The sequence below is a fragment of the Vitis vinifera genome, chromosome 16 (assembly GCF_030704535.1).
Source record: "Vitis vinifera cultivar Pinot Noir 40024 chromosome 16, ASM3070453v1".
Taxonomy (NCBI): domain Eukaryota; kingdom Viridiplantae; phylum Streptophyta; class Magnoliopsida; order Vitales; family Vitaceae; genus Vitis; species Vitis vinifera.
This window is the reverse complement of record NC_081820.1, coordinates 19,548,229-19,692,407: the sequence shown is the minus strand read 5'-3', so window position 1 is coordinate 19,692,407 and position 144,179 is coordinate 19,548,229. Positions and strand designations below refer to the sequence as shown.

At 32.8% G+C, this 144,179-nt stretch overlaps 7 protein-coding genes across 8 annotated transcripts in view; 2 read left to right on the top strand and 5 right to left on the bottom strand.

Moving 5' to 3' along the window:
* Positions 1-17,510, top strand: part of LOC100247590 (phosphoglucomutase, chloroplastic) — an 18,394-nt gene extending 884 nt beyond the window's left edge. For both annotated transcript variants that reach the window (XM_002263777.4, XM_019226190.2), the window contains exons 3-22: positions 2-46; positions 145-237; positions 325-377; positions 9,555-9,606; positions 9,721-9,789; positions 10,085-10,153; positions 12,000-12,122; positions 12,205-12,257; positions 13,184-13,262; positions 13,351-13,415; positions 13,505-13,572; positions 15,036-15,154; positions 15,279-15,353; positions 15,488-15,603; positions 16,205-16,346; positions 16,495-16,576; positions 16,659-16,705; positions 16,789-16,866; positions 16,965-17,070; positions 17,146-17,510. In XM_002263777.4, the coding sequence (XP_002263813.1) occupies positions 2-46; positions 145-237; positions 325-377; positions 9,555-9,606; positions 9,721-9,789; positions 10,085-10,153; positions 12,000-12,122; positions 12,205-12,257; positions 13,184-13,262; positions 13,351-13,415; positions 13,505-13,572; positions 15,036-15,154; positions 15,279-15,353; positions 15,488-15,603; positions 16,205-16,346; positions 16,495-16,576; positions 16,659-16,705; positions 16,789-16,866; positions 16,965-17,070; positions 17,146-17,213 (1,602 nt within the window). In that variant the 3' untranslated portion in view covers positions 17,214-17,510. The remainder of the gene's footprint in view (position 1; positions 47-144; positions 238-324; positions 378-9,554; positions 9,607-9,720; positions 9,790-10,084; positions 10,154-11,999; positions 12,123-12,204; positions 12,258-13,183; positions 13,263-13,350; positions 13,416-13,504; positions 13,573-15,035; positions 15,155-15,278; positions 15,354-15,487; positions 15,604-16,204; positions 16,347-16,494; positions 16,577-16,658; positions 16,706-16,788; positions 16,867-16,964; positions 17,071-17,145) is intronic.
* A 15,010-nt stretch (positions 17,511-32,520) lies between these two features.
* On the top strand, positions 32,521-33,952 carry LOC100232996 (gibberellin 20-oxidase). Its single transcript, NM_001280982.1, is given in 3 exon segments — positions 32,521-33,074; positions 33,197-33,518; positions 33,680-33,952. Coding segments are annotated over 3 exon segments (1,149 nt in total).
* Positions 33,953-54,695: 20,743 nt separating this feature from the next.
* Positions 54,696-55,682, bottom strand: LOC100263554 (probable carboxylesterase 120). Its single transcript, XM_002271417.2, has one exon. The coding sequence runs from the start codon at positions 55,680-55,682 to the stop codon at positions 54,696-54,698; it is 987 nt and encodes a 328-aa protein (XP_002271453.2).
* A 12,628-nt stretch (positions 55,683-68,310) lies between these two features.
* On the bottom strand, positions 68,311-72,424 carry LOC100241288 (uncharacterized). The gene is made up of 4 exons (XM_010664045.3): positions 70,978-72,424; positions 70,443-70,844; positions 70,315-70,362; positions 68,311-70,110 (listed from the first exon to the last, which is right to left on the bottom strand). The coding sequence occupies exons 1-4, from the start codon at positions 72,020-72,022 to the stop codon at positions 68,681-68,683; spliced, it is 2,925 nt and encodes a 974-aa protein (XP_010662347.1). The 5' UTR covers positions 72,023-72,424; the 3' UTR covers positions 68,311-68,680.
* A 31,294-nt stretch (positions 72,425-103,718) lies between these two features.
* Positions 103,719-105,252, bottom strand: LOC100261784 (PTI1-like tyrosine-protein kinase At3g15890). The gene is made up of 4 exons (XM_002271248.3): positions 105,203-105,252; positions 104,961-105,108; positions 104,598-104,860; positions 103,719-104,385 (listed from the first exon to the last, which is right to left on the bottom strand). Exons 1-4 carry the CDS (start codon positions 105,250-105,252, stop codon positions 103,719-103,721), a joined length of 1,128 nt encoding a protein of 375 aa, XP_002271284.1.
* An 11,805-nt stretch (positions 105,253-117,057) lies between these two features.
* LOC100244647 (transcription factor bHLH118) lies at positions 117,058-118,234 on the bottom strand. Its single transcript, XM_019225965.1, has 3 exons — positions 118,064-118,234; positions 117,237-117,575; positions 117,058-117,135 (listed from the first exon to the last, which is right to left on the bottom strand). Exons 1-3 carry the CDS (start codon positions 118,232-118,234, stop codon positions 117,058-117,060), a joined length of 588 nt encoding a protein of 195 aa, XP_019081510.1.
* Positions 118,235-138,403: 20,169 nt separating this feature from the next.
* On the bottom strand, positions 138,404-139,686 carry LOC100249794 (transcription factor bHLH118). Its single transcript, XM_002271136.4, has 3 exons — positions 139,383-139,686; positions 138,722-139,060; positions 138,404-138,628 (listed from the first exon to the last, which is right to left on the bottom strand). The coding sequence occupies exons 1-3, from the start codon at positions 139,680-139,682 to the stop codon at positions 138,554-138,556; spliced, it is 714 nt and encodes a 237-aa protein (XP_002271172.2). The 5' UTR covers positions 139,683-139,686; the 3' UTR covers positions 138,404-138,553.
* Between the last annotated feature and the right edge of the window lie 4,493 nt (positions 139,687-144,179).

The window sequence follows — 144,179 nt, the reverse complement described above, 5'->3', positions numbered from 1 at the left end:
GGTTAAAGTTTTTATAGAAGAAAATTACCTTGCGAATTGGATTCAGGTTTGAATTATTGTGTTTTTGTAATTTTGAATTTGGAAATGATGTTATGGGGTTTATGCAATTTGGGCTTGATAAAGATGAGGGTTTTGGATTTATAGGCGCTGTTCAATTCATTGCCACCTGAGGATTACAAGGATGGGGTGTTGGTTTTAGGCGGTGATGGCCGATATTTCAACCGGGAAGCTGCACAGGTCTTTCTTTATCATATTTCCTAAATTACAGTTGTTGTAAGTCTGTATTATTCCTGAATGTTGCTGTTGTTTGTATTCAAAATGCAGATAATTATCAAAATTGCAGCAGGAAATGGCGTTGGAAAAATATTAGTTGGCAAGTGAGTATACAACTATGCCCCATTGTCCCCTTTAACAGAGTGCAGTTAATATAACCATTTTCTTCATTATCTTCAACTGAGATATGGTAGTTTATAGTTCATGGGTTCAAATCCCACTCTCAACAATCACATTAATTTATCAAAAAAAAAAAAAGTTACGCAATGGATAGAACCATTGGAACCTTTTTTTGAAATGAAAAAATTGTTGTATTTGACTTAAATTAATTGTTATAGGTTTTTGGAATTGTGTTGATTTATTTCTACTGACTGAACACCAAGCTACCAATTCTGTACTTGTTTGAATTAAAAGGTTTGGTTGCTTTAATGAGCTCAAACAAGTGATTCCTAAATGTCCTCTTAATAACTTAAACAATCTTATTAGGAGGACATTTAGGTATCACTCGTTTGAGCTCATTAAAGCAACCATAGTAGTCTATAGCTAATGGAACGATGCATGATGCCAACAATAACCATAGGAATTGTCTTCTTGAATCATTCCAATAAGAATTGTCTTATTGTTGGCATCATGCATCATTCCATTAGCTATAGACTACAGTGGTTGCTTTAATGATCTCAAACAAGTGATACCTAAATGTCCTCCTAATAAGATGTTTAAGTTATTAGGAGGACATTTAGGTATCACTTGTTTGAGCTCATTAAAGCAACCACAGTAGTCCATAGCTAATGGAATGATGCATGATGCCAACAATAACCATAGGAATTGTCTTCTTGAATCTTTGGAGATAAGGGGATTTTCATCTTTTAAATCCTTTTAGAGATGTATGCAGAGTATGTGTTTGAGTTTAGGCAACTAGAGTGAGGATGGAGGAGTTTTCAAGGGGCTGCCGGAGTGGAAGGCATGTTGGCGCGTGGAGGGCGGTGTTGGTTTGCTGTGGACTCTAGGTCCTTTGATATTTCTGTAGAGGCGGTAGGAGGGAAGTTGAGAGGTATCATTGAGGAAAGAGGGAGAGGCTTTTCATCTTGGATTAGCTTCGGGGATTTGAGCTTTTGATGTCTTTTGGAAGGGTGGAATTTTGCTGTAGAGATGAAGTCTTGGCAAGGTGGAATAAGTCTTGGGAGGAGGGTGGGAGACAGTTCAAGTTGGAGAGGCATTCGAATGAGGCAGGGAGGTTTTTGTTCTGTGCTGTTGTGACGGAGGAGGTGAAAAGGTTTTCGTTGATCTTCCTTGAAGGGAGGGGTCATCTTGGGGGTTGGGTTGTCCTGGATGAGAAGCTTCATTATTTAGGCATTATTCCCTTTTCAGAGGTTAAGGACTTGGGCTCCTCTGTTGAGGTGAAGAGTATCCCCAAGGAAGGGATTGCTGTTGGGTCCTTTGCAGTAGTGGTCAGTTGGAGGAGGGTGAGGTGAGTTGTAGGAAAGAAAAGTTGAGGAAGTGTTTGGTAGGTTGGTTTGAGGAGTCGTCAAACCAACTTCTTGATTTTTCTTGGTTGAAAAACTGTGTTGAGTCTCTAGTTGTTGAGAGGAGGGGTGAAGATTTCAGCTTTTGGGGGAGCATTACTTTTGTTTGACTTTGATGAAAGCTCTGAGGCAGAAAGGGTGCTCGCTAGAGGGGTTAGAAGGTTCAAGGAGAATTTTTTGCACCTTGAAAGATGGCATCCTGAGGTAGGGTGTCTTCATAAAGGGGGGTCTCTTAAGGAACTTTGGGTGAGGGTGCTGGGACTTCCGCTGCACTTGTGGGGTTGGGATGTGTTTAAAAAATTAGGGGGCTGTTGTGGGGGCTTTTTCACAATGGATGAGGACACTGCGCTCTTGTCTCATCTTTTATGGGCGTGGATTTTGGTCAAGTATGATGGAAGAGTCTTGCCCGGTTCTCTGCAAGTAGATCTGGGTTGCTTCGGTTTTTTGGTTCAGTTGTGGTGGAAAGCTCCATCTTGGGTTTCTATGGATACTTCAAGCAACAACTGTAGCGGGCCTTATGGTTAGGAGGACAGGGAAGAAGTGGAGGGTGGTCCACGCGCCTGTGAGAGAGTAGGAGAGAAAAGGTAGCTTGCACGTCCTACAGGTGGCATCGTGTTGTAGAATTTTGGCAGTGTTTCTTAGATAGGGGGAGAAACAACTTTAAGTTGGTCAAAGGCTGTAAAAGTAGGGGAGGAGTAGGAATGAAGGGAGAGGAGTACAACTGGAGTGGTGGGGCCCAGTGTTGCAGGTGGTATGGGTGGATTGGAGATTGGGCCTCTTTCTTTGGGCAACCACAGGCCTTCTCATACCCAAAACTTTGTTGGGGTTGTTGTAGAGGCCCATTTGAGGGAGTTGTTTTGTTTCTTCTGCTGTATGAGGTTTCTGGGGGGTTATTGTGTAGGGTGATAGGTTTTTAGCTTCTTCTCTCCCCTCTTGCTTGCCTTGTGGCCTGTCCTTGTATACTTCGTATGTACTCCGATGTGCCGTTTTGCAAGCGTTTTTAATATATTTTTATTTACCTATCAAAAAAAAAAAAAAAACAACTTAAATAATCTTTTTCAATACTCTGTTATGTGACCTTTTAGACTCTCATAAATATGATAACCAGTGTTTGACACTTATAAACAATTGATGAGACTCAATAAAACCAATTTTGCTTATTCTTACTTCAATAAGGTTTTATTTTTATTTTTTATTTGGTTGTTCAAACTTGCGTCACCTATCTAATGGAAAGCCTTGGCAATCCTCATGACATTCTTGTCCTCGAACCCATGATAGATCGCACTAATCTCATAGAAAAACCATCTAAACCTTCTATCTTTTCACCATTTAACTCCTTCAAAGCCGATGTTCTCTTGAAAATGCCTTCCTAGCTAATTTGTTGGAAAACCGAAACTGATATGGAAAGAAATAACTTTGTAAAACTGTAAATTATTTATTAGTTGTCAATCTTTGTATTTTTAGGAAAGTAATTGTTAGGAGTTATTCTTTCCTTTTAATCAGTGATTTAGTTTCCTAATTTGAAGGATTTGTATATGCTGTAAACTCTATAAAAGAATAATCTCAATGAAAGAAAATTATTCCCGTGAAACCCTATTCTTCAACTTGGTATTAGAGCTAGCAATTTGCTTGCCGAAATCCTCCTTCTTCCTCTCTTTCAATCCCTGTTCTCTGAAACCATGTCGGATATTTCAAACGAGTCCACTACTGTTCCTCAACCTTCTCTGAACAATCCCATCATCATTGATTCTTCAAAAATCAGTCCTACCACCTCGGAATCTCACTTTGTCCAAATTACCACGATTCGCTTGAATAGTGACAACTTTCTGAGATGGTCTCAATCAGTTCGGATGTACATCAGAGGACGTGGAAAGATGGGCTGCCTGATGGGTGAAAAGAAGGCTCTTGTAGTGGATGATCCGAACTATGCTATATGGGGTGTTGAGAATTCCATGGTGATGACATGGCTTGTGAATTCTATGGAAGAAGACATTAGCTCTAATTACATGTTCTATCCAACAATACAAGAGCTTTGGGAGAATGTAAATCAGATGTATTCTGATTTAGGGAATCAATCACAGATCTTTGAATTAACCCTCAAACTTGGTGAGATACGACAAGGGGAGGACAACGTCACAAAGTACTTCAACTACTTGAAGCGAATCTGGCAAGACCTTGACCTCTTCAACACCTATGAGTGGAAATCTGCCGAGGATGGACTTCATCATAAGAAGACCATGGAAGACAATCGGATCTTCAAGTTCTTGGCTGGCCTTAATGTCGAGTTTGATGAGGTAAGGGGGAGAATTATTGGAAGACAACCCCTGCCTTCAATTGGTGAAGTTTTTTCAGAAGTTAGAAGAGAAGAGAGTCGGAGGAATGTGATGCTGGGCAAGAAGGGACCTGGAGTTGCTATTGAAGGTTTAGCCTTGGTTACCACGGGTGGAGGCTATAATAAAGTTGTTGTGTTTCAGCGCAAATCAGATGAAAGACCACGGGTTTGGTGTGATTTTTGCAACAAACCTCGCCATACTCGTGAGAACTGTTGGAAAATCCATGGGAAACCTACAAATTGGAAAGGAAAAACAGGTGACAAACCAGGCCAAGCCATTATTCCTACTTCTAATGAGGCTGAGACCAGCCCCTTCACCACTGAGCAAATGAAGCATCTTCTTGCACTGCTGAAATCCAACTTGACATCCGGTGCTTCTAGTGTTTCTTTGGCACACACAGGTAATGAATTATATGCTCTATCTTGTCGTTTTAAATCTACTCCATGGATAATCGATTCTGGAGCATCCGACCACATGACCAATTCCTCAAACATGTTTGAATCCTATTCATCGTGTCCTGGAAATAAAAAGGTTCGGATAGCTGATGGTAATTTCTCACCTATTGCAGGAAAATGTCTAATAAAAATCTCTGAGGGAATAAATCTTAAATCTGTTCTCCATGTTCCTAAACTTACTTGTAATCTCGTCTGTTAGCAAATTATCTAGAGATTCTAATTGTTGTGTTATCTTCTATGAATTCCATTGTATTTTTCAGGACCAGAGCTCGGGGAAGACGATTGGCAGTTCTAGGATGATCAATGGTCTCTATTATTTCGAGGATAATTTACCTAGTAATAAAATTGCTCAAGGACTAAGTAGTATTAGTTCTCTTTCTGTTCGTGATCAAATAATGGTTTGGCATTGCAGACTAGGCCATCCTAGTTTCTCTTATTTAAAACATTTATTTCCAGTGTTATTTCAAAAGGTTGATCCTTTATCATTTCAATGTGAAAGTTGTTTATTGGCAAAGAGCCAACGAAAAACTTACATTCCAAAACCCTACTATGCATCAAAACCATTTTATTTTTTTCACAGTGATGTTTGGGGACCTTCAAAAGTAACCACAATTTCAGGAAAAAAATGGTTTGTGACCTTTATAGACGACCATACACGTCTTTGTTGGGTATATTTCATGAGGGAAAAATCTGAAGTCGAAAGGATTTTTAAAGAATTTTACAGAATGATTGAAAACCAATTTCAAACAAAAATCAGTATTTTGAGATCTGATAATGGGACTGAGTACTTTAATAAAGTTTTGGAAACCTTTTCAAACGAGAAAGGAATTTTACATCAATCCTCGTGTTCTGATACCCCTGAACAGAATGGAATAGCTGAACGTAAAAATAAACACTTGTTAGAAGTAACATGGGCTATGATGTTTTACATGAATATTCCAAAATACTTATGGGGGGATGCCATACTAACTGCTTCATATCTAATCAACAGGATGTCTACAAAATTTTTGTAGTATACCACTCCTTTGGAGTGCTTGAAAAAGGTATTTCCAGAATCTCGAATTAATTCCGAATTACCCTTGAAAATATTTGGTTGCACTGCATATGTACACATTCCAAAAAGGTCAAGATCTAAGTTAGACCCAAGAGCAGAAAAATGTGTTTTTGTAGGATATACTCCTAATAAAAAAGGTTGCAAATGTTTTAATCCCCTTACAAAACATTTTTACACAACTATGGATGTTTCCTTTATGGAAAATGTCCCATATTTTACCAAAAATTTACTTCAGGGGGAGAAATTAGTGGAACCAAATTTTTGGGAAATTGTTGAACCTTTGCCTAGTGTAATTCTTGATATCTCTTTTGAAAAAGAAAATAAGGAAACTAAGCCTATTGAATCCGAATTTGAAATTGGTCTGTCAAAAGAAGAAATACTACGAATGAAAAAAAATAGAAACAATCTTGAGCTTGTGGTTTATTCAAGAAAAAGTCCCTGGAAGAAGTAAAGACCAGCCGATCATCCCAGTACATGGTCAATCGAAAGCCTTGGGCAATGGCTCTCTAAATGTCTCAGGTAACCCTCCTTCTATTCCTACTCATATACATGCTTCTTCTTCTTCTGTTACTGATCTAAGTTTACCATCACAATTTGGTCCAAGTCCAGAAATATTTGCACCCGAACCCAGTTTAGGATTAGCCCCAATTTTTCCTGCACTGGACCTTGACCTTGATCTCCCTATTGCTCTTAGAAAGGGAACCCGAGCCTGCACTAAACATCCCATTGCCAAATATATCTCCTATAGTAACCTTTCTGACAACTATAGAGCATTCACTACAAATATTTCAAAACTTGTGGTACCTAGAAATATTCAAGAAGCACTAGATGAACCGAGTTGGAAATTGGCAGTGTTTGAGGAAATGAATGCCTTAAAAAAGAATGGCACTTGGGAGGTTGTAGATTTACCAAGGGAAAAAAAAGTTGTAGGGTGTAAATGGGTGTTTAGAATAAAGAGTAAAGCAGATGGAAGTGTTGAAAGATACAAAGCCAGACTTGTGGCAAAGAGTTTTACTCAAACCTATGGGATAGACTACCAAGAGACTTTTGCCCCCGTAGCTAAAATAAACTTGATTAGAGTTTTGTTGTCCCTTACAGTAAATTCCAATTGGCCTTTACACCAATTGGATGTTAAAAATGCCTTTCTTAATGGAGACCTAGAGGAGGAAGTGTTCATGAGTCCTCCACCAGGTTTTGAAGAAAGTTTTGGAGTTGGGAAAGTGGGCAAATTGAAGAAGTCGTTATACGGACTTAAGCAGTCGCCTAGAGCTTGGTTTGAGCGCTTTGGCAAAGTAATAAAGCATTATGGATATACTCAAAGTCAAGCTGATCACACAATGTTCTACAGACATTCAAATGAAGGTAAAGTAGTCATCTTAATTGTGTATGTTGACGATATTGTGTTAATTGGGGATGATTACAATGAACTAGAGAAGCTGAAGGGGAAACTTGCTGAGGAATTTGAGATTAAGGACCTGGGGGCATTAAAATACTTTTTTGGGATGGAGTTTGCTAGGCTTTGTAAATCAACGGAAGTATGTTCTTGATCTTCTTGATGAGACAGGTATGTTAGGATGTAAGCCTGCTGAAACACCTATAGAGCTGAATGTAAAACTGCAACCTACAAAAGCCAAGAATGTGAAGGACCGGGATCGTTATCAGAGACTTGTTGGGAGATTGATTTACCTATCCCATACACGCCCTGACATAGCATTCTCAGTGAGTATGGTTAGTCAGTTTATGCATGCGCCTGGATTAGAGTATTTTGAAGCTGTTTACAGGATTCTAAGGTATCTAAAGGGGACACCAGGTAGAGGTCTTTTGTTCAAGTCACGAGGACACCTACAAATTGAAACCTACACCGATGCAGACTGGGCTGGAAGCATAGTGGATCGAAGGTCTACCTCTGGGTACTGTTCATTTGTAGGTGGCAACTTGGTTACGTAGTGAAGTAAAAAACAGAACTTGGTTGCTAGAAGTAGTGCTGAGGCTGAGTTTATAGTTGTAGCTCATGGTATTTGTGAGATTATGTGGATAAGAAGATTATTGGAAGAGTTAAAGATGACATGTTCATCTCCTATGAAGTTGTATTATGACAACAAGGCAGCAATTTCAGTAACTCACAATCCGGTTCTCCATGACCGCACCAAATGTGTGGAAGTGGACAAACATTTCATTAAAGAGAAGATAGACAACAGATTGGTCTGTATGACCTATATCTTTACTGAGGAACAAGTGGCTGATTTCTTCACCAAAGGACTACACAAGAGGCAATTCGATGTTCTAGTTGGCAAGCTGGCTATGGAAGATATCTTTAAGCCAGCTTGAGGGGGAGTGTTGGAAAACCGAAACTGATATGGAAAGAAATAACTTTGTAAAGCTGTAAATTATTTATTAGTTGTCAATCTTTGTATTTTTAGGAACGTAATTGTTAGGAGTTATTCTTTCCTTTTAATCCGTGATTTAGTTTCCTAATTTGAAGGATTTGTATATGCTGTAAGCCCTATAAAAGAATAATCTCAATGAAAGAAAATTATTCCCATGAAACCCTATTCTTCAACTTAATCACCTTTTGAACCTTTCATCCTATAGAAAATAACACCATTTGAAAGACAAGGCCTTCAACCATTTTCTCTTTTCATAAAACAACATTTTATGCAATCTTGATTATCTTCCCTGGAGAGAGACATGATGATGGTCATATTCTCATTTTGGTTGTCACAAAGTTTGGGAGTTTCTTGAGTAGATTTTATTGGATTTCTATTACAAGAAATTTTTTAAAAGAACTTCTAGAGATGATAAATTTTCAAATTAAAAAAAAAGAAGAAAAAAACTATATTAAGACTAAACATTAGATTGAATCCATCATAAACCAACAGCCAAATAGGAATAGTTTTTCATCTACATCTTTTATTCCCAAGAGTAACTATTCCTAATCCATTTGGAATACCCAAACATGCCCTTAATTCTCCTTTTAGCGCCATCAATGTCTCAGTTAGAATGTAACTAAGAGACGTATTCATTCTAGCACTTTCCCACAATCCCAAATTTTTTGACAAAACCCTCATCCTTGCTTGACAATTTCTCAAAATTGGTTGGATTCCTTCTCCATTTCAAACCCCCAAAATCATATAAAATAGGAACATTGTCTGACAAGAGATGTGAGAAAATGCTTCATGCTGATATCTGACTTGTGTTCTTCCAATATGGAAATGTCAAAAACCTTGCAATCCTCCTCATGGCAAGACTCTTACGACTGTTTGTCCCAATACAAAACCACCCTTCAAAAAGAAGTCCCCACGACACCGCACCCCCCCACCCCAAAAAAAAAAGAGCAAAATCACCTTAATTTAATTAGTAAAATTCCTCTAATTCTAGAAGAAAGTACTGCACATCCCCCAAAGTTGAATCCACCATATAAAAAAACTTCTGTCCTTTTTGAACTTAAGTTTCAGTAACCCTGGGTATGTGTTCTATCTTTCAATTCAACTTGGAAAGATGAATGTATTTTTTGAGTTAAACAGATTGGTTGTTTCTGATTATTCACTCATATTTTTTACTTGATTAAATTGTTAATAATAAGAAAATAACTAAAGAAGTGAAGAGAAGGAACTCCTTAAGATTGAGATCCCACCAGAAACTATCCAGTTTACACAATCTTGGATTGCCTTGGCATTTCATTTCCTCGTGAAGAAAAGGATGCATGTCCCTATGTTATTAGTGTTGTAGTGAATCCATTTGGGGTCTTAATTTAATTGTCTTCAACTACTTGTGCTATGTTATTGGTTGTCTCTTCAACTGCTTGTGTTACATATGATACTGTGAGCAGTTTGAATTGGCAGAGCAGTATTTTCTTGAATTCTCAATCTGGTTGAGTTTCTATTATGGAAATTAAGAGGAAATTTCATCATTTCAGGGAAGGCATCATGTCAACTCCAGCTGTTTCTGCTGTAATCCGGAAGCAAAAGGCAAAGCATATTCCTCTCCTTGTTCCTAGCTTTCTGCATCTGGCACCTTATTTTAAATCCATACTCATCTGCCTTGTTCTTTTATAACACAATTAAAACCAAATAATGTTTCAGGCCAATGGAGGTTTTATAATGAGTGCAAGCCATAATCCTGGTGGGCCTGAATATGATTGGGGCATCAAGGTGAATGTTAATGCTCATATTTATATAGTGTCCTTTGCATAATTATTTTAAATTCTCAGCAGTTTTTTGGTTTACAATTACACTGCAATAGTTACTGAACCTAATGGGATATATATATATATATATATATTTATTAATATTGTTGTGGAAATTTATAAGTTCTGATTCATATTGCCCAGCATAATCCTGCTGTGTAGATATATTTTGCATCCAATGACTGGATCAAATTATTTGCAATTCTCTAGTTAAAATTTTCTGACTGAAAATGCTGTTGTTTTCATTTTTCATTTCCCAGTTTAATTACAGCAGTGGACAACCTGCACCTGAAACCATCACAGACAAGATTTATGGGAACACTCTTTCGGTATGGTTGCAATCTTTAATGTCCTTTTGTTCTCCATGTTTTCCTAATTGCTTATTGCTTTTATCTTGTGTATAGGGCATTTATTTCATTATCTCATTTTCAAGATTCTCCTTTTGCTCATGTAAAGTTTAATCTGATTTATATGAAAAATGTCATTATGAAGTTAACAGCACCAACCCCCAAGAAGGAAGAGGAGAGAGATGGGTGGGGGGTGGGGCAGTTTGGTTTGGGATTGTGGGAAAGATAAAGAGGATGGTGTTTGTAGAGTTAGAGCAGAAGGAGAAGTGGAAAAGTGCTATACGATTGTTTTGTTATTGCTGTAACAAAAATAAAAAATATTGGTAATTTTGGGGCATCAATTGGGGGCATTGGTTTACCATGTTGTGGGGCGAAGGAAATTTGTAGAATTTTGTCAAAATACCACCGAAATTTCTGAGTTGTTTCCTCAAAATATTGATATCAGAATTAATGCCAAAATGTCCCCAATATTTTAAGTTACTAATCTTCTTTTTACAATTTTCATCCTTATCCTTAAAAAAATTATAGGAAAAAATCTAGTGCATCAGTAGTTATGAGAGAAAAGATAGTAGCACTAGTTGAGAACCAAATTAAGAGAAGTTGTTTAAGATGGTTTAGCATGTATAATGAAAGCTATTGACTATCAATTAGAAGGAACCATAGGCAATCAATTGGGAGGAGCTATGTGATTCAAGTGAAAGGAGATTTAAGGACATGAGGTGAGAGTTCATGTTTGCTAAAATGATGACCCTATGATGTAGGATTTGAGAAAATTCAGAACCTGTCAATTGGGAATTTTGGCTCTAGTGGGGGTTTCTTCAAATCTGAAGGAAATGAATTTGGGGGTAACTTTAGGGTTGATTACGGTTGAAAAGCAAAGGATTGTGGAAATTTTGGCTAACTGACTGAGACAAAGGAATTAGGGTGGGGATTTCTCTAGGTCTCATTTCAGTCAAAATCTCCCTGTTAGGGTTCAACTTTATGATTGGGTATGGTCTAGGGTTCATGGATTGAAATGTGAGGATTTTTGAGAGTGAATGAGTTTTTGAAGCTGAAGTACAGTCAGGTGAGATTTTTATTCCTTTTGAAATCAATCATGGCAATAGCTATGAGACATTCCTCTGTGATTTTATTGATGGCCATTTTGTGCAGGGCTTCCTCTGTTTGTGTTTCTGTTGCAGACAATCTTTTGCCTATTTTCTCCTCCCTTTTTTTCTTCTTTTTGTGTTATGCTGGTGAGTGGATTATCCTTAAGGAGCAGCAACAACCATGGCAAGAAGTTGGCTATATGACTGCCATTGAGCTCTATCTTGGGGCATGTCTTTTAAAAATTTAGATTACCGTGTCTTTTCTCATTATCTTGACTCAAGTTCTTTTTGGTCTTCCTCTCACCATGCAATGAATGCTCAGCCACTGGCAATGCAAACACCCACCTTTAAGCATTCCTGAATCCTGACCATCATTTTCAAGTATTCCTTCATTTCTTCACTTAATCACACCAAAACTCTTTTCAATATACACATTTCTTTTGTACTTATCCTAAACCTTGAGATGCCAATTCATTTCTCTGGAGCTCTGGAATATTAACTCTAACTCTAATCTTACGACTTATCCACTTAAACAATGAATTGCATCTGATAAATGAATCACATATGATATTTGGTGTAACAGAATTCAAAATGCAGCTGGAGTTATTGGCCACAAAGTTTCTTTGAGCATTATAGCCCTAGTGATTTTTCTTCTTTGGTTTAGCATTTGCCTGATTATTTGCAACCAATAATTTATTGTTTACTGTATTTCAAGTTCCATTGGTGGAATTGTTGTGCAGATCTCTGAAATTAAGATGGTAGACATCCCAGACATTGATCTTTCTTGTCTTGGAGTCACAACATATGGGAATTTCAGTGTTGAAGTTGTAGATCCAGTTTCTGATTATTTGGAGCTACTGGAGGTGAGAACACATAATATCCGTATTTTCAATTTTTATTTGACAACTCATGTGCATTGGATATGATTGTTTTATGGGTTTGCAGAATGTATTTGACTTCCAGCTCATTAAAGGTCTTCTTTCGCGGTCAGATTTCAGGTATCAAGTAGTGTTGCAAACAATGAGTATTTTGGTTTTATTAGGTGCTCTGGTCACTTTTTTTCTTCAGGGAGATTCATTCCTAGGTAGAAAATAGTGGGAATTTGTTCTGTCAAAGCTGATACTGAATTGCCTAGTTGGAAGTCTTGCTAAAGAAATCAATTTTTTTTTTTTCAGTCTTGACTCCTGTCAATTCTGGCATCTATGATACCCTACCATTCTTGAAAGTCTTTATCTTTTGCCATTGAAATATAAGTTTGTTTGAATCTACTTATAAGATGCAGCTTCTGCATTCTTGTGCCATGAATGCTTTTGGATCTACTCATAACTGAAGACTCTTTGAGAATAGTCTAGAATTTTTTATTTTATTTCATTTTTTAAAAAAATTTATGAGCAAAAAAGCGGAAATATATCTTGAGTAAGATCAGTATCTCTTCATTACAGGCCAGCACTCTTGAGTTGCTTTACAATAATGTTATCTAATTCTGAGAATGAGCTTAAATTTCATGTCAAAAAATCTACTTTACACTTTAAATTTGTTAACAAAATTTGTCAACTTTTCTTTTAAGATGTGGGTTTGTGTGTGGGGTGGGGAGGAGGATGTCAGGGAATAAATTAGCACTTGCAACTCTGTGCTACTATCGTTGGAAAGACTCAAAATCCAACTGTGGGCACCATCAGATGAACTTAAGTTTCCTTGATCTTCCCCTACAATTTCCCTGTTTGAAATTTTCTATTAAAAAGATCTCATACATTTAATTTGGTAGTTTAACCAGAGTTCCATGTTCTGTATAGTGTTATTGAAAATCTTGGTTTGTACTTTAGATTTTCTTCCTATAGGAATGATTAAATCTTGAAGTATTGGACATGGTTGAAAGTTATATTCCATGATTCAGGGTTATTTCATGTTTCATTTTACTTTTCAGGTTTACGTTTGATGCCATGCATGCAGTTACAGGCGCCTATGCAAAACCCATCTTTGTGGACAAGCTAGGAGCCAGTCCAGTATGTTCTATATTAAAAATTGTTTAGAGAATGTTTATAACCTAATTACTATTGAAGTTCCTGATAATAGATATTGTATAACTTATAGGATTCAATTTCAAATGGAGTACCTCTGGAAGATTTTGGGCATGGTCATCCAGATCCTAATCTTACGTAAGAGAGTAATACTTGTTACATAGTGTGATTGCAGGTTATTTTTCATTATTACAAGCATCATTACTTTTACTTGTATGGTGAAACAGGTATGCTAAGGATTTGGTGAATATTATGTATGGTGTTAATGGACCTGATTTTGGAGCCGCAAGTGATGGTATGTGAAGAGTTGGCATTTTGTTCAATGGTTTGAATGTTTCAGTCCTAAGTTGTATCAGTAAAATGTTTGTATATGCATCAGTGAAACCACCTTCGGATGTTTGAATATTATGTATGGTGTTAAGTCATTCATAGGTCTCATGTTTTTTTTTTTCCTTTCGAGTACTTTAATTCACATTTCTTTAGTTCTTATCCTCGTGTTTGTATAGCCATAACTTGAACTACAACCAACTTCTCTCTCTCTCTCTCTCTCACACACACACATACACGCACACACACACACACAAACAGCACCAACTAGCTAGAAATCATCATCATCATCTTCTTAGTTGATCCTTTGTCAAAATATTTTCTGAGTCCGCCTCCCTAGCAAAACACACACAGAGACACACCCACACTTCCATTGGGGCTTTTTAACCTCATGCTTGTGTTTGGGAAAGGACCTCAAAAAGCATACTCCATTGAACAAAAGAAAGATTTAAGATAAAGCTTCCCATCGTCAGCTCTCTTCTAGACTAATCTCTATCCTTCTAATCCTTCATTACTACATTCTCTTATATCTATTTAAGAAAAGGTTCCACTCTCCAATTTCCAAACATGAAAGCTTGTTAAGAAACAACAATTCCAATACATAGCTACCTACCTCCTCTGATATATTGACAACTGATGCATCCGTAGACTTTGAAATAGAGAACAATGAGGCATAAGAGTCTCTCAAGTAGTATCACGACAGCACAAATCTTTCTAAGACCTCACTCTCCTATCATTACCCATTACAACTTGACATGGGACTCAGTCCACCCTCTTCTAATTGCTTTCTACAACCCTATGAGAAACTCTTTCCCTTCCCTTCCTAGAACATCACCTCTCTATCTCCTTTCCAAATTAACCCAGTATACTCCACCTCCAAAGCCTCTTCATCTCCATTGTGGATCACCAAGTTTTACTCATTACAACCTTGTTCAGAAAAAAAAAAGTTTCCATCACCTTATCCACCCTTTTGTCCAAGCACACAGTAGACCAATTCCCTAAATTAGTATGCTTCTCTAAAAACCCACCTTCTCTTAAATGCATTCTTTTAGACTGAGTTTGTCACTTTCTGTACACCATGCAATTGATGATTTACTAATAAATACTAAGATCACAGGAGTATGTTTTACTAAGCTCCTTAGTGATTTTATCTTCTTGTTTGAAATCTTGTGTGCTTCAAGGAAATTCGTGTGCTTAAACTAATGAATAGTGTGTGACACTATTAATTTTAACCACTTTTGTTCTTCTCATAGCGGTAATAAAATTAGTAATCTCTGACTGTGTTCTTTTTTATTGTCTGCAAAACATTGTAACATTAGATGTTGTCTTGGTTTTGTAGTAGTATTGTGGTCGAGTTTGGATTATTATGTAGGCATAATGCTAACATAATTCTAACATTTTCACTCTTCTTTTTCCTTAATCATTTTTCAGGAGATGGTGATAGAAACATGATTCTAGGAAGGAGTTTTTTTGTTACACCTTCAGACTCCGTTGCTATTATTGCTGCAAATGCTCAAGAAGCCATTCCATATTTTCAGAGTGGCCCCAAGGTAGGAAAGTTGTGCTGTTTTTTCTTGGAAGGTCTCCCTCCACTGTGTATGAAATTAAGAAAAAAATGTAAAATTAAAAAAGAAACTTCCTCTTTTAAGCACATTTTTTTTTCTATTTTTGTAGGGTTTAGCTCGATCTATGCCAACGAGTGGTGCTCTTGATCGTGTTGCTGAAAAATTGACTCTTCCATTCTTTGAGGTGAAGCCCTTCTGTACTAATTTGTCGTGATTAACATGGAAAACTGTCTTGCTTAAAATGGAAAGGTTTATATCCATTGACATACTTCTCTCCTAACAAACTATGTCCTTAACAATGACTATTCTTGGTTTCAGGTCCCCACTGGATGGAAATTTTTTGGGAACCTTATGGATGCTGGAAAGTTGTCTATTTGTGGGGAAGAAAGTTTTGGAACAGGTTCTGATCACATTCGTGAGAAGGATGGCATATGGTAAGTCTCTAAATTTACTAGTAATAGTGCCTTTTTTTGCCTCAAGATTGTCTGTAACTTAAAGCAATTCAACCCAACGATGCTTTAAGCCCCAACTCTTTGGGGTTGGCTTCAAGAATTAGATTGTTTTCCTCTTCCTTTTAGCTCTATTTAGGATTATCTCCAGGATTGATTAGATGTAATCATGTCTTTCATTACTGTCTCAGCCCTTACTTTTTTTTTAAACTTGGATCAGATTACTTCTTGGTGGTTGATGCATTTTTGGCTTTTCCTTGCTCATGATTAAGATGACTTGCCTCATCTTTTTCTCATCTGGTTCTGCTTCTAGCTTGCAGCATAGCTGGCCCAGACCATGACCTGGTTTCAAAAGTAGTGATGGTATATTGAGAACATACCTTGTATCCTCCTTTAGTTCTGCTCCCACAAACTTGTTTTTACCATATTACTCTAGTTTCATTTACTAATATTAAGTTGGTCAGAAATCTGACTCCTTCAGTTTGATTCTAGGTTGACTTTTGTTTGTTTCATCCCTTCGAGCTATTTCTGTAGATTTTTAAGTCCGGATCCCGTGTGGAATGTCATTAATTCTTCCAATTGACAGGGCTGTTCTAGCTTGGCTTTCAATCATTGCATATAGAAACAAGGACAAGAAACCTGGAGAGAAATTGGCATCTGTTGCTGATGTCGTAAAGGAGCACTGGGCAACATATGGAAGGAACTTCTTTTCTAGATATGACTATGAAGTGAGCATGTACATCTAATTTGTATTGAATTATACTGGCTCAACTTTTGCTGTCAATTTTGTGTTTTCTGGAACATACACACTAGAATTAGATGTATAGTCTTAGAGTAGCAATTTTTTTTTTTTGACTAATTCAAATCCTTATTCAGGAATGTGAATCTGAAGGTGCCAATAAAATGATAGAATATCTTAGAGATTTGGTCTCTAAGAGCAAGGCAGGTGAAAAGTATGGTAAGTTCACAAAAATATTTTGTAAATCCATCAAAACCTTTCATGATAACATTCAGATGCTAATTGCTTTTTGGTTTAATAGGAAATTATGCACTTCAATTTGCGGATGACTTCTCATACACTGATCCTGTAAGTCTCAATCTAATTACTTTAAGGAACCTTAAAACTTGGTATCTGGATAGGTTTGACTTGGATTTTATTTAATTGCTCAGGTGGATGGAAGTGTGGCATCAAAGCAAGGTGTTCGATTTGTTTTTACGGATGGATCAAGGATCATATATCGTTTATCAGTAGGCATCATTAATCAACCTATTTATATCTCTTCTATTCCTCTTGGGGATCCATTTACAACTGTGGTGGAAGTAACTATTGGGTCTCATATTTACAGGGAACCGGTTCTGCAGGTGCAACTGTTAGAATTTATATTGAACAGTTTGAGCCAGATGTCTCTAAACATGAAATGGATGCCCAAGCAGCATTGAAGCCATTGATAGGTTAGTTCAATGTCGTTTCCACAAGATAAACTAACTCGTATCAAGGTATTGATTACTTATTTGCTCATGTTTTAGATTTGGCGTTATCTTTGTCGAAGCTCAAGGACTTCACAGGAAGGGAGAAACCTACAGTGATCACATAAGGCACATTCCCAGTCAATTTCATTGTCCAATGTCATCCTAAGTTACATGGAAGGCAGGTTGGGCTTTCCATCTTTTCCCACTCTTCCACTCTCGATCTCATGTAGCCCAACAACATTATAAGTTACATGAAAGGCAGGTCGGGCTTTCCATCTTTGTATGGCGTAGGTTATTATAAATATTCTTTTTATTCAGTTTTGGTCGTGCAGTAGATAATTTCCCTGTAAGGAATAAGTTCTACCATGTAAAATGTATGAAATAAATTCCCATTAAAAATAAAATGTTCATTTTCTTAATAATATCAAATCTCAATGATAGGATGCTGTTCTTATCTTGATTCAGCTTAATGCCAAGCCACATCCAGTCGTCATTATTTCTTGCAAGGGCCTCCACATGCGGTGTCTTGCATTATTTGTTCTCCTTTTTCCCAGTATCTTATGAAGTTCACACAACCCACATACAATGAACATGCGTGAGTGTTTTCCTCTATGCTGTTTCATTTTCTACTGCACTGGCATTTGTCCATGGGACTCATGACATGTTAAAACACCATGCGTGTGGCTCAGCACTTACAGTTTCTTTCATTTTCTTTCATTTTCATCCTTGTTTGTTGGATCATGTAGTGGAGAAATCTTTGAAAGAGGTAGCAGCCATAGGAGATGTACTATTTATCCAATATAAAATTAGGTTGACTTCTGAAAAACTTTACACTGTAATGAATCACTAGATATTGTGTTGAGAACCTGAAGTGCGATCTTGTCTCACTGTCTTCCTAGGAAAGTATAACTAGTGTCTTGAGCATTCATTCGCTCAAGGGGCCAATGCATGTAGTATAGAGTGAGCCTTCATCCTGGATACAACTTACTAGTACGCAACCAGCTGGTACCCAGTCAGGACTCATCACATGTTAAAAGTTTATTAGCCCCTCAGGTCCTTACCCTGTTATTTCATTTTCAATCAGTTTCATCCATCTCCATGGCAATGTTAGTAGAGAAATCATTCACTGGAGCACTAGTCCAAGGAGAGGTGGGATACAACCCGAGATAAGAGTGTTGACAGTGGGGAATACAACCCGGTGAAAGTGGTTTTAAAAAGCACTTTTAGTATAAGCACGTCGTTGAAGAAAAATTAAGTGTTTGATAAAATTTTAAAAGTATTTTTAAAGAATTGAAAAATCATTTATTGTGCTTTTTGAAGAAACCCTTGATGGGTGATTCTCCTTTGATATGCGATTCTCCTTAAAACATTTTTAGTGAGGCACACTTGTATTAAAAATACTTCAAGTAGAAATGTTGTCAAAGAGTTTATTTGACAATAATTTTATAAAGTGTTTATAACTTTATTAGTATTTAAAACTAAATTTTTTTGATAAAAATTTTAAGTGTTAAAAAGATTAGAAGTATGTTTTAGAATCACCACCAAAACTTGTATAAATGTTTCACTTTGAAAATCTTTACAAGTCAATTGGTTGCCACTTAATAGTATTGCATTGGAAACCCGGAATATTTGTGATCAATTTCCTGCATTCTTAGAAGTTATAACATGAGTTGCTACCACAGCCTCTGGCGAATGGGATAATGAAACGTACATTATGGCTACCACCTAGGAGATGTCACCTTGGTGTATTGGACCCAGATACTTTATCATGGTTGCCTCTCCTGAAGACATAAATTAGGTGGTATTTCTTTGAACTTGACACCCCACTGGCCTGCTTTTGGTTTGATGAGATCTCCATGTTGATAATCATTCAATGGCAGGTCCCGACCACCCGATGTGGGAGCCAAGTGTACGACTAAGACAAGAAGAGACACCATCTTCACTTGGAACAGAAGAAATGGGGAAAAAGTAGTCCTATAAATACCTCTTTTGGAGTCCTCCCAAGTGCAAGCCAACAATTAATCATCCACCCCAACAACCACAAATGACATCAATGCACAGGGTGGTGCAAAGGCGCACTCAACGTCCAAGATAAACACGTTGGGACACTATTTTTGTCCAACAAAAACTTCCAGTTACGATCTGTCACCGTTCAATACTTGGTCTCCACTTTCTTTTTTGGGATGTGACAATGTCCAATGCCTTCTCCCGCTGCATTTTCTTTAGCACTACTGCAACAGTGTCCAACTGCTTGTTGGAGTACATTTCCTTCCACAACACCTAGGGGTCGGCCCCCTGAGAGAGTGTCCTTTTCTGTGTAAGCGACAAGCTGTTGCATGCACACGCCCTGACACATTCTTTTTAGGAGGAAACTCTCTGATTGATTCTTAATACAATGTCTATAGATGAGTTTAAGTGTCTTGGAGTTGAAGCAAGCACCCAATGGAGAAGATTTTTGAAGGGTTTTTCTTTCTCTTTTATTTTACAATAGGTAGAGCAGATTTCTGTGCCCGGTTAACAATAGCATTCCCCGTCTAAGAGAAACACACTTTTGAAACCATTGTCGTCGGATGAACCTTTTTTTCTTCAAGAATCCAAACCCAAAATCAATTCTGATCGTCCCTGCTCCCCATTTCTCATAAGATCTGAATCTCCCACTAGACCCACCAACAAATAATGGTACAGACAGGGAAAAAGTAAGCAGCAATCTTTGAGTGGATAATGAGAGGGTGGGGACAGACTCGGTCTTTTAACTATAGTTGTATTGAGCCTTCCTTGTTGGGTCTCTCGTTTTCATGGGATTTGCCCTTGGAAGGAACTAATTTGCCCCACCTTTTTCTGCATGACATTGTGACAACTCCACCATCATGTTAGTTGCCTCTATAGATGGACCTTGATGTCGCCCCCCCTCTTCCCCACCCATTGTTCTGTCCTTTACCATTGAATTCAGGACTTGGAGAAATATTTTCAATTCATAGAGTACTCAAAATATCATAAGCAAATAGAAACTCCTGAGTAATTTGCACTAATTTTGTCTTGGTATGATTGGTCACAGCTAGCCTTCTATAGTCAACTTCCTTAGGTGCATACACTTTCAAATGTGGAAAATAAAACAAGCATTTCATGCCACCATCCTCATGGAAAATCTAACAAAACTTCCTTGTAGTCCATGTTTGAAACACTACAAATTAGAAGATACAATCTTCTAGATGAAGATTACAATGGTTTTTTGTGTGTGATATTGATGATGGTTTCCTATAAGGAAAGTCAACTCTTGTTCTTCAATTATCATGAGCCAAAGTTAATTGATGACCATTACCAAAGAAGCTTGATTGGTCAATTGGTGGGTGGTGTTGACAGTATTGGACTTCAGATAAGGACCCAGTTTGATATCCCTTTTTCTTTTTGATCATTGTACAATTTCATTTCGTAAAAGGAGAGGATAATTTTCTTTTTCTTTTATCTTCATGGGTCCACTGAAATTCCAATTTTTTTATAGGAACTGTAAACTCCAAGGCGTCCAAAATCCTTAATGAATTCTTTATGTACATAAATCCCAAAAAATTCCACCAAGCAATGGGTTGCTCCTCTAATGACACACTTCTATCAGCACTAAGATGCAGTGAGAAACAGAGGTTAGAAATGGCAGGAGATCTGAGTCTATTTTGGAAAATTCAGTTCAAGCGAGTAAGTTTTGATTATTCAAACTACATTAGTTTGGTAAATGGGATTGAGCTTGTAGATTCAGCGACTAAGAGGAGAGTTGATATTAGCATGCCTTTGGGAAAAACTCAGAGGATGGGTAAAAAACAAAGGAGTTTGGGAATGTTGACTACCAAAGAAGATAAGCTTCTTGCTAAGGTGGTGGCTAATAGGTTGAAGGGGGTGGTGGGAAATGTGGTTTTTGAGTTTCAGATGTATTGGAGAAGGAAGGCAAATACTTGATGCAGAGCTTAATAGCTATTGATTCTATGAAGAAGAGTGACAACCACAACAACTAAGGTTTTTTTTATAGTTATTATTGGAAATATGGGGTTTGTATAGAAATGGACTAAATGGATTACACAGTGCATCACAATAGCAAAGTTTTTTGTAGACAATACTCCTTTAGGTTTTTTCAAAGCTTTTAGAGGCTTGAGACAAGGGGACCCTCTCTCTCCCCCATCTTTTTGTTTCGGTGATGGAGACGCTTAGTACTCTTTTGGAGAAGGCTAAGGAGGGTAGCTTTTATTAGGTTTTAGGATGAGTTTGAGGGGGGCGAAAAAGTGGAGGTGACCCATGTGTTGTTTTCTGATGACTCCCTAGTTTTTTGCAAGGTCATGCAAAGTCGTTTGAAAGATTTAGGTTGGGTACTATCTTGGGGCTAAAAATTAATCTAGGAAAAAGTGAATTTGCCCTAATAGGGAAGGTGGTTAATGTGGAGAATTTGGAGTTAGAGTCGGAATGCAGTGTTTAGGAGGTTTCAACTATTGGTTTTTTTTTTTTTTTTTTTTGGAGCTTCATTTAGAGCAAAGTTAGTTTGGGATAGTGTGGAAGAAAGATTTTGTAGATGATTATCATTGTGGAAAAGACTATTTCGAAAGAAGTATTTGTACCTTGTCTAATTTACTTGTTATTTTATGTTCTTGTTCGGCATGCTCAGAAAGGTTAGATTAAGGCTTGAAAAAAATTCAAGGAGACTTCCTTGGAGGAGAAAGAGTTTTAGAAAAAATAATGCATTTAGTAAAATGATCAAACATTTGTCAAGAGAAGAGAAAGATGGTATTAGGAATTAAAATCATTTTCTTGTTTAATAGGTTCTCATGGGAAAATGGTGTTAAAGATATGCTTTAGAAGGAGGAATGGAAAAAGTTCATTTAAGGAAAGAATGAAGAGCATGTGGGGACTGGTGTTCTTGCAAAGTGAGGGAAAGGTATAGGGTTAGAGTTTGGAAAAACATAAAAAAGGGTTGAAACCTAGTTGGCAATCGAGATGCCTTTTATGAAATGGGAGGGGGCCACCGGAATCCTTGTTTCACTAGACATTTAAATGATTGAGAGCTAGATAATGTAAAAGTGCTTTTCTCAAGGCTTCAAGGAAGGTTCATGAGGAGGTATAAAGTGCTATGGATGGATTTTATGAATAATGTCTTCTCTAATAATTTTTTATATTTCATTTTGAAGTCGATGTAGGCAATTGCTTTCCCTATGCCCATTATTTGGAATTCATGGATCTCATTAAAGGTGAATGTCTTTTTTTTTTTTTTTTGCTTAGGAAGTTAGCCACGACAAAGTATTGACCTTGGATCAACTTAAGAAGAAAGGGTCGTTGATGGCAAACAACTATGTTCTTTATCAAAGCAAAGTCAAAACAATAGACTATATTCTCCTTCAATACACCAAATTAAAATGGCACTATTTGTTCTCTTTGTTCGCCATTGCATGGGTCTTTTTCTACCATCTAAGAGACTCTAAGTTGATAGGACTCTTTTGTGGAAAGACAATGTAAGAAGGTTTCAAGAGTCTCTTCCCCATGTAGTTTTTGGATAATTTGGAAAGAAATAAATAAAAAAATATATTCAAAAGCAAGCAACCATCTGTTCAAATGCTAAAATGCTCTTTCCTAATTAGTAATCTTGCATCTTAGGTTAGCTTGTACATAGATAAACCAATACAAAGAATGACCGGAGGAGAGAAGGAGTGCACCGGGTTTAAATTGTCAAATAAGAAAAGATAGTTGATGATGTCATCTAGGTCTCAGAGGACAAAGGAGTGAAAGGCCTAAGAGGCTATTTTATGGAATTTCATGATCTTATGACACTCGGCACATACTCTTTGGAGTAGGTCAAAATGGCTCATTTATTAAAAAAAAATATAACATTTAACTACTTTTTGAAACTTATGTTCAAATTGGTCTCTTTGATATCATGTAGGTATCATATCATTAAAAAATATTTTTATCATCATTTTAGTTAAAGCCTCAGTTGGCAACTGAGGGTTCATTTTTGAACTAAAGCCGCAGTTGCCAACTGAGGCTTTAGTTAAATTTTTTTAATTTAAAATTTAATTAAAAATTATTAAATTATACAAATAAATTAATATCTTAAAAAACAACAAATTATATATCTTAAATTAATAAATTATATAATTTTATATATTATTTATATGTTATATAAATTTATTATTTAAGATTATTAATTTATTAATAAATAAAATATTCATTTATAATATCTTCTATTTAACAATTTATGTTTGTTGCAGTAATACTAGATTTTTAAGTTTAAATATAAATAATTTATTATTAAAGTATATATTTTTAATTTCAATAATAAATTGTAATTTAATAGTTTTTAATTAAATTTGAAAGTAAAAAAAAATTATAATTGAAATCTCAGTTAGCAACTACGATTTAAAAGTATACTATTATTTCGATAAAAATAAATTTGTGATAATACAAATAAATTAATATCTTAAATTAATAAATTATAAAATTTTATATGTTATATAAATTTATTATTTTAAGATTATTAATTTATTAATAAATAAAATATTCATTTACAATATTTACTATTTATCAATTTATGTTTGTTGAATTAATACTAGATTCTTAAGTTTAAATATAAATAATTTATTATTTAAGTATATTTTTAAAATTAGAATCATAAATTGTAATTTAATAATTTTTAATTAAATTTTCAATTTAAAAAAAAATTTAACTAAAGTCTCAATTAGCAACTACGGATTTAGTTCAAAAAATGAAGCGTCAGTTGCCAACTGAGACTTTAGTTCAAAAATAAAGTCTCAGACTCTCAATTGCCAATTGAGACTTTAGTTAAAAAATGAAGTCTTAGTTGCCAACTGCGGTTTTAGTTTAAAAATGAAGTCTCAGTTACCAATTGAGATTTTAACTAAAATAATGAAAAAAATATTTTTTTAATGATATGATGCCTACGTGGCACCAAAGATGTCAATTTGAATATAAATTTTAAAAAAATGGTTAGATATTATATTTTTTTTTTAATAAATGACTCATTTTGACCCAATACTTTACTCTTTGAAGGCAAGTAGAATCTTTAATACGTGACAATATCCATGAAATAGGTTCAACATATTATGCAGGTTAATTGTACTGTCTACACACATTAAGAGATGGCACAGAAAAAGAAAAGAGACTAGATATTGCAGAAGAGATGACTCCTGCTTTAGATATACCATCTTCCCAATATTCTAACCGTAGAAAAGGACAACCAACTAACATCATCATGCTAATAGTACTTGGAGGTGACAATTCGTATGGAAAAGCTTAGTCAATTAACTAAATAGATCAACACAAAGAATAACTGAATTAAAGACATAAACTCAAATACGACAGTGTTATGTAACTCATTTAATAATTAAGTTCTATTTAATAATTTAGTTAAATTAAATCTTGTTTAAATTTATATGATTGACTTCTCAACCCGAAATGTTTATGATTCATTTATTCAAAATTAAGGTTTAAATAAATCTAATTTTAAATTTAAATAAATCAATTCGAATCAAATTTATATTATAGAAGTTGATTTAAAAAGAACTTATTTATCAAATGAGCTATATAGATGAATAAGAATTTGATCCAAATATAATTATAATCAATTCAAATACAACTATATTCAATCCATATTCATTTCCCTGTATGCTATCATTACGTGTATACATATAGATGGACAAATAGCTTAGACTTTTAGGACATGTAATAACTTAAGTAAAGGAAAACTGGCAGAAAGAAGTTTGAAGGTAGGACATGATAAGCAGGCTTGTTGGTACAAAAAAAGTCATGTTACAATACTTGGCAAAGGAATTTAAAACAGTGACATGTTTTAGAGAGGATTAATATATAAATGGAGGAAATTAAAGAAGTGGCCTGGAGGTTAAAGCTTATACAGGATAGGCAGAAAACCTGATCATGTTAACCGCAACAGGATTGAACATTAGTTAGAATGATGATCACTTAAAGGTTTCCACTTCAAAGCTAGTAATTACTAGGAAAGCATATATATATATATATATATATAGATAATGTTAAAAACTTATTGCCTTATTTGATGTCGGGATATCATGTGATGATTTGTGTTTTCCTTTGTACAAAGGAAAAAGCCTATCATAAATGGGTTTGCCTAGAAGTTATTCACCTGTTCACATCAGTTGCACCCTTATTTTCAGACAAAAAAAAGAAAAAAAAAAAGGAGAAATTGTTTCCACCATAAATTCCATAAATTCTAGTGTTTGTCCACATCCCCATATGCAACCTCTTTTCCGATATTGGATTTTTGCAGTTTCTACATTTAGTAGAATGTTTGTCGAGATCTCTGGCCCCTTTTACCGTTCTAGATTGTAGTGTAGATTTTTTTTTTCTCTATCTCTCTCTCACATGCGTGCACAAAGACACACAAAAGGCTTGGCAAGACTATGCCTTGCCTGCTTTTACTTTCTCACCCCATTCTTTCACTATTTGTTCTTCTTCTGTTGCCTGTGTTTGGTCATGTGGCTTTGCTTGTATGTAGCCTATCACCATTCCTCGAGGTGGTGGCCCTTTTTCTTCTCTTTTTTGTATGCTAAAAGATTAAACCCAAAAAAAGTAGTAAAAAAATTCACTTTAAAAGACATGAATGAAAAAGCTGTTCATCTTGGCCACATTGTCCTCATCAGATTACTTTATTGACCTCCACTGCAGTATTCTGGCCCTGAAATGAAACTTTTGGATCCCTTTACACAAATGTTTTTCACATTCTTGTTTCACCATCTCAGATACCAGCTTAGTGATTGGGATCATGCTACATACTTTTGCTGGAGTAAGTAATATTAGAGACTCCAAGACAAGGCATAATGTTTCATTATCATATGATAATTCATTTGCCAATATGTTTCTCTTACAACCTTAATCCATGTCCTTTACGACCTGTCTTTGTCTTTGGAAATCGGTCATCGTTAAACATTTCCAAATTTAGGAACTAGAGTTGCTTTCTCGCATGAGTTATAAGGTTGGAATGATAGGTTTTTTATTAATCTTGAGTAGCTTGAAAGTCTATGATTGTTCAATCCTCTATATCAAATTCAGTCTTGTTTGATTTTAGAGTGTTCAGTAAATGGAATCCTGGCCTGTCGATGTCCACAGGAGCTGAGAATGCCCAGTCTGTCCCATTCAAAGGAAGCTAGTTAACCATTCATATATGGGTTGAGTCATGCTTTGTGTTTTCTAGTTCTACACGAGATTCAAATTTTTTTGCCTTACATATGTTTTTGTCCCTTCTTTTGTATGATCCACAGGAGCTTTTCTAGGTACATCCCCCAGTACAGCGTGCCTGCTGTGCCATGTATTATTCTTACTAAAACCCTAACGAGGGTTTTGGGGTTAGTCGACACAATAGAAATGGAAAACACACTCACAATTATAGAAAAAATAAACGCAAAGACATAATGTTTGAGGGGCATTTGTTTTGCAAATTGACCTCTCTTTGAGGCCACTTCCATCTAACCCAACCTTCTTTTGTCTAAAATCCAAGCCAAACCAAACCCCATTTTCTCATAAAAATCCAGATTTTCCACCAGACCCACCAGCTAATAATGGAAGAAGTAAGAGAAACTGGTAGTGGATAATGAGAGAAAGTGAACTTTATTTGTCCCAACATGGCACTCACTTTCTAAGTATAGCTGTAGGGTTACAACCCACCAAAATTGGGGTCTCTTCTCTTGTTTTAAGGGATCTGCTTCGGAGAGAACTAATGAGATCCCTCTAATCTGCATGACACTGTGACCAACCCCACCTCACTCCATTACTACACCTTGATTGCCTCCTCCCCTGTACTATTCCCTACCTCACTTGTGATTGCTGCTCCCCATTTTCTTTCATCCGGCGGCCCATCCGCCTGACCCACCTTGTTTTTTGTCCTTAGAAATGATGGTGAATTGGGTTTTGGCCTCATAATTATAACCAAACTTTTTTTCTAAGCTTAATTTATCACATTTGAGACCACCTATACCCCTACATAATATGCCTGTTTTGGCCACTTCTAAAGTTCTCTACCATAATTATGAGAACATTACAATGTCTTTTGATTATGTTAAATCACTAATTTAATTCTTGATTTGGACTTTAGAAATGATGGTGAATTGGGTTTTGGGCTCGTTATTATGACCAAACCTTTTTTATTAGCTTAATTTGTCACATTTGGGACCATCTTGATCCCTACTTAATATGCCTGTTTTGGCCACTTTTAAAGTTCTCTACCATAATTATGAGAACATTACAATGTCTTTGATTATGTTAAATCACCTTAGAAATGATGGCGAATCTGGTTTTAGGGTCATAACTATAACCAAACCTTTTTTATTAGCTTAATTTGTCACATCTGGGATCACCTTTATCCCTCATTAATATGCCTGTTTTGGCCACTTTTAAAGTTCTCTACCATAATTATGAGAACATCACAACGTCTTTGATTATATTAAATTACTAATTTAATTCTCGATTTGGACTAAAGCCCCAACACCGGGTTTCATGGGTGACTTTCTTTTCGGTTAATTTGTATGTGAACGTACAATATGGTGAGGTTCACAATCAAGACTTTGATATATGTCATGTTTTAAGTTACTGATTTAACTAAAAGTTTTTAAGTCATTAGCTAATAACTAACAATAAAGTGTATATATTAAGTTGACTTTAAATAAAATCCTAACAAGTAACCACTAAAAACCATTTATTTCCACAAATGTCTTATCTTTTGGTCCTTAATATTGAAAGAATGGAGAAGGAAATGAGAGGAGAGATTATAATTTGGGATTTGAAAATGGAAGGCCTTTTTGTCTTGTAGCTAATACATAAAGATAGGGGGCATTACGTGAAGTTGACTAGCTTATTGCATTCACAGTTAGGATCCCACCATTACGTAGATGCCCCAAGAAGAGTTTTGCAACTTGTTTTATGACTTCACATTGTAATTAGTATAGTTGACTCCACCTCAAATTGAATTATGATCACTAGTTAAGAAGAGTAGAAGATTATTGAAGAAATTGGACTTTTTGAAATGCTTCCACACAATCATTCAAGTATTTTAGTTTCTTCTATCTCTCCCTTTAAAATCATATCAATCCCTTGCTCTCAAACTAGTCTTCCATAAAGCTCTTCCACCACTCATTGTGGTCGAGACTTATTGCTTATATCAAATTGCAAGTAGTCAAAACATATTAGTATAAAATAATGGTTTATCTTGAGTCTTGATTAGTTTTCCACCTTCCACTTGAAATCTCCAAGCGTTCTACAGATTTTGAATATGTATTTATACGTATCTCCATGAGCAACCATGGGTGGATATCACAATCACTACTTATAATTTATAAAGAGCACATGATTTTATTAGGAGTTTTGAAGTTTTAAATATCACTTTTATATTTGTTATTCAGACCAAATGATGAATCTCTCAATGGGATTTGCTATATTTTGATTGAGAAAAACATTTCTTTCAAAAACATTTCTTTAAAAAGAGGATTAAGTGCCAAATGACTTTCTACTTTAATTGGAAAAATGAATCATATATTGAAAACTATATATAGATTATCACAATGATAAAATTCCATTACTAGTATGAATCCATAGTGGGATAACATGAGTGGTTTACATCAAATTGTATTTTATACTTCTAATAAATAGGAAATATAACATTTGTGTCCCACATTGATTATATGTAGTAATTTTTCTTAAACTCATTTTAAGTTATGAGGGTTTATTAGGCCTAAAATAAATAATATCTATATAGGAGAAAGTAGCTCATTACAAAATGTTATCAAAACCCTATTCATAGTGTGAGACTTTGAATGGCCCCATCAATCCCGTGTAGGGATGGCAATGAGGCGAGTTCGGATTGCCCCCATTTCAACCTCATTTCTTTTATTCAAAATAATTATTATCCTCATCCCATTAAAAAAATTAAACAGGGTTGGATGAATTTGTAAATTTCCCATACCCCATTCTACCTTATCTCGTTTAACTTTAAAAAAAAAATTAGTTTAATTTTTTTAATTACATTAAAATAAATATATTTTATAAATAATTAAAATAATATAATTTTTATAACTTATTTTATTGAAAAGTATTCTATTATTATTATTATTACATTAAAAATAGAAAAATAAAAATTAAATTAAATAAATTCAATATATAATCAGGGTGAGGAGTGATGGGACAAGACAATACTTGAACCCGCCCTAAACCCATCCCACGTTTAAAAAAAAAAATTCCAAACCCAATCCTAACCCGTTTATTTAAATTTTAAACCTGTCTCATTAGGAGCACAGTGGGATGGGTACCCAAAAAAACCCGTCTCATTGTCATCCCTAATCTCATGGAATAGAATGATGACAATATATTTGCATAAGGCTAACTATGATATCTCATATCAATTCAAGGAAGACGTTTCTGACATTATTTATGTAATGAGTTTCTCTTAACTTTTTGAACATGTTTTAAAGCCAAAATGACTCATGGGTTCAAAGTGAATAATATCTATATATGAAGGAATAGATTGTTGTAAAATGATAAATCACATGGGACACAATAAAGATGTTGTATCTATATAAAGAGGTGATTGTGATATCTTCTCGTATTAGATAGAGGGTCATGAGGGCCTATTGAGCCTAGAATGGACGATATTTGCATGAAAGAGAGTGGATCCTTATAATGGTATGGTCAATCCTTGACTTGAGAATGAGATTTTGAGTGAGTGTTCTAAGTAGTCTTGCAATCCTATGAGACACAGTGAAGATGTTGTGTTTGTACAAGGGATGATTGTAATATCATATCCCAAAATAGAGAGAAAACTTTTTAGCACTATATATAGTGATTTATATATATATATATATATATATTGCTTGTTTTAAAACTATGAGAACTCATTGGAACCAAAATGAACAGTATCCATACAAGATCAAGTGAGTCTTTACAAATAGTATTAAAGTCAATTCTTATTTCTAATGTGGGGCTCTGTTTATTTAACCTCATAAGGGTGTTTATTTGTCTAATCCCACAATCTCAAGGTACATGATGATAATATTGTCTATCTGGGAGGAGGAACAGAGGTTGATTGGATGTCTCACATCGCTTAAGAAAAGAAATTACTGACACTATATATGTAGTAAACTCATTTTAATCAAGTAGACATATTTGAAAACCATGAGGGCTCATTGAGTCAAGCTGAAAAAAATCTGCAGGATAGAAAACATGTTACTACAAGTGGCATAACCAATCATCAACCTTAGTGTAGGACTTTGAATGAGTGTTTTGAGTGTTCGTATTCTCACAATCTCGTGGGATACAAGAATGACATTTTATATGTATAAGTGGTAATTGTGATATCCCACTTCAATAAGGGAAGATATTTCTTTCATCATATATGTAAAGAACTTTTTTAAACTGGGCATATACATTTTAAATTTGTAAGAACTTATTAAACTCAAAGTGGGCAATATCTATTTGAGAGGAAATGAATCATTACAATTTTTATTTCTACTTTTTTATTTGCTCAATTAACATGTTCCATAACATGGTTTTCAATGTTTGATTTTTAGAACATTTTATAATGTAGCATTATGAAAAGATCCTAATAAATGTTTTGCAAGTAAATGTATGTTTCTTTTATTTACTAAATTTTTTAATTTAATTGATTATATAAATTTTTATAATAATGTTCTTTTAAAATTTGAGCATTGACATTTTAAGTTTAGTATCTAACTCATTAGCACTATAACATCTTGTATGGGCAAACTTTTTTTGGGAAAAAAAACTTACACATGGAGTTAACAAACAGAGGAAAATAAATATCCCAATTTCTAACATAGAAAAAAACATTCAAAACAAGAAGCAATTTTTTTTATTGTTTTCATTTTTGTTTTGTGGTATATTTGCAGCTAGTGTAGCTTGCTTAGATGATAGCTATAGGATTCACATGATATGGCATTCCACTAGTTGATACTGATTTGAGTGCTTCGTTCATAAGTCTTGGTGAAGGCAGAAGACAATGCTGTGTCTTCACTATATCCTTTAGTTAATTTTAACTTCAAGATTAAGGTAAAACTTAAAAGAAGTGCTCTTAATCCCGTGTGCGCCCCAATATACAAGTATATTACAGGCCTCCTACTCCTCCTCCACCAACCTTATATATAGTGGAAGATCAGTAGCCCCAAGAAATTAGTCACTGCACTCAATTTCCAAAACCCATATCAAAGGGGTGATTATTGATTAGGATTTTTAAAGTCCTAGTAAAGGCCAATATCACCAAGTACTCATAAGAGAAGCTGATCATTGTTGGGGGTAACTCAAACTCAAGTCCTAAGGTCATTATACACTTAGCTTCTTTTTTTTTCTTTTTTTTTTTAATTTTCATGACCACCCCATTATCTCTCTCTCTCTCTCTCTCTCTCTTAAGTTTCAGTAATTTTGTTTCTCTTGAAGATCCTAGTGATTGCAACAGAAACTTCTGTCTCTTCCTTGTACTGCTTAAGTTGGGTTGGCAATCATTCTGGTGCGCCATTGCTACTACAAAAACAACTGCTTCACAAGTACTTGGGCTCACAATTTTTAAGTACTTTTTTGTGCTATTTTACTGTTCCAAATGTAATATGTATATTTTCTTCTGTCTTACTTTTGTTATAGTGCTTTTATGCTTTGAGGGCAAAATAAAAGTTGAAAATGTCTACGGTGGTGGTTGAGGTACTGTTTGAAGTAGATACGTGTCATGTAAAACAGATGGGAAAGGGGAAAGGGTAAAGGGGAAAGGGGAAAGGGAAAAGGAGAAAGAAAAGGGAAAGTTGGTCATTTGGGTTTCTCATAGAAATGTTTTGGGAAAGGGAGTATATATTTTTAGTAAAAGAGTACAGAAAATGGAGGTTAACACTTGTGTCTAAGTAGCCTAATAATTTCCATGTTTGAACACTGATCAACACTGACTAAGGAAGATGAGATTGGACTGATGATGGGGAAAGAGGGTTAGGCTGAGTGAGTGAGTGAAAGGCGGTGAGTATAGGAGATGGGTGAAGCAGGAAAAGCCAAAATGCCATTGGGAAACGCTTTTCTGGCAAAGCATAGAAAAGACAAGAGAGCAAGGGACCAGACCTTAATTTGGGCATGGAGAAGCACCCACCATGTGAATATGGGTTTTAAGGAGCCCCCTGCTTGCAAACTAGAGATGTTGAGAGTGCGAGGGAGAGCTATAAGATTCCACTTTTTGTTCGTTCATCTCCCCAATGAACGGCCTTGGCTTTTCTTTCATCACAACTCTCTAACTTATTTCACACTCCCTTCTTCCTCTCCATTAACTAACAACACTGGTCTCCCTCTCTCTGTCTCTCTATCTCTCCCTCACACTGCCTCCATTGCCAATCACTCTCAATTTCACCCCTTTAGCCTTTGAAACTACTTAATGCAATGTCTATAGTTTGTGTCGAAGGTAACCCACCATCCATGTTTAATCCGCCTACAGACGACCACAAAAACCAGGAACCACTAGTGTTTGATGCCTCGGTTCTTCGGCACCAATCCAACATTCCCAAGCAGTTCATATGGCCGGATGCAGAAAAGCCAGGGGACAAGGCCACAGAGCTGTCTGTTCCACTCATAGACTTGGGAGGCTTCCTCTCTGGAGACCCTGCTGCAGCCATGGAAGCAACTAGGCTTGTGAGGGAGGCATGCCAGAAGCATGGCTTCTTCCTTGTTGTTAACCATGGGGTTGATGATAAACTCATATACAAAGCTCACCAGTACATGGACAGCTTCTTTGGGTTGCCTTTGGCCAAGAAGCAAAGGGCTCAGAGGAAGCTGGGTGAGCACTGTGGATATGCCAGCAGCTTCATTGGCAGGTTCTCTTCCAAGCTGCCATGGAAAGAGACCCTTTCTTTCAGCTATTCAGCTGAGAAGAAGTCATCCAATGCTGTGCAGGAGTATTTCCTCAACAAAATGGGTGAAGATTTCAGTGAATTCGGGTACTAAGAACTAAGAACATGACCATTGTGATCCTTTTCCTTTCTATTCTGTTTTTTTGCTTTGCTGTTACCGACTTAAATAAACATGTACTTTTTTTCTTATTTTTTTGTCTTGTGGGCAGGCAAGTGTACCAGGACTACTGTGAGGCCATGAGCACGCTTTCCCTTGTGATCATGGAGCTGCTGGGGATGAGCCTGGGTATAGGCGGAGCCCATTTCAGGGAATTTTTCGAGGAAAACGATTCGATAATGAGACTCAACTACTACCCCCCATGCCTAAAACCCGACCTCACTTTAGGAACAGGGCCTCATTGTGATCCAACATCTTTAACCATCCTTCATCAGGACCAAGTGGGTGGCCTTCAAGTGTTTGTAGATGACAAATGGTGGTCCATTAGCCCAAATTTCGATGCCTTTGTTGTTAACATCGGCGACACCTTCATGGTAACCTGAATCACGTTTTCACAGACCCACTTTTAGTTACTGTTTTGCTTCAAAAAAAGGTTTTTCAAAAAAGGTTTTCATTTTTTTTCATTTTTTCTTTTTCTTTTTTGGTTTTTAGTGGTTGATCATAAGTGCTTTGTGGGGTTTTTGCCATCTTTCAGGCTCTTTCAAATGGAAGGTACAAGAGCTGCTTACATAGGGCAGTGGTAAACAGCCAAACTCCAAGAAAATCTCTTGCTTTCTTTTTGTGTCCAGAGAAAGATAAGGTGGTGAGGCCACCAACTGAACTGGTGGACACCAACAGCCCTAGAATATATCCGGATTTCACTTGGTCCAATCTCCTCGAATTCACCCAGAAGCATTACAGGGCTGACATGAAAACACTTGAGGTTTTCTCTAGCTGGCTTCAACAGAAAACAGCTGAAGCGGTGTAACCAGCTCGGGGCTTCTTCTTGTCCTTCTTATCCTACCAAACGACATCTTTCAGAGGAGATCAATCGTGGTGGGGGAGCTTTTAGCTACAATTTGGAGGAAGACATGTGGCAAAGTAAAAAAAGAAAAAAAAAAGGCAAGAGCAGATACAAGTGATGAATAAAGAGTCTTAAAACTAATGAGCTAAATTTTTGGTTTTTTCTATGATGATATAGAATCAATAGTATTACCCTCTCTCCATGTAAAATCCATAATAGAGAATAGGCCAGTATCTCTACTGTTTCAAGCAACTCCATCTAATAGCAAACTTCCCTTTTCTTCTCTTCTCACCCCTGTTTTTTATTGTAATCTCTGTCTGCATGCATAAGTATATACTATATGTTTGAGCATGTGGCAAAACATTTCCCTCATCCCACACAATACATAAATATTTTTAATCGAGTTTTATTAAAGAAAAGTAAATAAATAAAAAGTGTAGGATTTTTCTTAAGGATGGGCCAAGCAATATATGCAGACCATCGATCAGCAGCAGCATCTCCAAAAGGCTAGATAGATTGATAAATGATAATGACGTTGTGGGAGAGAAGTAATGGATATGGGAAAGCCCACATTGGCCTCTATAAATATTATATGAAATGGAAACAAAATGGGTATGGCCTGTGGCCACCATGATGGCGAATCACAACCATTGAAACAGAGTCATCCCATGCTGCTTGCTTTGAAAATGAAAATGAGTGCGAAGTGATTTGGAAGTATGTGGGTAGGATTTGGAGGCGCAAATGAAGGGAGAGGAAGAGGGTGGACGGTAAGAGGCTCGAGGGTGGGCCAGAAGAATTGCATGATTCAGAAGCAGAGGGAGGTAGAATCCATAGAAGATTGAGAGAGGAGAGGAGAGGGGAAGTCTGAATGGTTTTATTTTTGTTGTTATATTAAATGTGGAGATTTGGAGGGTTGTGGAGTAAAGAATACTGAGGAGATTGTCGTGGGGCTTGTCCTTAATGCTGCAACATTCTTCTTCTGATGAGTTTATAATAACAAGACACGATATATTGAAAACTGAAATGTGGTGTGAGTTCCCACATAATATATGAGCACCTCTTACATCACTCTCTCTTTTCCCCACCCTCCCTCTCTCACCCTGTCATCGGTAACTTAAGGCGGTCAATTCTCTCTCTCTCTCTCTCTCTCTCTTTTATCTCAACCACACCTCTCCTGCTTCGATATTTGGATCCTAGTAACAGGTGTTCTATTTCACTGTTAGATCGAAAATTTTCGTCGTATTAGAAAAGATAGAAACTTTTTTTAAATCATCCACAAACACACTCTTAATTTCATCGTATAACTCTTGAAACTTCTTTTTAATAGAAGGAACATGGCTTACAATAAGATGTAATCCCACAAAATTTCACTTTGGGCGGAGTGGCCCTTCTACACTCTGCCCAATACCGAAACAAGTAACTCTTGAACTCCCATTTCAACAATGGCCTTCTAATCAAAATATATTCTTATGTCCATTCCAATCTTTAAAAGAAACCAATGAAAAAAATGAAAACATAAAAAAAAAACTAAGGGCATATTTGTTCCTGTTTTTAATTCTTGAAAACAAAAAACACAAAAAGTTATTTGAAGAAAGGGATGTGTTTTTGTTTTTTATGTTCTCAAAATTTGTTTTTTTATAACAATAAAAAGATATTTTCATTGTTTTGTCACTGTTCAAAGAGTAGATTGTTTTTCATGTTTTTTTTTTTTTTGTATTTTCTTAGATATTTTTTTGTGTTTCCACAAAGGTGAGCTCCACCCAACCACCACACCCTCACCTACAAACCCTTTCTTTTTTCTTAAATTATTGAAATTAATATACTTACACATGGTGACAAAGGCATTATTTATTTAAGAAAGTTATAACTGGTGTAAAAATTTCAAAATGAAATAACTTTTTAAATAAATTGTGTATATGAAAATTATTTATATATTTATAATATCAAGTTAATTGAAGAAAACACTTTATTAATTAAAAATATAACTTTCAAACATATTTTTTGTTTTACTTATTCTAAAAAACCTTTTTATTAGCTCAACCAAATATGTTTTTTTTTAGAACAAAAACTGTTTTCCATAATTCAGTTTTCAAACACAATTTTTTTTTTAAAACACAAAAAAAAAACTGTTCTTAAAAACTGTTCTCAAAAACTATTTTCTGTTCTTGAAAAAAAAAACTTGTTTGGGGAAGAGGGTGTGTTCTTGTTCTTTGTGTTTTCTGTGTTTTCAAAAACCATTTTTTTGAGAACAATAAAAAGATATTTTCATTGTTTTTTCACTATTCAAATAATAGATTGTTTTTCGTGTGTTCTTTTTTTGGTGTTTTCTTAGCTGTTTTTTATGTTTTCACAAAGGTGAGTTTCACCCAACGACCACACCCTCACCTGCATACCCTTTCTTTTTCCTTAAATTATTGAAATTAATATACTTACACATGGTGACAAAATCATCCTTTATTTAAGAAAATTATAACTCTGGTGTAAAAATTTCAAAATGAAATATTTTTTTTTAATTTAAATGAATTGTGCATATGAAAATTATTTATATATATTTATAATATCAAGTTAATGGAAGAAAACACTTTATCAATTAAAAAAAATAACTTTCGAACATATTTTTTGTTTTACTTATTCTAAAAAACTTTTTTATTAACTTAACCAAACATGTTTTTCTTTTTTTAGAACAAAAACTATTTTCCAGAATTCAGTTCCCAAACACATTTTTTTTTCCTAAAAAAACAAAAAATTATTCTTAAAAACTGTTTTCACAACAGTTTTTAAAAACAACAACCAAAGAGGCCCTAAGGGTCATTTTATTTGAAAATTCAAATATAAAAACAAATTTCTTATCTTTTTTTTCATAGGTATCATACACTTATATAAAAGTTCTTAATGCATTTTTCTTATTTTCAATTATTTTATATAAAAAAAAATTACTTGAAAACACTACAAATTTGTTGTAAAAATTAATAAAAATTTATCAATATTTCAAAAAGCAATTTCTTAACAAGTGGATTCTTATACTCACTATATTTAAAATTTTTAATTATCATAAAATAAATATAATTTAAAATTAAATAAATTACGTCCAATTGGTTTGTCGGGCATAGGAATGGTCCATTTTATTTAACTGATAAGTTCAACAAATAATAAAAAATTTAAAAAATCCTAAATAATGAACATTGTGTTTTTATTTGAATCGGCCAGTGATCTTCAACCAATTATGTTCTTTAATATAATTAAAATGAGTAAGTGTTATACTGTTCGTTTCTAATACTCATCCGATATACTTTTAGATTTTATTTAAAAAATAATAATAGTAATGGTAGGAATTCTTAAAAACTTGCAGTAAAAAAAACAAAGTAATATTTTTAAAATTTAAATTTAAATTTTAAAATATTTAAAATGATTTATAAAGATGTAAGATAAATTTATTTATTTTTAGAAGTTTTTTATTTTAAAAACAAAAATTAGAAAATGTATCCAAACTAAGACTTAAGTTTTTCATTTTTTTTTATTTTATATATTTTAACTTTTTGAAAAAAGTGAAACAAAATATATTTTTAAAAGAAGTTAAATCAAACATAGATCAAGTACTCGAAAAATCTAAAGATTCCCATTTAATTTTATTTTATGTTCTAATACAAATAACTTGGTATCTAATGGGATCCATGGCAAACCTTCCAAGTTGGCCTACTTGGTTTAAAATCCTTAAAGCAAGAATTGATAGCAACTTGTTGATGCAGGGAAATTGGTGTTGCCTCACCTCTCCTACTAGACATCTAAAAGGCTCATCACATAACCATCATCAACAAAAACAAGAGTGGGAAAAAACAGAAACCATCTTTGGAAGAGAATCATTTAGACTATAAATTATATCACAAAATACTTTAAATTCATATATTTCTTTGAACAAGGGTTGTTCCACGACATTGAAGTATACTTTTTACGATAAGTATTGAAATGATACCATCAATCAATTAATGTAATATATGTAACTTGATTTTATCTGTTTGTATTTTGATCTCTTTCTTTTATATCTTAGTTTCATCCTTCTTATCTTTACGTTAGTTATTTATATCTTAATATCATTTTTTAATACACTTGCTTAGTTTTTGTTTTTTATTGTTTTTAAAGGGAAATCCAATTAAAAAAAAATAGCAAGACAAGAATATGCTTATTGTTTTTTATTTTGACAATAATCTCTTTTTATGATTAAATGTCATTTTTTTTTTACCTTAAAACTATATTTGGTTCCCATAAAATATTAAGAAAAAAAAAATGATTTTCTCTTTGATTTGGCTATAATTTTTTTTTAAAGAAAATTAAATATAATTAAAATTAGTTAGAAAATTATATATTTTAAAATTATTTAATTTTTATATAATATAGGAAACTAACTAAAATGAGTTTGAATAAAATTTTAAACTTTTTTTATTTTTTTATTTTTTTCCATTTTTCATCGCATTTTCTGGGAACAAACAAAGCCTAAGAATCTTTATTACCTAATTATTCAATATTTAGATTTAGTCATGCATATTACTAATGTGACACGTGACACTAAATGATTAGTAATGTCTAAATATATTTTTATAATATTTATCATTGTTAAAATTATAAAAAAATATTCAGTGATAATTTTAATTTAAAAATATTAATAAATATTTAAAATTAGGCATCAACAACATAAATGTCTTTGAAGTGGCCTAATATGTTTAATTTTTTTTAAACAAAATAAAAATTAGCAAACAAAAATAAACGGCTCAAATAAGCTGAAAAGGGGGTGAGGGGACTTCCACACAGCCGCCAGCAGTAAGGACAATGACAGTCCCTTTCCCGTACTGCCTTCCAAGCATTTGGACTCTTTCTCTTTTGCTTCTCTTCACTCATCTATATTATATAAATATATTCACACTCCAATTTACAACTTAGGATTTATATCAACTCATTTCCCATCTATCCAACCTCCTTCACATAAAATTTCCAATTGGAAGCAATCTTTATAGTATTCTTTAGGTTTTTCCTCTCGATTCCTATAATAGACGTGTCTGCCTCATATGTAGAGATATCACGCATGAATTTTAGAATGATCAAAAGATATTTGAAAGTTTTTTTGGTTAAATGTTAAATGAAAAATGTTATCTTATTAGCATGATCTTATCGATGGTCAGGTAATGACATATAGGGATACAAAACATAAAAAGACACATCTTGATAAGTGGTACTGAAAGGGTTCCATTCTTTTAATCATAACATCAAATTAAGTTGCATAAATTCAAGGGTACTTAGGTGACACGTACCTAATTTCAGTATCACCATCTATATAAAATTTACTCATATATATATATATATATATATATTTCTTTTGATCGTGGCATCGAGTTGAGTTGCATCCTTATAGGGATACCTAGAAGACACGTACCTAATTTCGATATCATCACTCATATAAAATTTACCCATAAATATATATATTGAATTGTATCCTTCCAAGGATACTTAGGTGATATATATCTAATTTCGGTATCATCACTTATATAAAATTTATCCATAAATATATATATATATATATATAGATATTGGTTTTGTTGTTTTGTTTGGATATATATATATATATAAATGGGACCATTCTATATTTACTATACATCCCTATCCTAATTTTGATGCATCAGCCCATTTTAAATATATCCGACCGACCATGCATGTGTCATACATCCATCAATACACACTAGCGCCTGGTTATGTGGATTTTTGCGAGGGGTATGAGAGCAAAAGCAGAGCCCCTAGTTGGAGAGAGGCTTTTAACGTTTTCCCAAGTGAAGATAATGATATACGACGTTACGAAAAGGTAAGATGAGCAGCTTTTATGTTTTTATTTACGTCGTGATGAGGTAGGCTACATCCATTAATAGGTCCATTTTATGAATCCATGATTAGGAAAAAAAATAAATTAAACATATATTATGTACTAGAATCTTTGGAGAGGACCCTACCATGGTGTTTATAGAAAAGACTTTGGGGGTCAATTTGATAGTGTTTTTAACCTTTTTATTCTCTCTCTCTCCCCCTTTTTTTTTTTTTTTTTATTTTATTTATTTTTTAACACTTAAAAATCTTTATCCTTCAAATATTTAAAAAAATCAGAAACGCTTTATAAAATCACTATCAAACATATTTTTAGTATAAAAAATATTTATAAATAAAAATAAAATATTTAATAAAAATTTTAGAATATTTTTAAAAAAATTAAAAAATCACTTCATGAATAAATATCTATACATTTAAAAATCTTTATCCAGAAAGACTAAAAACACTTCATAAAATTACTGTCAAATATGTTTTTAGTATAAAAAATATTTGTGAATAAAAATAAAATATTTGACAATTTGTTTTTAAAATTTAAAATTTACTTATAATACTTCATGAATAAAGACCTCATATGCGATTTCTTCGATAATACTTTTAGGAATAACATTTTTATTAAAAACACTTTGAGTAGGAATATCGTCGAACATACTCTTAGAGTTCGTTAGACAATACTTTTAAAAAACACTTTTAATCTAAAATGTATTTTTAAAGGAAAATTAGACATTTGACAAAATTTGTAAAAAGCTTTTAAATAGTTGAAAAAACACTTATAATGCTCCATGAAGAAATATTGGATGGATATTTTTTTCAAAACTACTTTGAAACAAAATATTTCCACTAAAAATTCTTTAAAGAAAAAATGTTGTTGAACTCACTCAAAAGAATTTTAATTTGGAAATTAATTTGGTTTTAGAATTATCATATTTGAAACTATAATAAGCACTTATATTAAATTTATGTCCGGGTGCTTGTTGTTTTAGCTTTTCGCTAAAAATAGTTTACTTTCAAACTTGAAGTTATTTATTTTTCTATTTTTTATGATTTATTATAAATTTTTGACTAAATAAAATAAAACTAAAATATTTGATTTTTTTCTAAGTTGAAAAATTAACATATTGGTTTTTCTTTACTTTTTAATATTTAATAGAAATAAAATATTACAAAAATAAACAACTTAATACTTAATACTATGAAGTATTATTTAGTGTTAAGTTTTATTTATAATTAAGTAAAAAACATCACTTAGTTGATTAAGATTTAATTATTATCACTTTGGAAGAATTTAATATCTAAAAAAAAAAAAAAACGAATTTTCAGATTTTTAAAAATGTTTTCTAAAATTTTTCAAACATCTATTTTGTTTTTTCAAAAACACTTTTTAGGTTAAAAACGTTTACGAGAATCACGGTCAAATTGACTTTAAATCACCGTAATAAAATCTTATTTCATTAATTTGAAAATAAAAAACAAAATTAATTAATTAATTAATATGAGATAATTGTACATCACATGCTACATGAAGGGGTGATAAAATAATAATAATTAAAATTTGAGATTGGACAAGCATTAAATTCTATGATAAGTCACCATTAAAATAAGAAAGCCAAGTGCCCATCCTTGTTTCGTATCCAATGCTTAGCATGCCTCTTGAATACAACAAAACCCTTTCTATTCATCTCTATACAAACGACAACCATTACTCGTCTCTGTTGGTAATTGTGCTATTATTAATTAAAAATAAAATAAAATAAATATTAATTTCAAAACAAAAACAAAAAAGTTAAAACTCAAAGGATCTCCCCACATTGATGTAATGAATCAGAGGCAACCCCACCACTCCAATCACTTCTCAAGATTTCGTCATCTTGTATTTTTTCTTTTTTTTTTTTGGTGGTTTCTGCAGATATTAGTTAAAATAATTTGAGGGTGAAATCAAACATGGATTAATGAAATGGGAGCCACATCGATCATGGGGAGGACGATATTTTAATTGGCACGATTAGCTCATATGTAGGTAGAATCAGGTTGGCAAATGAGCTTCATTAGAGCACATGAAGACAAACATGGATTCTCTCGAATAATATTTAACCTAAGATCTAATCTCATAATTACGTGCCAGGATGTCCAACACGCATAACGGTTAATCAATTCCACGCAATCTTATTTCTTCTATTTTCTTGTCGTTTCCTTCGGCAACTTACTCGGATTGTGAACCCAGGAAGATGACAAAAGGTTTATAAAATATTGGAATTATTGTAGCATTTCTCATTAATTTAATTCAAATAGAGGGCCTTTTATTTTTTATTTTTTGGTAGAAGTAGTGCATTTTTTAAGTAATTCTAAAATTACATTTTTTTTAAAAAGTTTGAGTGGGATTTGTCCTTTTCAAATGACGAGTTCAATGTAAAAAAAATGAATTCGGTATTTTAAAAAGATGAGTTCAATATAAAAAGTTTGAGGATAAAAGAGAAACTCGTCTTTTCAAAAGATGAATTTAATATAAAAAATGAATTCATCTTTTAAATTAGTTCAGTATAAAATATGAATTCACTCTTTAAAAAGATGAGTTTTTTTGTAAAAATAAAATAAGTAATGAAAAGTGTCATATTTTTGTATTTATTTTTTAAAAAAATTAATTTTAATAATAGTTATTTAAAAGAATATTTCTTTTTAAGAGGACATTTAAATATATATACATTCTAGAGGTAGATGTAGAAGTTCTAATGCCATGTATGATTTAGATTAATTCATCTTATATGTTTCACAAATTTAATAGTTATATCTAATCCTATCATTTTAACTCTTTATGGTATAATGAAAATATTCTTTATCATTTGAAAACAAAAGCATGATTGATCAAATTGCGTTAAAATCACAAATACCTTTATGTGATTGTTTTTTCTTTGTGTTTTTTTAATTAACTTTGTTTGCATTAAAGTTTTAGTTGGTACAACATATACGACTCTTGCATGCCAAAAAAAAATTGGAAACTTTGGATTTATTTTAGTAGTTTGCATATTTATAGCATGGTTTTTTATTTTTTATTTTTTCCATGAATTGATGTTTTGACACCATGTGTAAAGTTCATGGTACCAAAAGAAAGAGGGTGATTAATCTCTTGCTATAATGAAGTTAGAGGTCCTACCACCTTTTTACCCTAATCAAATGTTCTTTATTCAATTGAAATAAATAAATTATGTGTGATTAAAAAAAATATTAAGGAAAATGTGAGAGAGAGAAAAAGGAAAAAAAAAAGTAAATTTTATTTATTTATTTTAATATTTTTTTAAAGATTACATAATTTAAAAATATATAAATTTTTAATTAATCTTAATTATATCTCATTTTTTCTTTCCTATTTTTATATTAAAATCAAACATGAAAAAAAATATTTCTTGATACTTTTTCTTTTTTCTTTTCTCAACATTTTTTTTGCCACAACATACCCATGGAGTTTGTTTTTAAGTACTTAATATGTGCAAATTAAATTCATTGATTTAATTTAAATAGGATTTATTCTCAATTTCTTTTCTTTTAATCCTAGGACAATAAAAATAATAATTTAACCATAACCATGCCAAACATTTTATATTTACTGTTGTTTAAAGAAAATTTTAAGATATTGAAAATGTATTTGTCAATCTCCCCAATCCCGACAATTGAACACACGTAGAAAAATCTAGACTCTTGTATAAAAGTGTAAATAATAATCAAAATACAATAAAATGAGATCACATATAAATAATAAAATTAAAGTAAAAACAAAAATTAATAAGATTAAGATACAAAATAATAAGATAAGACTTGGTAAAAGACGTGAAAGACTTGAATTCATCACTTTTTTAACACCTACAAACATCTTACCATGCTTGGGACCACGTCTTATTATTAAACCCCAAAACTTGTGGCATGAGTGTGCCCATCACATCATTTAATTTTATTTTTTTAAGTCACCATGAATTAGGCCTAACAACTTACACCTTTGGATTTATTTTACGTATCATGAATTGATTTTTTGAGGCTATGTATAAAAGTCACGTAAATAGTCAAATTGAAAGAATAATTTTATTTATTTATCTTATTTTATTTAATGAGTTGTTTGAAAGTTAATCTCTTTAGATTTTTTTTTTTAATAAAAATTTAAAATTGGCGGTACCTCGTGAAGATCCCTGACTCATGGTGGTCGCTTGTTCTAGTTGGGCCTCAAAACTATTGGGCTAGAGAAAAGCCCAACTAACACATTCCAATAAACTTGAGAGTAGAGTCCTAAATAATAATTGGAAACCATCCATTGTTTGTAGCCCAAAATGACAAATCAAATTAAGATTTTCAAGCCTAATATTTATAACTTAGCGTGGATAAGTTGCATTTTAGATAAATTGGGAAGACAAATTAAGAGATGATTTTATTTTTTCCCTAAGTTTGACAAAAAAGTTAAACTTTCAACCATCCTTTGCTTAGTGGTTATTGCATAGCAATTGGTTGTTTAAATTTCTAGAGATGATTAAAATTGTAAGCATAGTTATTCCTTATAAAATGATTATGAAATGTTGAATAGATTAAGGGCTACTTTGGACGTAATGACATAAAAAATGCTTTTAGGTTGTAGTATTTTTGTTAATTAACACTAGAGATAAAAATATTGGTTTTCATGAAAATTTTGGTAGTTGGATTTTATAAAAATATCAAAATTGACAAAAATTGATTAAAACTCATAGAAATATGAATAGAACGTTTAAAAAATGATAAAAGAAGTAATAATGCTCATATTAAAGTTATTTTGTTGAATAAATCAATGTGTATGATACAATTTATGACATTTGACAATAATATTGTATATATGGATAAGAAATATGAATTTTTAAAGTCTAGATTCAATAAGAATTATAGTAAATATTTAATTTTATTTCATTTAATATCAATAATTCACATATATTACATCATAATAATTTTCTTTAATACCAAAATGAAGACCAATGTAGTTTCATGCCACCATTGGATGAAAAAAAAAAATCTCATTTATTGGAGACAATATTGGTACCATGATGTGGAGTTTTGTTGATGTTAGTTGTAGTCATGAACATGTCATGAATAGGTATCTTGACACCTAAATATTGTTTCTCCGTTGATGAAAAACTCGTAGTTCTCTCATGTGCTTGTTTGAAATTGTACTTATATTTGATTTGAAACGCCATATGATATGTGCATAGGAAGATGGTTATACATATCATATTCTTCATCATTTGAACTTGAATATATCCCATGATATTAAGGAGGTTGGGTATAACCCATGGAATAAGGATGATAGATGTTAGTCTTATTTGATGAGTTACACAAGATGAAAAGATCCTTATCACATGATGTCATTCTTTATTGCCTTCTCCCTTTATATAATTTTTTTGATGACTCCAATGCTTGGACATGCTCTTTTAGAACCATGGTCTTCATCTTGCACATAATATAAAAAATTATTTATAAGCTTCATTTAGTTAATAGGCTCAATGGATGTTGACTTTGGTCTTGTTGTCTAACATTCTCTCTATTATTTCTATTATTGTCTCTATCATTATCTTCTTTTTCTCTTGAGACATTATAATCAGAACCAAAAGCACCAACACCATTATTTTGTCTGGCATAGACTCAATCTCAATGATGGTGGTTGCACTACCTATTCAAGTGACCATGTTATGTTCTTATTGAAATTCTCACTATAAACATATTTGGATAACACTCTTTCAACATCAGTACTTGAATCATAGACATGTGAGGCAATACATGGATAAGGATTTTCATCATTATCATCTAAGTGTAGGGGTCTGATCTATTGGAACAATTAATTATCTTTTCTTCTCTTACCTAGACTAAAATGTCTAGCAAATCAAGATAATGTCTTTGCATCCATATCTTATAACTTTAGTTTCATGTATGTTGTAATAATAAAAAACTAATTGTTGGAGCATGGGGTAGTAAAGTTATAAGAATGAACGTGCTCCAATTTTTTGCATAGGTTAAAGATGTGCTATTTGTGATAGAATCTTGATGACCAACTTTCTTAACATAAGAGTATGGTTCTCATGCATGAACCTACGAACAAATAAATGACATGAATACATATATTAATAATAGTATATTGATGATAATCAAACCATTTTGATTTGATGCTAGCATTATAATTTTTCTATTCATAAAAAATGCTTATTGGGAATCATTGATATCCCCGGCCACAATAAATATTGCTCGATCATCAAATCCCTTCATTGCATGTTGAAAGAATAGGAGTTATATATATTCAATATGATAATATCGAATTTTTACTAAATGAAAATAACATTAAAATGACAAAGGTAATACAACACCATTAATTTACCATACTTCCAAATTGACCAAGGGTTTCAACATTAGGGTTTAATTTGGCAAATACTTGATGTATGCTTAAAGTAATCCAGGATCATTACTAACTCTAGGTTTGTACTGAAACTGTGGATAAGGAAGTATGCTACAAAACTTAAATATAATTAGAATTTTTAGGAAAAAAAATATTAGTCAAAAATAATAAAAGATTAAGATGGATAGTAGTTAATAAATTAACAATATCTAGAATTAATTGTTATATGAAGTGGATGGTGAAGTGTTTTATCCCAATGGTCATTCATGGTTTTTAACAATCAATATATAGCCTTTAAATGGTTGAGGTTTTTTTTTTTTTTTTTGTTTTCATTATGCAAATTAACTCGTAGATGAAGGACATTACATGAACAACTTTTGAATATATGAATCAAAGAATTATGTATATTAGTTCATAAATTGACACTATATCTTCCACTTTGTCTTAGTAAGCATGGTTGAACACTATTTTTTCTTTTAAATTTGCCCTTTTTTTTGGATGAATGTCAAGAGTAATATTGTTGGTGGCAAATCTTGTTGCTCTAAGTTGAACTATGTCTCTACTATAGATCCTTCTCATTTGTGTAAATAACTAACCATAATTGTATATGAAGTTGGTTATTGTTCTTATCTTGCCTATCACTTCTACAATATTTTTTTTCTTTTTATAATATCTTCAAACATTAAATTGATGTAACATGCCACATATAAAGTTTAATATGAATTGTACTTATTCATAGTAGACTTCACAAGTGTGACCCATTGTTTGTGACAAAATGTTCCACATTTGCTAAGTTGACATTTTTTATAACAACATTTAGCATATAAATTATGTATTTATGATTCTTCATTTGGTTTAATGCATCCACAAATTTGAGGAAGGTTGGGATGCCTTTTGAATACACCATGAAATCAATTACACTTAATTTTGTTAGCCTTGTCCATCTATTGTACATGATTATGCATCCATAAGTTTTCTATTTTTCTGCTTGTGCATCAACTTAAGACCCCATCTCCTTGTACTTTATATCCGAGTATTTATTATTTATCTTATATGAAGATAACATAAGTATATTTATACTTGTCATTGACACGTAATAAAAAATTAAGAATATTATAAATATAGTTAATAAATATCCGTGGCGTTAACATTTAAAAGTAATTGCATAAATATAAAGTTATATTAATTACCACTTTTTGTGCACTGATTATTGTATTTTTAAACTGATGAATGTTACTTAATATGGAGCAAGGCTCTCATAGATGAAGAGTTTGTTGATTAATTGTACCATGGTCTTTTTTATGGAACTATCTTTGAACAGATCTTGCACACTTTTTTATCTTGTATCAAAAGATTTGTACAACGATGTTGGAATTGGCAATGTTTGATCCAATAATGAACACTTTGTGATTTTCGAATATGCCTTTACCACTTCGTGAAGGCTTGCCTATTTTATTCTTCACACAAGTGTATGTTATTACATTTTCCATTTACTAACTTTCAATGTTTGAATCCCTGTTCAATAAGCATCTCAATAATTTGGTCCATATCAATGAGGTACATATACAAAACATTATCATCATCATCATCATCAATGGTATGTTATTGACTTCCATTGCATCACAATTTGAATTTTTTTCGATATTTATAGCTTTATTTGTTTACATACATGCTTTTACCCTTCCATTTGCTTCATAAGGCACATTGGGACACTCTTTTTTGTTTGAATTTGGATCCATACGTGATAAATGATATTTGAATAAGGAGGATGTCACCATTTTAAATGGTTAAACTACAAAAAGTGTATATTATGCCATTTGTGTGTGTATACTATGTATGATTAATAAATTAAATATAAAAGTAATCTTTAAAATAAAGGAACTAAATATGTACTTTAATTTTTTTTTTAAAAAGGAGGTTGTAAAATTATAAGTTTAAATGATAAATCATATCTAAATAAATTAAGTGGGAAAAATACTTTCAAGTAGATAAATTGAACTCAATTGAACACGTAGAAATATACATACAATTTTAAAATTACATATACATACTATTGAAATTGAACTATATATAATCAATATAAAATGATCTAATTCTAATTAAATGTTTTATTGAAATTGAATTATGCATACAAATGGAACTAAATATACAATTGAAATACAATGACTATAGTTTAACTTCAATATGAGACTACTATTAAAATCAAATTTGCTGTGCCAACGGAAGCTTTAATACATATAATGTTAGATTAAGAACATAAAAATAAAACAATTACACACATAGTACATGATGTTTTAATGTGGTATGATCAACCATGTTTACATCCATAGATGAGAGAGAATTTTTCCACTATACAATAGAGAATATTATAAAGAAGAGAACTAGATACAACTATTGGGTTTCGAAATATCATATGTTTCCTCACTCCTTATATCCATAATATACCACAAGCCCCTTGGCTCCACCAGGTATCTCCCGTTCTTCCTCACATCTCTATCCACTTTGTATAGCATCTATAACCCCATCTCCATCTCATGACTTTTTTCTTTCATGATGTAAAATATTTACAGACACATTCCAACAAAATTAATAATTAAAATTATTTAAAATTATTCAAATTGTTCTAATTAAAGAATTTATGTTGAACTATAATTATAATTTATAATATTAATAATTTAATAGCATACCTTAAGTAATTTTTGAGCCTTAATTTATAGTTAATCCATAACTTCAACCAAAATCCCAAGCTTATAAAATATTTAGAGGAATAAAAAATAGCATTGGAGTAATAGAATATCAAAGAGACTTTCAATTAATTATGGACAAAATGGAATGAGTATGAGGATTTATAGAAAACATTTGGGCCAAAATAGTCATTGGATGACTATATAATTGTTAAAAATTAATTTTTGCCACTAGATTGGATTCATATTGAAATTTGATGAAATTTGACCATTAGATCATGCATATAACTATTAGGAACCTTTTCCAACCGTTGGATAACATTTAGATTTAAATCTAACCCTTGGATCCTTAATATTACCATTGCAAAGGCTTTAAAAGATATAGTGGAAACCATGACTAGTGGATCTCAACTTCAAATCATGATCAATGGATCAAAATTATCATTGTTGGAAAGGAGGAAAATTGCCAAAGAAAATTATCAATTAATTGATGGTATATCACGATAATAGATTAGAACCAATCAATGTTATCAATTTTTTTGTCTCCGTGTTATATCATCGATTTATTGATGATATTTTTTTCCCCAATAATCGTCTCCTTGACACATCTCCCTCATGTTCCATTTTAGAACCTGCCATTGTACGATATTTCGACAAATTCATTGAAAAATTGTGATATTTTTTTTTTGTTCTTCATTAACATTGTTATCATGTGAAGAATCCATAAGTGTGATAAGTGTCAAGTCCAAATGTTAGGTTCACAGTGAAAATGTTGAGTGTTAAGCCCACTTGAAAGTTGATTGAAGGCTTTGAAGATGACTCATAAGGCTTAAAACTCATAATGTTTGTGGGATAACCCAAAAATTTCTAAGTCTTGGGCCACCCAACTTATCATTGGGCCTCCTCTTATGGGCTAGATCTGATGCACTAGGTTTCATCATAAAATTTTGCATTCCAAAGTCCAAACACAATTCTTCGATGTTTTATTTTTTTCCTTTTCCTATAATGAGAACTAACATTTTCAAAAGGAATAATACAAAGTTAAGATCATATCACCTCAATATCCTTCACAACTCATCTTCTCATCTTTTTAAATTAAAGTTGAATTGAATCTATATTACCTATTGTAAAAAAATAAAAAAATAATTTAAAAGTTAAAAAATACCATTAAGAAATTTATAAAATTTAATAATGTATTCCTTATTTTCTTATTTTCAATTTTTCATTAAATTATTATTTTATTCTTATTTTTGTAAATCATTTTTAAGATTTAAAACATTCTTTTCTATTATTTGGTTTTCTTAATATACTTTCTATGTCATTGAGTTATTAAAAAAAAAGAATAATAATAATATATAACAATTGTTTTAGTTGCTAATATGATATTATATAAAAAAATTTAATGATACTTTTATTTATTTATTATTTTATCTAATAGTTAATAGTGGGCAATAAAGTCTTTGTTTGATTAACCAAAAAAGATAGATGTTTTAATAATAGATAGTAAATTTTATGGTGTTAGGTGTCAACCTATTATTTAACACTTTGAGACCAAAGAATCAAGAGGGAAATTTTCCTTTTAGATGATTCAATCCCCTAGGAAATGACAAACCTGATGACAAGATTGACCCATTTTAATATGATTTATTTACTAAATGGATCTTATGAGTCAAATATTTTTAAAAGTTTAAGGTTATCTCTAATTCTTAAAAAGTATGAAAACCAAAAGAAAAAATTTTGAAAATGTTTTTTTTTTTTTAATGTTTGAAAAGGTTGAAAAATAAAGTACGAGGAAAATGAAAAATAAAGAAAATAAAGAAAATGATTTTTTTTCATGTTTGGAAACTTTGAAAAAATAGTAAGAAAAATAAAATGAAAAAAACTAAGTCTTTTTTTCCTATCTTCTATGAAAAGTGAGCAAAGCTTGGACAATATATATATATATATATATTCCCCAATAATAACTTTTCCATGAACAACCAAATCGGAGAAAATTTTTGTAAATTTTCTTTATCTTCATTTTTAGTTATTTTTCTTCTTTATTTTTTTTTCTCGTTTTTTTTTTGAAAACTAAACATAGTCTAAAGGAAAATTTTGTCCTATGATAATTTTTATCATGATTTTTACAATCTTTATAATTGATGGAAATGATTGAATGTTAATAAATCTTTATATCTAATAAATGAAAATACTTTTATGATATTCACTCACCACCTATCATATAAGCAAGTGATAAAAGTGATAATATACTTAATAACATGTAATTTTAAAATACATTTACATTATTTAACTAGTTCTTGAAGTCTTATAGTTTAAATTATAACATGTCCATGTATTAATAAGTTTTTTACTTGAAATGACTCATGCATGGTCACTTTTAAACAAATACTTGCACCAATAGTATACTCCTCTTCCAATGTATTCAATTCCGCTCCTACTAGTTGACTAACATTTTAAATGAGATGTGAAATGTTCCCATAACCAACTAAAGAGCGTTTCACTATAAATGACTTAGTATTTTGAGAGTCCTTACCATCAGTTAATATTTTGTTTATTAGGTTAATTTGTTTATCCTTCTATGACTTAAACTTCAAGTTTGCTTGTACAAAAATGCTCTTACGAACTTTTAACTATAATGGAGCTAGCATTTCAAATGCATATGTAATTCACTGTTATAACAACCCAAAATGCTTGTAGGGAACAAATCACTATTAAGGAGGCAGTTTTAGTAAATGCTTATCATCTAATATGAATAATTCCACTTACACTTAATAAGAATTGTTTACAAAAGACAACCTAATGTAGTTGAGATGAAGCTAAATGAGATATGTCTACCTTGAATTGGTAGAATGGAATATGTTGTAAATAAAATATTAGCACTTTTTTCTTAAATGAATAATGAATTCCAAAATTTTTATATCAGTCATGCTCTTAAAGGTTCTATCCTAATAATTGGAAAATAGTCAAACACATATTACAATATCTTGAAGATCAATCAAGCAATAATGGCGGTAACCTTTTCAAATCATTCAAAAATACTCTTAATTCATGAAGTAAGTCATTAATGTGTATAGCTAAGATCAATGACAATATATTTGAGAATCATGTGAACTACCCTCCATCAAATATAATATTACCAAGTTGGTTTCAAAAAGATAACGATGATTGTATTACACAAACTAAAAGAGGATTCATAAAAGGTGATAGAACTAAGCGTATATTCCTCAAATTTTTCTATATTTATGAGCTATGAGAGAAATGTGAAATTAATGTTCAACATATTTACTCATGTGATAATATGATAGATTTATTCATAAAGGCATTACCTTTAATTATATTGAAAAAGTTAAGATACAACATAGGAATGAGAAGATTGAGAGATCTAGGGATTTAAGTCTTGAACAAAGCATAATCATGTCTATATGAGGGGAAGAATACTAATATGGATATATTACATTCATTTTTTCTTTATTCAAGTTTTGTCCCCTTGAGTTTTATTGGTAAGATTATTAACAAGGTAATCATAATGATCAAATTATTTAAATGATATTGTACTCTTTTCCTTTACTAGGATTTTTTCCACTAGGTTTTTCCTACTAAGATTTTAACAAGATATATTCTTATGATCATTAAAGGGGAATGTTATACAATATGGGAATTTGTCTCCTTATGATCATAATGTAAATCTTTTCCTAACTCTTTATAAAATGAGGGGATCTATTAATAAAATGTTATTCTATTTTCTATGAGCATTCCTATTATTCTCTCTCTCTCTCTCTCTCTCTCTCTCTTTAAATTTTTATTACATGATAAAATAAATGGTCAAATAAAATATTATCTTTAGAAATTTCAATTATTGTGAGCAAAATATCAATTTCCTATAATATTAATAAATTTTATTTTTCATATGGTGTACATCATCGTCTACATGATATTAATATATATATATATACATTTTTTAAGATAACATGAAATACTTATGGTTCATAATTTTTTTTCTCTAACACAATATTTGATTTCACTGTTTTATTTAATTTCTATCGAAATAATTAATTATTATGATAAGTAAATCAATTTTATTTTAAATAAATCTCATATTTATCTAAATAATTAGTGGTTATCATAAACTATTTAAACAAATCTTATATGAATCTATTTTATCGTTGGAGTAATATTATTTTTCAAAATTTATTTTCTTTAAATTTGTTACTAAATAAATCTCATATGAATATATATATATATATATATATGCACACTTCTATATTAGTGATAATGTTAATAAATCGAAAATAATATACATTTTCAAATTTGTTGTTTTCCACTATTTTTTATTTCACTATTTATAATATTTTTTCTAAATAACTTTTATAACAATATATTTTTAATTAAATATATTTAAGATGGAAAATAATAAAGATGAAAAAGAAAAAAGAAATATGGAAACAAAAGGGTTTTTACTAGTTAGAGGAATAGGTACCACTACTACGTTGTCTTAGCATTTTCGCCTTTCTTAAAAGCCATTTCCTCAATATAAAAAAATTGCCTATTAATTAATCAACCGGCTACCAAAGAGGGCAAGTATGGCCATATGTATAAATAGTAATACAATGATACTGATACTTAATTACAAAGGTGGTGTGGTGGTGTACAACTCTAGTCCATGCATGGGATTAGGTCACTCTTTCTTCCTTCACGACAATGGAACTAATTTTATGGCACTTACCAAGGTTTGGTAATTGAGATTTTCACATTAATGGAAGTATTACAGTGACTTCTAGCCAAGATATTTCTATATAATTAATAATGTATCAACCTTGAATGTTTCAATGCATCTCTCTTGTATAAGAAAGGCATCAATGCCATTGAAAATGTTGGATTGTTTATTTTTGCAAGTAATTTGGAATATTGTTTGTTTTTTCTCCTTTCACATTTTTAAAATGATATATAACTAATAGTTAGGGGTAAAGATGAAAATATCGATAATTACAGATATATTAATAATTTTAAAGATATATTGATAAATGTTTTGCCACAAAATATCATTAACGTAAAGATTAATATATTTTTTTTTAAAATATAAAGAAAAACTCTAAAAAAAATTATATAACAAATAAATATAAACATTTTAAAGTTATTTTTTTTAAAACAATGATATATATAATTTATCATATGTGATAATAATATCCACTACGTTCATAAATAAAAATATAAATTTTATAAATATATATTTATTATTAAATTGCATCATATATATTATTTTATAATAATATTACGACAACATGTTTAATTTTAAAATATATTTAACATTAAAATTATGATCTATTTTAATTTAAATGTATTTAATTATATTAAATAAATAATAATATATGTACAATTTTTCAATATTTATATTTTTTATATTTAGTAAATATATAGATTATATAAAAAAAAAGGCTTTAAGAAAATTATGTTTTTATATAATAAATTAAATCAAATGTAAAAATAAAATAATTAAAATAAGATAATTAGAATTAATTTATTTAATAATAAAAATTTGAAAAAATCGAGGTGAAATATCATTGATCGACAAATTGGTGAAATATGGTAAAATATCCAGGTTGATTATCGAAATCCACATAAATCGAATATATCAAAGACATATTGGCCATATATCAGATATTTTAAACTTTGATAAACCCTTGGATAAGAAGGATGACATTCAATCTAAGAAAAAAAAAAAAGCAACAGAAGTTGATGACAACATCATCCCCTTGGAGTAACAAGATGGTTAAATCTAAGAAAGCATGAATTTGTTGATTAACCGAAACATGGCCTTAGCTTTGGATGCGTCTACCAGCTCTATCACATGAAAACCTCCCTCAACGAAAGATGAGTCCACTGCTACTCCCTTCTTCTTTGCCATTTCAACCCATTCCTTCTGCCTGTCAAGCAACAGATCCCCCTCACAACCTGTCACCAGCACCTTCCACCCCAACCTTCCGATCTTCTCACACTGCTCTGCTCCTTTCTCCACCATCGGATTGCTATACTCATGGTCACGGTCAGCGCCCTCCGGCAATGCCAATTCCCACATCAGATCAGTGGCAGACAGAGATAGTATGGTGTCATTTTCCGACCTCACCTCTGACCCACTCCTCTTCATCCCTCCGAAAAATGGATGGTGCATTATCAACCCTTTAATCCTCAAGGGCTTGAATTCCTCAACCGCCCCAGCCACGCGTACACCGGCAAAGTACGCCATGTTCCCTCCTGCACTACTGCCCATGAGAAAACAACATGATGTGTCAGCGTACTTCATCACCCAGGGCTCGTCTGTGCTCTTGATCCAGTGCAACGCCTCCTCCGCATCGTCATAGGCTGCTGGCAGCCGATACTCTGGCGCAAGGCGGTACTCTAGGGAGACGACAACCGCACTGAGATCCGTTGCCATGCCGGCGCAGAGATCATGAAAAACGCTGGTGTTGGCGCTGCAAGTAATGAAACCACCGCCATGGAAGTAAACGATGAGGGGCAGCTTGGAGGTTGTGGCGTTGTTTTCGAGGGCTTGGCGTGGGAGGAAGACTCTGACCCAGATGTTCTTCTGTGTGTTGATGGTGATGTCCTTGGAGAGGAACGGACTCGTGTGGGTGGTGTATTGATCAGGGTTAGGTGATGCAGAGGTGATGGGGAAGAGGGTGAGCCTGGTGACGCTGCCATCGGGGTTGTGGACCATCTTCAGAGAGTCATTATAACTCACGCTGGGCTTTGGAGTTTCTGACATTTTTACTACGCTGCAAATATCTCTTCAACTTTTGCTTGTGCTTTTTTCTTAAAATTGCCTCTATATTTATACACACCGAGTCATACCACTCATACCATGTCAAATGGTTGAAAGTCAAATACTTAGTCAGTTCCGAGATTTTGTCTTTTTCTTTTCCCCAGGTGTTGAAAAAATATATATTTTACTTCAAATTTTTAGTAATATTTGTTTTTTCCCTCTATATATATTCACTCCCTGAGATACGGATTTGAACAAGAATGAAGAGCTCATTTCGCAACGATCATAGAAACTGTTTTTAGCCTAAAAAATATATATATATATTTTTAAATGAGATGTTTGATGCATTTTTAGAAACACTTATAAAAATATGAAAAATTACATTAAAAAATTATTTGTATTATTTTCAAACCTAAAAATTATTTCGAGAGAAAATTGTTTCACTAATAACATTTCAAAGTAGAAATACTATCAATATATTTTAAATGAAAGAGAGAAAATCATTCAATTGAGAACACTTCGAATATAAATACTAGCAATATATTCTAAATTAAAAAAATTGAAAATTTCAACTTAATTGTTTGGAATAGAAATAAGCTTTAAAGAAACATGATCCAGAAAAAAATATTTCTTTCAATTTTTACTAACATTGTTTTTCTCCATATACGCCAGCTCCCTAACAAGTAATATTATCACATATAAATGGTTACAGAATCTATTTATTACATCCATTTTCATTCACTATGGAAGAGGATTTGGAGGAAGGAGGATGAAGAGTGGGGAATTGTGACCATATGAAAGGGAAGCTTTGAAATGTGAAAGCATAGTTTTTCTTCTATAAGTAAGGTTTTTAAAATGCCATTTTATTTTTCCAAATGTGAAATTGATGTTTTTAAGTTGCTAAATTGAATATTTCAATTTAATTTTTAGAATAGGAATGATTGGTAAAGGAAAATGATCTTATACAGAAAAAAAGAAAATTTACTTCTAATTTTTACTAATATTGTTTTTCTGCATATATATTGTCTCCCTAAAAGTAAATAATCATCAAGTTAATCTTATCACATATAAATGGTAAAGAAATCTATCTCTTACATCAATTTTCATTCACTATGGAAGAGGATTTGGAGGATGAAGAGTGGGGAAATTATGATGATATAAAAGGATAAGTTTTTTGGAATGTGAAATTATAGAATCTTTTTGGTCATGTGATTTAAATAAAATTTTTTAATTCTATTTAATCGTTGTTTTCTTAAACAATTTTTTAAAAACAAAATAAAATAGAGAACAATTTTTAAAAACAAGTATAAGCTATTTTTACCCGTGTTTTTCTTTTTTTTTTTTTTTTTTTTAAACATGGTGAAACAGAAGCATAGTTTTTTTTTTCCTTATAAGTAAGTTTTCTATAATGTCATTTTTTTTTCCAAATGTGAAATGAATATTTTTAAGTTGCTAAGAGATGGATTTGAACAAGAATTAAATGAAATAAATTGAAATTTTCAACTCAATTGTTTGGAATAGAAATAATTGCTATGGAAGTTTTTAATTGAAATTGAATGAAATTTGAAACTTTTTAAAGACTAAAAAACAATTTTCTAGTAATTGAATTTCTCTTTATATATATATATATATATATATATGAGAAACAAAAATGTTAAATTTCTGTTAGATTGAAATAACTTACCATGAAGTTAAAAAGAAAATGATTTAAAATTCAGAAAGCCTGTTTGAAAAGTGTGAAATTATTCTTCAAATATTATAAAAAATAATCAAGTTTTAACTTAGATGATGTTGGATAAAACTTCATACTTATTATTTTATGATTTAAGTTACTTTTAAATTAAATTATTCTTAAATTGTTCATTTAAAATTTATTATTTATTATTTATTTTAAGTATTAAGGTTATTTGGTAAAATTAACTTAAAATTAATTGTAAATGATTAAATTGATATATTTACCACATTAGTTTTAACTAATATTTATCATCATTTTATTTTTATTAATCTTAAATAATAATTTTGTTTATAAAACATCTTGTTTAAAGCATTATAGATATATAATATAATCATAAAATATTTATTATAAAAAATGAGTCATGGATGTAGATGCATGATTGTAAAATGTATTTTCATTAGATGTGAGCAAATGAGGCAAATAAATAAAATAAAAAATAAAATTAAGAATAAGCTAAGTATTTTGACTTAATATCTAAGCTATTTTTAAATTTAAGCTGTAGTATTAAATTATTTTATGAAAGATGCTTAACCATTTTATGACTTATATTAAGTTATTAAGTCAATAAATTAATTTATCAATCACCTTCTTATATAAGTAGGTTACTAAGAAGGTGTTTGGTAAAATTTAATATTTATTGCTTAGTGACTTAAATTAAATTTTAAATTGAATTATTTTGAAGTTATTTACTTAAGGGGTGTTTGGAAAAACTTAATACTAATTACTTAATGACTTAAGTTGACTTTAAGTTAAATTATATTTAAGACTTATTACTTTAAGTATTAAAGTTGTTTGATAAAATTAATTTAAAACTTATTATAAATCATTAAATTGATATATGTATCCTCATAAATTACAATTAAGGCAAAGGAGGTCAAGTAACAGTAAAAATCGTAGAATAACAAAAAAGATTATAAAAGTAATTAGGATAAATGATGGTAAAAAAATAAAATGAAAATATGAACTTAAGAATAAATTAATCATTTTTATTTGTTATACTTAAAGTTGTTTTGGACTTTAAGTTATACCTTTAAGTTATTTTATCAAATATACTTAATTTACTTAATGACTTAAATTAAGTTATTAAATTACATTAAATTATTAAGTTGGTTTACTAAACACCCATTTAAACTTATTACCTGATATTTTAAGTAGTAAAGTTAATTGGTAAATTTAAAACATACTCTAAATCATTATATTAAGTATTAAACCTCTTTAATTTTAACAAATATTTATATTTTCACTAATCTTAAATAATAAATTTGTTTGTTAAACAATGTATAAATGGATATGATAATTATAAAAATATTTACTATAAAAGATGAAATGTAAAGTCATGGTAGTAAAATAAATTCTCTCTAAATTTGAGAAAATAAGGTAAAAATAAAAATAAAAATTGAGATTAAGAATAAGTGAATCATTTTAACTTAATACTTGAAGTTATTTTTTACTTTAAATTGTGATATTAAGTTATTTTATCAAATATGCTAAATATATTTAATGACTTAAATTTAGTTATCAAGTTATATTAAGTTATTAAATTGGTCTTTTAAAAACCCTCTAAATGAAATACTTCCTTGCTTAACAGCTATTTTTCATATATAAAAAATTTGTGATTAATTAATCAACCATTAGCTTATAACTAAAATTATTGGTTGGGCTTGAGAACTTCCTTAGTACTTGGGCTTGGGGACTATCAATTGTTAATGCTAACTAATTGGACTAGACAAAGCCCAGCTAGTTAGTGGGAACAAAATGATTAGAAATCATTTAGGGCTTGAAACCCAAAATGACAAAATCCACTTGTGGTTTTCAAACCCAGTATGTACAACTTTACATACATACATTTTATAAGACTTCTATTCCTTATATAAAATAATAATAATACTAATAATTTTAGGTTATTAAAAGACAAAAAAGTTTCTATTAATTTTGAATTTTTGCTTCCAAAAATAATTTTAAAACTACTTTTATGTTTATTATGTATTTTTAATTATTTTAAAAACCAAGTATTTCTCTTTTTATATTCCATTTTAAATAAGTGGACTCTTTAAAAAAAATATTTGATTAAAAATGATGAAATAATATCCAAATTGTAAATATAACAATTCTCATATTTTTTCTTAAAAAAAACCCAATTTTAACATAAATACTCTTTATAATTTCAAGTATTTATATATAGGTTTTCAAATAAAATGTTATTTTTATAAGAAAATAATGAGATTATTTTTGTCAAAATAAGATAAAAAAAAGACAAAGGGTTAAATTTTAAAAATTGGATTTTCATTGATCATTTTAATCAAATAACCCCTTTAAAAACCAATTGCTTAGAAAACATTATACTTTAGAATAAAAGATAAATAATTTATATATTTTTTAATATTTCGTTTTCCTTTTATTCAAATTATTTCTTTTTCGTGTTTCATGTTCTTCTTTAGTTAAAAACACTCATCCTATTGTTTTTGTTGCAATTTTTTTTTATTAATCTTTAAAGATCTCTTTCTATATTTTTTTAATCTCAATTCCATGTTTTTCTTTGAAGCATCTTTATTTGTAATACTTTTTTACTCACAGCTTTCATTTGTATTAATTATTATAATTTTCTTCACATTTATGATAATTCATTTGATGAATAAAGAATGAATTATAGGTAAAAAAAAAAAAAAGGAAAAAAAAGCAATATTTCTTAGCAATTTATGGGTTAAGTTTTTTCTTTCTTTCTTTTTCCTTTGTTTAAAAAATTAACAACTTATGTTTATATTTCATTGTTCTTTTTATTAGGTACACTCTTTAATTTGATTAAAAAAAACAAATAATTTTGGATTTTTTATTTTTATTTATTTATTTATTTTTATGATTGAAAAACCCTTTTTTATTCTTCATCTTTGATTAATTAAGTTAGGCCTTTAAAAGTAAATTGATTTAAAAAAATTAAACTCAACAAATAGTATATTTGTTTATTTTAATATTTCATGTTTTTTTTTATTCATATCAACCTTTCAAGTTTCATGTTATTTGTATATATTGTGAAGTTTACTTTACCTATCCTCATTATACCCTTAAGGGGGATGAATTGGATGTTACTGACTTTTTAGACAATGCACAAATTGATATAAATTGAAAGTTTGGAGTGTAATTTGAATAAACTGATGAACAAGTAAAAGTGAGAGAGTTTTGAATAAACGACCAAAGCATTTTGAAAATTTGGATTATTTAACAAACTCGGAAAAAAAGAAGAAAGAGTTTTTCAAGAAGGAAAAAATTATTTGACATATTCACAATGTCTAAAATATATTTCAAGTCGTAAAAATAATTTAAACATACAAAATGGTACAGATTTATACAAACATTTCGAGACTAAAAAATAGGACAACAAAAAGTCAATAATTGACAATCAAGATATGTGGGTTTAAATATATGCCTAAATTAATTTCCATGATCAATTCAACATTTTAGACCTTTAATAAACATGAAAAAAAGGCTCATGAGGGTTAAGAATAATCCCATTAATCTTATTTTTACAAGGATAGTTCATGTCTCCAAAATCCAGAAAAACTAAAAATCAATTGTATAAGAAAATGAGTGATGTTGGCTAAGGATATGGATCATAGTTTAATTACAAGGCTACCATTCCTTTTTTAGTCCTCAAATAAACATATAATTAAGTTTAGAAGAGGCATGAAATGCTTAACTACTCTCAAGTTTGGAAAAAGGGAATGCTCTTATGGGAATCCAAGCCTTGTGTGCCAAGAAAATTGGCAGCCATTAATAGCCCAAAATTAGCCAAGATTTTATGCCCTCAATGATCATAAAAAGACACTCACAAGGGCTAAAAAATGACTCATAAAAAATTAATTTTAAAAATACTTTAAAAATTATAAAAGAATGAGAGTAACTATCATGTTTTCAAGGAAAATGATAAGGATAAAGTCCATGACCATGAGATTAACCATCAAGGTGAGCCTGAAATTTAATTGACAAAAATTGAAAATAAAATGTTACAATCAGTTTTGAAGAGGAAGCCAAAGGAGGCAAAAAAAAAAAAAAAAAGCTCCAAAAAGCATTTTTTTAGAGAAATTTATTTTAGCAAAATACCAAATATATGTGGCTTTCAAATTTTCATTTCAAAATCATTGAAAAACACATCCAAGAATCATCAAAATAAACAGAAAACCGTGATCCAATGGATAGCATAAAAGATCATAAGCTAAAATGAGCCCAATATTATATTTTAACTCAATGGGCTTCCAAAAGACCCAAAAAAAAAAAAAAAAAAAGATAAAAAAAGAAGAAGAAAGAAGCAAAACTTAAAAAAAAAAAAAAAAAAAAAAATTGAAAAATGATTTAGGCAAATGAACAAACATATGACAAACACCCAAAATTACAAGAATGAAGTATAAAGAAAAAAAAAACCAAAAATCAACCATATGACTTTGCAATATCCACAACTCACATAATCATCATATCAAGAATTAATAAATAAATGAAAAAACTGAAAATAATCCTAAAAAGCCAAAATCAAGAAGAACTTACTAAAAGATCTTCTTTCAAGTGAAACACTTGACTTTTAGTAAGCACAAAACTTGTCCTCCAAGCCAAATCTTCGTCAAATCTTCCAAAATTTCTCTTATTTTTCTTCTTTTCTCTCAAAACATGAAAATTTCTCTTTTTGTTCTTCCCTCTCATAATTTGGACAAAGTTTCCCTTTAGAAAACCAAAAAGAGAGCCATGGAAAATGAGCCTTAAGATCAATATTTATAAGCTTAAGGAGGGTGGAGGTTTTGTCACATGTCATCATCTCCACCAAGGCTTCAATTCTTCTTCAAAACTCTCTCAAATTAAAACCCAACCAATGAGACCGAAAGGCCCTAGGTTAGGCCCACAAAAACTCCCCTAAAATCAACCTAAAAAAGGTTGAGCAAGAAAAACATGAAAAAAAAGCTAAAGAACCCATTTCACGCAGATGAAACCCTATCCAAGCACCAAACACACTAGAACTTTAGGAACTTCTAGGGTGTCACTAAAGTTACATTAAGATACAAAAAATCTCTTCAAAAAGTCTCCAAAAGTGGTTCAAAAAAAATCAATGCCAAGGCCAAGTAATAAATGGACCACCAAGGAATACAAGAACAACTAAGTAAAAGAGGGATATTCCTACGTATGTACTACACAAAGCCACAAAGTGTCAAGTACCAAGTATGATTAAAAGCATGTGTTACAAGAACAAAATAGAGGGTTTACACATACCTTATCATGTATGGGCACATACATTATCCACAAAGCTTCTACAGTTCTGTATGACTAATCTTTCCTTCTGATGTTAACTAGAATTGTCTTTACCTCCCTATTGGCAAGCTCAACTTGGCCACCAGCTTGTGGGTGATAGTGTAGTACCCTGTGTCTCACACCATATTTCTTTAGTAAAGATTCCATAGCCTTGTTGTAGAAATGCTTACCCACGTCACTAATAAAAAAATCTTGGCATACCAAAGTGAGCAAAAATATTCTGCCTCAGGAATTGGATCACTTCTTTGTGGTCGTTTGTTCTGTAGGGTATAGCTTCAACCCATTTAGACACGGTCCACACCCACCAAAATGTAATGAAAACTAAAGGAATTAGGTGGGAATGGTCCCATAAAATCCACATCCAAGGAATCAGACACCTTTACCACCAGAATGTTATGTAGTGGCTTTGACCACCTTTCGTTAATTGTTCCTAGGTGTTGCATGTCTCACATCTCTTACAATATTCCCAAGCATCTTCCATCAGAGTGTTCGAGTAGAGTCCTAAATACAATACCTTGGCAGCCGTTTTCTTGAAGGCAAAGTGTCCTTATAGTTTGATTACCACAATATTTGAAGAGGAAAGGTTCTTCCACTGTAGTTTCTCACTTTAGATAGGAAGAATCTCTTATTCTGAGCAGTCAAATCAATAAGAAGTTGCCAAGTCACCAAGTAATTAACCATGTCAACATGCCATGACAGCTTCCTATTGATGGCTAAGAATTTATCAGGCAATTCTGTCACTATTCTAGATAAGTTGTGAGCTACCACATTCTCTACTCCTTTTTCATCTCTTATCTCTATTGGGAACTCTTAAAGGAGTTGCATCCAACAGATAAGCCTGACCTTTGCTTCCTTGTTTCCCAAAAGATACTTTAGAGTGAAGTGGCCTGTGAACACCACAATATTTTTTCCTGACTAGGTAAGCTCTGAACTTGTCTAGTGCATACACTACTGCTTAAATCTCCTTCTCTGTGGTGTATAGTTTTCTGCGCATCATTCAACAACTTGCGGGCATAGTGGATGACTTGTGGTTTGTTCAAAATGGGCCATCGACTGATAAAGGTGAAGCGTTGGGCACCAAACATCCAATAGTTTTGAAGTCTTGGTTACATAATTATTCCATAATTATGCTAATGATGATAACAATAATGTATCATATTCGTAAATTTATTTTATTCTAAATGGCTATATATAAATTTTTTTGATTTTAATATATTAAATATCAACAAAAAATTTAAAAGTAATTTATCAAAATTCAAATAAAAACTTAATATTGCTAAGAGCTCTTATTTTCAAAATAAATATTTAAATATTTTATTTCAACTGGAATTACACGCAATTGTAATTATAATATGATATTTTTCAATTCATATATGTAATTTTAAGGATAAATTGATAAAATAAACCATTTAGGAACTTTTATTTTATAATATAATTAAATTCAATTCAGTTCACTTTTAGTATTTACAATTTTATATGTTAAATTTTTTAATACAATCTTATCAAATAATAACTTGATATGGCTATGTGCAAGACTTTTTTCATGATATTTTTCCTATTAGTGCTTGTTGGACTAATACTTTTAGAATTGGCCTGATAATTGCATTAAAAAAAATTATCGATTCATAGTTCAATAGTCGGATTGATGGTTAAATTGTAGTCGAACGGTTAACATTATAAATATATAATTTATATATTATTAAAATTAAAAATAATTATAAAAATTTAAAAATGTATAAATAATTAAAAACTTTAAACACGTTTCATTATTTTTATCATCATTAATATTAATAGTTTAAATTATGATAAGGATATCACAAAATTTATTAAATTATTGGTAATTTTAATTTTATTAAATATTTAACTTTTGATTATTAAGATAAAAGAAAATTTTATTATTTAAATTTGTTTGGATTTCAATATGTATATATTTTACTATTTTCAAAATTATTAGTTTTTATTTATTTATATTATTTTGATATTTATGATAGATAAATCATAAAAATTTATATTCATTTTAATTTTTTTTTTATAATTTAAATTTTAAAAGCCTTTTTTCATTAAAATGTACATTTAGCTTGGTGGCCTGCTGTCCATTTTCACACCCAAGACTCAGGTTAAAATCCCCTTATTGACTTATATGCTACCTTTAAAAAGCCAAAAGTCTCTTCCCACATCGGCAATGTAGGAAGGCAAATGACCTATAAATAACTCATTTAGTAGAGACGTAAGCATGGGCTTCGGTAATTTAACTCAGTTTGGGCCTGGGTTGCGCTTTCTTTAAGAAAAATTGGAAAAAATAGAGGAGCCCATGAATCACCGAGCTGACTCCTCGATTTAGCGAATCCCCCCAATATATGTTATATTAGATCGACTTTCCTTACTAAAATATTTTTTCATCGAATTAAAACTTGTTTTACTTAAATTTGGTAAATTAACTTAATGAAATGACTTAAAGTAAAAAACAACTTTAAATGATAAATAAATAAAAAAATTTATTTTTAAGTTCATATATTCATTTTATTCTTTTACCCCCTATTTATCCTAATTACCCCTACAATATCTTTTACCATTCTACAACTTTCATTATTACCCAACCTCTTTTACTCTAATTATAATTTGTGAAGATAAATATGTTAATTTGATGATTTAGAATAAATTTTAAGTTAATTTTATTAAATAATCTTAATACTTAAAGTACTCTAATTATAATTTATGAGGATAAATATGTTAATTTGATGATTTAAAATAAATTTTAAGTTAATTTTATTAAATAACTTTAATACTTAAAGTAAGAATTAATTAATAAGTTTTAAGTCAATAACTTAAATATAATTTAACTTAAAGTTAATTTAAGTTATTAAGTAATAAGTATTAAGTTATATCAATGCTTCTTAAGAATTGTACTATTTTAGGCATTTTGATTGTTTTCAATGACGTGTACAACTTGGCAATTTTGATTTTAAATTGTAGCATTTATTCTACACACCGTATGTATACAAATTTAGAACTTTTTTCTAGCATTAATAACCATATTTAAATGTGTTTTATTGATTGATTAGTAACAAGATTATGACAAAACCCATTGAATTTTTGTGTCATGATTAGTTTAAAATTTTTGTTTGGCCTCTTCTGAATTAAGGTCCTCACCCGCTATCATCACCCAGCTGATACATATTAGGAGTTCTCATGCACAAATATTAGCCAGATCAACAATTGGGAGGACGGGGCACATTCTGTGACTGAAAATTACTGACAACAATTGGAAAGAAAGTGGGAACTGGAAGCAGAAATCCCAATTATGATTGCCCATGTTGAAGGGCGAGGCAAATGGTTTCAGCTGTGAAGCTGTAATGGAAACACAGTGGCCCTCATGCTAAGCAAAGGACAGTTTTTCTTTTATCAGAAAATATACTAGAAATTTCTCCCCACTACCGAAACAAAGCTATTTGCCCTCAAACTAGATTGCAACAAGGCCTCAACATGGCAATTACAGTCGACAGTTTCGCAGACTAGAGCTAGTAGAAATGGCCCGTAGTGAGGTCTATCTGTGATGTTCTTAGAATGGCTTCTGTGAAGTATTTCCACTTGGGTGGCAAGAGCTGTCCGTTTGTCTGTATCAGTTTGAAGCATTAGAAAGTGTATTGTGAAATTATATTACATGATTAGCATCAAATGAGTGGATTTTAACTAATTATTGCATTTTGAATCTTACAAAGAAGTCTTGTGGATGAAAAAGTTCCTACAAGAGTTGGGTCGGAAACATAAGAAGTTTATCTTTTACTGTAATAGCCAAAGTGAAATCCATCTTAGCAAGAATTCTACTATTCACTCACTATCAAAGCATATTGATGTGAGGTATCACTAGACTTGAGATGTGCTAGAGATGAAGTTGTTGCAGATTGAAAAAGTTCATACTAATGATAACAGTTCAGATATGTTGACCAAGACATTACCAAAAGAGATACTTGAAGCTTGTAAAGAGATAGTTGGTATGAGGGAGCCTTTCTCCACGTGAGAGTGAGGGGAGGGATTTGTTGACTAGCATCCCTCCGATGTGGAGGTGGAGAGCCCACTTTAATAAATTAAAAAAAAAAGAAAAATTGTGTGAAACCTAATATATATATATATACACACATACATGCATACATATTAGATGAAAAGAGGGTCTATGGGTGCACTTGTATAGACACCATAGAAATTAAGAGAAAAAGAAAGAGAAAGGAAAGAAGAAGAGCGTGGGTTATTTGGCCTTGTGTGCACATAATCCAATTGTGGTTCTTCCTCCTACTAGTGATTGTAAACCTCTAGTATTTTTCTGGAGAAGAACTAATGTACCCATTATTTTTGTAGTGGAAGATTTTGACCGGACTAGGTTATGTGGTTTTTTTTCCTTCACAGTAGAGGGTTTTTTCCACACAAAAATTTGGTGTCTTGATTTTTTTAGTTTGCTTTTATTTGATTTACCTATTAAATTCTTTTTGAATTGTCACATGCCTATTTAATTACACAAAAAGAGAAAAAAAGGTTTGTTATAATCCGTTACAATCATTATGTGTTTAAGACATTATTATTTGTGTAATTTTTCCCAACAAGAGGTATGCTTTGTATTTTTCTCTCTGAGTTCTTTTGTTTTACTTTTAATTGTAGAAGAAAAAAGTTTGTCCTTTCTTGATTACGGGTAGTTACTGATGTAAAGGGCATTTGAAACGGCTATTCTTTCTTCTTGAATGGTTAGGGGGGTTTGGTTTGTTGATCTATATATGGCTTGCTAAAGATATGAAGAGTATAAGGATTGTTTCTTTCTTCTTAGGCCCATCTTCTAAGGTCTAATAAATTGTTCATATATCTACTTAATCCTTCATCTAAGGTCTCCCATTTTTACTGTGTATGACTTTCAATGCCTATTGATGTTTTTCATCTTAGATATATAATTTGATACTACTTCGTGTGATGATACTTCGAACAACGACAATGTCAACAATGGAACAAAATAAATTTGCAAAATATTTCTATATTTTTCATGATAAAATGTTCCAAAGACGTGCAATCTGTGGGCTCAAATCTAAGTTTTTTCTCAATGTTGTGAAGAGAAATAAAGTCTGTAGCTAAACATCTAAATACCCACCAACAAGCATTTTGATATGTAACCTCTTTGGCACTCAAACAGTAAAGTCAGGGATCTTCCATGTATTAAGAAGAAAGACAAATAGTAAAATAAAACAGAATATGCTCTCGTCAAAACAGTAATAAACACATCCATGATGTACTACGGCAAAGCATAACACGTAGATACAATAGTACCAGTGATGATACATGCGCAAAAAACATAGCAGAGAAGTGCAACCCCACCATTCCACCTATATATTTGCAGAGAATCTTGTCCTCCGAGTTCAAACCCCTTCAAAGAGGGGCACCATTGTAGGAATGCACTCAGCAAGGGGAGCACAATCATCAACCCTATAAAGGGATGACCAATTTCATCCACCCTCTCCTCCACCCACATAAATACAAAAACCAACGAATTATAAATCCACGAGCCATGAAGCAAGCGAAATATGGATCATCATCAAACAATTAATACCAAATTTCACATACAGTATCCCAAGATATTCCAATCTGAACTGAAAAAGAAAAAAATAATAATAATAAACTGTTGAACACAAATGTTGAATATATTGATTTGATGGGGGAAAGCTCTGCGTGTGTGGCATTTGGGCGGCTGCCGCCAGTATGTCCAACCTCCAAAACCTCAGAAACCCCATAAGTCTCAACGGCCCACATGGAAAGCTCAGAGTACCCATGAATCCCTCATTGCTCAGAGGGCCAAACTCTCCACAAAACAATAATGGTTTTTTCTTTTTTCTTTTTTTCTTTTTTGGGTAGTGAAAAAAGAGAAGGCTAGCTGTGTTGTGTGGGCTATCAAAATAAGTAGCACCACACCGATGGTACTATTAATGGAACCATTATGTCAATCACTTCAATACCCACCGGTGGCTGACAGAGATGACTGTAACTGCAACAGGTGGTGGTAGCAGTCGGCGGCCGTCGGCCTCTGCTCCGGGTTCTGGTCCAAGCACCTATTCTGCAGTTCTCTCAAGAGCTTGGGGACTGCCACCAATCCACATGTCTTCACCAGATGACCCACACCCCACACGTCGACCTTTATTCCATGCAGACCCCTCCCCATCTCCGGCGCGTGCCTCCCACTAGTTGCCGGCGTGGCGGCTCCGTGTGGGTATATCTGCGGTGCTCCCACCGCCTCATCAAACCCACATACAAACCACTCGCTATCTCTGTCGCTTCTCCTCATCACCTTGTCCCAGCTCAGGTCTCTGTGCATGAATGAAAGGTCATGTAGTGCAACCAAGGCCTTCGTTACGTTCTTGAGAGCTTCTACTAGCTGATCACAGTTCGTGGGCTTTGATTTGCAGCCTCTGGGCTTGAAGATCAGCACCAGATCTTTCTCCGATGATCGGAGGATGAACTCAGCGTGTGGGATTCGGTGGTCAAGAAAATCATAGATTTCTTTCACTGCACCCCACTTTCTCCTACTTGAGAAGTATTTTGCTACAGTGTTTGGTGTCACTTCGATGATGTTTCCATTGCAGGAATCAATCCTCTCAAAGTCACTATAAGGAAACGACTTGTAATTGCTGCCATTGTTAATGTTGTTGAAGCATCTGTCAGCTAGCAAAGGCAACAAGCCTGCAATTCTCCAACATGGGATTAGGCCTTTTATTCTCTCGGATGGTGTAGATAAGTCTAGTGAATATAAATCAGTTCGAATGACTCGGTCCTGTGATCGGCTCAAGGCACAAAATGTTACCATGTAGCCAACAGCGTAGTAGCCAAGTAGGTAAGGAAGATCCATGTATGTCCATAAAAGCTTCTCAACTATTGAAGAAGAGGGATCAATGTGACCATCCCTTAATTGATCAGTCTCCTCTCCCCTCCACAAACAAAAATTTCTCACAAACCCCGTTACGTTGGGCCATTGATCTTGCAATGCTTCAGCTGATGAAGAAGAGGGTTTCCGAATGACAATCATCTCAATAGAACAGAATTTAGATACAACCCTATTAATGCAATCATCCCAAAGACCAACGAAAGAGTCTCTACTGGTAGCAGTGGCTGCACTGATGCTAGGGTTTGATCGAATAATTGAGCTTAAGATATCAAATGTGAAAGCTCTACAATCTAATAGTTCAGTAGAAGTAGTAAAGAATACTTCTTTCCCTTGCGGCAAGTCGCGGTAGACGTCTCTCCGAAGAGGAAACCTTAGATCCTCGGGCGGTGGCTCTTGCAAGTGCCATGAGAGCTCGAACAAGCTGGGCAGTGTCGTGGGTGGGGCTCGGAGACACCCCACGTAGTACTCCGTTGGGTCCTGGAACTCCCATGGAGGAATAGCTGCACCAGAACAGATATGAAACACCAATATCATATGTGTGTATATAAATGCACCAAAGCAATGTACAAAGAAATGGCCCACATCAATGACTCAATCACAACCGTCGGAGACTGAAGAGAGCAAGGACCAACGGTTGGTATTAATGAACATATAGGGACCATTGGAGAAGCGTCTTCCTCTTTATTTATGTGTAGAAGACTTACATCTGATGGAAGGCTCTGCCAATGGAAGCTGAACTCTTTCTGTGAAACCTGAGAGGATTAGAGATACCGTTATATGGGGATTCCTAGATTGTTTCTCAGAATAGGAATATCAACAAACAGATTGATACCAGATGAAGCAGAAGCTGAGGAAGACTTTCTTCTGCCAAAGACTTTGACTTGTTGTCCAGAAATGAATCTATCCACTGAGAAACCTTTGAGGGGTCCATCTTCAAAGGTCTCAATGGTGCAAGCAACCGTAGAGTCGTCTAAGAAAGTGAGCTCATCTGCGTTCAAGAAGCTCGACCCTTGAAGCCTCACTCTCCCTCTGTGGTGCTCGCCTTCTTCTGCCCACAAACTCACTGACTCCTCCCATGTCATTCGGATCTTCCCAATTCGACGAAGCTCCTTCGAAGACGAAGACGATGAGGGACCCCCAATGTCCAGTGAAGACTCGAACCCTAATTGGCTTCCTCTGGTACCATGGTAAAATGCTTCGCCTCCACTCCCCATAACCAGTTGCTTCGTCCTTGCTGCAAACGAAAACGTAGGACAAACATGTTTTGATGAGAAGGATATTATGGATTATGTTTTAATCTTCTTTTCTGATAAACAAATTATTGCCTCCAAATTAAGAGAGAAAAGCATTAATTGTTTGGTGCATACCGGAGAGAGAGATGTCGTCTTCTTTGAATGGGGGAGGTGGAGGCAGAGCTTTGCGACTGTCATCGACGGAAACAATTGCCGAAGCACCTCTGCTCTGAGGTGTTCTCATACGAGATCCCATGAACTGAGAGAGCTCTTCGAAAACCTCTTCATCAAACGAAGCTGGCAATCTATGGAGCTTCCTCTCATATGGCGACAGCCGGAAATAACTCTTCCCGCCTTGTTCTCTCTCACCTCTTCTCTCCCACTCATACACCTTCCTGAACTCACCCAACATGTTATCCCACTTGGTCCCAGCTGTTTTAGCATCTCTACTAACCCCATGTCTGTTCAAAAACTCTGCAACTTCTCTATCCTTATCAGCCCTAGTTTTGCCCCTCACTGATAGCACGGCCACGTCCACTCCTGTGCCCTGGGCACCCTCCGGCGGTTCACTTCGGGAAGATGAGCCAGACCCATCAGACCCTCCTTGGTACTGAATCCTCCAAGCCCTAGCTAACCATAGCATCTCATTTGGTTTCCAAACTGGGCTCACGTACTTGCCTTTACGAAATTGCTGATGAAAGTGTTCTCCCTCTGGCTTGTTGGTTTCTTGTCCGGAGGCTGCAGAGAGAGAAGGGATAGGAGAGTGAGAAGGTGAAGATGCGGTGTCTGACGAAGAAGCTGCTGTCGTATGAAGTTGGGTATGTGGGTTGGTTGTGGGAGATGGGCTAGATTCGGTGTTGAGTATAGCCATCTGGGTCTGTTTCTGTTGCTGCTGATGGTGAGACGGAGAAGGTAGGAGCTTCCATTGCCCACTCCCGTATCTGGGTCTCTTAGGGTTCAAAACATCAAACTGCTGCTGTTGTTGTTCGAAAGTCGCAGAGCTTGCACCACTGGGAACATAGAGAGGAGGGATGAACTGAGCACCGGTGACCACCACCACCGGGGACTGTTGATGATGGTGCTGCTGCCTAGTTTCAGTGGATTCCTCAAGCGGGTCTTGAGGAGAAGTCGAATGCTGCTGCTGCTGTTGCTTCTTGGTTGCTTCACCCTTGTCGCCCATCTCAAATGGGCAAAGGTATAGAGAGAGAAGAAAACCTTAAACAAGAAGAAGAAGCAACGGAACCATTGCTGGAAGGTAATCTCGTTTTCAATCCAAAATTCACAAGCGTATGGGGGCGTGCTTTTGGACTCAGATTTCTACCGTATCTTGAAAAGGGAAAGTAAGAAAAGAAAGCGTAGTTGTTGTTAAGACAGGTAAAAGCAAAATCAAGGCGATGGAAGAAGAAGCAGCAGAGAAAAAGTCGTGGTCGTGGAACTGCTGTGAATGAGACGCTTCAGCTTAGCACTTAATTCAACCCCACACCCACGCAGTGCAAATTGAGATAATAAGGAGAGTTTGGAGAGAGAAAGAGAGCGAGAATCATGATTAGGAAAATGAAATGATTGTACTGAGACTGAGAAATGCGGCTTCAAAAAACAAAGAAATAACAAAAAAGAAAAGAAATTAATCGAGAATCCTTTTTCGAGAGCAATTAATGTTGGTTATATAAGAGAGACAGAGCTTCCGACTTCTCGCGAGAGAGCATGAGTGGTTGTGTGGTGACTCACTTCAGAGAGTTTTTTTGTTTCGCTTTCCATTTTATGTATTTAAAAAAAAAATGTTTTGTTTTGGGTTTCAGAGGACGATGTGGACGGGTCGAATCGATGGCTCTGCTCCATGACTCATGAGAGACTCCCTTTGAGGACTCTTCTCCTCCGCCTTTTCCTAAATGGGGTTCGTTTTGTACTTTTCTTTCATTCATCCTCTCTCTCCCCCACTCTTACTCTCTCTTCTCTTCTATGTCCTCAACACAATTCGACCATTAGTGCATCTCTCTCTCTCACTCATATATATATATCCTCCGTGCTTCCTTTAAAAGTAAATTTCATTCCTTTAATTCGAAATGAAGGAAAATAATTAATTTCACAAAGAGCTTGCATAAATCAACCATTAAAATTAAATTATGGAAGGATTTGGATGGATGAAAGGTGCAAGGACGGGGAGAGGCATGCAGTGGAGCCGCAGAGGAGGCAACCGACCTCTCTCGCCCGCCAGCCAAGCTTTTCGCTCCTACCTTCCTATATCATTCACGCCGTACCTGGCTCCAAATTCAATGTCTTCATCTATACTCTTTTCCATTGCCTTCCTCTATTTTCTTTATTCACTCTAAAAAGACACTTTTCCCTTTCGTTATCTGCTGTGTTTCAACCATTTTAACTTGAGGGTGAAATGAAAAGGCCTCACTCTCTTGTCCCTTTCTTTACTTCTTTTAATAGACAACATTAATGATCTTAATAAATGTCATGAAATTCAACTTTCAATCCTTTTCTTTATTTACCATATCCCTCCACCACTTGTGTTAAAAAGTACTGTTTCCTTATAAATGGGAATGCTATAAATTACTAACTGTCATCACCACATATAATTCTGATGGCTTGGTGTGCATAGAACCCAATAAAAATGGAGTCATGGGGTGATGCTAGTTGTACCTAAACGTCATTGATAGGGAGTTCATTTTGAGGCATGGCATGTTGCTCATAAGTGTGGTTTTCTGGGTGAAGATTGAGGCTAAGACCTCCAAATAAATCATTAATACTTTGTATCTTACTTAGTAGACTTTTGTTTTAAGCTCTGGGTTGTTCTTTGAGATTCATTTTGGTACACTTTTATTTTAGGGGTGAAATTGTGTAGTGTAATAATCTCTATCTCTTGTGAATATGGCAATTTTCGTTGTTCTTTTTAGTAAATATTTCACCAATGACTTCAACTATGATCTCAGGGTTTTAACAAATTATAAAACTTGAATGGGAAATGAGTATTTGATATTGGGCGTTTCCAATTAGAATTTAGCCGTATAGAATATTAAGTTGCGATCAAGAGTTTGAGCTTACAGTAGAATGAGCTAGAGACAACAGAGAATGATAATAGAAACAAGAAGAGAATTCTAGGAAAGATGAGATTTTCTTTCTTCCTTTATTTAGCAAGAAATTAATTCTTTTTATAATCCTTTAAATTAATCTCTTACATTAATTATATAATAATGATGTCAAAAAACTTTTGAGGATAATTAATGTTTTCAGAACCGGACCGATCATTGAATGAGAAAAGTTACCGGTTCACGGTTAATTAGTCGGACCAATGGTTGAACCACAATTGAATCCGTGACATCATAAATATATGTTTTATATATTATTAAAATTTTAAAAATAATAAAAAATAAAATAATAAATTTGATGCAAATGTTGACGGTATCTACTTTGTTTGTTGAGTTTTTTCAGTTTTTATTCTATTTTTTTTATTTCTCTATCAAATTGTAAACAAAAATCACAATTTTAATTATAAAATTAAATAATCAAGTCATCAACAATTTAATTTTTTTTTAAAAATAATCAAATTATCAACAATTTATAAAAACCCCACATTAATTTAGAGAATCAAGTCATCAATAATTTAAAAAAATCAAAGAATTAAAAATTTTGAAATTTGTTACAATTTTTTTTTTTCAAAATGAGAAATTTACTTTCAAATCAAATATTTATTTTAAATTTAAAAATTAGAATTTCATTTGAAAATCAACAAAAATTTAAATAAATTAAATTTTCAATAAATTAAAATTTCAATGTGCAATAAATAAACAAAAAATGAAAAAAAATTATAAAAGTTAAATATTAAACATAACATTAAAATTATAATCAACAAAAAATTAAGACATTAAATATAAACATAAAAATTATTATTATTATTATTATTATTATTATTATTATTATTTTTAAATGGGAGTTTAAGATTTTAATTTCACCTGCTTGTCGGCAGCAGAAAGGCGTGTCGCCGACGGGTGGAACTGGCATGGGGGGCGGGGGCAAAGAGTAGTTTTCTATGTGAGTGGGGAGAAGGGGCCTCATCGGTAGCAAGCGGGTTGCCGACCTGCTACTAGAGATGGGGCGTTGCGGTACAGATTGTTGGTGTTGGGAGTTTGGAACCTGTGTATCCGAAGATTCTCTAGCAAAATGGACCAGTCTCCTTGTAGCACAGGGTTTATCTCCTTGAGAAAGACATCCGTCATTATCATCTAGAAGCTCCAGTAGGCTAAAGTTGAATCGACATCTCATTATAGAGAACCAACTACACTCTAATACCCTATATAAAAAACAATGAGACACTAAGTGCTCGGGTCTATGACATGCAATCCATTGCATTTAGCTTCCTCATGAACTAGTATCCATAGTTTAACAAGGTAAAAACTATCAACCTTTCAAGACTACCTTTATTATCCTTAAGTTACAAATTTTCCTATTGTGTGTTCAACTGACATATCTTAGCTTTCCAAAAGCATATGTCAAGTTCCACTTAAGGATGATGGAGAACTAAGATATGTTTCCTTTAAAAGTTTATTGGGATAATTGGTATTAACCATCAGAATGAGTTTCCTATGGTGAATGCACTAGTGTGTATGATTATACCTTAAATAGGACTTATAGTGAGTCATGACATAAGACTATCAAGTTGTCATTACTTCATCAAGATGTTTCATTATGTTGTCTTTCAACCTTTAAAGAATATTGAGTTTGTGCTATAAATAGTAGTGGCTTTGACCTATAGGTGAGATTGTAAGTTGATCATATATTTCCTATAAATTGTGTCATTGTTGATGGAAGTTAGTAACGATAGCTATTCTTAATAGAGGCTCCATGATATCTCATGAGATTAATTGAAATAGAGTGTCCTCTTAAGTAATCCTAAGGAGTTGTGCTGACATATCTATGGGTAAATTAAGAATAAAATTTGATATTCTATCCTAATTAATCATACAAATCTAATTAAAATTCTGTGGGATAAAATTTATTAAATTAATTATGATTAATCATAATAAATGTCATTTTTCTTTATGTGATCCTAAACACTTAATATATAATTTTGCAGAATTAAGGATGTTTGGCTAAGCTCTAATTAATTAAAATCATATGGATCACTAGATATTTAATTTTAATTCAAAAAATTATTCATATAAATTGCATGCAACTACAAGCAATATTTACATATATGAAAATTGTCTAAATTTATGTACTAAAAATTCAAATTGCATGTATAATGAAAATAATAAATTATGTATACAAAAAGGACATAATGATAAGCACATAAATGTCCAGATCTCAATTCCACAAAATGGTATTCATAAAATGTCAAATTTATGAATTTTTCATAAAAACACCAAAAATATGATTTTTTTTCACAAAAATACAAAATTTATGAAATTTTTGCAAAATATTGGTGTTTTTAAATTTTTAGAAAAATTTAAATATTTTTTAATTGTTGTAAACTTGACCTCTTAACACTCATTCGACTAGAAAAAGAGTGTCATGGACACAAAATGAACCAAAAGGAGATAAAAAAATAAAATAAAATAATCAAGACACATAATCAATTTTTCCAGATTGCACATAATCAAGGTAGAGACAATAAAATGGCTCTGATACCAACTATTAGAGCTAAAACCAATCTAAACATGTCCAAAAAGCATATATCACCAATCTAATCATGCTCAAAACCTTAATAGCATATATCAAATGTGAATTCCCAAAATATACTTCCTGACATTGATGGTTTGGGAATTCGGAAATCAATTTGATATTCAGATGAGTTGAGGTGCTTCTAAACCTTTAAATCAATCTCAATATGATGGTGTATATATTGTCTAAATAGAGATAAGAGGGTTAGAGACCTAACCACAAGGGCTCTATTTATATTCACTTTACCTATCATACAATTTATGCCATAATTTATAGTTGTTAATGGCAATCAAAAAGGAAAACTAGATCAACGAAAATATGAGAATATTATTGATAGATTGATTTTTTGTCATCTATTGCTACAAAATAAAATAAAATAAAATAAAAAATTACAACCTAATTCAACTATACTAAAGTAACTAATCAAAAAAGGTTTTTAGCAAAAGTTACAGTAGTATGGCGGTCTTAGGTATCAACCATTGGGATGAATTTTTTCCAATAATTAAGGCTTGAATGGAGGAAAAAAAGAAATGATTGTGATAAAATGAAATTGGATTGACAATTCATGATGAAAAATCAAAATAACAATGATTTTAAATTGAGAGGAACAATAAAATGTAAAATAAGAGAAAATTACTAAGGAAAATAAATTCTTAGAGTTAGAATTTTCTATAAAATAATCTCTATGGTGAATAGATGTTGAGATCTATTTTTTTTTATCAAGTTAGATTGAATATTTAAATTCTCATCTAAATCGATTTTTTATTTAGCTTTAAGTCTAGATATGATTTTTCTTCAAATTAGGTCATTTAATCCAAGAAATTGATTCAAAATATATATTCAATTCATCTTAAATCATCTTCCAATGATTCATACAATGCAACTATTCAATCTCATCAAATCAAACTTTAAGAATTTAATGAATTTACCTAGTTTACAATGTAATAGTCATTCAAGACAATTTGAAGAGAAAAATCCTCAAAATTTAATTAATCAATCAATTGGATCAAATTACTTTTGCAATTAAAGCTCATTCTCTATTCCACCATAGATCTTGCTTCTTGATCATCCTTCATATGAGAAAAATGAGAATCAACCACTCATGCTTGGAGATTTGATCTCACAAGGCATGTTTGGCTAGTGAGAAAATGAAGGAAAATGAAAAAAAAAATATAGAGAATTCTATTAATAAAGAGAATTTCTAGAAAATTTTACAATCAAAAGTATTAAAAAGCTTTTTACATAAGAAATTCAAGTTTCTATTCATAGGGCAAGGTCAAATGGACACTTGGCAACCTCTCATTGGTTTTCTAGAACTTACCAGATTCACAAATATGGAGTTTAGCATCAAAATCACCATTTTGTACAAGGACTATCATTTTCCCACGGTTGTGCAAAATTTAGTTGAGTAATAGCAACAATAGGGCCTTTTTGGATCGTTTCGCAACTTCATGCAAAATTTCACACAGTGGTGAGAAATCCATTTTTTCACAACAAATTCTTCTTTTTGGTTTGATTCACATAGTCATGCGAAAATTTTGCATGATCATGCAAAATTGCAATATAAGGTTTTTTAGCTTATCTTTGTTAATTCTTCAATTTTATTCTTTTGACTCCAAGTTAGCTACCTCTAATAAGCCCAAATCCTGGTCCAAACCAATTGTTTTACTTATTCCATTATGCATTTGGATCATCATCGATATTATTTTCCTTCTTCAAATCGATTCATTTCTTTCATCACCAATTTATCAAAATCATACCTTGAAATGACTCCAAAACTTTATAAGCCTAGTTAATGACTCTTGCAAGGGCAACAATATATTAATTGGGTATTTTAGGCATAATTACTACTCAAAAGATATGAAATGCAAGATAATTGTAAACTATAATATGCTCTTTTTGAGTAGTAATCAACTATGAACAAGATTTCTAGACCCATTTTGGAAAGTCTAGCATTATTCCTAGAATTGATGGAAGATTATGGGCCAAATTTCATTTAGGAAAATCTAACATTCTTTCACTTGGTCCATATATTCCATCATTCACCATAGTAAGAAACAAAATACACGAATCATGGCGATAGTATGTTCTTCACCATGATATTCCATCATTCATCATAAATGGGTGGTACCCTATTTTCCAAATGTCATTTTTTTCACCACTTGGAGCTATAGTATGTTCCAAGGGTTGGGTTGTTTTCCTATTAGAGTAGTACATGAGTTGAGTTCAAAACGTTGTGAGATAATTCTACAAAAAAATAAATTATTGAGCATTAGTTATATTCCTCAAAATCATCATAAACAAGTGTGTGCGCCAGCTAACATTGAATGTACTTACCTTGCTAACTCATTAGCTAGTATTGTTGTGCAGTATTACAAAGTGATTCATTCATTAGTTCTAGGTACACTTGAGTTTGTATATGCTAAATACCTTGTTAAAGAATAGAAAAAATTGCTTATTGAGGAATAGATAACAATTAGACAAAAAGGTTTTGTATGCAAATCATAATGCCAATATTTAAACCATGTTTCACTATCACAAGTAGTGATTTATCATTCAATGAATTACTGAAAAGTGATCCATTGTTGACATTAATCAAATTTGAATGTTTGTTAGCAATAGATGGCTTTAATAAGGGATTTCGCCTTTTTAAACATTATAGTAATTTTAATCATTTTATTTATTTACATTATAATCAAAGACAATAATCATTGCCTTATTGTTCCTCAATTTAGAAAAAAAAGGTCCATAATAAAGTCAACTACAATTAAATTGATTTTATTACAATAAAGTTAATTTCCATTATAACTCAGTCGGTAGAGTGCATGGCTTTTAACCACATGGTCGTGGGCTCGATTCCCATAAATGACGCATTATGTTTTAAAAATGAAATCTTTTTTATTTTTATGATTTGACTTCAAAGACATGATATTTTTTTTTTTAACTTCTATTTTTTTTTCTAAGGCATGACAATCACTTTATTTATTTCTATTTTTTCTCTTTTAAAATTCTAATTTTTGTCGTTTTCTTCCATTCTAAAGTCAACAATCATCTCAACTCAATCGGTAGAGTGTGTGGCTTAAAATATTTTCTTTTACTTTTTATTTTATTTTTAACTCGTTAAATTCAATAGTAGGTTCATTCACATGGTATCTCAAATTAGTACATAAAGAGTAGCTACCAACTATTATACCATGCATTGACATTGTGGATTTTCTATTTTAGTTGGCATTAGGAGATGAAGAGTAAAAGGAATGAATCTAGGTGGGATAATATCCTCCCACTGTGATGATGTACTTGTGTAATGGAAGTATCGAAAATGGTATGTCTTTATATCCTTGGATCCATAGTATCTTGTGCAAATGTGAGACTATCTTCTAGCATTCTTCAGTCTACATCACTTTTTGCCTTATTACTCATCATATTGTCTTCATAAAAAATATGGTGTTTCTACCAACAAATATCTTTTGATAATCCTAATTGTATTTATACTGGTGTTAATTGGGGTCTTTATGATTCAACTAGGATAATAGTTCTTGAATTTCTATGCGAAGTAAGATTGAGAAAAAGAAGTTTTACAATTGTTGACTCAAACCCATTGGCAAATCTTACTCAATGGAATATGGATGTACTTGTAGCAGAAATGGTCAATTTGGTATTTCATAATAAAGTGATAGATAAAATTGCTATGAAACGACTTATTAGCATATTATTACATCATTTCAGAATGGTAAAATCTTGATTCATTTAATCATCACAGACTCCTAAGCATGCAAATTATCTAAAAATAAAAATAGATATATCTAATTGATAGAGGAAGCACTATAAAGATCAATTGGCAAGGTTTTGGGCTGATATAGTAATAGTTATTACTTATGTCATGATATGGGATAAAAGTTGCGAATCCACTTATGTAATAGAGTTGGTAAACTAAAGTATTGCATAATGGTGTAGCATTAGATCTAAATAGAACCAAAAAATAGCCATGAAGATGAAAATAATGAAAATTAGATAATTCTCATGTAAAATGAACTAAAAAAATTTCAAAAAAATAAAGTATGAAAATTAATTAGTTCCTAGACCCTCAAATCAATTGGTAGTTAGAACAAAGAGGTAGTGTAGAAATAAAATGGATGAAGAAGGAGTCATCATAAAGAACAAAGCTAAGTTAGTAGCCTAAATTTTCAATCAAGAACAAGACATAAATTATAAAGAAACTTTTGCTCTGGTTGGTAGATTAGAGGCCATTAGAATGTTGTTAGTTTATGCTTGTTTTAAAGATTTTGTTTTATATCAAATGGGTATTAAAAGTGCATTTTTAAATCATTACATTATAGAGGAAGTTTATGTTGAATAACTTTCCAATTTTACAAACTATAATTTTCCAACCCATGTCTTCAAACTCAAAAAGGCATTCTATTGTTTGAAACAAGCACCTGAAGTTTGGTTTGATTGTTTAAGTAAATTTCTTTTAAGCAATGGCTTTAAAATGGGAAATAGTGATAAAATTATTTTTATTAAAACCAAATATAATGATATGTTCCTATGCAACTACATGTTGATGATATTATATTTGGTGCTACTGACATCTCCTTGTGTGAAGAATTTACCAAGTCTATGGATAGTGAATTCAACATAAGAATGTCAACTACTTCCTTAGTCTTCAAAATGAGTACATCTTCATCAACCAAGGAAAGTATATTCAAGATTTACTCAAGAGGTTTAGGATGGAGAATGTAAAGATCATGGGAGCCTCAATGATCTCATCATAGTTTTAATTTTCAAAATTTCTTATTTTATTGATCTTAAATCAATTCTGAAGATTAAAAAAAAAAAGTTATCACTTGGTGTTATTAACCTAGCCAGTAAAAATATCATTTTAGGAAATAATTATTTGACTTATGAAAAAGTGCATATATTTAAATTTTTTTTTTTTTATGGATGAAGATAAAATTTAGTTATAAAATTTGGGGTTCTTTTTCCTATATTTTTGCAAATTAGTGAGTCAAAACTCACTTTTCTCCTTTCCATTTACCTTGTAATCATCCTTTGGTGGACTATTATCACTCATATAACTTACTCTTTCTAAACCACCTTTGGGAATCCTTTGTTGAGGGATTTATCTAGACCCTCAGTATGACCTCGACAACCCCTTGAGTTTAGTTTAAGCTTCTTCACTTAGGCAACGAGTATACTTTAAGACAGTTTCTTCACTTAGAAGTTCATTGAATCCAAAATTGCACTTTTAGCTCATCCAAGTGCATTTTAGCTCACTTAGGCATCTCTTAGATAGGTTCACTTAGTTTTACTTCAACTCACTTAGGCACCTTTTAAGTAAGTCCAATTAATTTTACTGCATCACACTTAGTCGCATTTTGGGTAAGTTCACTTAGCCCATTTGATTCCACTTAGATGTTTTTTTTTTTTTTTTTTTTTTTTTTTTTTTTAAGGTTTAAGTCACTTTGATGCACCTTAGCTTCAACTCATTGAGTTGCACCTTAGCTTAACTCACTTTAGTTTAGGTTCACTTTGAGCTAGTGACCTCTAGGTTTAGTTTAGGAGTTTGTTTGTTTTAGTGAGACCTTCCTTTGTTAGCTTTTTTTATTTTTAATACATATAGGTTTAATCTTGAAATTGTCTAATTTTAGGATCAGGTGAGTATTAACTTGGTTTTTTTTATTTTTTTGCATGAGATGAATTTCAATCCTTGGTTATGTGAGTTTGAAGTTTCAATTTTTTATTACATTAGTTTAATATTTTGATTCTTGATTGGATGTGTTTGATATTTTTTATTTTCTTAAAAAGAGATTGCAGTGATTGAAATTTTAATTTTTAATTGCATAATATATTTTTTATTTTTTTATTTTAGTCTTTATTTTATTTTGCATAAGATTTGGGTGTTGCATATTAGAGAGATACATGGCATGGAAATTCTTTGAAGTTTGGTGGGATTCTCTAGGGATGCACGGATACCATATTGGAGAAAGAGGGGAACTGACATTGGTATGCATGACTTAAGGAGGTTTTTATATTAAGGAGTTTCATCGTCATACACCACATTCGCTTTGGGAGATAAGAAGGATTGCATTTATTTATTATTTATTTTTTGAGATTTGGAAGACAAGGGATTTTATGGCCATTGAGATGTATACAGAGAATAGGGGAGGAAGGAGTTTCATTGTCATACACCACATTCGCTTTGGGAGATAAGGAAGGATTGCAATTTATTTATTTTCATTTTATTTATTTGTTTATTTATTTATTTATATATATATTTTTTGAGATTTGGAAGACAAGGGATTCATGGTCATTGAGATACATACACAGCATAGGGGAGAGAAATAATGAAAGCATAGAAAATTTGGAAGATTTGCTAGGGGACACGACGTTGGAGATTAGAGGTCATTGAGATTGCATGGAATTTGATTTTTTAGAAAGTTAGGATTCTTTGGATTGAGGACATTGAAAGCTGCTACGACGTTGAGAGAGATAGGATCCTTGGAGATTCAAACCACATCATTTTGGAAAGGAGACTTGGTTAGAAAGTATTCTCTAGGTTGATTGGATTTGTTTTTGGAAGATTGACCAGGACTCTTTTAAAGTGTGAACGGCTGCATGTGGGATCTTTTTGGAGATACACGAGCTGCAGCATATAGGATTCCTTTTTCGGGAGTTACATGGCATCTTGAGAAGGATTTTCATTAAGGTGGTCGATTGCATAATGGAGAGAGGGATGAAGAAGCAATATTGGAGAAGATCCCTTTGCATACAGGCTGCCATTTTTTTAGGGAAGATTCTTGAAGATTTGGGATATTAATTTTAGGAAGGAGGAGCACGGAATAATGGGGGGATGGACAAGGTGGAACTGGGGGGCAACTGACCAAAAAAAAAAACGTGGAGACTTTTTGATAGAGGAGACGCACCAGAATTTTAAGAGAGAGGCATCCGCCACGCATGGGAATAATGGAGGCTACCACTTTGAGAGAATGAGGGGCTCCACCACGGACCATTGAGATTCTTTAGGAACAGGCTACAAATTTGAAAAAGGAAACAACACGCTCCAAGAGGAATTCCTCTCCAACATAGACGGTTCAGTGAGATTGGAGGAGCAGCACGCACTCCCATTGATAACGGGAACATGCACCAGATTGAGAAGCACCAGGACAGTCGCATAAGGAGAGCACAGCACGCACAGATTTTTTTTAAGGAAAAAGGCACCACGCATCACCAGATTTTAGGGGAACTACAGCTGCACCTTGAAACAGACAACACCCATACATCACCAGATTCTTGACCACCCACCAGTAGATCGAAGGCAAGCTTCGGGGTTTTGGGTTTTCTATTAATCATCTTGATTTTCTTCTTATTGTTTATAATTTTTTATGGTCTATGCTAGTTTAAAGTTTTATTTAAGTCTTTAGTTTTTTTATTCTTGATGATCCATGATATGATACAATTTTCTTGAAATCTTTTATCATTAATTCTTGATTATCTATGCTAGTTTAAAGTTTTCTTGAAGTCTTTAGTTTTGATTATTAATAATCCGTGATCTTATATAATTTTCTAGAAATCATTAGTTTGTAATTTTTTATTATCTATACTAGTTTAAAGTTTTCTTGAAGTCTTTAATTTTTTATTCTTGATGATCATTTAAAAGTTAGAATTTTTTTTAGATACTTGTTTCTCTTAGTTCTTGGTGACAAATTGAGAGTTAGATTTTTTAAAATATTAGTTTGTAATTCTTGATGATAGATTAAAAGTTAGAATTTTTCTAATGTTAGATTGTGATTCTTAATGATAGTTTAAAAGATAGAAACTTTTTTAGATACTTGTTTTCCATAGTTCTTAGTAATAGATTGAAAGTTAGATTTTTTAAAATGTTAGCTTGTAATTCTTGATGATAGATTGAAAGTTGAATTTTTTATTTATTTATTTATTTAATGTTAGTTTGTGATTCTTGATGACAGTTTAAATAATAGAAACTTTTTTTGGTACTTGTTTTTCATAGTTTTTGGTGATAGATTGAAAGTTAGAATTTTTTTTAAATGTTAGCTTGTAATTCTCGATGATAAGTTGAAAGTTAGATTTGTTAAAATGTTAGTTTACTTGATCTAAAAATCTCTGGTTGGTTGCTATTATGATTTTATCTTTAATATAATTTTCAGAAGCCATTAGAAAATAATGAGGCATCGCTATTTTAGTTTGGTTGGTTACTAGAAATTTCACTTTTTAAGTTATGTTTTCTTTTGGTTTGTTTGGTGATTGATATTTGTAAATACAATTTCTCTTTTTTAAACAAGAAATCCTTTTCTCAAAATATCCAAATTCATTTCAAATATTCTTCTTAGGTCCTTAGGGTAAAAAAAAAAGGATAACTATTTTTAAAAGGTATGCAACTAATTTCAATTGTTATGCATCCTCCTTTAAGCTTTCAATTAAATTCTGATTTTAAAGGGTACATGAATCCAAGCTTATGGTCCCAAACAAATGGGATGATTCTTGGCCTTGATGAGCTTATCAATGCTTATGCGAGGTTGGGAATACATAGGCTAGACTCATGTATATCAAATGGGGACTTGGTAAGACCCTTATATAAGCTCGGCTTTTAAATCTTTTGCCGTCAATTTGCTCGGTTCACTAGGCTTTCATAATAAAAATAAATAAATTATTCGACTTACTTAGAATGCTTCTAAATTTTTTTTCTTGTGATTGTATGATATTGTAGACTCCTTGAATATGTTTTTAGAATTTTATTTGAGTAAAAAAAATATTCAAATTGGAGATACGAATTAATCTTTTTGTAGGTTCAATTTTCGCCCAATTCTAAACATTTGAATTTTTTCTATAAATTTAAATTACTTGGTGTCCTTATTAAATTATTTTAATATTTACCCCTTGAAGTTAATTTTATGTTTTTGTTTCATTAAAAACCGACTCCCTAATTAAGAGAAACATTTTTCCTTTTCTACACCTGTTAAGCTAGTTTGATTTTGAACAAAGGGGTTGTTTGGTTGAATTTAAAAATGACCTATGTGCATACTTACCTTATACCATTATTTTTCATGTAATTAGACACTTTGAAAATGTTGTATGATTTTTGGTAGTATTTTATTACACTTTTGGATTGGTTAATTAATTTAGTATGAACATGCCTTAGGATTTTGTCCAATTTTGGACCATTTGGAGATTTTTGAAAACTAGGATTAAGTGGTGCCTTAATAAATTATTTGGCTACTTGGGTTGCAATCTAGACATATAGAAAAAGGCTCCTCTATTTTTTATTTTTTATTTTTACAATAAAATTCCCCTTCTAATTTTTTTTAAGATTTGTTTTGTGTGGCCTTATGTTCTAATTGTTTGCTAATGATCCTGTGTAGTGTTTAATTTGTTACTTAATTTGGTATTAATTGGCATCTCATCACATGATTTTGGAATTTTTTTTATTGTAACATAGACACAATGAGGATGTTACATAATTTTTATTATGATGAAATAATGCTTCTAAGTATTTATTGAGGACTTTTCTAACGAATCTAATTGTTCTAATTATTTACTAAGTGCTTTGACTAAGTCACTAACTTTGTCACCTCTAGCTCCCTTGTAAATTATTTTAATCATAATAACAAGTTGAAGATGTGTCATATGTGATAGTAAATGTTTCTTTATACCCCAAAGTAATTTTTGATCATTTATGAGGACTTCTATTGTGATTGCATGTATGCCGAAAACCTACATATTTGAGATTAGATATTTTTGTTGTCCAAACTCGTTGAGTTCTTACCACTTCGTTTAAGTTGTACACATGCCATGTATATATAGGATTAGTATCATAGTTATTTTTTATCATAATTGGTCTGCCCATTGTCATTGGTGGCAAACTAACCCTCTCTAGTTTTATGAAAGTGCATTGAAAGCTATGAATGTCATCAAGGACATTCCTGCACCTTTTATTTCCTTAACTATATAAACATGAAAATTTTGTATGTAAAGATTCTCATGCTTGACCATGCGTAGTTATTACTTGATTTTTTGAATGGAATGAACTACATGTTGTATGTCATATTATCTTAAGTAACCTTAATTGTCATGAAATATGGGATGAAAAATAATAAGTTTTGTATATTAGATTGACTAAACACATAGTTTATATAGGAGATTACAAGAAAATAAATAGGAAACAAGATACATAATAGGAAACTAACTTATTCCTAAATCATAAAATTATCTAATTGAAGCCCTCAATTTAAGGGATTTTAAAATAAATCTCCTATTCTATTTACAACTCAATTACAACCTATTTACAGCTTGACACTCCCCCCTCAAGCGAAGAAATAGATGTCTTCCATTCCCAACTTGAATACAAGATCGTGAAACATTGAACTGTTCAGCCCTTTTGTTAGGATATCAGCTAATTGATGTTCTGATGGAACATAAGGCATACACACTACTCCTTCCTCCAATTTTTCTTTGATGAAATGCCTATCAATCTCAATATATTTTGTCCTATCGTGTTGTATAGGGTTATGAGCAATATTGATAGTTGATTTGTTGTCACAATAGAGCTTTATAGGACCATCCCATTTGATTCTCAAATCATCTAGAATAATCTTCAACTAAAGTAGTTCACACAACCCTTGAGCAATGACCCTAAACTCTGATTCTGCAAACAACTTTGCTACCACATTCTGTTTTTTTGCTTCTCCATATTACCAGATTACCTCCAAGAAAAGTACAACACCCTGTAGTTGATCTTCGATCCACTAGGGAACTTGCATAGTCAACGTCGGTGTATGCTTTTAGAGCAAAAGTATTGTTCTTCTTGAACAAAATTCCTTTCCCGGGATTGCCTTTCAAGCAATGCAGCACCCTGTAAGCAGCTTGAAGATGAGGTTCTCTTGGATCATGCATGAATTGACTGATCACGCTTCCCGAGTAGGCGATGTTTGGCCGAGTGTGAGCAAGGTATATGAGCCTACCAACTAGCCTCTGGTACATTCTTTTATCTACCACTGGTTCTTCTTTACCTTCTCCCCAACTTGTGGTTTAAATCTATTAGGGTAGAGACTGATTTACACCCAATCTTTTTTGCCAATAAATTAGTCACATACTTTTGTTAAGAGATGAAGATCCTTTGTGTGGAATATGCCACCTCAATATCGAGGAAGTACTTTAGTTTCCCTAGTTCCTTTATCTTAAACTCTGTTGTTAATCTCTACTTCACTTCATGCTTTTCTCTCTCATCATTTCCAGTCACTATGATGTCGTCAACATAAACTAGAAAAACAGTTACTCCCTCTGCAATCGAGTGCTTAATGAAGAGAGTGTTGTCACCTTGGCTTTGTTTGTACCTAGACTCTTTTATGACTTTTGCAAATGTCCCAAACCAAGCCCTAGGAGATTGTTTTAGCCCATAAAGGGCCTTTTTCATCTTGCACACCTTGTTACTTGTGTTTCCCTCAAATCCCGGTGGGATGTTCATGTAAATCTCTTCATCTAAATCATCATGAAGAAATGCATTCTTAACATCATACTGTAGGAGTTTCCAATTGTAGTGAGCAACTAGTGACAACAGAATTCTTATAGTATTCATTTTTGCAATTGGAGCAAAAGTCTCCTGATAATCAACTCCATAAGTTTGAGTGTACCGTTTGGCTACCAATCTCGCTTTATGTCTCTCAAAAGATCCATTAGCCTTATATTTCAGTGTGAAAATCCACTTGCAATCAAAAATGATTTTCACTTTCGGTCTTTCAACAATCTCCCATGTTTTATTCTTTTCTAATGCACTCATCTCCTCTCTCATAGTATCCTTCCATTCCCTTTTTGTCAATGCCTCAGATATAGTGTTAGGGATGATAGTGGTGTTTACACTCACAATGAAATTCTTGTGGGCTGGTGATAGGTGCTTAAGAGACACATAGTGTGATAGTGGATAGAGTGGTTGGTTAGTGCATTCTCTGGTTCTTTTTTTGACAGCAATGAGAAGGTCTAAGTCTAGGTTGTCTGTTGAGTCAGTGGAAGTTTCACCAGGTTGTGTATGTAAAGATGAGTCTGATCTTACCGTGATTTCATTCCCAGGGTCTGAGTTGGATTCTTGGAATTTTATTTTTTATGTTTTTTTTTTTTTTAATGGAATGACTTTTTCCCTTGAATACACCTTAGGAAACTCTGGAAAATTGCAATGAGTGACACTGGCTGGAACAGGGGATGACACAAGTTCAGTGGTAAAATTGGGTGACTCAGGTGTGATTGGCTAAAATGACTCAAGTTCGATTGGCTCGGATGACTCAGGTTCTTCATCACCATGGGTTGAGACATGAGGAAGGTCAAGGGGTTCAAATGACTCACAAGGACTATCTTCCATCATTGAAATCTCCCCCTAAAGAGAGAACTTGGGGAAAAAAGGTTTATTTTCTATGAAGGTGACATCTGCAGAGATGTAAAAATTTTTGGCCAAGGGATTGTAACATTTGTATCCTTTTTTAGTGGATGAGTAACCAAGGAAGACACATTTTATGGCTCGGGGGTCTAGCTTGTCTCTATGTTGGTTGTGGACATGAACAAATACAGTGCACCTAAATACCTTAAGAGTGAGCCCATTTGAGGTTTTGAAGTGTAGATAGAAACTCTTAAGTATCTCTACGGGGCTTTTGTTGTCTAACACTCAAAGAGAATTCTATTTATCATGTATGTGGCAGTAAGAACAATTTCCCCCCAATAAGACTTAGGAACATTCCCTTGAAATAGTAAGACTCGGGTTGTGTTGAGTAAATGCCCATTTTCATCTCGGTTACCCCATTTTGTTGGGGTGTGTTAATACATGATGAGTCATAGAGAATGTCCTGTGATTGAAAATAGGGTGACAAAATCTGGTTGAAGTAATCTCTAGCATTATCTGTCCTAAAGCTTTTTATTTTAACCCTAAATTAGTTTTGAACCATTGAGTGGAAATTAGGTATAACAATGCTAACATCAGATTTTTGTTTAAGAAGAAAGATCCATGTAACCTAAATGCAGTCATCAATTATGGATACAAACCAACGAGCACCAGAAACATTAGGTATAGTCGAAGGACCTCATATGTCACTATGAATCAAATGAAGAGGATGAGAACTTCTTTTATTACTAATAGGAAAATATACACGAGTATGTTTTGCCAATTCACAAGTTTTGCAATGAAACTCGGAAATATCTAATCCTTGGAACAAATGAGGAAACATGACCTATAAAACCTTAAAAGATGGATGACCTATACATAGGTGATACAACCAAATGGTATCTTTATTTGAGGAACTGAGAAAAGACAACGACAAATTATTACTAGTTTTCTAAGATGATTCAAGGTGGTAAAGACTGTTCATTTCCTTAGCAAGTCCAATCTTCCTCCCCAAGTCTTGTTCCTGAAAAACACAATAAGAAGGGATAAAAATATCATAACATTTAAGATCATGGGTAAGCTTTTGAATGGAAACAAGGTTGGCCGACAATTTTGGTACATTGAGGACATTTTTAAGAATAAGGGTAGGTGTGATGTATATGTCTCCAAAACCTGCAACGGTAGCTAAAGAGTTATTGGCCATTGCAATTTTCTTGTTACTTGGGCTTGGGGTATAGGTATGGAAAAGTTGAGATTTGGAGGTTATATGGTCTGTGGCACCGAAGTCTATTATCCAAGAGTCATCATAAACCCTGTGTGAGACATTTATGCAAAAAGAGAATGAAGGTGTACCTGAAAGAGCCAAAGAACAAGTTCTAGTAGGTTTGTCAAGGGATCCCAACAAGCTTCTCAACTTCTCCATTTTTTCACTATTGAACCCGCCTATTGCTGAATTTTCCTCAGTTTTGGGCTGCTCTACCATGTGTGCTTGATATAAGGATTGCACAGACAATTTGCGTAGGAGGTGTGTGAGGAGAGCCATCCGAAGCAGTAAGGCAAACAGGAGGCACCAGAGAAGGGGATGAAAAAATCGCAGAGGAAGTAGCAAGAACTGGCACTTGGACGTGAGGTGGTGCATTTTTTAACAGGAACAAATGTTCATTAAATGTGACATGACATGAGAGATACAATTTACCCGTGTGGAAGTCCAAACATTTGAAGGCATGTTGAGTGAGGGAGTACCCAAGGTTTAGACTTTGGTTGGAGATTGTTTGTTCGGTAAGGAACAAGCCAAGGGTAACATTGACAACCAAAGGTCCGCAATTTGTGATAGTTAGGGGTACGACCAAAGAGAGTTTCAAAAAGACTTGTGTACGAGAGCAAAGGAGTGGGGAGACGATTGATGAGATAGACCGCAGTGGCTAGAGCATAAGTCCAGTAAGTGGAAGGGACTGAGGCATGATGGAGCAGGGTCATTCCTGTTTCAACAACATGACGATGGCGACGCTCAACCGTGCCATTTTATTGAGTAGTAGTGTAATGGCTAATACCGTGAGTAGTAAGAAAGGATCGTAGTTTGATGAATTCGCCACCGTTATCTGAGTACAAGTTTTTAAGCTTGCATGAAATTGATTTTCGACCATGGTGGTGAATTGCATAAATGTGGAGTGAACATCGGATTTATGCCGTAAAGGATAAAACCAACAGTACTTAGTGAAATGATCAACAAGCAGTAGATAATAGTGATAGCCATCAATAGAAGAAACCAGTGAGGGTCCCCACACATCAGCATACAAAAATCCAAAAGGGACGGTACTCTTGAGAGAAGTTGAACTAAAAGGAAGTTTGTGTGACTTATTGTATTGACAGGAAATACAAGACAACGTAGACTTAGAAGAGGCAACAGGTAAATCATGACTTCGAAGTAATGATGACAAAATCTTTGGAGTTGGATGCCCCAACTGATGATGCCAGCAATCAAAGGTGACCCAAGTTCCAGCTAAGCGAATTTGATTTGCTTGATACAAGGAAGATCGCAATGCCATAGGATACACACCTTCCGCGCATGAGCACTGCCCCCGTCATCCGATCCTTCACAAGGTAAAAGAAATGGTGAAACTCAATGGTAACATTGTTGTCATGAGTGAATTTATGAACAAATATTAAGTTTTTGTGAATAAGAGGCACATGTAATGTTTCTTTTAACATAAGAGAGCGAGACGAAGAAGAAAGGATTGTGGTTCCAATGTGGGCAATTTTCAAACCTGTACCATCTCCAAGAACCACCTCAGTCTGTCCCTCATATTCGGAATGAATAGAGAGATTGGCCAAGTCGGAGGTGATGTTGTAGGAGGCCGCGGAGTCAATAAGTCATTTTCCATTTGTCGAAGTGGCACAGTTCGCAACAGGGTGTAACTACAATTTGGCACATGTTTTGGCAGTGTGTCCAGACTGATCACATATTTGGCAAACAACATGGGACTTTTGTGATCCAAACTTGTTGTTATTGGAGTTTTGTTTGGATCGGGATTTGTTGTTTTTAAACTGACTATTGAATGACTTTCTTTGAGATGAATTTGCTGTGACGATTAGAGCAGGAGCATTGTTATCCATATGTTTGATGCAATGCTCATGACCAATGAGCAAATCATGTAACTCAGCAAAAGAGAGAGTAGTTTCTTTGGTGCGAATGGGTGCAACCATATCTCTAAATTCTGAACCAAGACCATTAAGCACGTAGAGTGTCAAATCATCATCTGAAATTGGTGCATCAATAAGGGAGAGTTCATCGACAATCATCTTGACCGCATGAAGAAACTTAGACACGGTGCAAGAACCCTATTGGATAAGGGTTAAATCCTCCTTCAATTACATAATCCTAGCCTGAGATTTGCTTGCAAACAAATGGGTTAGATGCTGCCAAGCATCATGACTCGTAGTGGTCATTGCGATGAGAGGCATCACGGTTTCAGAAACCGAGGAGAATATCGCGTTGAGCAGCAACTGGTCCTGTCGATACCAATGTGCATAGCGAGGCAAAGCAGAGGGAGAGGACTTCTCAATGGGTATGGGAGGACACGGGAGGGTGCCATCCAAGTATCCCATTAGATCATAACCAAACAAGATGGTTGTGAATGTTGCACGCCAGGAAGGGTAATTTGATGCGGTAAGTTTGTAAGGAATTTGGCTAGAGATGTTGATGGTGACCAGGGGTAAGTCAGAGGAAGGGTTGGAGTAGCCCGAAATAGAGTGGGGAGTGGAGTGGACATTGGACGACATAGTGCAGAGGAGGATTGTTATTCTCGTGAGAGAAAAAGACCTTTTGATACCATATAAGGATTGCACAGACAATTTGGCAAGAAAAACTTATTTATTCTTATTATAACTTGACTATATACAATACACTGTTGTGACTGATTAAGGAACGTACATATATAAATAGAAGGTAGAAAGAGTGATTACAAATCAATTTACAGAGATAATTCTAGAATGAACGTAAATCATGGAATTGCCTTTGTTATGTAGATTCCCTTATACTTGAGGCATTTGCTGTCCTCCACGGTTTTCCCATTCACGACTTGGTGGCTTACCATTCAACTTCCAACACTTCTCTTTTGTGTGCCTTGGTTTCTTGCAATAGGCACCAAAGATTGTCTTTGTTCTCCTTCCATTGATTGTCTCTACCTAAGTGTTTAAGCAGGTCATTCTTTCCTTGCTCTGAATATTTTGTTTTTGCAACTAGGGCTGATCCATCCAAGGTTTGTGGTTCAAGCATAACACTCCTTTGGCTTTTCTCGCCTCGAAACAGTGCCACCACTTCACTAAAGCACAGAACCTCCTGCTTGCCAAGAATCTGGATTCTCACTTTATCAAATTCTGGGTTAAGCCCAACAAGAAAATCATAGACTCTATCTTATTTAATGAAATCCTTTAGAACAACGACATCCTCAGGACATTTGGTTTTTTTCACCCTATAATGATCAAGTTCTTGCCACAAAGCTTTCAATTGATTGGCATATTTAGTAATTGTTTTACTTTCCTATTTTATAGCAATCGTTTTCACCTTGACCTCATATACTTGAGCCACATCTCTAGCTTTTGAATACGTCTGTTGGATTGCGTCCCAAATATCATTAGCCATAGCCAAGAACATACATGTGTTTCTAATTTAAGAGTCATAGAATTCCACAGCCACACCATAATCATAGAATCTTCTTCATCCCATGCTTCAAAACAGGGATCTCCTAGTTTTGGCCCTGTACCCATAAGATGGTTGATCTTTCATTTCCCTTTCAACACAGTGCAAACAAGTTGAGACCATTTAAGGTAATTTTTTCCATCCAACCTATACGTAACTTGAATGTTTTGCAATTCCCCGGGTTGTTGAGATCGAACAATCTCCTCCGATTGTGCTGTAGTAATCGTCTCTGCAACCTCCGACATCTTCCACAAAAAAATTGATCTCTTGGGAATTAAGGCAAATTACGAAACAAAAAACCAACAACAACGAAGGTTGGTAAAAAAACACGTGAAATACTCTATTTTGCCTTTAGAAAACAAAGCAAAGAAAGAAAACATGAATAAAAAAATAATCCAGCTATGAAGGCCATAAAAAATGGCAATGAAGGCCAAAATGATGCTCAGGTTTTAAAAAACCTACTGCTTTGATACCATGTCACGAAATATGGGATGAAAAATAATAAGTTTTGTATATTAGATTGACTATACACACAGTTTATATAGGAGATTATAAGAGAAGAAGTAGGAAACAAGAGACATAATAGGAAACTAACTTATTCCTAAATTAGAAAACTATTTAACTGAATCTTTCAATTTAAGGGATTTTAAAATAATTCTCTTATTCTATTTATAGCTCAATTACAACCTATTTATAGCTTGACATTAATATATTTATGAAAGCACTTTGATTTGTAGCTAAAGTACACTTATATTCTCTTCTTATGTGGTTGAATCCTTTGGTATTTTTATTTCGTGTGAATAACATTTCTCTAGGCTTTAGATAACATCACCTTTGCTATCTTATAGTTTCCCTGATCTATCAATTAATTCTCATACTTACCTTAACCTAGTTAGAAGAAACCTATTTTAAGGCTTAGAGGGTTGCTACCTTATGATACATTTTTTATAAGTATTCTAACCCCCAAACTAACTCAAATTCTCGAAGACACATTTTTCAAAAAATAAGGAGTCACTCTTAGGGTTTTTGTTTCTTATTTTATTTTCCCTTTATAAAATAAATAAAAATAAGTGGCAAATCCAATTTTATAAAATCAGTTTTGCACTAAGAAAACAAGTTTTGTCATTGAGTAAGGTTGATCGCATGTGAAAAATGCGGGTCCACACTAAGATACTTAGGATGGAGGTTGGAGGCCTTCCTAACATTAGGGATGAGGAGGCCTTCTTACTTCCTAACACTAGGGATTAGTAGACCTTCCCACTTTCTATCTAGCCTCATGAAGAGACATTTCTAACTAGCATTAGAGATGAGGAGACCTTCCCTACTTCCTAGCCTCATCATGAGATATTTATGACTACTCAAACCTACTCATAAGTGCCATAATATTGAGTACCTAGAGTTTTCTAGCATTGATATCTAAGTGAAAATTTTTTTATATGAATCTCCAAAATCATGGCTATGAGTCGAAACCAATCCTCTAACATGGAAAAAGATTTATCGACCACTTGGGCTAATGTGCCCTTAATGATATAAATGCTAAACTTATATATACACTAAACTTTTCAATTCTTATTTTAATAAAAAAAAATGATAATTTTAGAGATGAATATATATTTAAAACACATTCATACCAAATACAAAATATTAAAATAAAACTTTAATAAATAAATTAATTTTAGTTATTTTATATTCAAATTCCATTTCATTGATTATTAAAATATAAAACCATTATCATAATTTTTTTAGTGAGTCTTTCTTTATATCTACTACAATTAAATATAAAACAAATATATATTTAAAAATATAATTATAAACATTTTGAAAAAAATCATAAATATATCATCATTTATGTTATATCTTTAAATATATCCAACTTAGATAATCTCTATAAAATGTGTTTTTCAAGTTCTATATATTATTATTGAATGTCAGAAAATTATATTATACATATATTATTTTTTTTCCAAAACATAAAAGAACTTGAACATGTTTATTATTTATTATTTTATCATTTCTTGGAGTTTATTTTCCAACATTTTTTTTAGTTTTGATGAATTTCCATCCCACGATTTTTTATTTTTTATTTTTCAAAATTTTTATTGATATTTCTTGATATTTTTGTAAAATACAACCAATGATATTTATGTGAAAACCAATATTTTTATCCTTAGGCTTGAGATAGCCAACATTGGGATGACCTATACACACAAATTAGATCCTTAGTGACTTGATTCGAGGAGTTATCTATGGAAAATGACTATTGCTTCTCATCTCTAGAGACTTGCATTGATCACTTTTAGGATGGCTTATCTATTTAGCTCTAGAGATAGTTTGACAAGTTCTAATGCCTATTTGATCACTTCCATGGCTAGTTTAATCAATTTTAGGGTTTTCTTAAGGATGTCTTCACACACATGTAGACATAGCACCAAGAGATGATGACCTATCTACATATCGTTTTCCACCACCTCATCCCTAAAGCTATAGCCTTTCCCTCCTAATGATATCCCAAAGGGTGAGATCTACATAGGAGGCATATCTAGAACATCTAGGACAAGACATCTTTTGGATCCTTTATTTTTTGACATATTATTGTTCTTTTATATCATGTTTGGGTGGTCTTTTAGACATGATACATTTGATTGGTTGGAATCTATCTTTGGGGATATTCTGGATTTCTCGGTCATTGAACCTTTTTATATCTTACATATGAATATTTTGTTTTGGCTTCACATTAACTATCATCTATTGATTCATATTTCTCATCTATAATTGAGCTTTGCTTAACCTTGACTATTGACATTTACATATTAAGTAAGAGCTCTTTCCTATATAGCCTAATTTTGTCATCATAAAAAAAAAAAAGAAAGGTTGTTAGCCTGAGGTTTCCCTTAATTAAGTTTGAATGATAACAAAAGGAGCTTAATGGTAGTAATGGTTCAATAAAGTTTAATACTTCAAGTTTTCAAGAAGTCAAGACAAAATCAAGTATTTAATAAAGACTTGATCACATTAAAGACCTAGGAATCATTATTATATTATTTTTTGGTGCACTTGACTCACTCTAAATATTTTTTGCACTTAAATTTTTTCAAAAGCATCCTTAATTTACATGTTTTGCACTATGTTTATTTTCTCAAAATTGGATTATTTCATGTTTTTCTCTAGACCTGGACTTAAATCATTTCAAAAATATGTTTTAAAGGTTTTACAAGAGGTGTTGGAAGCCTTTTCAAGGTTTCTTGGCCTTGATCCATTTCAAAAATCCAAATTCAATACAAAGTTGAAGTTTATGGAACCAATTGAGTCGATTAAGGTTGAATCGATTAAGAAAGCACTTACATGCACTTGACTTCCAAAAGACTTATTTAACAAATTAAGGAAGAAGCCTTGACTAGTTAAACCAATTGCTTGATTAGTCGAGCTTGTAGACCGAATGGTCACCTATGACTAATCAATTAGTCAAATTGGTTGCTCAACCATTTAAAGCCAAGTTGAGAGTTATGGAGTTCACAAGTTTCCATGATATATATTTGGGTTTTAGAGAGTATTTACACACATGAAACCTTGAGTATTCATTTTTAAACCTACAAAAATTCCCATTAAAAACTCTTAAGTGCATTCATTCCTACACTTGCTTATTTTCTTATACACCTTTGAACCAATCCTAGTTTCCTGGTATCTTGTGAGCTATTTTTGTTCTCTAAGATTAAGTTATTCTTTCATTACCTTGCTAAAAGATTTGAGATCAATGCTCAAGTGAGGTTTATCTCTTACGAAGAGTTTGTAAAGGGTTGATTGGAAATATAGTTTGATTGTATAAGTTGAAGGCTTGGTTTAAGCCTTGAAGCTAGTAGAACTCTCACTCTATTAGAGCTTAAGGAAAGTAGATATAGGCCAAGGTTTGGGCCAAACCATTGTAAAATTGAGTTTGCAATTCTCTTTCACTTTCTCTACTTGTCTTGATTTTCTCATTATCCAATGTTCTTGTTACTTGTATTAATTTAGTTCAAAGACTTGCAAAATTTTCCATCACCCAATTTACCCATGCCCCTTCCCCAAGTAATTACTTAGGTTGAATTAGTTATTTTTCACAAATTTGTAAATTTGTTTTCTTATTTTGGCAGGAATTTGTTTCTATGTTAGCAATGATTGCATTAAAGCTAGTTATCTTTCTCATTAGCTCCCATACTCCAAATTTTGTTGATCAAATAAAGCAATTGTATGATTAGAAAATGATAATGTTTTGTATGAGGAGATTGAAAATCATCCTCCAATCTAGATTAAAAAATATCACTCTCTTTATGATAATTCTTTCATAACTAGGCCTATGGGTTTTTCTATGTGATGCAAAACTATCATGCATAATCATAGCCATAATTGGTTCCATTTTAACAAATCTTCCTCTACATGGCATGTCTAGAATTTGATGAGATTTATTAGTTAAAATAGAAACAAGTAATTCTAATCCAAGGTTCCAATATCTTTGGGACTAGGACAATCAGAAGCAAAATGTCCCAACCACCACAATTAAAGCATTCTATTTTCTTACCTGTGAAGGAACCTTTATTTTTTTCTTTAAAAGATTATTCAAATCTTTTTCCTTTTCCAAATTCTTGATTTTTGTAAAACTTCCTAATATCCTTTTAACCATATGATTCAATTCATCCCTAGTTATATTATATGACATTTCAATCTATTTTTTCTCATTCTTAAAAGCCTTAAAGGCTAAATCTTTAGGCTTTTGGGAATTAGGAAATGTCATCTTATATGTTTGTATGTTTGTACGGAGCCAACAAGTTCATCAATTCTCATTGAATCAATATCCTTGCTCTCCTTTATGGTAGTAACTTTAGGTCTATGAAGGTAGTTCACTACAACCTCAGATGGATTGTAAGGAACTCGTGACTTATATCTTCTACGCAACTCATAATGCATCAAAGTCATGTAAAACATAAAGGATGTCAATCTAGATTCTCAAATAAATATTAATACAAATAAGGATAGAATAGTGAAAACTAAAATCTCATTTCTTACATTATGTCATGCTTTTAAGGACTCTATCACAACAAACTCAACCATGAGAGGTTAAAATCTTTAGTTCTAAAAATGTAGCATGAAGGTGGAAGATTCAAACAACGAAAAACACAAGTGCAATAATATAAGATTTGTTGATTAGGTTTTCATGTTTAATTTGTTAGAATGAGATCCTCTATGTAATTTAAATTAAACAAGATACAATGGCTACTTACTAAGGTATCAATGATACTTGTCAACCACGTGATCACTAGCAAACTTAGTGTGATCTATTGTGTTTGAATCTAAAATTGAATCTATAAGATGGATGAGTAATATGAATGCATAGACATAAAAGTGAATTACCAATCAATCACATTGAATTTAGTGACCTATGTATAAAGCATATTAATGTAAGTTCTAGATGAAAATTAGTTTTAAGATTCAATTTGATCTTAGATTGATTTTGGACCTAAACCCTAGATCTAGGAATTCCTTTCTCTCTTGTTCTAAATTTGAAGCAGAATTGTGAAAGCTCTATGGTCGTTAGTTGTAGATTTTCCTCAACCAATTTAATCATTTAATTTAAAATTCAATCTTTTCATTAAAAAGTTTTTTGTTAGATTCATAATTTGGTCATAAGAATACTCTATTCAAGACATAAATAGTCAACTATATCAGTCCTCAAGGTTGACATCTGGATGCTACAACTGTAATTATCCTCTCTCTAGTTTTCTTTTACCATGATTTCTACAGACAATCGATCATGAGCTTGTTGAGGCATAGGTAGATAAGTGTACAATCAAAGTAACTTGCACTAGCAGAAAATTCAGTCAAGGCAAAAATGTGGGAGAATTTTATATTTGATATCAGAAAGGTATATGACTCCCTAACATGAGAGAATGAAATATTTAAGGGAAAAAAGATATCTGATATGAACAGATCTGAGGGAGGATGATATTTAGTTGGTAGAAATTTAACGGAAGATGAGATTTAGAAGCAAAGAATGAAAACATTTCCTAGAAAAAGATAATTAAGGTCAAGAGGGATTTGAGAGGTTTGAAAAATATTTAAGGGATGAAAGACGATACATATAGTGGTGTTTTTTAGTCATTTGTAGAGACGAGGGTACGTAGATATATTTAATATGTTTAGGTAGCCCTAGATGGGGTCGAGTAGGTTGAATACTATCTATTCCTAACCTAAACCCGATTCAGTTTCTTCCTTATTTCCAAACTCACCCCTAATCCATTAGAGAACAACCAAAACAGATTAGGGGTGGGCTAAGGTAAGTATCTCGAAAAATCCATATCATCAATTGCCCTTGATCTTATTTGGTTGATTGGTCATGCTTCTTAATGCATTTGAAACCCATTGGGCCAGTGTAACAAAACAATTATTGTTATTATTTTTCTCTGAAAATGGAAGTGAATATCATATATTTTCCCTGACAAGTAGCTTCTTTTTTGACTTTTGTTCTGAGTGGCATGGTGGAGGAGCTTTATGGTATTCACTGGATTAACATGAATTTTTGGGTGTTGATCCCCATTGCCACTCGTGATTGATACCCAGTTGTTGGAAGTACTCATGCCAAACTCTCTCTCTTCTCTCTCTCCCATATATGCACCTGCTGCTCTATAAGGCTGCAAATCAAGCTGGTCCATCATCTCTCTCTCTCTCTCTGTATGACTGTATCTTTCTCTCTTCACTTTATCACCTCACTGGTCCCTTAAATTTCACAAACCGTTAGCATGGAAACACGGAATAACAAGTAAATGGCATCTGGAAACTCTCTGCCCCCTACCTTCAATTGCCTATCTCTTGTAGGCCGGCTACTTCCTTGTCACTAGCCCCCTCTCTCCCCCGCCCCACTTGTCCAGCTGTATTAAATGTTATATAAAAAGAAACGAAGGATTAGGGATGGAGAGATCTGTGTATATCATCAATTTTGTTGTGTCTCAGTGTGTGTGTCTGGTACATGTGTGCCAATGCTTTCACAAGCTTTATCAAGCTTTTAACAGAAACACCAACTGCTTTTTGTGTTTTGAACCTGTGAATGGAGTGATGGGAGGAGATGGGTCCTGTGTTTCCAGTTTCATATGGCTCCTATCTCAGGCTAATGGGCTCATAGGATTACTAGGTTTGGTCTTTTCCTTTATTTGAATGTACCTTGGGATTTGGTAAATATGGAAGGCTTAAAGGCTGTTATCACAGCTATTTTGATTCCATTCAAATTATTTTCTCTGACCCTTTTTGATGCATATGACTGACAATTACTATTCATTTATTTTATCTTAATGTCTTGATGCTAACTTCCAAAGCTGAAGCAATTGTTTTCATATTTAAACAATTAAGTAGAAGAATGTATCTGTTCTGTCACATTCTCACAATGCTATATAACAAGAATCTTTTCCATTTCATGAAGTTAACAGAAGAGGAGGGTATTCTCTAAACCAATTTAAATCATTAAACATATTAAATATGTTTACTATAATGACTTAAAATGAAAAATAAATTAAATATTAAGTCAAAATAATTAATTTATTTTAAATTTTAAATTATCTTATACTCTATTTACCCATATATATAAGTTGTGTTTGATAAAACTTAATACTTATTACTTAATGATTTAAATTGATTTTAAATTAAATTATACTTAATTTGTTGACTTAAAACTAATTACTTAATTTTTATTTTAAGTATTAAGATTGTTTCATAAAATTAACTTAAAAATTATTTTAAATTATCAAATTGACATATTCATCCTCATAAATCATAACTATAACAAAAAAAAAGTCTAATAACAATCAAAGTTGTGGAATTACAAAGGAGATCGTAAATGTAATTAGGACAAATGAAAGTAAAAAGGTAAACTGAAGATGTGGACTTAAAAATAAGTTAATTGTTTTTACTTATTATTTAAAATTGTTTTTACTTTAAATCATACCATTAAGTTATTTTACCAAACATACAAAACTTACTTAGTAACTTAAATTAAATTATTAAGTTATTTTAAGTCATTAAGTTGGTTTACTAAACACCCATATAGTAAAAGGCTTTATATATCCATGATTTTATATTTATGGCTCATTTCTTAAAGGAAATATTTTACAATTATTCTATGTTTTTACAAGACTTTTAATATAGATGTTCAAAAAAAAATTTATTACTTAAGATTAATGAAAATAAATATTAATTTAAAAAAAAACGAGAGCCAATATGTAAATTTGATGACTTAGAAAATATTTTAAGTTAATTTTATAGAATAACCTTAGAATTTAAATTATAAATCAATTAATAAATTTTAAGATAATAAATCATTAAAAAAAATACAAAAAAACTAAATTCTCCTAAAAATCTCTAAAAAAATAATTTTTTTTTGGGAGATCAATTGTAAAAGAAGTTATAGGGATACAATTTAAAGTAATATTTCCTTCCATCAACTCAAAATCATTTCACCAAATTGACAACTAAGGCATTAGGAAACACTTGAAACTTTGTGATTAGATTTTAGACTTCATACATGCTTTATACTTGGTCATGATCAAGAGATCTAAATAAGTTAAAAATATTTTATCCAGTAGTCATGATTGGCGGGGTGCTGTGTTCAAATTTGAACTGTTCCTTGAACTGGAAGAGGGCCCCATCCATTCTCACTGACTGAGTCCATTGTTTGACTCGGCCATAAGTTCACACTGCAAAGAGAATGAAAGGAATTCACACACACACACCCCTTAAAAACCCTAATATGCATTCTCTTGACCGCCCAAAAGCTATGAACAGTTGCAAGTCCAAAATTTCACATCCTGGTCTAGAATTCAACATGGAAACATTTATAGTAACTGTCTAAGTTATATTTAGATAAATATTGGATGCAGTGGCTACTGCCAAGACCCGAAGACAAAGACGAATATTCAGGCCTATTAATAAATGTTTTCAAAAGTAGTTCTAAAAAATAATTTTTAAGAACAGTTTCCAACAAATATGGAAAATATTTTTTACATATTTTTTTACGTTTTAAATATCTTCTAAATATACTTCATATTTGTATAATTATTTTTTAAAACAATAATTAAAAAATAACTAAAAATATTCTGTCAAATATATTTTCTTTTTTCTTTTTGTTATGGAGAATGGAAACTGTTTTTGAAACAATTACCAAACATGTTATAATCATTGGATCTCCAATGGTGATCAAAGTCATAGGGATGGGTGGGGGGCAATGTATGTACCTAGCAATGAACTTCTTCAGAGCACTCGTATCACTCACAGTTTGCAATAGCTGCATTGTCAAAATCATGGGACCAGCCATGCAGTAGGGCTTCAAAGTTTCGGGATTCGTTATTCTGTTCATCCTTCATTCCTTTCTATTTGTCTTTAATCTTTATCACCATGTGGTCACAACTCACAAAAAGAGTCATCACAAACTCTCTCACATTAGATATCTTATTCTGCTTTAGCAGGCTTACTTTCAAAATTTTCTTTCTGCACTGATAGAAGGATTTCTAGGGTATATTTGCCTATGATTTTTAAAAATTAATAAAAAAAATTCATTTGTACCAATTAATAAATTTTAAAGAAAAATAAGTCTGAGTTCAACTATTTTGAAATTAGAAAAAGTATTCTTTTTTGCAGAATAATTTTCCAGGGCCCAAATGAATTTCAAGTAGAGACTGAGCCCAAGAAGTTTCAGGCATGCTAATCAATTACAACACTACATTTCAAAGCCCACTACTGAAAAAGGTCCACAGCTCCAAACCCAACCCATGAGAGATGATAGGAAAGCCCAAATGTCCCATATACCTAGGCCAGATCCTTGACTATACATGTTGATATATATTAATGTGCAATGCTCTCTATATTTAATCTCAATATAATATGGGCCGGTGGCGTGATGCTTAAACAATTGTGGAATATTTTTGTTCCTCTGAAAGCTATTGACAATGGTGCTAGCTATTGATGATCTCAATGTCTAGTTGTAAACAATTCACACATTTAATTATAAGCAACAAGATATTAAAAAAATGGAAGATATCAATATTGGAGTGCTTGATCTCCATGGTACATCCAAAAGGATAAGAACAATACGACATGATTTCAATTTCACAAATACGACATTCATCTCATTCTTGATCGTGGCCGTATTACTCTAATATCGGATTTAGTCGTTCCAAACCCTAATTCATAGTCAGTATCATTATCCTTATCATTATCATCATCATCATCATCATAATCACTATTTTCATGTTTCGCAACCCCGTCCTTAGCATAAATTACCTCATTTTTCCTCCTCCCTACATCGCCCTTAAGCCACCCCACCACTTCCATCATGCTGGGGCGGTTGTCCGGGTTGTTATCAGTACATTTCATTGCAACTGTGATAGCTAATTTTAGTTGAGATCGATCAAACTTACCCTTCAACCTAGGGTCGGCGATATGATGATATGCCCCTTTTTGAACATATGGGGTAGCCCATTGAACGATGTCGCGCTTCACGCCTCCTGGAAGTTTTTCTATGGGCTTTTTGGCACTGATTATCTCTAGAAGTAGTATTCCAAAGCTGTAAACATCGCAGCTCTCAGACACCTTCCCCCACATTGCATATTCAGGAGCCAAATAGCCTAGTGTCCCCTTTACTCTTGTGGTCAAATGAGTGACCCCTTCTGGCAAGAGCTTGGCAAATCCGAAATCAGCAACTTTGGCTTGGAATTCGGAATCTAGGAGGACATTACTAGCCTTTATGTCTCTATGTATTATGTGAGGATTTGCCTCATGGTGCAAATACCTAAACAAAAAGTGAAGAAAAAAAATACAGAATTAATGGACAAAACTCAAGATTGGAAACATATGATTTAAAAAGCCAGGAGGCCTGCAGTATTGACAAATTCTTGAAGCAAAATTGGACTAGTTCAAAATTCATTAGGTTTTCCAAACGAAATAAGAATGGTGGATGTTGTTGATGGGGTTTTTGTTTGAAGGAAAGATTGGCAAACTCACGCTACTCCCTCAGCTGATCCGAGTGCGATGTTCATCCTTCTTGGCCAATCTAATAAACATTCTGCAGAAAGTTGGCCATGCAGATGGGTAATCAAGCTTTGATTAGCCATGAAATCATAGACAATAAGCCTTTCATCACCTCCAGCATAGAATCCCCTCAACCCCAACAAGTTCTTATGCCTCACTCTTCCAAGTATCTCCACTTCCACAGCGAATTCCATTTCAGCCTTTGCGCTCATGGCCTTTAGCCTTTTCACTGCAATCTGCAACATAAAAAATTACCTACCTTTTTCAATCCACACATCCAATTTTTTTCCAAGAACAGTACAAAATTGAAAAGAAAAGAAAGATGGACATGATTGCCTCGACGCCTTTACTTGTTCGGCCACAATAAACACTTCCAAACCCTCCCTCGCCGATCTTCTTGGTCTCATGGAAGTTATCTGTTGCTTGAAGAAGCTCCTTGAGAGAGTATATCTCCCATGGATAGTCTTTACTATTATTCTTCACACTGGAAAACCAAAAAAAGAAAAATAAAAAAATAAAAAACAAAGAAACCGAGTTGAAGCTAAGAGATGAGCAAAAAAAGAGTTGATATAGCATACCTGGCTTCTGAATGCTCTTGGGAGATGCAGCAAAAACATGTCCACGTCATTTTTTCCAGAGAAGAAAAGGTATGGGAGAATGGGAGATGATGTATATGAGGTGGGGGAGACGGAGGACTCAAATGAACAAAGGTGGAAGGGGCTAAGAAGAAAACGAAAGTTTCGGAAATTTCAAAGCTGAAAGGAAGGATTCTTGTGGTGAAGACAAAAGGGAGCCTTGGATGAGTCAAGAGGAGCCTTGAAGCTGGTGTAATTTACTGATTGTAAGGCTTTATTAAGCTCTTCTGCCATTGGAGATGTCAACTTTTTCTAATTTCTTAATCAGAATTGTTGGGGCCTATGATTATGATCAATTTTTCTTTTTCCTTTTAATATTCAACAGAGATGGAGTCCATTTATTTGGTAGTAAAATTGGCTCTATTCTATCGTGCCCTAATCCTTCTTATGCAAATGAATTTAAGAGCTTCAAAACTTTTTCCAAACAAAAAATTATCAATCATAATAATTTTTTTTCTCCTCTACTAGAATTTGAGAAAAGGATTTTCTTTTTAAAACAAATTATATATTTATCCACTAATTACTCTTCATATCCGCTTGGATTACCATTGTTTTGGACAAAAATATCCAAAAGACCAAAATATATACCCACTAACTTCTTTGTTTGCTCCATTTCTTTTCTTTTAGTCTCTCCACAAATTAACCTAATAAAAGTTTGTTGAGAGGTGTCTGAAATTCTTAATTGAAATATGTCTTTTTGTAAACTAAATACTATATAGAATATTTTTTAAGTTTATATGTAATTGTAATTAGATTTCTCGTAGAATAAAGAAAATTAATTAGACTATCTCTATAAATATTCTAAATCATGAAGGGAAAAGTTAGAAGAGAGAGAAGCTTGTGAGGAATGTTGATGGTTGATAGAGGTGTGAGAAAGAGAATGAGACACCTTTTGGAGCAAAAGGGTCTTCAGAGTGTAGATGTGAGGAAAAGTGAGAGACAATCGAATGAGCAAAAGGCCTCATGATTCAGGATAGAGATATAAAAAATGGGGGAAAGTGGGATGTTTTAGGACCCAATATTTGTATTTATTTTTGCCATTTGTAATATTCTTTATTGTATAGTGGAACGTTCTCTCTCATCTGTGGAGGTAGGCATAATTGATCAAACTACATTAAAATCTCATATACCTTTATGTGTGGATTGCTTTATTTTTATGTTCTTCTATATGTTTGCATTAACACTTTTGTTAGCACAATAAGAGATATTAGAGTCTTGGTTGAAGATGTTTGGAAGAGACTTAGTTAAAGATGTGAAGAGAGCCTTGGTTAAAGATGTCTGGAAGAGAGCCTTGGTTGAAGATAGGGATGGCAACGGGGCGGGTTTTTTCGGGTACCCGCCCTGCCCCGCCCCTAATGGGACGGGGTTAAAATTTATTAAACGGGTATGGGATTTTTTTTTAAAACCCGGGGCAGGTTCGGGTATTGCCTCATCCCGCCCCGCCCCGCCTCGTTTACATATAAAATTAATTTTAAATTTTAATTTAATTTAATTTTAAAATTAATTTAATTTAAAATTTAATTTTACTATTTTTAATATATAGATAATAATAAAAAATTTTAATAAAATAAGTTATAAAAAATATAATAATTTTATTATTTATAAAATATATTTATTTTAATGTAATTAAAATTTTTTAAAGTAATTTAAAAAAAAAAGCTAAACGGGACGGGGCGGGGCGGGGCGGGGCGGGTATGGGAGAAATTCCCATACCCGCCCCGCCCCGCCCCGCCCCGTTTAATTTTTTTAAACGGGACGGGGATGGGAATTGGTTTTGCTAAACGGGACGGGGTTGGGATGGGGGCGACCCGTCCCGAACCCGCCCCGTTGCCATTCCTAGTTGAAGATGCCTAGAAAAGCCTTGGTGCTAGAAGAGCCTTGGTTGGAGATATTTGGGAGAACCTTATTTGAAGATTTCAAAGAAGAGCCAAGAGAATAGAGTACAAAAGAGGATTATAGAAAAGAATTGTACTTAATTATGGAGTCAATTTTTCTCTCATTAATGATACAAGAAACAAAAGGATCATAACATACAACAAGACCATGATACATGAAAGTAACAATGGCACACGAGAAGAGTGATGTACACAAAAAAAAAGAAACCGTAGATCATGAAGAGATCAAAGATTGACTTGATGAAATTTAATTCAAAGTGGAGATTGTTGTGAGAAGTCTCAAATTTTTCTTTAATTTTCTTTCATTTTTTCAAGTGCACTTCTATATCACTTCTAAATTATTCTTAAATATTTTAAACTATTTTAACAATAAATATTTATAAAAAAAATTACATAAATAACAAACCTAACTATATCAATGTGAAACTAGCATAATATTAGTATATGGATTCATAAAAAGAATTTGCATAAAAGATGTTAATTAAATTGGTTTTTAACCTAACTTGAATTCTTTTTTGTTGAGAAACAAGCATGACAAATGAAGATTTTGCTTTATGGTTTATCAAGAAGAATAAAAATGAGAGAAGAAAAAAGGTGTGGTATGAACGAGAAGAATGTAAGGGTATTTTACATATATTGGTAATATCTAGGTGGATGTGTCGATATATGTTTTAAAATGAATGTGCAAATAAGGTGGATGTCTAGAGCTATTAGGTGAATGCATGTATAATCTCACTTTTTTTAAAAAAAAAAAACATTTATATACAATGGGAAGAGAAGAAAATATTAAGGAAATTTAAAAAGAAGAAAGAACTGAAAAGAAAAAATTCAAATTAATAAATTATTTTTATAGATTAATTCAAATTCATTTTACTCATTTTTATTTTTATAAATAAAAATTAAATAATTTAAAAATACATAAGTTTATATCTAATTTAAATTATATTTTATTTTCTCCATCTTTTATATCATAAAACAAACATCAACAAATTATCTTTATTTTCTAAATAAAAAAGTTGAATTCATCTTCGACTTCATTCTAAAATATTTTAAATTTTAAACATTTATTAAATATGAAAACCAAATTCACACCATCCAGGCCTCATCCAATCCTAATCAATAATCAATATCGTATTGGCACTCTAATTAATTATCTTTTGTTTTCCTCTTATTTTAAGGCAATGGAGTAGTTGGGGTTTATAGAATAGACCCTTAGTATTTGAATTATAGCAACATTAGGTACATGTTGTATGAATTTAAATAATAATACTAATAATAATAATAATAAATAAGTTTAGGTACACAGGTAGAAAGACTTGTAACTAATAATAATAGTTACAAGTCTACAAGTGGAGTAATGAAGGTGAGTAAAGGTGCTATGATAGTGATGAAAAGACAAAAACTAGTAGGAAATATTTATAAATTGTTAGGTACCACAATTGTAGGTGGAGTTGCAACCTCAGAGTCTGAGTCAGACAATACAGTCTTGTGGCATATGCAATTAGGGCATATGGGTGAGCGTGAGATGATGGAGCTTCATAAGAGAAATCTTTTGAAGGGTATCAAAACATGTAAACGTGATTTTTGCAAGTATCGTGTTTTTGGGAAACAGAATAAAGTGCAGTTCAAGACAGCCACACACAAGACAGAGGAGTTTCTTGACTATGTTCATACAGATGTTTGGGGACCAGTAAGGGAAGCATCATTGGGAGGAAATATGTATTTTGTGAGTTTTATTGATGATTACTCATGAAAGGTTTGGGTGTACTTCATGCAACACAAGTTAGAAACGTTTGCCAAGTTTAAGTTGTGGAAAGTTGAAGTAGAAAACTAGATAAGGAGAAAGATAAAATGCCTCGGGTCAAATAATGGTACTGAGTATACAGATTCAAAATTCACGAAATTGTGTGAGCAACATGGGATTAAGAGACACTTCACAATACGCAAGACACCACAACAAAATGATGTAGTAGAAATGATGAACAAAACAATAGTTGAAAGAGCTCGATGTCTCAGATTGAATGTAGACCTTGAAAAGAAATTTTAGGTAGAAGTAGTGAACATGGCATGTTACTTGATCAACAAGTCACCTAGACCAACATTAGATGGGAAATTAATAGAGAAAGTATGGACAGACAGTCTGGTAGATTACTCTGGTTTGAGAGTATTTAGGTGTCCAACCTATGTGCACATTCCTAATGAGGAAAGATCAAAGTTTAATGTGAAGTCTAGACTGTGTATTTTTCTAAGGTATCAAAAAGGGGTGAAAGGCTTCAAGCTCTGGGATCCAAAGGCAAACAAGGTGGTGATCAATAAAGATGTGGTTTTTAATGAGAAAGCCATGTTACAGTGTACTCATAAATAAGAGAAACAGGAACCAGAAAATTGCAACAGTAATGAGAAACTGATACAAGTGGAATTAGAGACCCATGATATAAAGGATCGTGCTCGGAATGCAGGGAAGTCAAGTTTAGAAGATCAATAACATCACAGTATAGCCATAGACAGACACAGACGCACTATTAGGCCACTTACCAGGTATGGTTTTGAAGATTTGGTTTCTTATGCATTGATTACTAGTAGCAGGGATCCTACTACCTTTCAAGAGGCAATACACAACGAAGAGAAAGGTAGATGGATGGGTTCTATAATGGAGGAGATTCAATCTTTGCATAAGAACCAGACATGGGATTTGGTGGAGCTTCTAGAGGGGAAGAGAGCAATAAGATGTAAATGGGTGTACAAGAAGAAAGCAACAGTTTCAAAAAAAGAGGGTGAAAAATTCAAAGCTCGTTTAGAAGCTAAAGGTTACTCACAGAGGAAAGGGGTTGACTATGATGAGATTTTCCCCCCCATGCTCAGACACACTTCCATCAGGACAGTGCTAGGTTTGGTAGCACATTTTGACATGCAATTAGAGCAAATGGATGTAAAGGTAACTTTTCTTCATGGTGATTTGGAGGAGTTGGTCTCTATGGTACAACCAGAAAGGTTTATTCAACCTAGACAAGAACACTTGGTCTGTAAATTAAAGAAATCACTTTGTGGGTTGAAGCAGTCCCCAAGGCAATGGTACAAGCGATTTGACTCCTACATGATCAGGATTGGCTATAAGAGATGTGAGTATGATTGTTGTGTTTATGTAAAGAGCCTAGATGATGATTCATCTATTTTTCTATTATTCTGTGTGGATGACATGTTAATTGCTGCAAAGAGTATGATTGAGGTCAATAAGTTAAAGTCTCTGTTGAGCAAGGAATTTAACATGAAGGATTTAGGTGCAGCTAAGAAAATCCTTGGGATGGAGATTCATAGGGATAGAGCTTCAAGGAGATTATGGTTATCTCAACATAGCTATGTCAAGAGAGTGCTGGAGAAGTTCAACATGGATAATGCAAAACCAGTAAGTACACCTTTGGCAAATCATTTTAGATTGTCTACTAATTAATGCCCAAAGACATATGATGAAGTGAAAGACATGTCAAAGGTTCCACATGCAAGTGCAGCGGGATGCTTGATGTATGCTATGGTTTGTACAAGACCAAATTTGGCACATGTTGTTAGTGTGGTGAGCAAGTTTCTATCAAATCTAGGAAGAATGCATTGGGATGCAGTCAAATGGATTTTTAGATACTTAAAGGGTACTACAGACTATGACATTATGTTCAGCAAACAACAGAGTGATCATTCGATTAGGGGATATGTTGATGCAGACTATGTAGGAGACTTGAATGACAGGAGGTCTACCACAGGTTATGTATTCACCCTTGGTGGGGAACCTATTTGTTGGAAGTCTATGATACAGTCTTTAGTTGCACTATCTACTACTGAGTCAGAATATATGGCAATGGTTGAGGTTGCAAAGGAATCATTATGGCTTACAGGTTTGGTCAAGGAGTTGGGTATTCAGCAAGGTGGAGTTCAATTATATTGTGACAGTCAAAGTGCCATTTATTTGGCAAAGAACCAGGTGTATCATGCAAGGACCAAACACAAATGTGAGGTTTCACAAGATCAGAGAATTGGTTTCTTCTGGTGAATTGTTACTCGAGAAGGTTCACACCTCTGAGAATGCAGCAGACACCTCTGAGAATGCAGCAAACATGTTGACAAAACTTGTTACCATATAAAAGTTTAAGCATTGTTTGAACTTGGTTAATGTCTCCAGATGCTAGATAGGAGATGCCACAACCTATTGTCCCAGGTGGAGTTACAAGCTATGTTTCTTGTCTCCTAAGGGGGGGAGTGAATATTCGCCAAGGTGGAGATTGTTGTAGTATGTGGCTCATATTAAGTGAAAGACATATGGAGAAAAAAAAAAAAGGGCAAATGCCAGAGCGAAAGCATTTGCCATTCAAGTTTGTATCTTTATTGTTGTGGGCGAATGATAGGTGGAGGGAGGTGCGAAGGGCAACGCCTCCCTCGATACGATTCAGGGGTATTTTCGGAATTTCATTACCTGAGGGTTAGCATGAATACCTTTTTATGTAACCCTAATTCGATACATAGTGAAAGTCTTCTTCCTTGTTCCCGTGGATGTAGGCAGTCTGTCGAACCACATTAAATCTGTGTGTTTTTTCTTCTTTTCGATTTTTTTAATCTTCGCCATAAATCATTGCACGTAAATCAACAAATTCTAAATTATTCTTAAATATTTTAAACTATTTTAACAATAAATATTTAGAAAAAAAATTACATAAATAACAAACCTAACTATATCAATGTGAAACTAACATAATATTAGTATATGGATTCATAAAAAGAATTTGCATAAAAGATGTTAATTAAATTGGTTTTGAACCTAACTTGAATTCTTTTTTGTTGAGAAACAAGCATGACAAATGAAGATTTTGCTTTATGGTTTACCGAGAAGAACAAAATGAGAGAAGAAAAAAGGTCTGGTATGAACAAGAAGAATGTAAGGGTATTTTACGTATATTGGTAATATCTAAGTGGATGTGTAGATATATGTTTTAAAATGAATATGCAAATAAGGTGGATGTGTAGAGCTATTAGGTGAATGCATGTATAATCTCACTTTTTAAAAAAAATAAATAAATAACATTTATATACAATGGGAAGAGAAGAAAATATTAAGGAAATTTAAAAAGAAGAAAGAAGTGAAACAAAAAAATCAAATTAATAAATTATTTTTATAGATTAATTCTAATTCATTTTACTCTCTTTTTTTTCTTATAAATAAAAATTAAATAATTTAAAAATACATAAGTTTCTATCTAATTTAAATTATATTTTATTTTCTCCATCTTTTATATCATAAAGCCATTATAAAATTATCTTTATTTTCTAAATAAGAAAATTGAATTCATCTTCGACTTCATTCTAAAATATTTTAAATTTAAACATTTATTAAATATGAAAACCAAATTCACACCATCCAAGCCTCATTCAATCCTAATCAATAATCAATATAATATTGGCACTCTAATTAATTATCCTTTTTGTTTTCCTCTTATTTTAAGGCAATGGAGTAGTTGGGGTATATAGAATAGACCCTTAGTATTTGAATTATAGCAACATTAGGTACATGTTGTATGAATTTAAATAATAATACTAATAATAATAATAAATAAGTTTAGGTATACAGGTAGAGAGAGGTAAAATAAAAAAATCTAACCCTAAAAAATCATGGTCAAAGTCAGCTATAGTGATGAATCCCTAGTATTTAATTATTCTAATACATCATTTAAGTATGATTAATTGAATGTGACCATTTTTAGGTTGTTTGACAAATTGCAGCCTAATTCCGATCCAGGCTAATCAAGCTTAATTAATTATGGTTTAGATATATTTAATTTTTTTAAGTAATGAAACAAATGACTTGTAATGCTTTGGATGTCTATTGTTTAAGGGTGCCAATTGCCAAGGATGACTAAAGATTGAGTAATGGAGTTGCAAATAGGCATCAGAGAGGATGTCATTCTTATGCACTTCACTTTGATATTCACATTGACAATGATGTAGTGCGTATGCTTATCATGGGATGCTTGTCATATCCCATAGTTTTATTCATCTAATTTCCTAGCTTTGAAAAACCTTCTTCAGACACTACCAGCCTAATCTGGAAATTCAAATTTAGAAAGGGGAGAAATGCACTAGTTCATGTCCTATTGCTGATGGGTGCTTTTCTATCATGCTTAATATCAGTCACTGGATCACGACTATGTTTGGTTCCGAAAAATATTAAGAAAAGGAAAAAAAATATTAGAAAAGGAGAGATTTTCTCATATTTGATTTTATGATAAGAAATATGAAACAAAATCAAATATAATTAAAATTAATTAAAAACTTATGTATTTATAGATTATTTAATCTTCATATATAAGAATTACAATAAGCGAAATATATTTGAAATAGTATAAAAAAATAATTTATTAATTTTTTTAAAATTATTTTATTTTCTTTCTCTCATATTTTCTCGATGATAACATTGAAATCTTCCATATTCCACAAATTTTGGTTCTAACATTGTTCATTTAAATTATGGTTGAAACTTGCATAAACTGATGGTTGAATTGGGAGAAACTCTCTTCAAAAGAAATGAAAAAATGCATATGAAAAATGGATTTTACAGAGGTCACAGCATTGACAGATAGTAGAGGAGCCTTTTGGACCTTATGGTGGCTCTTACTCTGGACTAGTTTGCCCAAAGGCTGCCAGCTCCTTCTGTGTGACTTGACCTCAAACCTGGAATGCAGTGGATGTCCATAGGACTAGTGAAATTAACATTTCAAGCTTAGTTCTTCAAAATGGCTCAAGGGGTTATCATAAAATGGTGTAAATAATGGTGGCATTACTTAGTTTACATAGAGAGTGGAAAACACTTAGTCCTCCAATATGGGGAATTCTCCAGAGGAGCAAGAAAGAAAGGGACTGTCAGGAGATGTGGAATTTGGTCTCATAAAGGTCATCTGGGATTAACATTGTTGCTGCTGCTGCATTCATATAAGCTTTGTGTCAGGATTTCGATGGTTTTAGGAGTTCAAAGCCCAGTAAAATAGCAGATGAGGATTGAAAATCCATGTCCACACAAGTTTGAAGTCCCATGTGGAGACATAAGCTTGATCACTTTGTGAAGCATAAGCACAACTTGAAATTTCCAAAACAGAGTACATGCTGATTTTAGAAGCTTAAGAAAACACAATATACTTCCACATTCATATGCCATTGGCTATCCATAGAGGACTACATAATATCCAAATTCAGCTCTCCATCCCATGTCAAAATGCCCATTAAAATATAAGCACAATGTGCATTAATTTTGATTTGCATTTTGATGGTAAGCTGTGAGAACTGATACGTTCCAAGCAAGAACATTATGATTTTTCAGTTGCTCAACTTTGTAGATTAAGAATAGAGCACTATTCAAACCATTTTAAGAGGCCTCTGAATAGAATTATCTACAAATCTCAGACTTCCCTCAAAGGGAGAATGAAGCTTAGATGGATTTATGCAAACATAGGTTGCAGAAAAATCCTTAACTAACCACTGATGAAATGGTCGGATGGAATGGTACGATCACTTGCTGGTATGTGTGAAAAGCAAAAGTAACAGAAAACATATTCCTAACTTAAATTTCAAATTCCGAAAAAAGTCGACACAAAATCCTGCAGTTAATGATGTTAACTTGATTACCTAGATAGGTGAGGAACATATTACATCATAATAAGCTAAAAAGGCAGAAAAACTTGTGTTTGATGGATGCTATGAATTAATGCCTTGTGGAGACAATATTCTCATATTGTATTGTTGGTTTCACCTCCACAGAATTAGAAGTAAATGTATTCATTAATCACTATATGAAACAATCATTCACAATGTTCCACTATATGCCAATTATCAAGTATTTTCCCTTGTTGTATTTGTCCAATATCAGTAAGGGACCCCAAAATCAATGTTATCTGATACGGTATTTGAAGCTTTTCTGCAGTCAGCAACCATGGCAGGACACAGTTAGCTTTTTCACATAAGTTAATGGTTTGTGTCATGAAATCATTGAAGTCACGCGCAAGTTAACTTTACGGCAAGAAGTAGACACCCGAAACTTTCTCCTCATATGTGATTTTGGGATTTTTTTTTTTTTTCTTTGAGAATCCCTTAGAATTTGAGTCACAGCAGACGCAAAATTGATGGATCACAGGAGCTGTCACAAGTTTAGAGCTTGTTTCCTATGTATCCAAGATCAACATCTGCACAGGTAGGGAAAAACATTTTTTCTGTATGCACTTTGCCACTTAAAAGAAGGGAAGAGAAGAGAAAGCTGGCTTCACCATTTTCTTCAGTTTTCTTTTTATCCAAACAAAGAGGAGAAAAAGCAAAGAACGGAGGAGAGCCCTCCAACCTATTCTTCTCCAAATCCAGATTTGTAAGACTCAAATTCACTTGTAATACTACTGTTTGAGTCGCAATACTTATGAGAGAAGGGCTTTGGAACTCTGAGGAACTTTTGTAAAAGTTAGCTTCCTCTAACCACCCTGAACACTGGAGGCAAGAATGTTTTTGAACTTTTCTCTTACTGAATGAAACATAACATGGAAAGAACAAAGAGAAAACCTTGCAATGAAAAATGAAGTCCTGTTGATTGAAGCCAATAACTAGAGGCAAGATTGAAAACGTAGATCAAGAGCTTCTCACAAGAAAACCGATAATCATATATGACTAAAAATCTGAAGAGGAAGCCAAGCAATTCTTAAAATTAGGGAAGAACCTCAGGTATATAACCTCTGTTATTCTATTACTTTGCATATAACATCATGTTTCACTCATTCTGATATTCATGGATTTGTTTTGCAGCAATGTGAAGAAATACTATTTGGAAATACAACTACATATCTCTAACTAGAACTCAGAAGATCTGATGAACTTCAATCAGAGTCATGCTAGTTCATTATATATGAGAAGATGAAATGCAAGTACATTGAATATATTAACTTAACCCTCAAGTAGATCTCCAAAGCAAGTTGTAATATATATCTGAGTTTCCAACATGAGCAAGCTTTTGTTCTATAAAGAAACTCACTTCGACTACAGGAGGATGAAACAACATAGAAATCACAAAATTTAAGGAAATGATCCTCATACACAAAAGATTACAGACACATAGAAAGATAAAAAGGAGTAGTAGTCATACAGTTTGGACGGGTAACTTCAAGTCCTCCAACCCAAGCCCAACCAATAATAAAAAACAAAGCTTGAATGAGAAACTCCAATGTAGTTGGATGGTATTCAGGTTGATCATATATAGAGATAGATCAAATTTAAATTTCTTATATATTATTAGAAGTCTTCTGCTTACACTAGTAAATTGTTGATATAACTCAGAAGATTTAATATAAAATGTCTACACCGTCACCACTTCACACCAACTTACATTATAAGACCATAACATTACATACAAAAAGAAGATGTATACTTATACTGCTAATTTTTATGTTGTTCTCTTGTGCCTTATTTCTAACTAGCTATCATCTATGACTTATTCCTTTTGTCAACCATAATTTTAAACTATGGTGGATTAATGAACACTCCAATGGTGGTGTTAATAAATATGTTAAGATGTTAATCAATTAATTATTTAACCTTAACAATATGGTGAACTTGATACCAAACATTGAGTTTAAAACTTATGTAAATGAGGCTGGATTGGACTAGCGTACATCTTTAACTTGACACACAACTCATCTGAATTGCAGCCTAAATAGAAAAACCTCTCTCTCTCTCTCTCTCTCTCTCTCTCTCTCTCTCTATATATATATATATATATATATATATATATAGATTTCCCTTTTTTTTCTTTTTTCTTTTTTAATCTTTTTGGTGAATATCATAAAGATCAAGTTCAATTTCATATTAGCCCTAGGAAATACACTATTACTTGCAAATTCATCTGGAAGATGGAGTTACAGCATTCCACAATTTCTGCCGCAGCCCACATAGGTCAAAACCTGTGGGATCGCTGACCTGCTGAGGTGAAATTCAACAAAGGAAGTAAAAACTTTGCATGAAACTCTATACCTAGGGAGAAATGAATGAACAGATAACTCTATGTTGATTCTCAGTACCTTGCAATTCATAGTGTGAAGCAATCCTTCATTTACTTTGGTGGAAACACATCTGTGAACACCTAGTCCTTCTTCAAGCAGTACTTCCATCACTTTTGATAGCAGCAACCCTTCCTTGAAGCCCCCACTTATCAAAATCTCTACACCGTCCATACATGGGGAGACTATAACACAGTGTCGTGACCGTTTATAGGAGCTTCCACTCTCTGAATCACAAGCACTCATGTTAGACTGATTTCTCAACTCATCTCTCTTGGTACCCAGATCTTGAATCTTCATTTGCAGGTGGTTGATGTAATTCACTGCTTCATGCATGTGATCAGATATTGAGCGTTTTCCCTGTATATCCATCAACATGTACTGTAGACTTAACACAATTATAAAAGCCAAATGATAAAAAAACCAAGTGAAAAAAAAATGAAGAAAAATAAAGAGGGAGAATACAATAGAAGCTATGCATAAGCCATTTCTTGACATAAGAAATAATAAAAATCATAGAAGAATAAAACAAGAGGAAGAAAATCACCATAACTATGTACCAAGGACAGCCAAATCTAGACATAATTAATTATAAAGACCAAGTGAAGAGACCAAATGGAGAAGACGAAGGATAAAATTGGGAGGGAGTGATCATTGCAGCTATATATTCATAAAGGGTAGCCATTTCTTGACATAATTCTATAGATGAAGTGATAAAAACCAATTGAAGAGGGCTTGCACCTACACTTATAAGGCATCCGTTTCTTAACCTAATTATGAACCGAATCCATGACATTAAATATAGAGGAAGGAAAAAAAAAGAAAAAAATGAAATTAAGTTTCTTGACCTTGACATATTCAAGTGGAAGCAATGATCGAAGAGAAGCATTCAGATTAGCCATTTCTTGGCGCCTTTGTCGTTCCATATCTCTTCGCAGGATCTTCTTGTTGCTACTACTAGTATTCTCTGTATTTTTGCCCGGAGTGAGCACTACTTTTTGTCTAGGGCTCTTTTCCATATTTTTGGGAAGATTATTACTTACTTCCAGTGAAGCATGACCCAGGATCAGATCTTATTGAACTATATGCATAAACGCTGGGAAGGGAGAAGATTTCAGACAACTCATAGCCTTGTTGTAAAGGGAAGATTGTACAGTTCATATATATTATTCAATTCAAAGCTACCTATGTGTATGAAGTGGAGCCACAATAAGGAGATATGCTTGTTAGCGCATGAGATCTTCAATGGGCCTAAGATTCTCCGTGATCTCTTCATAGACAAGGCAAGATAATAAGTGGCATTGTTACACTTAATTTTACAGCTTGTTTCTGGGCACTTTACTTTTGTGCAGGGAAAAACTCCTCATTTCTTTCATCTGCATTCCCATCGGTGGACCTGCATTTGTCTGGAGATTGGGTTGGAATTTGAACATCACCATCTTGTAGGTCCTACTTAGAAGACCCAAATAGTAACAATTTCTTTCTCAGTTGTGTAAATCTCGGTGGCTTAAATTCCTTCCATAATGCAGGGAAGGTGAAGAAGACACTCTCCTTTGTTCGAGCTTTTATGGTCTCTTTATAAGGAAGACTACTTTGGTACAACAAGAGGTATATAATTGAATACACCTTATACTTCTTATTCCAATCCAATAATTTGATCAACTAGGATCTTAATTAGAATTTAGTTGATTTTCCTTCAATATTTCTGGGCACCATAAAGAAGGTTTTTATTCCAAAGGAAAAAAATAAATAAATTCTCAAAGCACTTTTTGAACGCGATTGCTTTACTTACAACAAAACACGCTTTTGAGAATAAAAATTTTAAATATTAAAAAAATTTGCGACAAATGGAACCTTATAAAATGAAAAAAAAAGAGTTGGAATTGACTTTACACTAACACCCCAATTCAGTTCAAATAATTTGACCCTAACCCAAAGGCAATTGAGTGGGTTGAAGCATTAAGGTTTCTTTTATTTTGATTGGATTGGATTGCAGAATATTCTCTAGTCATGTTTAACAATGGGCCCAAATACACCCATGAAATTGCTATGCTGCCTTTGTTTTTTGTAGTGATACACCAGTTTTCTTGCTAGTTATATTTTTAATAATACAATATGATATAGTATCACGATATAACATAACATTTTCCTTTTGTTTACAAGCTAGAGATTGCATACTGCACTTCTCTTTCTCTTAGTTAATGTATTTACTTGATATGAAGGTTGGTTTCTTTATTATAAGGACAGGTATGCATATAATTTGATAATGGCTCGCATAGTTACTACACTTTGTTGCACTATGATCAATTATTGTTGTATAATATTGGTTTATGTGCTATAGTAAAGTGAACGTAATTTGTAAGAAATTTCTGTCCAAGCTTGTAAAGTTGAGTGATGCCCTCATATGATCAACCGAGACTTAGTCTCCACAGACCTAAAGCATTATCAATTTTGTAAGTTGTGTGAGATGAATTCAAGATTTATTTTAGTGCATTAAAATTGGTTACAAAGTGTTATTTTTTTGTTAAGAAGTACTCTTCAAGATGTTTTGTTTCATAAAATTGTTAGTTTCTTTAATTGTTGAAAATTTAAGGTGGAGTCAACTAATATTTAATCTGTCAACGACCGTCTTCTTATCCTCATGTTCTTTCAAACTGGTGTAAGAAGTCACCTCCTTTCCCTGTCTTTATTGTTGGTTGGTTCGTTGATCCATCTTATAGGCTAACCAAGTTCCCTTTTGCTCTATATTCCATTTGATTACTTGAATTTTTCTTCTATTGCTTGTGCTTGACCGAAATTCATAATTTCGAGAAGAGAGGTAACTAGTGCTAATGCTTTCATCTCATCCAAATTTACCAAGGTTGTTTCCTTAATTACCACATCCCATCAAGCGATCCAGGGTGAAATTGAGTAGATCCCTAGCTAGTTTCTTGTGGTAAAGCTTGTTGGGAAGTTAAACTTGATTTTAGGAAGATTCTAGCTAGAAATTGGAATCTGATTTAGTTTCTAGAAGTTAGTTAGAATATTTTATTTTGAGCAGTTAATTTAGTTTCTATATTTAAGTAGTTGAGCTTTTGAAGATTTCCACATTTATTAATAGTTTCTATTTTATCAAGTATGAGTATCTATAAATAAAATATTATATAATATCTTAATAGTAGTAATTTTTTTTAATTCTTCTCAATTATTCATCTTCTTTAATGTAATTGTTCATATGTTACTTTTAATCCTATTACTCCAACAAAGATTTTGTTATAACGTCAACTATTCACAAATTTGAAGGGAGAAATTGTATAACTAAGGTGGCAATTGCTACTTGCTCTCTTTTATAGTAGTTACTTAAATACGAACTTTTTAGTAAGAAATCTAGGGATACTCTTAACTACCTTATATTTAAAAATCTTTTCCCATATACTAAAAGAGTTTACAATATCACTCAACTCAACATAGAAGTTAGAAAAAGATTCGTCTTTATACATTTTAATATTCTTAAACTTAGTAGTTAGGATTTGTATTTTAGACAACTTCATAGCATAAGCTCCCGCATGAGTAATAGATAGAATATCCTAGGCCTCTTTAGCACTTTTACATGTTTTTATCCCCTATGAAACTCATTTGGATTCACACCATTAAATATCATTTCATACAGTGTCAAGAAGCAACCTATAGTTTCGTAGTCCAACTCTAAGATTGAATACAAACCTCTGCCTCTATTGTTATTGAACTACATAGCTTTAATAATCACTTCATGAAACTAACATTTCCTTCTCTTTCACCCTATTACTTTACTACGACAATCAAAGTGTTGCATTCATGTGAGCTAATCATGTATTTCATGCGTATTCAAGCCCATGATACTTTACCATCATTTTGTACTAGAAAATGGTATTGTTAGTCATTTATGTGTTTTACATGTTTCTTCCACTAGCCTCTCTTAAAGTAAATGACTCAAACTCAACATTTCTCGTACAACAACATTTTCCTTAGGAGAAGGGGGTTATTAAAACATCAGACAAGACATAACAATGATTTCCAAAAAGCTAGTAGATAGTTTGTGATGTGGTAGTTATCTTAAAAGACACTGAGAAAATAAAGGCTAATCTTTGTAGAGAAAAACACCTAAGAGGGAGGTGAATTGGGGTTTAAAAATTCTTTTTCCAAATACAATAAATATAAGCATAAGAATCACAAATATACAAAGATAAGGTTAAAGAAAGCAAACTCAAGTTTTATAGTGGTTTGACACTTCCTTACCTACATCCACTCTTCTTAAGCTCCTAACCAAGTGAGGGTTCCAATATACTTGAAGCTTCAACCAAGCTTTTAATCACCTTTACACTTAAATTCCAGCTCCAATGGGCTCTTACTCAATTCTCTTCAAATTTCTACTCACTTGAAGGTTTTGACACTCAAATAATAAGTTTGAAACTCTCAACCTAACTTAAATACAATTTAAATGCTAGGAAGAATCACAATGGTGCACTAAAGAATATGCAAATGGAGATTTAATGCACCAAAAAAAAGAATGAGAGCTTTTAAGACAAGAACAAGTAGGTAAACAAATAAATACAGGTATTCTCTTTTTCACAAACGAAGTGGAGTTCTCAATTTATAGGTTTCTAGCCTTGGAAGACAAAATACCAAAAAAACAACCTCGACTGATCGAGCTTAAGGTCAACCGATTCACTAGCTGTTGGGCATTAAATGCATGGCAGGTGACCATTAGGCCTCGATTGATCCTCGATCAGACCTCGACCGGGAAGGGTCAATCAGTCGACCGGTGCCTTAACCAGTTGAATTGGTTCACCAGTGCCTCAACTGGTCCACCATTTTTGGCCCAAAAACCTACCTTTTTATGGTTCTTTTGCTTCTAACACTTAGGCAAGGTCTTTAGGTAACTTAATATACCAATTTTGAAATGATTTACCCAAGGTTCATTTGATAAAACTCGAGTTTAGATGGAAATGTTACTTTAATGCATAAACCGAGTTTTTAAAGATGCATGAAAAGATATGAAAATTCAAAGTGCACCTATGCATTCATCTTACATATGTTTCCTATTATTAAAGGTCTTCCAATTGTCTTGATCGTGCATCCATTGGGTCCTTTGATGAATCTCCAAATTAACACATGAAATTCTTTATAGTTCAAACCAATTAGCAACTTAACAATGATTTGTTATCATCAAAACACGATTAGGAGAACTCTTGGGCTAATAGACGTTTATTCTAAATTCTTTAGAGAAGTTCCTATTGGTATCTTTGGATTAATTCTAAGTCCTGCATCATAGGATGCATGCAAAACTATCCTAGGGATATTAGATTTAAGCAACAAAAGCATTCAAAACATTAAATCATAAATCTAGGTACTCAAAAAACCATACCTATGATCTGGATGTTTTTAAATCAATTTCAATCAATGAAGAGGATTGTGCAAATCCCAAAAATCTGTTAATCTTTAGCCTAATGACTCTCTCCTAAATGTGGCCACATGAGAATGGTAGAATCCTTTCTATGAGAATGGAGGTTAGGGCTCCTCTCTCTAGAAAACTGAATAACAAGACTGCCAAAACTTAAGTCTTACCCCTTAAGAGGGTTTATATATGTCTCTCTATAGGCTAAAATGACTTAAGTCCATTTTGAGTTTAGGCCACTTAATCTAACATATTGGGTTTCAATTAATTAGTTAGCTCTATTAAGCTATAATTAATTAATTAGTCCAGTCCAAATAGACCATTTACAAACTCTTGTGCAACCTTGTATATTTACCAAAATGTCTTTATGTGCACATGTAAATCAAGAACTAAACTATTTCTCAAATAACATGTCATCAAGGAATATGAACTTGAATGAGAACTACTAGGTTCTAAAAGAAAGTATTGACGCTCTTAGAATCCAATTTTGAAGTTGATTTAATATCTCACTATAGAAAGTTAATTGCATTGCATTATCTCATGATATTAAATCAATAGAGAAACCTGATCAAGTTTGTGACTTACAAACAATTGCATGCAAGCTTCTCATAAATTGGTGTTTGTGATCTAACTAAATGAATGTTATCAATCTCTTAAGATTACCTCTATAATCCTTAAGTTTTAGATCCTCCTATTATATAATCAACTGAAATACTCTAGCTCTCCAAGAGTATATGTTAAATTCCACTATAGTAATAGATTTTACGATCACATGTCCTTGGATCACTCAAATGGACATATTATCTCAAATCCATGAAATATCATAGTACCTATCTTCAAAATACCTGTTGTCACCTACCTTAATCAATAGTGACTCAATGCATAGGGAAAACTAGGGTCTTACTTATATGTCAAAGTCATTGAAGAATGTAACACTAACTCAATATTCTTTCAAAGTTGAAAGCTCATACATTATAATAGCTTTATGAAATCATGACTACCCAATAGCTAATGTGACTACTCATTGTTGATCTTGTTCAATGTATAATCATATACACTATAAACAATTACACTCCAATATCTTATGATATTAGATTAAGATAAAATAAAAAAAGTTAATGTCTATGACTTACTAACCATTACATGCAAACTCCTTATAAACTGGTATTTGTAATCTAACAAGGTGAATGCTATCAACCTCTTAAGATAACCTCTACCATATTAAAGTTTCAAATCCTCCTATTATGTGATCAATTGACATACTTTAACTCTCTAAAAGCATATACTAAATTCCACTTAAGGAATTATTGTAGTCGCAAATTTTATGATCACATGTCCTTAAGATCACCTAAGGGGATACAGTATCTCAAATCCATAAAATATTATGGTGTTTATCTTGAGAATACTTGTTGCCACTCACCTTAATCAATAGCGACTCAATCTATGGGAAAAATATTACCACCTTAATTAAAGTCTCACCCATAGGTTTAAGCCATTGAAGACCTCAACACTAGCTTAATATTCTCTCAAAATTGAGAGCTCATGCAATGTGATAGTTTGATGAAGTCATAACTACTTGATGGCTAATGTGATGACTCATCGTTGATCCTATGCAATGTGTAATCATGCACACTAGTGGACTCGTCATAGAAATCACATCTTAATGATCAAGATAAGTCATCCATTTAATTAGGAGGTAGTGCATTATAACCTTAAATGGATTGTCTAAGTTTATGAATTAGTTGTGAACTACTAATCAACATGAAACCCATGACTTGGATCTTCTGTGCAACTCCTAATACACCAAGTCATGTACAATATAAGTGATGTGAGTCTAAATGCTCAACATATAGAATGCATAAATATAGAATAGTGAAAGGAGAATTGGAATCATAATATAAATATTAATAAATTTCATTTATTGTTACATTATGTCATACTTTTAAAGGTTTTATCCCAATAATCTCCCACTAACCTTAAAATTATACTAGACAACGTAGAATGAATATGCTCCTCAATCATATCCCTTGTGTAAACAATCTCACAAAACAAGTTGTACTTCCACTCTATGTTTTTTCTCTTTCGATGGTTTCTTAATTGTTTAAACCATGTCATCATCTCACTGTTATGATGTACAATATGATCATGAGGGATACAACCAAGAGAACTACATCAAGGCCCATAAAGAACCTCTTAAGTCAAATGTCTTCCTTTATTGCTTCAAAAATAGCAGTAAACACCACCTAGAGTGTACACATACATAGAGGTTCACTTGTGAGAGTCCTTACCAAACTAAAAGTCCAAATATGTGTACCTAATGGATACCAACTCATCACTATGGAACACAATATACTCGACATTCGTCTAATACTCTAGTATTGAATTAGACTATTCTTGATTTATGACAATAACTTTACATCATTCCCAATGACTAGATTGTCATCTCCATTCAAGATCTACAACACTACAAATGTCTCTACACCTTCTTGTACACTTAATGCTTATCCTTATTTTGACAAAAATCAAGACTCGATTTACTGATCAAAATACTTGTCTCATAAGCAAGATGCTTACATTAATCTATATATGAATTTATGCAATTGACATACTAGATGCTCTTGGTCATTTTCTATGAAAACATTTGGATGTATCAAATAGATTATATCATCAAGATAACTGTTGAAGAACTCTATCTTGACATCCATTTTTCATACCTTATTATTAAGATGCACCATAATAAATAGGAATACTCTAATGAATTTGAGCATTGCTACCAGCAAAAAGGTTTCCTTATAGTTAAAACCAAGTTTTGATCTATAATCCTCTCACTACGATGAGGCATTCATGTACTAGAAGTGATGGGAATAATATGTTTCTCTACCCATGGATCCATATTATCCTATGCAAATATGAGGGGATTTCTTAATGGTCTCCAATCCATATCACCCTCATCAAAAATCTGAAATTTGTATCAACAAATACCTTCTAATAATCCTAATTATAAAAACAATAATCCCCGAGATCATCTTGGATATCTTTCAAGCTGAAATACCTCTTACCTAGATTGCTTCCAACTTGTCTAGCTTTGGTTATAGCACAGGTGTTGGAAACCCCATATGTGAATATGTTACAAACTAAGCTTAGAATCTATCCACATCCCTTGGGAGTTAAAGGTACCGATTAGTTAATGGAGTAAGATTCAATCTCCAAGGCATATCCCTAAAAGAATGTGGGAAGTGATGAAAAATTCATCATAAATCTCACAATGTCCATTAAAGTTCAATTTATTCTTTCATTTACTTCATATTATGGTGGAGTCTTGGGTGCATTCATATAGGATATAATTTCATTCTCCCTAAGGAAAGAATCAAACCTACTTGACATCAAGTGATCACCACCTTAATTAAATTGAAATGTCTTGATATGCTTATCCAATTAACTTTCCGATTCCACCTTAAATTCAATGAATTTATCCAAGGCTTCAGATTTCTATGCATTAGGTAAATATATATCCAAACCTAGAGTAATCATCAATAAAGATGATGAATTAATCATACCCTCCCAATATATGAACACTAAAATGTCGACAAATGTTAATATGCACTAACTTCAAACACTCATTGGCTCTACATCCTTCAGTAATAAAGGGTTTTTTTTTACCATTTTACCATCTATATAAGATTTGTAGACTAAAGGATGCTTTGAGATTAAAGCATCTAGACTTAATTAATCTTTAAATCATGTTTAGATTAATATGACATACATTTTACAAGTCAGATGTCTTATTAGTTCCTTCCTTTTTAATGAGATTTGATTATTCTCAATACTTGGAAAAGTGATAATGTAGTGAACTATAAAAGAGGAAAAACCTCTCACAAGCCTACACAACTAAGTTTGTACAGATGATAGGTCAAGAATGTATCCACCACTACATATTCAATAATAAGAATATGATCATGTAGTGTATTTTCCTTTTTCCTTAGGTAATCTGAGTCTTCCTTTTCCAATATCCTCAAAAGACCACAAAGGATTCCACATAGTACACATGGTATAACATGAAAAACCACCTAACAACCTACTACATGTAAAAAAACTACGGGTGCTCTCTCAACTACTAAATAATCCACTAATTATGAGAAAATGTTATAAAGTTTTACCTAATCAGATGCACATACTTCTTATATCTTCAACACATAGACTTTTTTTTCATGTCCTTGATGCAAAACTCCCTTGTGTTCTTTAATGGATCTCTCGAAGCACTTATCGAAATTTCACAATGAGATTTCTAAGCTCTATTGAAGTCAAAAATTATTGTCAAGAAAATATCTTAAAAGTTTGAGAGTGGGAGGATCAAGCTTTTAATGAATGGTTTTAGTCTCTTAGGGTTCCTGAAAGTCCATACCTTTTCAATGTAACATCTCAATTTACATTTGTAGAACCCTTTTTAGAATTATGGAGAGTTTTCTAATTCTAAAACATTTCAAAATCCCTTTTAAAATCAAACACCAATTTAGAGATGAACACAATTTTAAAACTTACCAAAAAAATATTTTAAAAAATCTTTTTGGAATCATACACCAATGTAAAGATAAATACAATTTTAAAACTTATCAAAAACAATTTTTGTAATTAAAAGCATAGTAGAAATCGAACTAGGAAATATAAATAATTCATTCCTAATTTCTTATATTAGTCATTTTAAAAGTTTCACCAATTATAAATACATACCTTAAATTTTATAATCCCATACCACCCGAATTCAAATATGATAAGTCTAAAATTGTCTTGAATCATATAAGATCTAAGGGAGTAAATCACATCAAATTAGTAAGAAAAAAATAAAATTATCCATTAAATAAAATACAATGACAGATGTTAATGAATTAAAAAAAAATTCAGGAGATTTATCATTTCTTCGCTATATGTGAAAGCACTACTTGGTTCTAAAACGGAATGATGAAGGGCACTATCACCTTATTGGGCAGTCAGCATTTATTTGCACAGATTATATGTAACACATTGGAGGGTGCCACATGGAAAGCATGCCTCACTGCGGGGACAAACAAAAGCACAGAAAAAACAGCGGCACCGACACCATTAAAACCAACATCTTGATGAGGTAGCGACGACTTGAATATTATATACGCATATTCTATGAAATATGGTCATACATATATATAATAAAGACTTGAGCATGCCTTAGCTTTTTTATATGCTTTTCTTTGTACAACACAATGTTTTATTTTATTGCAATGGTTATGATTTGTGAAGGGGCCACTTCTTTTGTTTATGGGTTATCTGGGATCATCAAACAACTAATTGTTTGGTAACTGCGAGGAGCACAGCTCTGATGAAAAATCATAATGAAAGTAGGATTTGATGCTCATGTGCATCCACCACTCAACTATCTATTGATCCTGTTGGAGTGAGGAATATTGGATTGATCTTTAAATGTTAAGGCTTAAAAAATGGACGTAAGAGTTGATATTTTTGTCCAGGTTCATGGACTCAGTACATGGGAAAGTGTTCAAGCCTGGACACATTAGGAGCTCAAGAATCTCGAAAACGTGGAAAGTTCTCTTTCCTCGTTACACTATGAAAAATTATAACTTCTGTCTTTGCCTTCATTGTGTATTTTATTAGACCCAATTACATTATACATACACACACGTATATAATTAGCTGATGGCATCATGAATTATATATAGACATTATTTGGTAGATAATTTGACTCCTCCTTAGTCCTAATCCCACTCTAAAATGATTTAATTAATTGGAAGTTAAATTTTAAAATGGCTAAGTTTACCCAATGGATTTATCCGTGACTAAATCAGGGTTTAATTGATGACGGTGAATGAAGAGTTGCGAGTTTAGTATAACCAACCATAGAAAAAGATGGTGCATGACGAATTGTTTCAGATACAAGGTATAGGTTATTTTTCCTCAATACTATGTATTAAGGCTATGTTTGGTTTCCGGAAAGTTTGAAGGAAAATGTAAGGGAAAGAAAATAAAGAGGAGAAGTAAAGGGAAAGAAAAAATTAAAGAAAATAAAAAATAAATTTAAAATCAATAAAGTATTTTTATATATTACTTCAAACTCATTTTACCGATTAGCTTTTTGATATAAAGATTAAATAATTTAAAAATATATAATTTTCTTACTAATTTTAATTACATTTGACTTTCTTTCATATTTTCCCTGGTATAATCAAATATGATAAAAACAATTTCTTTAACATTTTTATTCCTTAAACATTTTTTTCTTTCCTTAATATTTTCCGAAAACCAAACATCGCCTTAAAAAAAAAATAAACATTCTTGGCAAGAGAAACAAAATGAAAAACACAATATTAAGTAATAGACTAATGACTTGCAAGACTAGTTTCATTAATTAGGTAACTTGTCATGTTGGCTAGTCACATTTTTATGAAGGTAACAATCAACAATATTTTTTTGATTAATCAATCATCTTATATCTGAAATATCTTTATAAAGTTAAAAGCACTTATATTATTATTATTGTTGTTGGTGGTGGTGGTGGTGGTGGTGGTGGTGGTGGTGGTGGTGTAATTATTATTATTATTATTATGGTCATGTAATTATACCATCAAAGTGTTCCTAGTTTTTTTGTGTTGAGCTTTAAATGCCATTCATAATTTAGCTATAAAAAATTAACTGGTTCCCTGCAATTTAATTCAAATGCCTTGGAGACCTTTGTGTATCAAAGCTTCAAGAGTGAGCAATATCTGAAGGTAGGATATTATTTTTTTCATTGATTGATTCTTGGAGCTTTGGCTTAGGTGATCATTTTATTTATACAAACACTAGGGATGACAAACAAAAGAAAGAAGATATCAAACTGTATATATATAGTACATAAAAATCAGATGTCATTGTCTCTTTGTCTATTGTTGTCATGCTCCAAATAAAGCTGTAGTATTAACAGATCCCCAGAAACAGCAATACTTATGTGCAATAACTTATGAGCTTTAGAAAAATGCCCATAACTCAAAAGGTTAATAGGGCTCAGAGAGCCTTGAGTGACCAGTGGATATTTACTTTGCAAGATCACAACCAAAGTATTGCCTTCAGGAAAGCAACAGTACCCTAAAAGCATGGGATTTGTCCCAAGCAAATTAGGGCAACTGATATGACATAATCTTTGGAGAATGGTCATAAAGGTTCAATAATCGAACTAATATAAGATGAAGCTGCTGAGGATTAAATATAACAATGAATATGCATCCAAGAGATACTAAGTCAAGAAATAACTAGGAAATTTTATAGCAATAGTGGAACTAACTCTAACCCTAACAGAAAGACATTATCCATTGTGAGCCCATAAAATCGAGATAAAGTATGCATTATAACCTATAGTTATTAGTCATTGGAAATATGTAGACATATATTAGACACCATTGCTTCAACTCTAACATTAACAAGGGTTTGTTGGCTCCATCAAGAGAGTTTTAATAACATTTCTAATCGTTTGCTTCCTTTTATATTGTTCACTCTCGGCTCAAAGCTCACAAGACTTTAATATATGTCTACACAATTCAGAAAAATTCATTATATATATATAATGTCAAAAAATTTTCTTCCTAACTGATGTTGGCCAATGTCGCATGACTAATATCCATAATATTTATTGAAAACATTACAAAATTTCTTCTCAACTAGAATGAGTAGCATGTTATTGAAGCACTACACGCAACTAATATTAATAAGAAATATTTATTCACTAAATTTAATTGCTTGTCCTTAAGAACTCTTTCGTGGACCTAAATATAGCTCAAATTATGAAGCTTTTTATTGAATTAACCCCTCTAGTTACAACCAAAATGTTTAATAATTAACCACTTGTTCAATGAAGAATGTTATAGGCTCACTAAATATCAATAAACCAAACAAGTCCTTAATTCTACCAGACTAATCAACCTTTTCAAACACAAAATATATTGATAAGTTCAACTCTCTATGGTTAAAAAGATTGTACTCGTTACTCTATTTTGTGGCTAATGTGACTTGTGAGGCATCAAAAATTTATGATTCTCATCTCAGTAGCGTTTTCCTTCATGACTTAACTTGTCATCATGACCAAACTAGGTTAAAGCTATTGAACGATCTCCTTAGTTTCTACACATTTTTAGTGCATGGTAGCGCCCACCGCATCAAAAAATAATCAGTTTTAAGCCTATGATAAGTGAGTGAATATAATCTTCTATTAAAGAAGTTTAATCTACTCTAATTTTCCTTTTTTAAAACTCATGAGAAATAGTAACAGAATAAATGTCTGGTAAACAACGTTTGCAATGCATCACAGTCAAAGGCATTGGTACAGTATACAATATATACAGCCAGCATGGTATCGCCAAGTGGCGTGGGTGATCAATCTCCTGCCATAGACTAGAACCCATACCTACCTAAGGGCCACTGATGTTTATGAATGTATGTTTAGAGAGAGGAAAAGCAAAAATGACAAACCTAGTACAAAAAGGATGCGTGGTATATGCCCTACAAGTAGGAAATTATGACCTTTAAACGTAATGTGCTAGTAATATTTCTACTGAAACTTGAAGATAAGCTGGCAAATTTTTCAGGTTAGGTTTGGATTATGTAATCTGCACAAGATATCAATTTTTACAGCATCCATGGTTCTGCTTCACTATGCAGTTTTGTTGTTAGAGGAGAAACTAAAAACTCCCTGCTTCTATCAGTAATTCATCAAACTACAACGACAATGAGTTTAATAAACAGGAAGAGAATGATCATAATTTAATCACAGGTATGAAAGGTTTTGTAATAATATTTTCTAGCTATCTCATGCTTATAAGATTATAAAGAAATAAGAAGTTGAAAAAATTCAAGGCAAGTTCCATTGACAAGCTTTGACATCAAAGAAGCTTTTCTGGTTGGTATTTATATGTTAAAGATTCAGATAAGTTTAATCCAGAAGGCAGATATCCAATCTAATAAAATATATGAACTGAATAGAATTCTAATCAAATGTACCAACCATATCATGGCTAAGGATCGATATATTTCTTATTTATGATTGTTATGAGATACACAAATTTAAGACAAGCTGGCATGTGTCCCCAAAAGTAATACATTTAATGGAGTACTCCTATCAAAAGATACATAACCAAGAATGGAAAATAAAAGCATTTCAACATGCATATTGAAAGCACCAATCACGGCCCAAAAGTTTCGGGCAGTGAATGGTAAACAAGTATCAATAACTCACAGCTTTTTCTGATAGTCTGGTTCCCATCATGATGTATCAACTCATTCATGAAGGGGGCTAGTCATCTAATTCAGCATAACATATATCTGAGTTTTGCCAATGCTTTCTGTTTGATTTAATAAGCAATTCATCTTGAACTTCATGTGGAAGAGGATGACAAATAGAGGCAAGACCACAATAAGAGGAATTTCTTTTACAAATGCGATATCAGGCACAAACGAGAGGCTCGAAAGAGAAATTCTTTTGTAAATAAGATCGGAAATATTTTATGAGGATTAAGGTCTTAATTAAAGATTCTTCTCCTCACAATGTGATAACAGGTACAATGTGAAAAAAGAAAGGATCCAACAAAAAATATTCTAAACATGCATGAGGTTTCATCAATAATATTTCTGCCTCTCTTTTTCTCTCAGAGACCAAATGGATCCCATAGCATCCCTTTTTCTTTTTTTTTTTCTTTTTTTTTTCAATCATATAGCATCAAATGAAGCATAATTGGAAGAACAACATTAAAAGGCAAGCTTGCCCTGCAAAATGAAGTCCTGTTGAATTTCTAGACTTAATTGAATTACTAGAGGCAAGATTGGAATCATAGAGCAAGAGCTCCTTGTTGGGCTTTGTGGAGTCTAGTTTTGTTTGATCCGGTTTGACGACCCGACCCGAATAATATTGCATGGCTTTTTGATGGGAGATTTATTGAGGCCTGTTGGGCCCGTTTAGCCCATTGTGGAACCACCTTTTGTAATTAGGGTTTTTTAGTATGGTAGGGTTGTCGTGCTATATATATATAGAGAGAATATTGTAGCCGCTATGTTGTACTCTATATTCTTCCCTGATAATAGTGATATCCCTACAACTCCGTGGACGTAGGCAAATTGCCGAACCACGTAAATACTGTCTTGTGTGTGTGATTTTTTTTTTTTATTTCTTTGGCGTGTGTTTTCTCTATTTTTGTTTCTCACGGGTTGGGAATTCGGTTTAATTCCCTACAACTGGTATCAGAGCTTAGGGTTAGGTTTGAGTGGGAGCAATGGCATAGGAAGCAGGAAAGGCGTCTGGAATAGAAAAGTTTGATGGCACAGACTTTGCGTATTGGAGGATGCAGATTGAAGATTATCTCTGTGAGAGGAAATTACATCTGCCTTTTTTGGGGACAAAACCTGAGAGTATGAAGGCTGAGGAATGGGTGCTTCTTGAGGAGTTATTAGGTTAACTCTGTCTAGGTCTGTTGCACACAATGTTGTAAAGGAGAAGACCACAGCAGATCTGATGAAGGCTTTGTCCGGTATGTATGAAAAGCCGTCCGCAAACAATAAGGTGCATCTGATGAAGAAATTGTTCAATTTGAAGATGGCAGAGAATGCATCAGTAGCACAACATCTGAATGAATTTAATACAATCACAAATCAATTATCGTCTGTAGAAATTGATTTTGATGATGAGATTCGTGCTTTGATCGTCTTGGCTTCTTTGCAAACAATTGGGAGGCAATGAGGATGGCAGTAAGCAATTCTACGGGAAAGGAAAAGCTCAAGTACAATGATATACGAGATTTAATTCTGGCTGAGGAGATTCGCCAAAGAAATGCAGGTGAAACCTCAGGATCTGGTTCTGCCCTAAACCTTGAGACAAGAGGCAGAGGTAATAACAGAAATTCAAATCAGGGTAGATCAAATTCCAGAAATTCTAATCGGAACAGAAGCAAATCTAGATCAAGCCAACAAGTACAATGCTGGAATTGTGGGAAAACGGGTCACTTTAAAAGGCAATGCAAAAGCCCTAAGAAGAAGAATGAAGATGATTATGCTAATGCTGTAACAGAAGAGGTACAGGATGCATTACTTCTTGCAGTAGACAGTCCACTTGATGATTGGGTTTTGGATTCAGGAGCTTCGTTTCATACCACTCCACACCGAGAAATCATACAGAATTATGTTGCAGGTGATTTTGGTAAGGTGTATTTGGCTGATGGTTCAGCCTTGGATGTTGTGGGTCTGGGAGACGTCCGGATATCATTGCCCAATTGGTCTATTTGGTTACTGGAGAAGGTTCGACATATTCCTGACCTGAGGAGGAATCTGGTTTCTGTTGGACAACTTGATGATGAAGGACATGCAATACTATTTGTTGGTGGTACTTGGAAGGTTACAAAGGGAGTTAGGGTATTGGCTCGTGGAAAGAAGACTGACACTCTGTATATGACCTCATGTCCAAGAGACACAATTGTAGTTGCTGATGCAAGTACTGATACAAGCCTATGGCACCGCAGACTTGGTCACATGAGTGAGAAAGGGATGAAGATGTTGCTGTCAAAAGGAAAACTACCAGAATTGAAGTCCATTGATTTTGACATGTGTGAAAGTTGCATCTTAGGAAAGCAAAAAAGGGTGAGCTTCTTGAAAACTGGCAGGACACTAAAGGCTGAAAAATTGGAACTAGTACACACTGATTTGTGGGGGCCTTCTCCGGTTGCATCCCTAGGAGGTTCAAGGTACTACATCACCTTTATTGATGACTCAAGTAGAAAGGTATGGGTTTATTTTCTGAAAAATAAATCTGATGTATTTGTAACTTTTAAGAAATGGAAGGTCATGGTTGAGACAGAAACAGGTTTGAAAGTAAAATGTTTGAGGTCAGATAATGGAGGAGAGTACATAGATGGAGGATTCAGTGAGTATTGTGCTGCACAGGGAATTAGGATGGAGAAGACCATTCCTAGGACACCACAGCAGAATGGTGTGGCTGAGCGCATGAATAGAACTCTCAATGAGCGTGCTAGAAGTATGAGGTTGCATGCTGGACTACCAAAAACTTTTTGGGTTGATGCTGTTAGCACTGCAGCTTACTTGATAAACCGAGGACCATCAGTTCCCATGGAGTTCAGACTTCCTGAGGAGGTTTGGAGCAGTAAAGAGGTGAAGTTTTCACATTTAAAAGTTTTTGGTTGTGTTTCTTATGTTCATATTGATTCTGATGCTCGTAGTAAACTTGATGCAAAGTCAAAAATATGTTTTTTCATTGGCTATGGTGATGAGAAATTTGGCTATAGGTTTTGGGATGAACAAAACAGGAAAATCATCAGAAGTAGAAATGTGATATTTAATGAACAGGTTATGTACAAGGATAGGTCAACTGTAACGTCAGATGTTACAGAGATAGATCAAAAGAAATCTGAGTTTGTCAACTTAGATGAATTGACTGAAAGTACTGTCCAAAAAGGGAGTGAAGAAGATAAGGAGAATGTAAATTCACAGGTAGATTTGAGTACACCTGTAGCTGAAGTTCGCAGATCTTCCAGGAACATTAGATCTCCGCAACGTTATTCACCTGTTTTAAATTATCTCCTGTTGACTGATGGTGGTGAGCCAGAGTGTTATGATGAAGCCTTGCAAGATGAGAATTCAAGCAAGTGGGAGTTAGCCATGAAGGATGAGATGGATTCCCTATTGGGGAATCAGACATGGGAGCTGACTGAATTGCCAGTAGGAAAGAAGGCTTTGCACAACAAGTGGGTATATAGAATAAAGAATGAGCATGATGGTAGCAAACGTTACAAGCCAGATTAGTTGTTAAAGGGTTCCAGTAGAAGGAGGGCATTGACTACACAGAGATATTTTCTCCAGTTGTGAAGATGTCAACAATTAGACTTGTACTTGGAATGGTGGCTGCAGAAAACTTACATCTTGAGCAGTTAGATGTGAAGACAGCATTCCTTCATGGTGACTTGGAGGAAGACCTTTACATGATTCAACCAGAAGGGTTCATTGTTCAGGGACAAGAGAATCTAGTCTGCAAACTGAGAAAGAGCTTGTATGGCCTTAAACAAGCTCCTAGACAGTGGTACAAGAAGTTTGACAATTTTATGCATAGAATTGGGTTCAAGAGATGTGAAGCTGATCACTGTTGCTATTTTAAGTCCTTTGACAATTCTTACATCATATTACTATTGTATGTGGATGATATGCTTATTGCAGGGTCTGACATTGAGAAGATTAATAATCTGAAGAAGCAATTGTCCAAATAGTTTGCAATGAAGGATTTGGGAGCTGCAAAGCAAATCCTTGGTATGAGAATCATTAGAGACAAGGCTAATGGTACATTGAAGCTTTCACAGTCAGAGTATGCGAAGAAAGTTCTCAACAGGTTCAACATGAATGAAGCTAAACCAATTAGCACACCCTTGGGTAGTCATTTCAAACTAAGCAAAGAACAGTCACCAAAGACAGAAGAAGAAAGGGACCATATGAGCAAGGTGCCCTATGCCTCAGCTATTGGCAGCTTGATGTATGCTATGGTGTGTACAAGGCCAGACATTGCACATGCAGTGGGAGTTGTGAGCAAATTCATGAGTAGGCCTGTAAAGCAGCATTGGGAGGCAGTCAAGTGGATTTTAAGATATTTGAAGGGTTCATTAGATACATATCTTTGCTTCACAGGTGCAAGTTTGAAATTGCAGGGTTATGTAGATGCTGATTTTGCTGGTGATATTGATAGTAGAAAGAGTACTACTGGGTTTGTTTTTACTCTATGTGGTACAGCTATATCATGGACTTCAAATCTACAGAAGATTGTTACTTTGTCTACTACAGAAGCTGAGTATGTTGCAGCAACTGAAGCTGGAAAGGAGATGATTTGGCTACATGGTTTCTTAGATGAATTGGGTAAGAAACAGGAGATGGGCATTCTACACAGTGACAGTCAGAGTGCAATTTTTCTTGCCAAAAACTCGACTTTTCATTCAAAGTCGAAACATATACAAACAAAATACCACTTTATCCGTTATCTTGTTGAGGATAAACTGGTAATACTTGAGAAGATTTGTGGATCTAAGAACCCTGCAGACATGTTGACTAAGGGTGTCACTATTGAGAAGTTGAAGCTGTGCGCAACTTCAATTGGTCTTCTAGCTTGAGGACAGGAGGATGAGTTGTAGAGATGAGGGATCGTTTCTTGGAGGATAGCGGTTTGATGTTGGTGATTGGACTAGTCTCCAAGTGGGAGATTTGTTGGGCTTTGTGGAGCCTAGTTTTGTTTGATCCGGTTTGACGACCCGACCCGAATAATATTGCATGGCTTTTTAATGGGAGATTTATTGAGGCCTGTTGGGCCCATTTAGCCCATTATGGAACCACCTTTTGTAATTAGGGTTTTTTAGTATGGTAGGGTTGTCGTGCTATATATATATATAGAGAATATTGTAGCCGCTATGTTGTACTCTATATTCTTCCCTGATAATAGTGATATCCCTACAACTCCGTGGACGTAGGCAAATTGCCGAACCACGTAAATACTGTCTTGTGTGTGTGATTTTTTTTTTTATTTCTTTGGCGTGTGTTTTCTCTATTTTTGTTTCTCACGGGTTGGGAATTCGGTTTAATTCCCTACACTCCTCACAGGAAAGAAACTGATGATCATTACTGGAAATCAGAAGGGGAATAGAAGAAGTTTGCATTAGACCTCAAAATATAGGGCAAGCAATTCCTAGTAATGGATAAGCTGAGTATCAATACAACAAATGGCTGCTGAATTGCTTCTAATACTCTATTTAATTTCCATATAAAATTACCTTCCATTCATGGTTTGATATCCGCAGCTTTATTTTTGCATTAAATCTCAAAACTGAAACAGATTAAAATGAAGTACTTAGTTACAGAACCATGTATATATCTTAAGTACAACTATCATATATATATATATATATATATATATATATATGAGAGGACGAAATGCACGTAAATGAATTCATGATCAACTTAAGAAATTCACCTTGACTACGTAAGGAGGATGACAACTTGACAACAATGCAAAGCACAGTAACTTAAGGAAATGCTAGCTCCTCTTGAACAAATGAAAGACATAAAAGGTAGCCATGCAGCTTGGACGTACAAGTCTGATCCAACCCAATCCCAACCTTAAAAATTAAGCACCAATCTAGTACAAAATTACCTACATTTTTAACCAGAGGAAGTCTATGACATTAGCTTTACAATTAATGTAGAATAATGATGCATACATGCAAAAGGAATGTTCATGATGAAAGAATATGAAGTATACAGAATAGACCCACCATACTGATAGCTACAATTAAATATGAATTCTAACTCAAATGAAGTTAAATTGTTAAATTAAAGTGCTTAACTATTTTCAGTACATATGTATTGCAAGTTTTCTATCTTTCTTATAACTCCTAAATTAAACCATCTATGGATTCGAGAATGCTTAAATATTAATGAACACTGGAGAATTAGCCTAAACAATGTGATGAACGATACCATACTCAATATGGAGTTGAAAACTTTCCATGCAGAAGGAGGTTGTCTCGGGCTGGATTGATCTTTCAACTTGACCCAAACCAACCTGAAACACCACTGCACAAAGAAAAACTAGTCTTTCAAGGCACAGGAAAAATCCATATATTGCATGTGCTCATGAAGATCCCTATAAATGATTAATTTCCAAGAAGACTGGGTTTCTAAGATATCCTTCACATTACATTGGAATTTCTCATGGAAAGCTGCCAAGGACGAAACATCATATATATATGATAGTAATTGGTCGTATAATACGCAAAGCTAAGTTCTCCATTTTCTCTTCTTTTTTTTTTTTTTTCCAGATGAATATAACAACAAAGTTCAGTCTTCAGATCAGTAGTAACAGATACACTATTACTTGGAATCAGAAAGATGGATTCGCAGCATCCAACAGTTTCTGCTGCAGCATAGAAAGATCAACACATGAGGGATCAGCAACCTGTTGAGGTAACAAAGGAAGTAATGAATTTTTCATGAAAGCATATAACCAGCAGTTAACACACAGAACCATATATGTATAGATAATTAGTACCTTGCAATTGATGGTGTGAAGCAACCCTTCATTTACTTTGGTGGAAACACAACTAACAACACTAAGCCTTTCTTCAAACAGTAATTCCATCACTCTGGATAGTAACCCTTCCTCTCTGAATCCACCACTGACCAGAATCTCCACACCACCCAAACATGGGGAGACCACAACACAGTTAGGCGGACAGATCTCCGAGCTTCTACTCTCCAAGTGAGAAGCGCTCATATTACACTGCCTTTTCAACGCGTCTCTCTTGTTACCTAAATCTTGAATCTTCATCTGCAGGTCATTTATGTAATTCACAGCTTCATGCATGTGATCAGATATTGAACGTTTTCCCTGCAAACCCATTAACACAAAAACCTGTCCATAGAGAATCTAGGGGAAGAAAGTTGCAGTTATGGATAAAGGATAGCCATTTCTTGACATAATTATAAAAGAAAGTGGCAAAAACCATGTGAATAAGAAGAAAATTCAGAGGGAAAAGATTATCACAACTATATTTAAGGGTAGCATTTCTTGACATAATTATGGGGAGAAGACAGACTGCATCTGTGCTCAAAAGATAATTCATTTCTTAGCAAAATTATAAAAGCTAAATTCGATCATGACATGAAATATCAAAGAAGGAGAAAGGGAGGAAGAAGAAAACTTTGTTGACCTTTATATATTCAATGGGGAGTAGTGATCGAAGAGAAGCATTCAGATTTGCCATCTCTTGGCGCCTTTGCCTTTCCATGTCCCTACGCATGATCTTCCTGTCACCACCACTGGTATTGCCATCATTGTCGCCTGGAGTAGCTAATAATTCCTTTTTTCTAGGGCTCTTTTCCGTATTCTTGGGAAGATTACTTCCCTCCATTGAAGCATGACTCGGATCTTGTTGATTTATATGTTGTTGCTGGAGAAGAGAGAAGATTTCATCATCAGACAACTCATAGCATTGTTGTAAAGGGAACATTGTACAAGTCAGATATATTATTCAACTCCAGGCTATGTTGGTGTATGAAGTGGAGTCACAAGAGGGAGATACGGCTGATAGGGCAGATCTTCAATGGGCCTAAGATTCTCTATATATGATCTCTTGATAGACAAGGCAACATAACAAATATCCTCAGTACACTCAATTTTACAGCTTTGTTCGTGGGCACTTTACTTTTCTACAGGGAGAAGCTCCACCTCTGTTTCATCTAGATTCACATCTGTGGACCAGCATTTGTCTGCAGCTCAGGTATCACCATCTTGTGGTTCCTACCTAGAAAGTGACAAATAGTAATATTTTGACTTTGATGGGAATGACTATTACTTTGATCTTCTACGATCTCAATTAGAACTTTTAATGATCAAAATTAAGAATCCGTGACCACCTTTTGGATGGTTTTACACTAGCCTACAATTTGGCCTGCAAGTTGCATACATGAAATTCACGGATCAACCTGTGCAACTTATGGATTTGAATGAAAGTTTTACATTTGGTTGGCGCGCACCATTTGTGACTTTTAATAAAGTGTATGTTCCTTTGAACGGATTTATGCCTAAATCAAGTATGGGAATTTTGTTACAACTACTATTAATGCAATTATCAGTACTATGATTCATTTTCCGTACAACACAAAATGAATAAGTCGGTAACTTCTCTTTCAATACCATGTTAAACTGTCAATTTTAATGGAACTTTAAATCTTTTTTTTTTTTTCTTCTCTATTTTTTTTTTCTTTTTTTTTCCTCAAATTCTCTAAAAATCAAATAGTTTTAAAATACTACATTAAATGAAAACTTATATAACAAGAAAAACTTAGAATTAGTACTTAACATGAAAGCCACAACTCAATTAAAATAACTAGACCGACCCGACATTTGAGTGGGTTTGGTTGGTGTGAATTATTTAGATTGCAATCTAATATATAGTCATGGTTATGTCTCAACTCGATAACATCAATATTTCTTGTTGCAAGGGGTTGAATGTTACAATTTTCTTCCTTTAGTTAGCTACTTAATTTTCTTCTCTTTGAGATAGGAAGATGCATTGAATTTATTTATCATATGGTTAGATATGCAATTAATTTGATGATGAACAATGTAGACATTATACCTTCTTGTACTATCAACTATCGTTATATGATATTTAGAGTGCGTTTGAGAATGATTTTGAAAAGTTTTTTTAGTTTTTTTAACACTTAAAAATTTTTATTTTTCAAGTATTAGAAAGACTAAAAACATTTCTCAGAATCACTGTCAAACGTATTCTTAATTTGTTGCCCGTGTCCATAGAATAATGAAAGCTTTGAAACTTCATTTAAAAAGTAGACAAAATGCTTTGAAGATTTGGAAACAAAAATTACTTGAAGATTAAAAGATGAGAATAAGCCATTCCAAGGAAAATGGAAAAAGCGGAAGGACACTAGGAACAGTTTACATTTTAGACGTACAAAATAGCTGGATGCATGCATCGAGAAAGAAAGAGAAAGGGCAAAGCGAACTCTCTAGCAGATGTCATTAATTCAAAGAATGAGAAAGATAATTCTTGACGAAGTCTTAGTCAGATCTTTGATCCCTTCAAATAGACAGAAATATACTCGTCTATGTGAATAGAGAAAAAGGTTACGTAAATGTCGAATTGTCGGTCAAAAAAGCAAAACGAAAACCTCATAATTAATTATTTCATCTTTAGAAATGCATACGATAGTAAAAAAGTATGCATAAACAAATTGGATGGTACCACATGGAAAGCATTGCTCACTATGGAGATAAAAGAAGAAGACAGAAAATGCCGCAAAACCAACAGTTGATGAAAGACTCTGACCCTGGCTTAGCTTTTTCATATTCTTTCCTTCGTAGAACACGTTGTTTATTTTATTGCAATAATTGTGATTTGTGACCACGTCATGCAAAATTAATGATGGATAAAGATAGCCCTTGATCCACTATTCAACTGAGTCAGATTATACGATGGGATCCTGTCGATCCTGTCTAAGTAAGGGGAATATTTGCTTTTGGATTATTTTTGTAAGTTGTTTCATATTATACTAACAAATGGGACTTAAATTAAGGACTTAATAACTGGTACTTGTCCAAGTTCATGAACTTATACTTTGGAATATGTTCATGCCTGGATATGATAGGAGCTGAAGAATCAACTGACGCGGACCAATCCCTAATCTTGATCCTAAATCCTAGCTAGCTGCCTTTATTTAAATTATGCATATCGTATGATGGAAAGTTTCCTGATCTGGGTGACTTTTCTCATTTTCTATGAAAATGATGCTACTTTTCCTTTTGGTAATGGATACCATTCTATTTGTGAGTAATTAATCAGAAAAAAAAAAAAAAAAGTTTACTCTTTTTCTTAGAAAATGAAACGACACCCATTGAACTTTGGAAATCTGCATAACTCAAATCACTTTTAGCGATTATGATCTAATAACCCTCTAAAAGTTGGGTAACATTTGTTTTTTTATTCGAAGTTTGGATACTTTTTAATTTGTTTCAATTCAAATAAAATTTGATCGATGTGAAAGTTCATTTGAACTTCAAATTAAAAATGAAAATAAAAGTTTTAAAATTTGCCTTTTTTGATAGATATATTATTTAAAAAAGAGTTTTAATTTCAAAACAAATGACAATGAAATTAGTATTTAAAACCTATTAAGACTTCAAACCAAAAAACAACCTATAAGCAAAAAGGTCCTTATAGCCAAAAATGTAACCACGAATTTTGAGATGCTAGTAATTTTAACAAGGAAATTATCACTCTTAATCACTTTACCTTCTATGCATGGATGAAGAATCATTAAAACATAAGTAGCTCAAAACTTTGCATAGTTGGCATGTACAATACTAATCTTGAAGTAAATCATTAAATTAGGTTGTTGTCAATGGTCCATGCACATACATGTTTAATAGATTATCATAAATTTTCATAAATTTAAGGGCATTTATATACCATTTTGTCAAAGAGTTTGCTAGATAAATTTATCTATCATTATTCAAACAAGCTAATTAGCTTAGATATGCTTGGGATCTTAAAAACGTTGAGGCCCAACATACATCATTTCATGAACGAATCAAGCTAAATAGACTTGCAATTATTTTGGCAATCAAGTTGTGATATGTGCATCTCTCTCCCTCCGTGGGTTGATCAACTAAAATTTAACTTCATCCAAAACCTAGCTAGCTAGTTCTCATTATTTTATATTGCCTATGAGAAAAATATGTGAAAAACCACGACAAAGAACAATAACAAAGAGGAAGATAAGAGAGAATAAAATATAAAATATATAAAATACACAACGATTTACATGGTTCAACTTAGAGCATACATCTAAGAGCGAACACAAAAAAGGATTTTCACTATTGTACAAAAAATTATAACTCTAGAGTTTTCAATTCTTAATACTACAACTACACCTAAAAAATGACTTTCTTTCACCCAAAATCTCTTCTCATACTCTTTTAAAATTATATATGAATATTTCATATAAAAAAACATATTGGCTACTTATTAAAAATATCTATTTTATAAGAAAATCCCACAATATGCTATTTGCTTTATAAAAATAGGAGAGTCCCTTACAAGAATATATCCTACAACAAAAATGTTAAAGTTACAAATTGAATCAAAAGAGAATTTGAGACAATTTCCAATCATTTTCATCTTGGCTCAAATTTTTAAACTTAAAAGTCTTCCAAGTCGCTTAACTTTTGCACTTCTAAATGATTGTCAGATATTGGAGTTATAAATTAAGTTTAGACAATCCCTAAACTTAAATCAAGAACAAATTTAGTAATCACATACGTTGAACTCTCTCCACTTCAATGATCTTTTTACTACTCCCTATCACACCAAGGGCAAAAGCAGCAAAACCATCACTAACATACCTTTAAGGTGGTTTAGTCTACTTCCTTATTATGTCCCTAACAAAACTGTGTTAAAACTATTTACCTCTTCCTCATTTAGCTTTTTTAATGGTTTCTGAAGCTTTAGAATAAAACTTCACCTTTTCTCTTATCAAATTACTCCTTCCTAAGACTCTACTTTGCATAGTCTTCAAAGGACACATTCCTACTAATAAGAAATTTGAATGATTGTAAATAAAAGTACCATAAACTATTCTCTTTTACACCATCTACACATCCCAAAAGTAAGCACTTCCCCACCATTACTTGTAAGTTACTCATATACAAAGCATAGGTAAGACAACAAGAGATTTTTAAATTGGTATAATTAGCTGAAGAGCCAAACCATACCTCTTCAAGAGTTTTATAATAAATAGAAATCAAAGACAATCTATTCACAAAAAAATAATAATTGAATTAACAACCTTGCATTCAAAAGTATACATTGTGCTTTTTCTAAAAGAATTTTATACATCCGTCCTACAGTACCATTCCACTATGGAGTATGTGTCTAACTTTGCAAAACCTCACAATAACTTCATTCATGCGCCACTCATTGAAC

Coding starts and splice junctions, on each gene's coding strand:
- LOC100249794 (XM_002271136.4), bottom strand. CDS start 139,682: ATGTTCCCTTTACAACAATGCTATGAGTTGTCTGATGATGAAATCTTC. Junction 139,061..139,382: donor TCCCCATTGAATATATAAAG/GTCAACAAAGTT, acceptor ATGGGTTTGCAG/GGAAAACGTTCAATATCTGA. Junction 138,629..138,721: donor TTCACACCATCAATTGCAAG/GTACTAATTATC, acceptor TTACCTCAACAG/GTTGCTGATCCCTCATGTGT.
- LOC100263554 (XM_002271417.2), bottom strand. CDS start 55,682: ATGTCAGAAACTCCAAAGCCCAGCGTGAGTTATAATGACTCTCTGAAG.
- LOC100261784 (XM_002271248.3), bottom strand. CDS start 105,252: ATGACGTGGACATGTTTTTGCTGCATCTCCCAAGAGCATTCAGAAGCC. Junction 105,109..105,202: donor CAAGAGCATTCAGAAGCCAG/GTATGCTATATC, acceptor TTGGTTTTCCAG/TGTGAAGAATAATAGTAAAG. Junction 104,386..104,597: donor GGATCAGCTGAGGGAGTAGC/GTGAGTTTGCCA, acceptor CTTTTTGTTTAG/GTATTTGCACCATGAGGCAA.
- LOC100241288 (XM_010664045.3), bottom strand. CDS start 72,022: ATGGGCGACAAGGGTGAAGCAACCAAGAAGCAACAGCAGCAGCAGCAT. Junction 70,845..70,977: donor AGACGACATCTCTCTCTCCG/GTATGCACCAAA, acceptor TTTCGTTTGCAG/CAAGGACGAAGCAACTGGTT. Junction 70,111..70,314: donor GGCAGAGCCTTCCATCAGAT/GTAAGTCTTCTA, acceptor GTTCTGGTGCAG/CTATTCCTCCATGGGAGTTC.
- LOC100244647 (XM_019225965.1), bottom strand. CDS start 118,234: ATGGAAAAGAGCCCTAGACAAAAAGTAGTGCTCACTCCGGGCAAAAAT. Junction 117,576..118,063: donor TTCCACTTGAATATGTCAAG/GTCAAGAAACTT, acceptor ATGGATATACAG/GGAAAACGCTCAATATCTGA. Junction 117,136..117,236: donor TTCACACTATGAATTGCAAG/GTACTGAGAATC, acceptor TCACCTCAGCAG/GTCAGCGATCCCACAGGTTT.